Here is a 138,018-nt window from a genome sequence, read left to right as displayed (position 1 = left end):
TATAATAAGTTTTTGTTTGAACATTAATAAAAAGAAAATAATTAAAATATCAATTTAACCCTGAAAAATAAAAAAAATTATATTAATTTTTAATTATCAAAAATTGTATGCAAACTACCAAGTGTGCAAATGGTGCTTGTAAAAAAATTAATATAATTTTTTATTTTCTAGAGTTAAATTGGTAATTTAATTATTTTCTTTTTATTAATGTCTAAAAAATTATTATAAAAGGGTGATAATGTAAAAATAAGTCAAAAGAAATAAAAAGTAATAGCAGGGGTATCAATACTTTAACGGCAGGGATGTTTCGAAGTATTTTTAAAAATACATGGACTAAATGAACATTAATTTTAAAGTACATAGACTAAATGAGCTTTTACCCTTATTATCATCATTATCATCATCCTTCTCTCATGCGGGCGTTCTCATTTTTTTATGCGAATATGCTTTTAAACCATACGGTATGTATATAGTTCTTCTATAGCAAGGACATTCTTGCTTTGTTAAAATAAAGATACTAGCTCAAATACAAAATATATATATATTTTAATACATTAGAAATGCAGGCACCCTCATTTTTTTAAAAAACTATTAAACTGTGCAGTTTAATAGTGTAATGTCTTTCAATTTATTATGAGCTCAAACGATGGATTCAACAAGTTCTTGCCAATAACCACACCCGCTGAATAAAAACATTAAACTATGAAAGCTATTAAATTATACAATTTAACAGTATAATTGCTTAATACTATTAAATTGCATGGCTTGATACCCGCAGTGTCCATCTCAACCGGATTGAGCCTGTTGCTGAGACTAGGGTGGGCATGGGTTGGTTTGGATTGAATTTTAAGTCAACCCAAACCAAACCATAAAAGTTTGGGTTCGACCCAAACTAATCCAAATATTTTTAACCCAACCCAAACCAATCCATTTGGGTTTGGTTTGAATTTCATTATCAAAATATTTTTTATTTTGATAAATTTAATTATATAAAAATTACATTAAATATTAATTATTAAGTGATACTAAAATATGAAAAAAAAATATAGTGGATAAAAATTATAATAGATATTATAATAACTTAATCCTTAAATTAAAGAATACTAGAAAATTAAAATATAGTTTAATCACAAAAATCATTAATTCTCAATAAATATGAACATAAACTCTAATAATAAACTTCCACAAACATGACATCAACAAGTAAATTCAAAGAAAGAAAAAAAAAACAACTTATGTGAGTGCCATTTAGTTAAAATAATAAAATTTCTTTGACTAAAAAAATGTATCCTTTGACTTATAATTATTGAGATGATAATTTTCTATCAAATAGTGTGTTTTTTTTTTTCAATAGATTGATTGCTCATGAATTTCAGGATGGAAGATCAATGTCAATAAATCCCATCAAAATAAAAAACGGAGTATTATTTATGCTACAATATCAATTATAGCACACAAAATGTTAATTTTATTTATAATAAGGCTTTATAATTTTTGTCACAATAATTTATCAGTGGAAATATCATTTCTAATTATTAATTATTTCTTTCCAATGGGCTAGGTAACTATGCCCTCAAAAACCATCTCAGCATTATTACTATAATTTTCCTTGATTTAAGTACGAAAACAACTGTATAGATTTGGTATTTTTCTTATTACTATTAGAAACATAAAAGCGGTAATTACGTAAGTATAATATGAGTTCATAAATTAAAAAAAAAATCATTTTATCAAACACCAATTTCATCTCATTTAATTATTTACAATAGCATTTATTTAATTCATATTTGTTTTTACATGTTGCTTTCCCTTTCTAACTGTTAATAATTGATCACGCTGTGAATAATTTAATAATGACTTTTCACTTATTTTTTTTTTTTTGTTTTCATTTATTTCATTTGACAAGTTTGAGTGTTAGAGTTTTATTCATGACCCATGGGTAAATCATACCCAACTCATAATGAAATGATTTTTTACATAAAACTCATATTTAACCCATTTTCATAATTTACCTAACCCAAACCATTTAATTTGATTTGGGTTTAGGTAAACCCATGGGTTGTGGGTTTATGCTCACCCCTAGCTGAGACAAAGATGGGCCGTGGAGATTGTAGAAGAGGTGGGATGGGTGGTTGGTCAAATCTAGTATGCATCGTACATGGACGGCAGTTGGTGCAACGCTTTGCTAACTCCTATTTGAGTTATCAAAACTCAAATAACCCATACACAACTTATCATTTATACGACACCATTCCACTGATTACCCGTGGTGCAAGGCAAGATTATTTCATGTGTGTGAGCAACCGAAGTAACGCAATTATAAGATTAAGATGTGGTTATTCGGTGCGATGATCTGCTGATTTGAAACGATCAGAAGCGGTAGAATTGTGGTTAACCCATATATATAATTTAGTATGTAGACAATAGGTTATGCCATTATTGTATATAACTTACATTCATAGAAAATATCAGTGTACTTGAGATAGATTTTGGCATAGTTGGAGTAAAAAGAGGGCAATAACCCTATCATGAAAAAGAGAAAACTTAATTATTTGTCATATTATGCTTAAATAAGCAATACAAATAGTTATTAGGTGCTAATGGTCTCACCAATAATAATTTTTAAAAAAATAAAACCTTTTAATTTAAATCATTAAAAGGTTTTAGAGAAGAATATAGAATTGAGAAAAATGGCTTTGCCAATCTTCATTGAATGAGACGATTACAATTTATACAATTTACAAGATGGCATAGAAAAGGAAATAAATAAATAATTCACCTATCGCTAACTTTCTAGAGTACAAAAACTATGCAAGAATAAAATATTTACAACCAAAAATAGATAATATACAATTAAGCAATAGTTGACTACAATGATTCCTTAATATACAATGATACTCTTTAGAATCATAATATCTCTCATAATATAGAACAAAAGATGGGGTACCCCATTATACTATCAGTGATATTATGGCCCTAAATTTTTTAAAAAACCAATGTGTCATGGCATGATTGATTGAGTTCAAACATACTGTGATAAAAAAAAATGATGTAACCCATATAATATTTTTATTCAATTAATCATTTTATGTCACAAACAATTTAAATAAAATTAATTATACCAAAAATTTGTGGTCATATCATTACTATTAAATTAGTACGAGTAGATCAAATTTGTACGCAAATTTATATCTTTGTGGTTGCACTTATCAATATTCAAGATTAAAATAACTCATGGTAGCAAGTAGTTTATTATCTTTATTTAGAATCTTATTCTCTGTTCGAAAAAGATTAAAAAAGATAGTTTGCATATGTTAGTCTTCAGGTGCGGGGCTGCAGCTGATAATCATTGTATACAAAAATCAAAGCTTTCGAAAATTGTAAGAGAACCAGATGACCATGAGTCACGTAGAGATTTTAATTAAAGCTTAAGTTAATTAAGTAACCAAGTTTTCTGTTTGGAAATTCAAGAAATAAGTTGGAATCATCTACTGATAATAGGGTAAAAGTTCATTTAGTCTTTATATTTTAAGATTAGTGACTAAGGATGGCCAACGGGCCGTGCCGTGCCGGCCCAGGCCCATCAAAGGAAGCCCACGCGTGCTCGTGCTCGTGCCGTGCCGTGCTCACTATTCATTTCGTGCCGTGCCAACCCGGCACACGTGCCGTGCCCACACGTGCTCGTGCTCGTGCCCACTCGTGCCGTGCCCACACGTGCCGTGCCATGGGCCGTGCCGTGCCGTGCCTAGGAAAAATAGTCCACTAAGCGTTTTTATTTTTTTATTTTTTTAAGAGCGTATGCCAAGTTGTTGTCTTATTTTTTTCAAGCTTATGTATTTTTTTTTTTATCCATATGCCTTTATTTTAATTTAATAGAATAAAAAATTCAAAACTCAAGTCCATATTCAATAATAATAAGAGAATGTAATATTAGTTGCTAAGTTTGACTCTATGGTATTAGAATTTTTTTTTAGCACATAACAATAACAATAATAATAATTTTTTTAAGGGTTAACTTAATTGTTAACTTGGAGTTACGTAGAGTCATATATCATAGTTTATAATAATATTAATACATATTTATAAAATCATTATATTTATAATTTTATTTATTAAAATCATGATATCAGTTATTTATTTAATAAATTATAAACATGAATCAATTATAATTTTTTGAAACTAAGAATTAAATAAATTTAAAAAACTTGAGCCAATAAAAGATATTAAAAGATTTAATTTCAAGTTATTTATAAAATCATAAAATTTTAAGTTTACTTTCATTAAAAAATGAAACGTGCTTATTGCGTGCTTTTTCGCGTACCGTGCTTTGACCCATCTTTAATCGTGCCGTGCTTTTAAGGCCCGCGTGCCTAAAATCTAAGCCCGGCACGGTCCACGTACGTGCCGTGCCGTGCCACGTGCTCTACCGAGACGTGCTCGTGCCGTGCCGTTCTGTACGGACACGTGCCGTGCCCGTGCCGTGCCTCGTGCCGTCCGGCCCGTTGGCCACCTTTATTAGTGACCATTCAGTCCCTGTATTTTTAAAAATGCTTCGAAACATTCTTGCTGTTAAATTATTAATACCCATACCGTTATTTTTTATTTCTTTTGGCTTACTTTTACAATATTACCCTTTTATAATAATTTTTTTATTTGGACATTAACAAAAAGAAAATAATTAAATTACAAACTTAACCTGAAAAAATGAAAATAAAAAAATTTATATTATTTTTTAGTTGTCAAAAATTGTATGCAAACTACCAAGTGTGCAAATGGTGCTTGCAAAAAAAAAATAATAATATAATTTTTTTTTTATTTTTTAGGGTTAAATTGATAATTTAAATATTTTCTTTTTATGAATGCCCAAACAAAACAATTATTATAAAAGAGTAATATTGTAAAAGTAAGTGAAAATAAATAAAAAATAACGGTAGGGGTATCAATACTTTAACGACAGGAATGTTTCGAGATATTTTTAAAAATATAGGGACTAAATGGACATTAATCTTAAAATACAATGACTAAATAAGCTTTTATCCCTGATAATATGGTAGAAGAAACTAATTTATTTACATGGATGAAGGTAGTTAAAGTTTTTCTGTTTCAAAGTCTTAAGTTATGAATTGAAATTTTAACTGACAAGATATTAGAAAAAAACTAATTTGTTTACTCGTATATGAAGTTAGTTAAAGTCAGTTAAAATAGATAGGTTTCAGTTTTCAAATAACTCTGTAAAACTTTAATTTATAATAAAATAAGAATCCCGTCCTCTCTTCGATGTAGATCCTCCGTTCTTAAATGCTAGGAGATCATAGAGATTTTATGTTTAAGTAACTTTGTAAAATATTACAGTGAAATTTTATACACGAGTATTGTTCCAAGAAAAATGTTATTCTGGCATAGTTTATACACTCATGACTACCGAACATCCAGCTAAAAATGAAACTATAAAAACTACTTGGTAAAATATTATATCATATTTTACTATAAAGAGGACATGCTAAAAAAAAGTACGCGTGTGTATTAATGAAAACAAAAGAAAACAAAAAGATGTTGAATTTTGTATGGTGATTTCCAAAGTAAACTGCACCAATTTTTTTTTTCAAATTCTTTTTTTAATTATAGCACCGTTCCCAGTGTAATTCAACTTTAATTTGTGGATTTCATCTAATTAGGCAGTACAATATCTTGTTGAAAATAAAATTCTCAGTATTCCAGCCCCGCTCACATCGGTGGGGAGAAAATTAGAATCATTAAATTAAACAAAAAAAAATTCCTTTAGAAAAAAAAAAGAAAGAAAAGGTTTAATGGAACTCAAAATATGTAATGTTGTTTTACAAAATGAGATATGCCTACTTTCCTATTTCTTCAGAATCTCCCACAATAATACACGCTATCAACCTCTCTATCCAGTAATGATGACAAATCTGAACTACAAGATGAGCCATGACACTACAGGAATGCCAACTGCATTGATAACACAGTGAGTGTTGAGTTTTTTACAGCGTTCTCAGCTGGACTTTGATTTGGTTCGTAAAAATGACCGTCTTGTTGATGGAGGAGATATGACCTCCCAAACATTGTGAAGGATGCCTTTATCATAGATGTTGTTCTTAACAACAGCCCCAGAGTCTTCCAAGGGGGATCTACGAAAAAAGGTTTTCCATTTGCTATCTGGAGGCTTTCTTTCGCTGCTCATCCCATTGATGCTTGCTTTAAGTGCTGCAGCACTTGCCCTTGCTTCATTCACCTTCCTCAGCCAGTTCATATGATCTTGCCACTTGACAGTCTGTATTTGAAGTAGATAACCACACATAAAACCAGGGTTTCAGTAACAAACTTTAAATGTTATGTCAAGTTGTTGACGTAAAATTTTCTCTTGAGATGTTAAGCATATCTCAACAGAGACCTAATTTTACGTGTAGCAGGGATGGCTATCTTGTAGCCACAGAGCCATGAAGTTTATTCCCACATCCTGCCCTCTTATATTTGCAAGAAATGTTAAATAATTGCCAAAGATTTACCTCATTTGTTGTTGTATTTGTTCGACAAAGGTTGGCATGGTACCCAAAGAAGCTCGCCAGCAGGAGAGAAACAACAGCAAGAAACACCATAAGAAGTATCTGAGTGTTATATGAACCCAACAACCACTGTTACACACCAAAAACATGTTAATCAAGTAGCCAAAAAAGGCTGCGAGTGCAAAATGTCAAACACATGGACTTTTGATTAGATACGTGAATGCAAAGAAACATCCCAATGCACACACACAAACATGTTAATAGCTACCATAAGAGCTGTCATATATTTTCTTGACATCAGAAAAGATAGTTTAATGATTTTTTTTGAAGTTAAAAAATATTTCTCAGTAGATAATAACAGACAAGCGATGAAGCACCCGTTTCTAGAGATGTAAAGATCAAATATCTCCAGATTCGGATTCTGCTGAGGGACAATCAACTTATTATAGGAAATAATTCAGCAAATCCCATATGCCATTGGAAAAGGCACTCTTAAGTTAATTCAAAACACAATTTTTGCCCATTGTCCATGTATTGAACAAGTTCACATGTTAAAGAAGCATGATAAATTGTTTGAAATACTCACCTGTACAACATGTGGAGCTAACTTGCGAAATGAATTTTCTATACCATAATAAACTGCAAAAAGGATGAAGAAAGACATGTCATATTGACTCTCAAAAGCAGACAATATAACAACTAGATCTTCAATTGATATCATCGTTACCTGTTAGAATATATACAACTCTTAATTCTTTTAATCTTCCAGCCAGAACAAACCCAAGGGCTACAATTCCATATAAACAAAGAAACAAATGCCTGCAAAACACTAATGTAGCATTTAACATAAATAAATCAATGGAACAAAATACATGCAGCTTATTGTATATCTAAAGGGCCAACTAGCAAAGGTGATGACCCAACTAAGGCCAAAAGAGATTCTAATAATCATAGAATACTCACCATAAGAGAAAAGCCATGAAATATCGGGTATTTCTCTCCCCTATACAATTGTTCTGCAATAGTTAAAAAAAAATTCAGTGCAAATCAAAAGAATTGATGATTTTCATCATTCAGCATATACAACAAGGAATATAGTTTAAAATAAAACTGTACCATCCATCCACAATGATGGTCAAACCGAGCAACACAGCGATTACATATGCTGCAGTGCTTCGACCTAGCAGGTCTGAAACAAAGATCCAAAGAAAAATCTTTTCATTACAGATGAAACAAGAAGTTTTAAAGAGAGTGTTTATTAAGAAAGAAAGGAACTCACTTTGGAATTTTACAAGTTGAACATTCTTTCTCTGTGTATATGATATTGTCATAAGGATAAGCAGATTGATATTGAGAAACATTCTCAGCTTTCACAGTTCCTGGATCCGCAAAGCTGGTTAACAGAAAGAAAAAAACACCAATGCCAACCCCCAACAAGCTTGTATACCTGGAAGACCTTAAAAATTATTACTTAAGTTCAGCATAAAACAAGAGCCATAAAAATAACATATCCATGCATGGTTTCTTACCTATGAAATCCACTTAAATAATATCCAGGAATATAGCTAAAGGATGACTTTGCAATAAAATAATAAGTGATTCCAATTATTGCCAAATATATTATCTGCAATAAAAGAGAAATTTTTAACAAAAGATTTACCATGTGATAACAAGAAAGGGAAACCTTTTATATGTCTGTGTGGTAAAATTATAGAAAAAGTTATATGAATAAATTCATAAATGAAAAAGAAAAAAATATACATAAGCAACTTTCACAACAGCAGAAAAATTTAGAACATTTACTCAGTTTGTAATTCTTTGCAGTCGAAGATAAACCCAAAATTCTACCTCACCCTATCTTACATCTTCTGTAACCCAATCATAACCAATCTTCTTAAAAGGTTGAGCATCTAACCTTTTCCAGTCAAAATCTTTATATCAATCGAGTCAAAGCTCACAAAAGAGCAAAAGAATTATCAATATGTTGCGGCATTTGTTAGATTATTGAATAGAAAACAACAAAACAAAATTACAAGGAAGGTATAGAAGAAACCATCTAAGAACTTGCACATAAAACTGTTATTCTCTAACTTCAAGAAAGTACCTTCATCATTATATAATCCCTAAATAAAATTATCTGAAAATTCATCCCTAAAGTGATCCATTCCCTAACCTCAAGAATAAGAACTGATGGATCACAATCAAAGATATGAGAATTAAATGTCTTCTTCCACAACAGCATAAGACAAAGATTTTCCTTTTGCCATGCAATTTAGCTGGTAATGATAATTTCCATAATAGAATGCAGAATTTAGAGTCCAAAAACTGAACTTACAGATCCCAAGTGCTTTCTAGACCCCGAAAAATGCTTTCAAACATCAAAATGCACATTTATGCCTATCTTGAAATACATAGATGAAATAGAAAAATGCATATTCAACATCAAAAAGGCAGCCAAAGTGTTATTTGGAGAAGCAGATAATAGACGGTTCAGTCAAATACACTTGAACAGTTCTCTAAAGAAGCACTTAATAGATGCTTTTTCTATAAGTGCTTTTAGGTATTTTGGCTTTACACTAGCAGACTTCCAACGAACAAAAGGAGCACCCTAAAACTAACTCACTTAGTACAAAAATACCAACCCCAGTTAAAGCAATTGTCAATTTTGAATAATCCCAAAAGTCCGACTTTCAAATTCCCTTTTTGTTGTCAAATTTATCAAGAACTCACATCGTCATACAACTTGCACGCACAATTCAAACAAATTATAAAGGAAAAAAACAAATTAGAAACCTGCAAGACTGGATTGGGGCGATCGCAGCAGAAATACTCAACGGAGAGGATGGCATTGATGGCCTTTTCACCAAACACGAACCCAACGAACCGGCTGCAAGAAACCCACAGATAAAATCATCACAGGGAATCGATTCTCGAAAAAGAGAGAAAACTGGGTTGGTGCGAAAGAGAGTACAGGAAGTAATCGTAGGCGCCAAAAGTGAGGAAATAATGGATGCGTTGAATTGGAGTGCCTTCGAAGATCGGCCATTGCCCGCAGAGAAACGATACCACTACTAATAGCGTCAGCAAGCCGTGAATTATCAGAAGCCATTGTACATCCATCGTCTCCTACGTCGGTGTTTCAGAGCAGTTTTCTGAGGTTTTATTGGTCTTGAAGTTTGACTTTGACTAATAATTTCATTTGTCAATTTTAACGTTTAGGTCCCTGAATTTTAACTGAATCATATAAAAAATTAAAGTATTTCTATGTTTAAAAAAAAAATACTATCGTCTGAGGCTCGAATTTTGCTCCTATCAAGAATGGTAGATTTTCAATTTTCACATACATCTGTATCATAATTTAACATAGACGTTTGGAAATTTTATGTACATATAACAAATTACAGTATTTGCATAACTTTGTTTGCAATCAAGAAATTGGAGATGAAATTAAATGTCAGTATCATCTATGTTATCTTCTATAATGTCGATGCAAGATCCTACAGATTTCCCCATTGTCATGGCCACTGCAAGTTTAGCTCGAGCTCCTTTATGGCGACGCAAAAGTAGGACTGTGTTTAATAAAGACCATCTGACTTGAGAATCTGCTTTCTTCTGCGTGAAGCCTAAGCCTTTGAGTAATGCATCCAACTGTTTCATGATCGAACAAAGGTCAACTAGCAGTTAAGATAGTAGAAGCCAAGACCTGGATTTCACTAGCAGTCAATTGAGCAGAGTTGTGTGGAACCTTATTTATATCAGCAAGGCCACCCTCAGCGTATCCATATAATAGATATTCAGTTGCCACACCTGCTAGCGCTATGCATGAGAATCTGTTCAATGTCTGAGAAGATATATTCAACCTTTAAAATTATATAAGCAAGAGAAGATAACCAGTTATTTTAAGAGTAATATACGATCTAACATGGCTATGAGCAGTGATTAAAGAATGTGAGAAGTTAAAAACATACCGTAGCTGATACTTTACCAGAATTAACCTGCCAATGACATGAGAAAATCAGAAGAAAATAGTAAGGCTAGAAAATGGACATGACCAAACACAAAACAATTGCCAAATAGCTAATGCCTAAAAGTGTTCTCAGACATCAGACTGCACCTCAGGGCGTAAAATTTAACAACAGACCATCAAACTCCATGTAAATTTTTCAGATGTTACATAGTTTACTCACTTGATAGGTGACAGCTCTAGATATAGTGATTCTTCACTATGAAACCAAAGTTGAGCTGAAGTGATCAATCTATTTCATTAGAATTTCTTAAAGTGCATACATACTATGCTACTATTTCTTTTTTCTTTTTCATTTTTACCCCCTTTTTTCCCATTCCATTACACATGTCCTCAATTAACCACTGACAAAGACATGGCAGAACCTGTGGCTTTCATGATATATCATCCCAATTTCTTTGCTAAGAGGACCTAAGTGAAGCAAAAAAAAGGAGGATACCATTGAGGTCTATAAGTTACCAAGATATAATACTAGACAGCGCAAACCCTTGAGGAAGCAGAACAATATAGGATTTACAGAAGACAAGCTACCGAAAGAAAAATAAATTGAGGAAAACTACCCACTTCTTCTAGAAATTCAAAATCCACAAATGCAGTCCCTGCTTGAACATTGAGTGATCCTTCTTTCTTTAAAGCTTCGAAACTAGTCAGTGTATATCCCTTAGGAAGAATACCCACCAAGTAGGCAATCAAGAAATGCCCAGCTTCATGCTGCATAGAATGATGATATTTGCAGAATTAAATGGAAGCATTCTTAGTTATATTAAATAAAAAGATCCGGAATAGATTGTAAAGGTAGTATCCTACCAAAATGCCAAAAAAGCATAACTGTTTAACATGTTACAGCCACAGAGAAGAAGAAACTAGCATAGAGTTTGTTATGACATATATGTAAAGGATTTTCCCATAGAATTTCACTGAAAATTCTTCTCACTTAGCTAGATAAAAATGTTATTACGAAATTCCAGAAACAGAAAAAAAAAAAAAAACATGTTTCTCACTTGAATAACCCTATTGTGGTACTTCTGACTGAAGGTGTGACCAATTGTGTCAAGAACCAAGCTGCCAACTCCTCCATTGTAAGAGACCTGCAAAAGCCACTATGATTAAACACAGTAGCAAATTAATTGACGAGAAATTTTTTACCACAAAAATTGATTGAGCTACACGCAAATCGATAACAATTCCAGATGTGAAGGTTACAAATTACCGAGTCCACTGTCCAGAGGAACAACAATGCCAAAGACAGATACAAAATCTGCTGTGGGTTAAAACCAAACACATTCCAAGCAGAAACGCCTCCCACAATGGCAGCAAGCTGCAGATTTCGTTCTATCGAACCAAGAGTTTCATCCACCGGTGACAGAAGTGATCTCGTCTCTATTCCATTCAGCTTCAATTCATCTAAGGTGTAAAGCCTTTGAGGTATCTGCAAGTTGGAACACCTTTATAATGACTCTCTACTTTTTGGCCATAATGAAGTTCTTTTTGCACACACCCGTAATTAAATATGCATTGATTCTAATTTTGAAGCAAATCAATTTTAGAAATCTACTAATAAGTTATTTCCCTTACATTTGAGTGCAAGAAAAATAATAACAACAACAATATTTTTTATCAAACAATCTAGCGAACCTGACGGGCAGCGCCAAAACATCGAAGGCCACCAGGCTTTCCCTGCAAATCTTTGACCAGAGCAAGCGCAGCCCTTTCATCTCCCTTGCTTAGCTCCTCGTCCACTTGCTTCAAAACTCGTCGTTTTGAGACTTCAACCTCAGATGAACTTACAATTCTACTTAAAGAGAGGACCTTCACTCGGGGACGCGAAGATAATAAGCACAAGTTATTGTAAATTAACGTGGCCATAAAATTAATGATTATATAATTTGAGAGGAAATAAAAATTAATTCTAGGTTTTTAACGGTAACCAGAAACACATTGAACAGTGTCAGTGACATTAAATCGCGCCAGATTATTGTCCGGATAACGAACTTACACGTGTGAGTATTTTCATTTAAAATGACATAAAAGCCACTGTTTATATAACAAAATTACAATGCTTCTACGATGTCGTTTGAATGTGGGGAATCTTCGACTGCGTTATCTTCAACTGTAATTTCATTTTCTCGCGAGCCAAAACGGAAACCTTCACTCAGCATGTACTCGGCTTTGACCTGCCGGCTCGGAGGGGAGCTAGCGGCGGCGATTGGAAAAGAAGCCGAGTACTCTAAACGGCGTCGTCAAGCTCTGAAAAGGGTAGATAGGGAGCTTTCTAGAGGCAATTTCAAGGTGGCTCTATCTCTGGTCAAGCAGCTTCAGCGCAAGCCCGCCGGCGGCCTACGTGGCTTTGGCGCCGCCAAACTGGTCTTTTTTTTCTTTTCCCTCTCTCAGAGATTCCAGAATACGTATTAATCTGTGTATATTTATACGGGGACGTGCGTATTTCTGTGTAGGTGCCTAAAAGGCTGTCATCGTTAGATGAATTAGAGCTCGACTCGAAGGAATTGTTAACTCTACAAGCATTGTTTGATTCAGTTATGGAATCAATAGAAAGATGCAATCCTTTTGATTCATTAGATGAGGTATTTAGTTTATTCATTTTTCTCTTATACATTATTTATGTTGATTGTGATCAGATTTGATTGATTGAGGTGTTTCAGATTTGATAGGAAACCGCTAAGTTGTCAAATGTAAGTGAGTGTTTACTATTTACCAAACACTTTACCAGTCAGTAGTTTCAAAATTTAGTGCAAGCATGGCAGTTATAAATATGCCAAATTTTGTTAAAGATGCAAAATTGGGTCATGGAAGCATTTGATCTTACATAGCAATTCTCTTGATTTGTGTTCGATTGAGAGGGATTAGAGATTATGAATTGGTGATGAGTCAGAGTTAGAGATCTCAATTGCTAGTTTTATGATGAAGATGACCTTCAATTCCACAAAATTCCTGTACTTTGACTGAATTCAATGCAACCAAACATAGGAAAACCTTAAATCACAATGCTGCAATTTTGCCATTTCTTTGCTTATGTAAGTTTAATATGTATAGATATGTAACTGATTTTTCTTCAATTTTTCTTTCATGTACAACTTTATTGTTAGTTTTAAAGGTTAATCTAATAAATATTTGCTTCATTGTGTGCCCTAAAGAGATGGATCATTGAATCACCAAATTAATGATTTACATGTGTGAATAATTGAAATGATTCTACAGTCAAGACTTAATATAGGTAGTCCTACGTTTATCTAATAGGCTCCAAGTGATACAGTTGAGAGTATTGTGGAAGATGGCAGTTATGTGTCTCTCAAAGAAGAAGATCATTTCATGTGCGTGCAAGTAAGCAAACTTTTCTTTTAAACTATCATCTTCTTGAGCTTGTTTATTATATATATCTTCCTGAGGAAGTACCTAACGACGACAAACATATTTGCACAGCATGAAGCTGGTCATTTTCTCACTGGCTACTTGCTTGGGGTTCTTCCAAAAGGCTATGAAATACCAAGTGTGGAAGCCCTAAAACAAGATGACTTCACTGTAGGAAGAGTTCAATTTGTTGGTTTTGATTTTCTTAAAGAAGTAAGTGTAATGTTGCCTTTTGCTAAATTTTATTCAATGGTAGTGCTCAGTATGGTTAATTATTTTTTAAAAAATCCCATTTATTTGATGCCCGTAGTCAGATCTATATTAAATGCCAATGTATTGATGGCTTGTCAGTGAAGACTACAACGAATAATTACTCCTAAATTCATTTCTTATTTATGTTTACCACGTTGCTTTTAGGGGGAAAAAAATGACTACTACTTTTCTGTTCATTAATAGTAGCGGCATTCTCCTGTAACTCTAAATATTTCATACCTCACAGTTTGTCTCTGCATGCAGGTCGCTGATGCAAGGAAGCAAAAGAAAGATACTGGTCAAGTAGGCAGCTGGGTAAGACATCTTTTTTGTGTTTCTTCACAATAACGGTGAATAAGGTGGCCCAATATATATTATACAAGCCTTACAATGGACTGTGTGAAATTATCAGCAACAGGGAATGATACATTCAGTACTGCACTGCTAGCTAATTTGTTAAAATAATTGTTTCTATTTCTTCTTATGATGATTTTGACACAGTTTTTATTCTACGTGTGATTACGCCATGCAGGGCAACAGAGGTGAAATTTCAGTTAAGGTGAAAAGTTTACTTTTTGTCAAATTTTCGACAAGTAAAGCATTCACTTTCAATGCATTTATGTGCTAGTTTTGGTTAAGGGGATATACAACTAGAACGGAATAAGAATAGAGGATTGAAACATTACATATTCATATCCATTGAGAACAAATTTAAACATTTATGCCTGTGTTAATTGGAATAAAATGGAGAATTATCCAGCATTACAAGCACCTGGATCGAAACTATTCAACTAACAGTTGATAATTGGTTGCAGACTCTGAACAACTTTTCATGTGTAATATTAGGAGGCCTAGTGGCAGAGCATTTAGTATTTGGACACTCAGAAGGCCATTATAGCGATATTAACAAGGTCAGGTTTTATATTTCATCAACTTCACCATAACTCATACTGTTTCTGGGCTACTTAACTGCTTTATTTGGATCATGGAACAGCTAGACAAAGTGTTTCAATGGCTGGGTTACAATAAGAGTGAGGCTGACTCTCAAGTGAAATGGGCAGCACTGAATACAGTTCTTATATCACACCACCACATACAAGTTAGATCAAGACTAGCAGAGGCAATGGCATTGGGAAGATCTATTGGCTCTTGTATTCATTCAATAGAGAATGCCCTATCAGGAGAATTAATCTAGGTTCTATATTGTTCAATAACAAATAACATGTGGAAAGCAATGGAATAATCTCATCAAGTTACACATAGTTAAAGATTAGCAAATGCAATCTCTGTTACCATAAGAAAAAAACTCATAACCATTTTTCTTTTTGTCCTTTTTTACAGATACTAGTAAAATTCTGACAGAGCAGAGTCTAGAACTCTTGAGAAGCAGAACCAATGTCACCCTTTCCTTTCCCCATCTTCTTGGGAAGCAGCGTCTGGTGAATGTTGGGTAAAACACCTCCATTGGCAATGGTAACCGAGCCCAGCAGCTTGCTCAATTCCTCATCATTTCGAACTGCAAGCTGAATATGCCTTGGCACTATACGGTTCTTCTTGTTGTCCCTTGCTGCATTGCCAGCAAGCTCCAGAACCTGTAGATTGAAACACATAAAATCATTTCCCATATTACAAGGCTGGAAAAATCACAATCTTGAACCATTTAATCAGTTTCAAGAAACAATTTTTGAAGTATCAATAAGCAAACAGCTTTAATTCTTCTTCACCATCAGTGCTTAAGAATCAATTAATCTAATTATATAATCCCAGTTCTATTTGTTTTGATGAAGAAATGTTTAAGACCCACTTAAAAAATAAAAAAATATTAATCAATTTCCAAGAAACAATTTTGAAAAAAAAACTGACATTTGAAGTATCAACAAGTAAACAGCCGTACTTAAGAATAAAATAATCCAAAAAAACATAATTTCTGTTGTATTTGTTTTCATGAAGAAATGATTAAGACACCTTTAAAAAATAAAAAATTTACCACTGAGAAGCAAATTTCACAAATTCAAAGTTCAATTCAATCAAACCCTAATTTCATTATCAGGCAATAATAAAACAAACAAACAAACCTCAGCAGCGAGGTACTCAAGCACGGCAGAGAGGTAAACAGGAGCTCCGGCGCCGACTCGCTCAGCGTACTTTCCGGCCTTCAAAAACCTAGCGATCCTGCCCACCGGGAACTGAAGGCCCGCCTTATGCGACCGCGAGACCGATTTCGAAGCCTTCGGCTTACCCCTGCCGCCCTTCGTTGACCCTCCAGTTGAACTCATTCTTATTACAGAAAAACCCTAACCCTAGATTTCGGTTTGGTTTGAAGCGATTGAAAGTGAAGCCACAAAAAAGATCGGTGAAATTGCTTTTGAGTATTTTTGTGGAATGGGAAATCAGGTGGAGTGTAAATTTATATAGGGGCCTTCACTAGTTCTGATTGGTCAATGACGAATCACGCGGATTGCCAACGTGGCACTCGAGTTTTGGTTTAGCGGGAAATTTGTGCTTGTTTGGAGTTGCTTCGCGGTCAAGGGATTTTAAGTTTCGTTTCGCGCATCTCAAAACGGCGCCGTTGGGAGCTTTTTTTTTTTTTTCAAAAAAAAAAAGAAAAAGAAAATTCCCCCACTTTAATATTGTACATTTATACAATGTGAGAGAACTTTTCAGAATATTGTTACATATATAATTTCTTAATTTATTAAAAAATAAATAAAATTCAAGCTTTTGTAAGTACATAATTTTTTTATAAAGTGTATTTGATTCAAGCCAATTATTTAGGGGTAATTTTTAAAAACCTTCCTTAAGGTTCGAGGCTGTTGCAAGTAGATGGTCAAAATCGTTTTATTTGTAAAAGATCCCTTACATTTTAGTTCCGTTTGGTTACCGTTTGACTAATTGGGGGCATTATTGATATTTTGTATTATTATCAAAGAGTTGCCGTTTTATTGCCTTTAGCACATAATCATTTTGAATGGGTGAAGTTCCAGCCTCTGAATTCAGCTAATAAGGAGGTTTCTCTAACCTTAGAGGCCACTGCAAAGGCCAACGAGACCCACGCTTTGATTTATCTACCGGTACTTTATGCATGCATGCCTGAAGTGGTACATTCCTGAAATCATGCATCCACAGAAACATAATGGCAATCAGAAATATCACTTTTTGAAAGAACATTGGAAGGTCATCTTATTTCATTAGTTTTTACCCCCTTCTCTGTTCCTCCCGCGTGTACTCTCAAGGTCAAACATTCAAGAGATGATAAACCGAGGCTAGAAGGAAATTCAATGTCTGAAATCAATGTACACTTGGCCGATATCTTTACACACTAAAAAACATGTGTTGATTCAACAGATGTATTTGATATGTAATATCAAGAAAAATGCATAAAATATAATGAAGTGATATCAAAACAGTGAAATAATATTATTTCACAGACATGTACTGAAATGAAACTAACCAAAATAATAGAAAAAAGAATAGCATTAGATGAATATTAGGACTCAGATCTTTGTTTAAAATTGATTGTCATTATTGCTTTAAATTTTGAAGAAATCTCTAACAGATTTCACTATCATGTTCAAGTTTTGTGCGAAGGGCAAAGACAGAAACTAATACTTATTAGGATAAGTACCAGGCAGCATTAGCATCATCTGAGTCTGCACATAATGGAGGCTCATTTTGAGGTCTTTTATTGTAACACTCATTAGAAGTTGGCTTTCTAAAGATTGCCGCACCAACAGCATTCAACTTGTCCCTCTTAATTGCCTTCAGATCCCAGCACATTAGCTTTGTTAGCTCAGTCATTGCTGACATCAATCATCACATGGAGTAGAAGAACAAGGATGTTAAAATCAATACCATCACATCTCTTGGGAGGAAACTTCACTAAGTATCCAATACCTTTCCAAATGCCAACATCTTCTGGAAGCTTTTGGTAAACTGGAGTTGCAGACCAGACAAAGTAACCACCAGGTCGCAAGACGCGATTGAGCTCCAAGAGAAGCTTCACCCATTCAAAATGACTCTATGCTAAAGGCAATAAAACGGCAACTCTTTGATAACAATACAAAATATCAATAATGCCCCCAATTAGTCAAACGACAACCAAACGGAACTAAAATGTAAGGGGTCTTTTACAAATAAAATGATTTTGGCCATTTACTTGCAACAGCCTCGAACCTCAGGGGAGGTTTTTAAAAATTACCAAATTATTTAGTGGGGGTTCCTTTTCATTCAAAATAAACTAAAACTACATTGTCACTTAAAAGAATATAAAGAATGGAAGACAACCTTGACCCTATATTTTAAGAATAAAAAATAGTATACTAAATTAGGTTTTGGAATTGATTAAAAAAATTAAGTTTTGGGAAATTGAAGATGATTTGGCATAATCATCAATTGAAAACATGAAAGTGGAAAAGAAAACTGGCCTGTTAGCAATAGGAATGTAGAGTTGGCCCAAGCAAAAGGCTTCGGCCCTTTGCAAATGGTCTGAACGATTGATTATTTTGTGGGTCATGAGAACAATGAGCTGGATTTGGGCCATATTTTTTCATGTGGTTGAGGTTGATTGGACCTACTGAATTGATAGTTTAATCCTTAAAATCATCAACAAGAAATTACCCACAAAAAAAAAAAAAAACTCAAAGTCAAACTTGTTCCTACAAAAAGTTGTTTATTCTAATCATTAAATATTTTTGTCATAATTATTATGTGCATGGCTTGTCAAAGTTTGAAGTTTTGTGAATAAGTATCATCAACAATTGATGATGGGTTGTGTAATGGCTATTATCAGTCTCAAGATCGTTAAATTGTCATTCATGTAACCTTCTCATGACAAATGTCAAAGTAACAACTCCTTTTGAGTCAATCCTATGTTCTCCTATACTTGCATTGGTATTCAAAATACTCTTAGTAACCCTCTAAAGAGACTCACCCGTATATATTATTCCACTATTACTAAGGTAATACTGTTATTCTCTTTTTTTTTTCGCTATCCCAAATGATATGTCAATCAATGTGACATTATCACGTGAATGATGAAATCACATAAAATGAAATGTTAATCTCACTTTAGTTGGAACATTTCTTGTTTTTTTTGCTTCAATAATTTAGACACTCAGATTAAAAAATATCAATTATCTAAGATAAACGAAAATTAACCCTCACTCAAAAATCTTTTCAAGGGACTCATACCTTTCAAACATAATTACACCCTTGAAAACGGACAACATTGGCTTCTATAGTCTATCTTATATTGATTCCCATACATTACCATGTCGTGTGTTTGATTATCTTGAAAGTTTCAACCCTCCCCAATTTACCATCCGGAACACAAAAAAATTGATAAAAAAATTTCACCAGCGTGACCCCCCATTGACCCCAGTGTTTGAAGTGCTAAATAGGGGTGCTCTTGTGTAGATATAGTGGTTAAACAGAAATTAAACCTTAAAAAGTTACACATTGAACAAAGTTCTTTCTAATAAAGACATGAATTTTAACATAATTACTCCCCTGGAATAGAGCAACATAACTTCTGTGGTCTCTATCCTATGTTGATTCCTGAACAAATTACCCCATTTGGTCACATTACATTTCACTGCTGGCAAAGGGAAGCAAGTACTAATGGACGTATTTGGATATGTGAATCAAAGTTTCCTGTTTCATATTGCTTTCCAGCATCCACTTGCATTATTTTCAGGCTGCAGCTTAGATTCTCAACCTAGTAAACAATTTAAAAACCTACATTTCATAGGTTCCGCCTCTAGGATCTATTAGGTTTTCTATCAAATGTGTCAGTGCATGTCCGTTGAGGCTTTACGGAATCGGCAAATAGAGGCTTGGCCCCCCACCCCCAAATCAATCAATCAATCAAAAATTTTCCTTTACACATTTTGTTTATCCGCGTACTTTTAAATTACAGCCGTGCCCATATTTTTCAAATTTCCTGGCCAGTTTTAAAATAAGGTTAATTTTAGACTATCCATCTCGTCAAATGATAATTTTTAAATTTTTTTAAAATTATTGTAAATCACAATCTACTTCTTATAAAAATAAGAACTTTTATCAATTCTCCTTTTTTTTTCTTTTTGAACAAAAATAAAGATAAATTGAAGTCCATAATAATTTTAGAGTTATTTTGAAAATTATCATTTTGTGAGTAGAGAAAATCTAAAATTTAGCCTTTAAAATATACACGGAATCATCACTTAGGCCATTGATCAGATGGTAAACTATATTTTTTTTTCTATGTTAATTATAAAGAATTTATTCCTTCTACACTTGATTTTGGATGGTAAATTATATTTTCTTCTATGTTAATAATAAAAATTTATTCCTTCTAAATATTTACGTATGTGGGATAGATCTCATTTTTTATTTGGTTTTATTTTCAATGTTACAGTCGACAAATTCTCAGACTATACTATTACTTTATTAACCCATAGTGTAATATATGAATAGATTGTAATATAACTTCAAAAAATAAGTTATGAAATTTCACATGGCACGTATGAACCTATTTTAAAATTTATTGAGGCTTGCCTTTAATGTTGTTGATTATATTATTGTGTACACGCTCATAGGTTAGACAGTTTAATTAATATCATTTTAGATAATGTCTTACTTTGATTCGAACCAATTATCTTAACTCAATGTTTGGAATTGTCTCAGCCATGTGGGGGGATCTATCGTTTAGACTTATCTTTGAGACTATATATTCAATTTTTTTTATTTTAACTTATTTTTCATCACTTGTTTTAATCTATATTTTAGACCCTGAAATGCATATTGATTAAGCTTTTGGGTTAAACAATTCAAGTAATGAAATCTATTTGGGTTATTTTTAACGAGTACCTAAATGTTTCAACATATTTTACCGTGCACTCAATTGTTTTGATAATTATTAGTGCACACCCATTCTGTTACTTTTTGCCGTTAAGTAAAACGGCATAAGCTATTATATATTGAAAAGACTAAAATACATCTAAATTGAATTGATTTGGTTGTGCATATACAAAATTACCCATTCTAATTTACAAAATTTACAATAAAAATATAAATCTAAGAGTATAATATAATAAAACTAAACAATAAACAAATAAACAATTTTTGCTTATAATTTTATTTAATTCAATATCTCCATATAAATTTTATTTTCAAGTGAGGACAAAGCAAATTTATAGTAGAGATTATACTTCAATATACTTATTATACCAAATAAATAACCACAAAACAAATAAAGATGCCCTAAAATTTTAGGTTTTATTATTTTTGCATTGCAGCCACCAACCACCATCTCTACAATCGGGACACCATCAAGGGCTATGATTTTTGCAACCGCCATCCCCACCATCGTGACACCACCAGCAGCATCGCCGCCGTCTTGCCGCTACCAGCATCTCACGACTCTTGTGCGCCACTTATTTTCGCCGCCAAATTGCTTGCACTTGCCCCGACCACGCTGCAGCTTGTGAAACTTAAGATGGCAGAGGAGAACAAAGGCGAACAACCCTTGTTGCCGGTCATCGGATTTCGGCAACATCAAATTACCCTTGCATTGTTTTTGTTTTATGTTTGAAATGGAGAAGAAAATTAAAAAAAGGAAAGGAAAACGGAGAAGGAAATGAATATAATTTTTATTATTTTAGTTCTTACATACTTGCATTTCCTGTTTTACCCTTTTGATCGTTAAACTTGTGGAGTTTATTTTTTAACTTAATGATTTAAAGTGACTTAACTTAATTATTTAAGTTAATTAGAGGTGTTTGTTTTTATAACTTAATGAGACTTTTTAGATAATTTTGACTTAATAAAATAAGTCAATTTTTTTAACTTTTTACTTAATGGAGAAATCTGAATTAAGTCAATTACTTGCTAATCTCAAAAATATCCCTGCTTTATAATTTATTTTTCATGTCTATTCCAAAACTCACCCATAGATATTTGCACCACATAAAAATTTTCCTATTTTTTCTTTCTTATATTATATACGATAAAATTTAAAATTTATGGTATTGAATATAGTTTTACTTATAAATGTTAAAATATTATGGTATTTAATTTATTATTTATTTAACATTTAAATTTAATAAGGATACAAATGTAAATGTACATATTTTCAGCTTTTTAAGTTTAAAAAAACAAACAACTTAATACTTATTTTTCGATATTCGGATAAAAAAATAAACATATTATTCAGATTCAGACATTCAGATCTATTCAAAATTCAGATTAATTCAAGTTTATTCAGATTTCAGATAAAAAAACAAACGCTACCTAACATAAAATTTTAACATTTTGGGTGTGTGGTGATAGTTGTCAAAACAAGTGGGTGTACGATAAAAAAAATGTTGAAATATTTGGGTACTGGTTAAAAATAACCCAATCTATTTTTTCAAGGCATAAGACAGTGAGACGGGTAAAACATATATAATTGGCATTGAGAACAAGTACCCCACACGTTTTCTGGTATCAATGCATGAAGTCCTTCGCCCTTGTTGATGACTAATGATTGCAGACAAATTCAATTATGCGGGTTCATTTTCTCTGCAAAAATTTTTTACCAGCAGAAAAACTTCTTTCAATTGTCAACTTCACAATGATTAACCATCACTGTTTTTTTCTGCAAATGATCATTCTACAGTTAATCTAATAATGTATCGAAACAGCAAACTCCCAAATTAAAATAAATTCAGTGCGACAAATGGCGAAGGGTTGGTGACAACACTTACCAATTAATAAATGTTAATCGATGTTCACTCGTTTCATTTGCCATTACTGCTGTGTGGATGGTATAATATTGTCACAATTTCATTTGATAGTTGTTCAAGAGTTGGATCTTCTTATTTGAGTTTCCACAAATCTTGTGTTATATTCATGCATTCGTAATAATATTATGATAAAATTAAATGATATTTCATTTTGCTGGAAAAAAAAAATTTAATGATAAAATATCTGGGTCTGTTTCATGCCACTATAGACTAACAAATTAACTTGGAGAATGAAATGATAATATTTTAATTTTACTTCATTCAAATTTTGTAATTAAATAATTTGAACTTAAGAGATAAAAACCACTTGATCAAGCGTTTACCCAAATAAAAAATGATAATTAATTAATTTTACCAAGAATGAAAAGTATTACAAAAAATCAAGCTTTTTTTTTTGCCCAATAAAATTAACGATATTAGTAATAACGACATTGACTAAAAGCATATACAAACCAAAATGTTAATTATTAATCTTGGATGAGTTGATGTAGACGAAGAACTTTCAATAGTGGGACTTTAGATTATATGACGATAAATTCCAACAACAACATTATATCCCCATATCTTCAGTTTGGCACAAAAATACAAATTATCACCAATTTACGTGAATAATAAGGTTATAAGAACGACAAGTTGATCACTCTTTCAGTAAATCAACCTTCTTAGTCATCAGTCAGACATTCATACAAATTAAAAAAAAAAATCAACACATCAAAGAACTCAAAACACACATTTGACAGTTGAGGACAGAATTGATACATGTACTGTAGGTAAGGAATGCTACGAACACTACCCGTTGCGGGTTTGTTATTACCAAACTTGCACTTGTAAAAAATTTTAATTACTAAATTTACTCGCAACCTGTGATGAGTTTTTATTTTTTTTAAATCCGTTGTAAATTTTAAAAATTACCAAACATACCCATAACCCGCAACAGATTGTTTGCGGGTTTTGTCATTCAAAATTACAAATATTAAAAAAATACTTTTAATAATACATAAAAAATTAAATTATATAATTCAAACTATAAATTTATGACAATAGCCTAAAAAATCTGTATATGATAATCAATTCTAAATTTTATCAATGTAAATAAAAAAAAAGATTTTAACATTAAAACAAATACACAAAATATAATATATTAATATAACATAAATATATTTTTGTCGTAGGCAAATCATCATCACTAATATTAATGCATTACTCTATCTTTTAATCATTATACAAGTATTATCAACAACATTAATAAGTTAGTTTTGTACAACTATTCTTAACAATTATTTAAAAAAATAAAAACCTAACTTTAGCTAAATAAAAAAACAAATACACACACACGCGCGTGTGTGGGGGGGGGGGTTAAGTTAAAAACTTAATCATATATTTTTATGATTAAATTTTTTAATATAATTTTTATGATTAAAATTAAAAATATAAATAATTAAAAATAAAGAATGTGGGTTGGCATATACCGTGCATATATTTGACAGATTTTTCTTAATACTAAACTAGTTGCAATCCACAGTAAATTTTAGTTTAAAATACCAACCATGCTTAAAGGTTAAAATTTATAAAATTACCTACAGCGAGTGGATTTTTGCAGACTCAAATGGATTGGCCGGTTTTTTTGCCATCTCTATCCATAGACAGATTAAAGGAATAAAGAATATAGAAAAAAGGCCAAAAGAAGAGGGATATGTAATTATCAAATTAATAAATAAAGCATATGTGAGGACGTGGTGAGATTTGGTCCATAGGCGTTTTTGTTTCTAATTTTCCTATCTACTTCTATCTGTTAATAGGAGAAAATATGAACTTCTGATTACTATCATCAATTAATAAGAGGAGAATAATTAATTCTTAACAATAGCTTTTTAATAGTAAGATTAAAATCTACTTCTCTGAACTTTTAAGGTGCAGATTCTCGTATTGAACTACCAAATCGGTGATGGTCCGTACAAGCACATTAGATTTGACAAAGTCAAAGTGTGGAGTCGTGAAGGGAGGATGATATCCTGGCAATTTTGCTTTTTTTTTTTTTTTTTTTTAAAAAAAAATTTTGTAAGTTTTGATGGTGTTGGTGCCATATCTCAAAGGCACCACGTTACAAAACGTATCCACTCTTTTAGATAAAAAGAAATTATTTCAAGAAAAATAACACTTAAGATAAAGTTTCTCAAAAACTTATCAAAAATGATAAGAGAATGAATTACACTCATGCTGATTTTAAAATCTATGATCTAAAAAAACTACATCCAAAGTTATAAAGATAGGAAAACAAGCATATACAAAACGAATATGTATGTTTCCGCACAATGAAATTTACATTCACGTATATAATAATGATGGATGGTATATGTCATTAGGACAATAATTCAACATAAAATCTTAAATTTACGTCATCCATCATCTATAAATAAGAGGCTCATCTCTAAAGAAAAAAAGAACTTTAACCTTTGAAAAATACTATTTATTATTAGAGAGAAACCTTTTTTTCTTTCTTCCCTCGTTAATCAAAATTAAAGGCTAACTTGGATATTAAAGAACTTTTTTTAACCACCATATTTAAGACTAATTGATCATTACAAGTTATTCATGAGTTACAAATACGCGTGGAGATAAAAATCTGACCCCTTGGAATGCACAGTAAAAAGGTTAACCCAAAAAAAGCCAAAAGCAGTTGCTAGTTGTCGACACCACACAAGTGCTTCCAAAAAATACTGTGCATTGTGGGCTTCTCAATAATAGTAAAGTCCCCCCAGAGGTACCGTATTGATAGTGAAGTTCACGAAAACGACCTTTATTTATAAGTTTCCAAGTGCTTCTTTGGTTCATTTTGTGTATGGCGCCTAGTGAACCCATTATTGATCCAAATTATTGGTTATTTACTACTCTAGGCATCGGAATGATGATCTCGGATGTAAATTTTCCTATTATAACCTCTAATTTAGAGTGGCTTTAATACTCGCAACAACCTCCTAGCACGATAGCAAAGTGTTCTCTAATTATGGAAATATTTTTGTTTCTTTATATGTGATAAACACTCTCTTTAAGAACGAGTTACAAATTATAGTCTATAAATGACTTTGATTTAGATGGGTTTATAAAATTATTATGATACTCTTAGCGTCTTATTAGACCAAATGATATTCGAATTAAATTTATGATTATCTTAATTTCATCTACATTGTTTGCATTGCGTTTTAATTTTGTTTTGAGTGAGAGAAGATTTTATTTGAAATATCTTGAAGAAAATCTTATCTCTATCAAAATTATTATAAATTTAATTAAAGTTATCATAAAGTAGAGATAGATAACGAAACTAGTATTAATTTATGTAAAATTTTAATAGATTTTTTAAACAATTATCAGTAGGTTGTCTTACATTCAAAAATATATTTCATAAATAAAAGGGGCATGTAGGCTTCCAAAATAAAAATGTTTAAATTAAATTCCTGTACAAATGAGTGGTAGAACCCAAAAAAAATTGAATTTGTATTATTCATTATAAATTTAAATTTTGCCTTTCAAAATTTTTAATAATCTCTCATAAATTTGTAGAAAATTGATTAAAAAGAAAAGGTTATCTTCAAATATCTCCACTCTATTAATCACATGTAACATATTTTTTGGGGCGTGTTCGTTCTCTCACGGTCCACCAATCAAAAGGTTGTGATTTTTTGAGCCTACGTTCAGGAATACGTAGAAAATTGCTACCCTTATCAACGTACTCGTGTGTACTTGGCTTATAGCAAGGACAGGGTGCTTTCTGATAACGATGGGCCCTTGGATTTCCCTATCAACATAAATGAACGGTGGATAACGCCAACAATTTTGTATCTTCACTCTTAACGTCTAACCTTACGCTCCCAAGCGGCTTACCAATGTAATCAGCGCCTAGGCACCGATGATCCAACGGTGTAGGATTCATAGGTCATAGTTTAGTACTTGATCATAATATATACGTACTTTTCATTAATAAAATATAATTAAATTCTATTTAACTAATTTTAAGAACTCTTTCCTAATTTTTAATATAATTGTACATGGGTTGGCTAGACCTGTTTTGTGACGAGTCAGTTCATGCAGAAATTTTACAATTAATTTCTATTTAACTAAATCATTACTGTATATATATTGGAAAATGAGATTCTTCCCACGTTAAGCACCACAATAAGCACCAAACGGTGCGTTTTGGACATACTATAAAATGAGCCAACTCACGTGTAATACACATAGCAATCCCAACACACGTGCAATCCATCTCACGCGACGCACAACTTTTCTCCATTTGCTCTCACAGAAATCTCACTGTTCTCAAACCTTCTGAGGGTGCTCGGCGTTGGTCTCTGGCCGTGGGTCTGCTGTCTCTCTTCCCTGTCGTCTCTATTCTCAAACTTTCTCGGCGGTGGTGCTTGGCATTTGTCTCTGGCCGTGGATCTCTCGTCGTTGGTCTCTCACCGTGGGTCTGCTTTCTCTCTTCTCTATCGTCTCTGCTGCTCTCAAATTGTGTAGGTAATGGCAAATTTCGTGAGTATTGCTTGTCATTGACTATTGTGAATTATTTATTTGTGTGTTACCGGACAAGGATGATTTTCTTTTGGAAGGGGTGAAATTGCAACTGTTCATAGTGATAGAGAGAGATTTAAGTTTGAAATTTGTTCTTTTATGTTTGAAGATGAGTAGAGAGTGATAGCATTATCCAAAAGCTAGTTTATTTCGATTATTCATCACATCAGTTAGTAAAGATTGTAAATGTGATTGCCTAGTTCCTCTCATGTTTGCTGGGTCATAATTGCAGGAAAAATAGCTTTAGTTTAGTTGGAAGGCCCTTTTGTTTTACATGACGGATGTGTGAAATTTTGCAGTGCCCTTGATTTAGATTTCCGTATTGACATGATTTCTAACAAATACAACAAGTTATAGGACTAAAAGATGAAAATATTGTATTGATATACTGGTAAGTAATAATTGCTAGATTATTAAGTATGCATACTCAAAGCTTTGAACTAAAGAAAAATTTCTTTCAGCCCTTTAAAACCCCTAGGTAATTCACTTACAGTAAGCACAGACAAAAACACTTCCAATCTCTAATTTTACCATATTAGAAATTTTTTCTCCACGTGTTGAAGTTAGTCATGCAAGTTGAAACCAATCTGTTTAAGCTTGGGGTTTTATGTCCTGAATCAAGGTTAAAAGTATTATAGCTTTAGCTATTCCTGAAGTGAATTTCTGTTAAAAAGCTATGCACGCATTAAGTTAGTGCGAGAGTCTGCTGAAGCATATGTCAGCTGTGTGTTTGGAGCTGAGTATTCTTCATTCCACATTTTGGGTTTTGGTTGACCTCCAGCATGACTCAACCCACTTGAGTTAAAAGCCGTAGAGTAACATTCTACCCATGATATTTGAGTTTATCAAGTCACCATATTTTAATACTTCTCTGGAAAACAAATATATATGTTAAATCAGGTAGGAAAAATAAAAAGTTAATTATGGAGTTGTAATAGTGCAACTAAGGTTTTGAAACATTAAGATCTTTAGCCATTATGTTACTATCCCGTAGTTATTTTTAAGTTACAAGAGATAATAAAAAATAACATCATATTTTAATTACTTACACTAATCCTGCAAGTGCTGATGGTCTAAAGTTACTTACACTAACCCCCAACTAGTCAACTCCATCAATTCACTTTCATTTCTAAGAACAGAGCCATGCCCCTTCTTCTCATTTGACCATATTTTTCTTCTTTTTGTTTTCTTTGTAGTTGAAATTAAATAATTTTATTTGAGCTGAATGAATGCAGTAAGATGTATTTCTTTTTTTGGGGGGGAGAAAAAAAATCAATAAGCTGGTTTTTAATATATTGGCTACCATTTTTTCTTTCTGGAAGGAATCTGGGTTGAAGTGTATATTGAACAGAATTTGTTCAATCATTATGTCTTCAAGCACAAACGAAATTCAAACACAACTGAAAGCTTGTGATAAATGCTGCAACAACAATAAGGTCTTGCGAACTTCACGAACAAAAGAAAATCCGAATCGTAGGTTTTGGAAGTGCAAAGGATGTGGGGCTTTTGAATGGGATGATGATTGGAAGAGCAGTGAATGTAATGATTTTAGAGGGATGGAAGATCGTATTATAAATCAGAATAAAATTGACATGTTGTTAGCAGAAGTCCGCAAGTTGGGCCATCAAATCGAATGCATATCTCTTAAATTTCAGTTGCTTGAGCAAGAATTTCAGCGAAGACAACAACCAAGTGTTCTTGTAACATACGTCCCGCAAATAATGATAACTCTTTTAATATGTATTATATTTAAGTTGTGTAATTAATTAATGTATTGTTAGTGCAATGACTTGTTGAACCAGTTTTTAAGATAACTTTGGTATTGATGGGGAAATGATATTCCTTTTTTTGCAAAAAATTTGTTGGTAGTCCATAACTCCTGTGTCATTTGCTTCTTTGAATCAATTAATTTTTCCTCTGTTGCAAAGCCAAATATAATCATTTATAATTATAATATTTTGACCAAATAAAAAGCAATAACATAATTCCTGCACTTCTGCACTTTAAAGAATTCCAAAATTCCAGTAGCATAACAATTTCTGCACTTTCCAGAATTCCAGTACAATAACAGAATTTCTGCACTTCTGCACTTTAAACAATTTCTGCACTTTCCAGTAGCATAATAATTTCTGCACTTCTGCACTTTAAATAATTCCAGAAGTCCAGTAACATAACAATTTCTGCACTTTCCAGAATTCCAGTACAATAACAGAATTTCTGCACTTCTGCACTTTAAACAATTTTTGCACTTTTCAGTAGCATAACAATTTATGCACTTCTGCACTTTAAATAATTCCAGAAGTCCAGTAACATAACAATTTCTGTACTTTCCAGAATTCCAGTACAATAACAGAATTTCTGCACTTCTGCACTTTAAACAATTTTTGCACTTTCCAGTAGCATAACAATTTATGCACTTCTGCACTTTAAATAATTCCAGAATTCCAGTAGCATAACAATTTTTGCACTTTAAAGAATAACAGAATTCCAGTAGCATAGAATACATCCAGAATTCCAGAATAACATAAAACAATTTCTGCACTTTAAAGAATATCAGAATTCCAGTAGCATAGAATTAAAAAATAACAGAATATCATTTATCCATCCACCATTCCAGTAGCACACAATTAAGGAATAACAGATTTGCAGCATCTCCCTCAATTCCAATCCAATAGCACATGACCAAATAACCCCCTAGCTTCTCTGGAACTTTCTTCATTATATGCCATAAACACCACCGATGTCGAGTATTGGGAAAGACATTCTGAATTGCAACTTTCATTGCCCTGTCTTGATCTGTAATGATTCCATTAGGAGCTGAATTAGACATGCAAGATAGCCATGTTCGAAATAACCACGTGAATGTCTCAATATCTTCGTGTGAAATCAATCCACACCCAAACAGAATAGAATGCCCATGATGATTAACTCCTACAAATGGAGCGAACGACATATCATACTTATTTGTAAGATACGTGGTGTCAAATGTAACAACGTCTCCAAACTCCTTGTACGCTTCCCTATTCCTTGGCTCGGCCCAAAAAACATTTTTTAATCGTCCCTCATCATACACTTGCATACTAAAGTAAAACCTATTATCTTCTACTTGCATTTTCATAAAATAGTTTTGAAGAGCAGCAGCATCCCCATCTCCAAGCCGCAATCTTCTTTCTTTTTGAACATGATTTCTACAATCTCTTTCTATGAATGTCACATTTTCATGACCACCAGCCTCAATAACAAGTGATTGATAATTCTTACATAATCTGATTCCTGCTCGATCATTTACATCAAGCCTTTTTTTTGCATATGTATTGAGGCTACGATTGCACCGAAAATACTTGGATTTGGTTGGAGTTAACAGCACATGGTTGTGTTCAAGATTTAAGCTTCGAATTGTCCACTTTCCATCATCCCCTAAACCAGCTCCCAATCTAGCATTGCAGCCTGTTTTTGCATTAGGTTGGGGTTTTAAAATATTCACAGATTTGCTTCTTGTTTCACCACTTCTCCCACAAGCAAAAGTCACATTTCTAAGAATCCCACCACTATCCTTTCTACTAGTTCTCCTCAAAATCGGAAACCCTTTTCTTTTACCGTACTCTTTGAAGTAAATAAACAAATCAACATCACTATCAAATGACATCCCAATTATTGGCTCATCGTTCTCCTCAAATTTCTCCAACTCTTCAACTTCGATGTCTTTTTCCATATTATTTATTTCTACAAAATTGAAATAATTCACATTGACAAAATGAAAGTAACAAAATACAAATAATTCAGCACAACCTCACACAACTAAACTAACTAGTGATGCAAATTGTGAACACAAATTTAATATATACCAGCAGAATTTGCAGCATACGAGATGCCTTTGATTGGAATTTAGTGATTTTTTATTTAATATATAACCCAATGTGCTTATTAATTTTCCAATGGATGCTGATTTAATATATAAAGATTATTGCGCAATTGATACCCTTAAGATTATTGCGCAATTGATTTAATATATAAAAATTTGACTTCACAATTGAATCTTCACACATTTGGAATTATTACAACCAAAATTGGGCATTAATTAAACCAATTACCTCCACTAATTGATTACGACGGCTACAACTATCTACAGGGCAGACAGAGAAAGAGAAACCCAACGAGATGCGCGAGAGAGATCCACGACGAGAGAAAGTCGAAGGAGAGAGCAGCGAGATGAGTGAGAGGCCGGATGAGAGAGACCCGCGGTGAGAGAGAGAGCCACAGCCGAAGACAGACCCAAGGCGAGAGAGAGAGACCCACGGTGAGAGAGAGAGCCACTGCCGAAGACAGACCCAAGGCGAGAGAGAGAGCCACAACCGAAGAGAGACCCACGCTCGAGAGAGAAAGAGAGAAAGAGAGAAAACTGAAAGACAGAGCAATCCCACGATGAAGAGCAGAGCTTGAAGATGGCAAAGAACTGGCTGCAATTGAACTCGTTGCTTGGTGTGAAATGCATGAGTGAGAGTGATGCGTGCGTGAGATGAGATGCGCGTGCAGTGTGTTTGCTTGTTCAAACAGTGCCCTTTTATATTACAAATAAAACGCACCGTTCGGGACTTACTGTGGTGCTTATTGTGGGCTGAATATCGGTGCTGATATATATTTGACCTGTGGCTCCTTATTTTATTAGTTTTTTTTTTCAAAATTTTACAGTATACAGGTTAATGTCTGTTTATTTTCTTATTTTATTAATTATTTTTTTTCCTAAATTTTGCAGACCTTGGAAAGAGTTTCCGAACGGACCCCGTTTGTCGTCACGTGGCGTGGCGTTGGCCGCACGCACGGAAGCTTTTGTCCTGTCCCGTTCTATTTCTTTGTTTCTTTCTCGAAATTAAAAAAAAATGAAAAAGAAAAAATAAATTCCACTTATTTATTACGACCAAAATAATAATGAAAATAGAAACTCTTAAAAGACATAAATGATAACAAAACATATTAACGAATTAGTAATTAATTTGCCAATTTTTATCACATGGGTCCCACTTACCAGCTATCTTTCGGCCGATCACTTTGTCGTCTATCTTGTCCCCATTCACTGTTGTGCGCACTTTAGTATTTGTCTTTAACCTCTAGCTAATTTACGCCTCCCTTCTTATCACATCACTTCTCTCTCTCTCTGTTTTATTGCAGTTAGATTTTATAAAGTTGTAGCAATTTTATAATATTTTCAGTAAGTGATTACTGCCACCTTATTACTTTTTTTCTGAAAAGATAGTGAATGAGAGCCCGAAAAATTGGAAGTTTGTGGCTTTATTTAGCGCGATCCTAGTAGAGTGAATGAATATTTGATGATTTTGTGAAGTGGGGATTAAAGTATGTGAAAAACTGATGAAGTGGGCTGCTCTTTAAACAGGATCTGTGTTCAAAAGTTTTTGGCTTTATCGTTATTTTGGGATTTTGTTTTTTGGAGAACTAGTTCTGATGGCTGCCAGTGAAGAAGTGAACCTCAATGATTCCAAGGTGTGTTTTTCTTTTCCCTTGGAAAATTTACTTATTTTGTTCATTTTGTGATCTTTTTAGTTCAAAGTTTTGTTGAAAGATTTGAAACTCCTGATGGGTTTGCTGTCGGTATATGGATTTGATCAGTGTTTTGGTTTCTGAGAGTTGAAATTTTCTCTGATTTTAAGTCGGCCTCTTGGGGGAAATGATGCATATGTCGATTTTTTGTACTGGTTTGTTGTTGTTATTGTTCGTTTGTATATGGTTATTTGGGTTCTGGGATTGTGTTCTTGATAGGGGAATATTTTGCCCTTTTTCTTGAAAATTTGGGATTGTTTTGTTTTTGGTTTTGATTTCCTGTCATAGGATGCTATGGCTGGTTTTAAGACTCTGGGTTGCCTAAAGTTTAGATTTTGCCCCATTGCTTCTACTTTTCTTCTCTTTTTATGCTGAAGTTGAAAAGTCACCAGTTCCGCTTCCAGTTTAAAGCTGTTTTCAGTAGGTTTTTGATAGATTTTGAAGATTATTTGAGGGTCTTATTAAAAACCAAAGAAAAAAAAAAGGATTATTGGAGGGTTTGCTTATGAGTTTCTTTTACTATTGTTATCATCGTTATCACTTTTTATTTATTTATTTTTTTTGGGGGGATTTGATCAATTTAATTTGGAGGGCACCTTTGATTTGCATTTTTGGTTAGAGCCTTGACTTTTGCTTCTGTCCCTTCCATATTGGCATCTGCTCCTTGATTTTCTGCTATGTAATTAAAGTGTGTGATTGTTCATATCTGGGGTTTCTATAGCTCTTCTCTTTTATATTGTTTTCAGTTTCTTAACTTCTGTTTGGATAGCTACAAATCTTGGTAATATGTTGGCATGAAGTTGAAGTCTGATCCTGTGATTTTCTGTCTAGATGGTGGTTCCATTGCATACATGGGTTCTTATCTCTAATTTTAAGTTGGCTTACAATCTTCTTCGTCGTCCTGATGGCACTTTCAATCGCCACTTGGCAGAGTTCCTTGACCGGAAAGTCCCAGCAAATGCAAATCCTGTTGATGGTGTCTTTTCCTTTGATGTCATTGTTGACCGTGGCACCAACCTACTTTGCAGGATTTATCGACCTACAAATGGGGAAGAGCATCGGCCAAATATTGCCGAGCTGGAGAAGCCTGTGAGCTCTGAGGTTGTTGTGCCAGTAATAATTTTCTTCCATGGAGGAAGCTTTGCACACTCCTCTGCAAATAGTGCCATATATGATATCTTATGTCGCAGACTCGTCGGGACTTGTAAGGCTGTTGTGGTCTCTGTGAATTATAGGCGTGCACCTGAAAATCGATATCCTTGTGCTTATGATGATGGATGGACAGTTCTAAAGTGGGCTAAATCGAGATCATGGCTTCAAAGTAAGGACTCTAAAGCTCATATCTACTTGGCTGGGGATAGCTCTGGTGGCAACATAGTTCACCATGTTGCTTTAAGAGCAGTAGAATCAGAAGTCGAAATATTGGGGAATATACTGCTCAACCCAATGTTTGGTGGGCAGGAGCGTACTGAATCTGAGAAGAGATTAGATGGAAAATATTTTGTCACTGTCCAAGATCGGGACTGGTATTGGAGAGCTTATCTTCCTGAAGGAGCAGATAGGGATCATCCGGCATGTAATCCATTTGGTCCAAAAGGTATAGATCTTGTAGGAGTGAAATTCCCTAAGAGTCTTGTTGTGGTAGCTGGTTTGGATCTCATTCAGGACTGGCAACTAGCTTACATGGAAGGCCTGAAGAAGGCTGGCCAAGATGTAAAACTTCTATATCTGGAGCAGGCAACTATCGGGTTCTATTTCTTGCCTAATAACGGTCACTTCTACACAGTCATGGACGAGATAAGTAATTTTGTGAGTTGTAACTATTGATATGCTTAACTTTTACCAATGGGCAGTCGACCACACAGAAGCTTTAGATTGCACTTGGGCTAATCAAAGGTTGTTTGCAGTTTATATAGTTGTCTAGTATTATGCTATTCTGTTTTACTAATTGTGGTGGTGTTCTACTATAAGGTGCCTGAGTCAAATTCTAGATATGATTAGACTGAGGCACTCGGTTATCAGGGCCAGAAAATTTAGTTCGGCAACTAGCTGGATGTGGATGTGTTCTGTTATACATGCAGTCATCTGAACGTGGGTGATATAGTTCAATGAAGCTTTAATGCAGCATGAACTGTTTGACTAAGTTTAGTAAACCCATAAAATTTGAGAGTGCTCGCTCTAGCTTCCAGCCACAATGGAGAGGAAGACTGAGTATTGGTATAACATTTGGTGGCCGATCAATTGGGTTCGGTCCCTGGCTCATATTATATAAGCTAATTTCAAGAACATGGATGGGAAATCTTCCGTGGTGTTGTGATCCTGTTATGTGTATACATGTATTAGTATATATAAAGACGATCGTTTATCTGTTGTAACTGTTTTCATTTTCTTCTTTATTCGACTTCAATTCTGGTATTCTGTGCCTAATTTGTGCCTTACTGCTTGGTAACTGTAAATATAATAACATTGAGAAAATGTGGTAGTTTTGCTGTAGTCTTATGTCCATTGTTCACAGTTATATTGATATGCAACAGATTTTAAGGTAAACAACCTTGAAAAACATACTCTATATTATCATCAGCCCATTGGTTTCCTGCATCTCTACTGTTCTATTTTTGACGGAAGATTTGTGATCAGCTAAGATATATGTTTATTAGAGATAATAGGCTAATGGCATGGAGTACATTTATATAATAGTCATTTAGAAGTTGGGAAGAAGTTTTAATTCCTTGTCAACTTTAAAGGTATTGCCTTTCCCTCCACGGAATCCTGTGTTCAGATTAGCCTAAATTCAACCCCACAAAATGATTGGAACTTGGGAAGCAATTTTCGCTGGTCCATTTTGGCTGTGGATAGAGATTGATTTGGTTCAATCCTGTCAGTTCTTGAATGCGAGTAATCTGGAGCTGGGGATAGCACAAGATACAAAAATTGGCTTGTTTTGTTAGTGGAGGAACCAAAAGAATATAAATGATGGTTAGACTTTGGATGCATTTTAAGGGACCACTTAAGTAAACCACACATCTCTCTTGAGAACATGAATTTGCTATCAGAATGACAAAAGAACATTAGCATGGGGATAAAAGAAACAGCTAAGCTTTGATTGAGACATTAACCATTTCTAATTTGAACCTTTGTGGACCAACTTAAGCATGATGTTAGCAACTTTTATGCTTCTAAGTAATCAGCAGAAATTGCTTGCACCATTGAACGCTAATGTGTACTAATGCAATGATGATTTCTTTCTCACAACAAACCTTATTTTTAGCTAGCTATACACGGACAATCTGTAGTCTGTTAAAGGACAAATTGAATTGTTGCCATGGAATGTGAATTAGCCAGCAAGTTATCAGGTGACATTTTTGGCACTTATATTTGCCATTATAATGTACAATAGAAATCAAACAAAGGGCACAGCAATAAAATCTTGCCTCTGCCTATGCCACAACAGAAATTAAATGTACATAATGTGTGCATCTACAATGCCACAACAAAATATAACAGCACTTTCGATGATTTAAATTTTGACAATTTTGTAAATCATTGAACCATAAACAGGTAAAAGAAGGGAAGTGAACATGGTGATGCAGGTGAAGTGCAATAAAATTGATGCTTCATTTATTGCATTCACCTAACATGAAATAATTAGGTCACAATTCATTAGCCTTAATCATATGCTTGACCCAAAAAAGAGACATGGAAATTGTAGAAAAAGTTCAAATGGAAATGATTACTTCAGAATCAAATTCTCATCAGCAGAATTAATAGGGACCATTATGTATGTACTAGTAGAACAGATACCTTATCCATGCATCATATTCCATTCTTACTTAACAAAAACAATAACCATTTTGATCTAATCAACAATGCAAATGGAAATGCAAATAAATCCACATAGAACCAGTCAGAGCACGGAGTAAAATCAATAATTTATAACTGCAAATGAGCATATAAGAGAAAACGGGAACTGAGATTATGAATTGATGATATTCATACTCATAAAGCAGTTCAAAGTTATCATCTTGAAATAGGATCCTCTCCTGATCTGAATTCTGATCCTATCATCTTATGCTGTAATTTCAGCATCATTCAAAAGACATTATTAGTGTTTAGAAGTTAAAAAACTATCAAAACAGCAATTGGTCAAGAAGTTCATGATCATCTAATTCTCGAATAGAGATTTCTTTGAATGAAAAAAACAGACAAATGAATCAAACTACTCAGCGGATTCTAGCAATATATGCAACAGAAGCTGCAGCAAAGATAGTTGTTGCAGAAGACACCACAGTCCAGAAGCTCTTCTTCTTCTGTGCCTCCACGGAGTTCTGCATTAACTCAACTCGATGCTTCATGTCGTCAACCAATTTCTCCCTGTTCCTAAAAGCATTCACAATTGCTTGGAACTCAGCCGCATATTGATCAGTTTCACCTTGCAGCTTCTTCTCATCAACAAACAGTTCTTGCTGTCCATCAATATCATTTTCGGATTGACATACCATAGCTGCAGTGTTCTTCAACATGCTCAAAGCTCGATCAGAATTAAAACCAATTGATTCCATTTTAGCCCTCAAATCATCAGCATTTCGTTTTGCCTCCAAAAGATTCTTCTGCATCAATTCTTTCTCCTCTGCCAACAGTCCAATGTGACTCTCCATTTTCTTCCTTAGATCAACTAGAGTCTCACGCTCATTCCTAGTTTTTGCCAATTCTTCAACCTTCTCTTCAAACCTCTTTTCCATTTCTGATAATTTCAACCTCAAGTCCATGCCACTCTTTCTCTGCTCATCCAAATCCTTCCAAGCATTATCTCTCTCTAGAGTAGCTTGATCAAGAGCACTTTTATAATCTGCAAGTTCATTGACCAATTGTTTGCTTTTATCTTGTTGATCTCTACAAGACGCTTTTAGCTTAAAAACAACATCCCTCAATTCACCAATCTCCTTATGCAGCCCAGAAATCTCATTATCCTGGCAAACTTTCCTCTCCTCAATATCATTCTTCTCTCGAAGCAATTTTGCAATCTCTCCCTCCTTATCATCTAACACCACCACAGCCTTCTCCAACCTATGGGAGATCTCATCCTTCTCTTCTATCAGCCTCTCAATCCTTTTCTGCTTCTCCCTTTCCTGATCCAACAAAGCTTTGATCTCCAAAACCATCTCTAGTTTCTCATCCATAGCCTCGCTGCAACTATTTTCCAATTCAAGAATCTTTCCACACAAAACTTTCTCCTCCTTTTGCAAAGCCAAAACAATCTCATTCAATTTGTTTACTTCTTTCTCCAGCTCATCATTAATCACCTTTTGCTCACTGTTCTGCATCTCAATTGCATTCTTTTCCTTCACAATCACTTTAATCTTTAGCTTCAAATCATCAGTTTCCTTTTCCAATCCAACCAATCTCTTCCCAAGCAAACCTTTTTCTTTCGTGAAAGCTTCAATATCTCCATCCCTCTCATTTTTCTCCTTCTTTAACCTTCCATAATCACTCTGTAGCACTAAAATCTCACTTCTCAAATTCCTCTCTTTTCCTTCCATTTCAATCAGTCTATCTTTCAACCTACTTGCCTCCTTAACTTGACAATCAAGCTCACCCTTCATCAAATCCTTCTCCCTACATGCCTGGCTCAATCTCTCCCTCTCATTTTCAATATTACCCATCAATCCACTAACTTCACTCTTCAAAGCGATAATCTCATTTTCCCTCTCATTCTTCTCTTCATCGAGCCCCTCACCCATTTCCTTCATCTGGGTCATCAGAAAAACACAAAACAAACCCTTCTCAATCTCCAAGCTGACTTTTTTGTCACTCTCACCACTCAACTCAGCCAAAAGCTCACTCTTTTCAACTCCAAACAGACTCAACTCAGCCTCTAAAGCGGCCTTGGCTTGACTCAAAGACTCAACCTGTTGCCTCTGTTCATGGCTCCTGTGAACAAGCAAATCGTTCAGGGATTTCAGACGCTTTATCTGCTCTGAAGGGTCCTCCATAGAGTTTCGGTGGGTTAGGGCTACGGTTTTGCCTTGAGTTAGGTTTTGGTTATTCTTTTGCTCTTGTGGGTTTGCTTCATTGGCGTCATTGGTCTTTTGGGTCGCTTTCTTTTTGGCCATTCTTGAGGTGGAGATGATGGGATTTCAGATTTCGAAGATTAGGGTTTTTGCTGGGGCGGGTTTGTTTTTATGGTGGAGAAATGCAGTTGTGACTTGTGAAGATAGAGAGACAGAGAGAAAGAATTTAGAGAGAGAAAGTGGAGGGCTGTTCCAAGAATTCAAATATTGGGGCCCACAGTTTTAGGGATTTTTGGGACTTTGTAAGCCTTTAGGTACCTTAAAATATGGGATTTATTAATTGATCTTGTAATGGGATATGGTTTTTCATATAAATGTGGGTGGTCTGTCGGCGTTCTCGATAAAGAACATTTGGCCATTTATTGATATCGTAGTGATAATAATTCATCCATCATTTATCTGTTTTTTGGGGCTAGAAGCCTAGAAATTGTTTAATTTTGTCTGTAATTTAAAATTATTTTTCAAGGTTTTGATATTATTTACATATTCAATAAAGAAGTTGTATTGTTTTATAGCACATTCGTTAGCTGAGCCTTGCCCTAATCTTCATGATTTATCTTATTGGGGTAAAAATTATACTTTACTCATTGCAATTTTATTTTATTTTATTTTTAAATACAGAAGCTTTATTAAAGAGAAATGAAAATACAAAGGATAGAGGTAGTAATACAAATTAAGAAAATAGCTTATCATTATTTAAAAAAATAGTTTTTTTTTTCTACTACAAACGAGAGGATAGTTGGTAATATTTAAACATGAAAACAACAATACATTTATTTTTTTAGAAGAAAGGAAAAGATGGGACTTCGACCTTTAGTCTTTTTATTTTTTTTTTATTTTTTTTAAGATGACCTTCTATTTATTTAGAAAAAGATATTAACTTCTAATTAGATATGTATATGAGTCTTTGATTATCATAATCAGATCCATTTCCAGAGGCAACTCAAAGGGCAGTTACTTCAAGCGTCAGTAGAAGTGAAATCATCTCTATAGTTAATTTTTAATTATTTCACTGGCATACATATTTTGCTCCTGCGTTAACAGAGTTAGCTTTGAAAGTTTTTTCTTTTAAAAGAAAACGAGTGATTAAAGTTTAAATTACATTTTTAATTCTCTATCTCTTTTAGAGTTAAAAACTCAAATGACCAACTAAATGAATATACTTAAAAAATCACTCGGTTATATCATAAGATACTTTTGAAGTGTTTTGAATTTGTAATTTGATTCGCAAATTTTCTAATTGACGTATATTTCTGGGGCGGGGGCAAGAGCATGAATTTTACGTTCTATATATATATTTTTTTAAAAAATCATAACGTTTTATAAATTTATGATTTATATTTTTTTTCTTAAGATTAGATTTTAAAAATTGGACTAGGATTTTAAATTATAAACATATGTTATGAGTGGGTTATATAAATGTAAAAATATGTATTATATATATATATATATATATATATATATATAATATTTTAAAGCATTTCTCATGTTTTTTAGATTCGGACTTTTAAAGTGAAATATGAGCCTAGCTCGAGTATTTATAGAAGGTGCTCGGACAGAGCTTGAAACACCTGAGCTCAGGTGGGGCAAACTTTCTTATCATCCCTAATTCTAGACAGTAATTTTATGGTGAATGAAATAGGCAGGCAGACTAATGCAATGGAACTCTTGATGCAGGTGACAAAACAAGTGACCTAAACAAAGCTTACAGGGTGTCCCAATTGAAAATGGCCTATACATTAATGACCGAGTACTTTTTCAAATTTAAAGGGAAATTTACAAAAATGGCCATAAAAATTTTGTGTTTTTCAACTTTAACCCCCCAAAGTTTTTTCTATCATAACTAGCCAAATACCTTATATTTGGACTACATTACCCTCATCACTTTCATTAAATTTACAAAGACATGCCACTTTTTCAATTCCAGCAAAAGTAAATACAGATTTTCCTCAACAACTTAACAAACCTTCATCACTCTCAACAAACTTCATCATTCTCGATAAATCAATTGCATAATCGAATATATAATTATCAATGTGAGAGCTTCTTAAAATTAGTTTATGCTCTTATACAATGTAAACATTTAATCTATTAATTTTATCAACTAAATTCGAAATTAAAGTGGGTTTTGTTGTAAATATTGTTATTTTTCATTTATAAAACAATGTGATTTGTTAAAGTACTTAATTTGAGTTGAAAAATGAAGAAAAACCATTGAAAACACAGAAAAATCGGGCAAAAAATGAAGTTCAGAACAAGTGAGACATGCAAGTGGGACAGGTGCATGTCTCACATAAACGCACTGCATTTATGTGCGACAGGCACCTGTCCCACTGCCTGCCGCACATAAACTCACGGAGTTTATGGAGTACATGATTTTGAATTTGATTTGTCTCGTCGCAAGCTTCGAAACGGTATATTATACGCCTAAAACGGACATATATAGCTCAAGTTATGGCTTTCGAAACATAAATGAAATTTGGTGAGACAGGCAAGTGGGATAGGTGCTGCGTTTATGTGCGACAGGCACCTGTCCCACTGCCTGCCGCACATAAACCCACGGATTTTATAGAGTACATGATTTTGGATTTGATTTGTCTCGTCGTAAGCTTCGAAACGGTATATTATACGCCTAAAACGGACATATATAGCTCAAGTTATGGCTTTCGAAACATAAATGAAATTTGGTGAGACAGGCAAGTGGGATAAGTGTTGCGTTTATGTGCGACAGGCACCTGTCCCACTGCCTGCCGCACATAAACCCATGGATTTTATAGAGTACATGATTTTGGATTTGATTTGTCTTGTCGTAAGCTTCGAAACGGTATATTATACGCCTAAAAAGGACATATATAGCTCAAGTTATGGCTTTCGAAATATATATGAAATTTAGTGAGACATGTACCTGTCCCATTTGCCTGTCTCACTAAATTTCATATATGTTTCGAAAGCCATAACTTGAGCTATATATGTCCGTTTTAGGTGTATAATATACCGTTTCGAAGCTTACGACGAGACAAATCAAATCCAAAATCATGTACTCTATAAAATCCGTGAGTTTATGTGCGGCAGGCAGTGGGACAGGTGCCTGTCGCACATAAACGCAGCACCTATCCCACTTGCCTGTCTCACCAAATTCATTTATGTTTCGAAAGCCATAACTTGAGCTATATATGTCCGTTTTAGGCGTATAATATACCGTTTCGAAGCTTACGACGAGATAAATCAAATTCAAAATCATGTACTCCATAAAATCCGTGAGTTTATGTGGGGCAGGCAGTGGGACAGGTGCCTGTCGCACATAAATGCAGTGCGTTTATGTGAGACATGCACCTATCCCACTTGCATGTCTCACTTGTTCTGAACTTCGTTTTTTGCCCGATTCTTCTGTGTTTTCAATGGTTTTTCTTCATTTTTCAACTCAAACTAAGTACTTTAACAAATCACATTGTTTTATAAATGAAAAATAACAATATTTACAACAAAACCCACTTTAATTTCGAATTTAGTTGATAAAATTAATAGATTAAAGGTTTACATTGTATAAGAGCATAAACTAATTTTAAGAAACTCTCACATTGATAATTATATATTTGATTATGCAATTGATTTATCGAGAATGATGAAGTTTGTTGAGAGTGATGAAGGTTTGTTAAGTTGTTGAGGAAAATCCGTATTTACTTTTGCTGGAATTGAAAAAGTGACATGCCTTTGTAAATTTGATGAAAGTGACGAGGGTAATGTAGTCCAAATATAGGGTATTTGGCTAATTATGATAGAAAAAACTTTGGGGGGTTAAAGTTGAAAAACGCAAAATTTTTATGGCCATTTTTGTAAATTTCCCAAATTTAAACTGTTTTAATATAAAATTCACCATGAGATTGTACCTAGCCATTACATTGCAAAGAAAACTTATTTCATCCATTCATCTAACAAGAAGACAGAAAGTAACATGCCTATTCCAACAACAACATCTTCCTTAGGGGAAGATAGGAAACTGTTTACATAGTCTGGGACTGACTTTTATAAGGAAAACCCGGTCTGCTACTCTTTGTGCAGGATGCCGGCCTCCTCATAGTTCTTGACAGAATCGCGGATGCTCTCTTCTAGTGGCCTGTACTTCCATCCCAAATTCTGCAATTTTCCTGAACTCAGCCTTAACTCCTCATCCACCTTAGTGAAACTGTCATGATATGCATCAAATAACAAGAATACATGTTAAATTAGAAGCTGATGAAAGGAGTACAAAAGAAGTGCTGCAGCCGTCATACAATCACTTATTTTTCTTGTTTTGTTAGTACACATATATATATAACTTTTTGAATCATGATGCATAGCTGATCTGTCGGGACTTACCTTTTAGAGTAATCATAGTTAGGATACATGCTCTTTATCTTCTCCGCCAATGCCTGCATTCTGATTGTGAATGAAGTACATATGTACCTTCCTTTTGCTTCAGGCTTCTCATATATTAGCAAAATAGCATCAACCACATCGCGCACATCTACCAAGGGTCGATCTTCATCTTCCAGTGGTTCAGTTCTATCTAACATTATCCATGTCAAATCTCAGAATTAATGGTAAACATCAACCAAGCAAACAAAATGCATCCTAAGCATGACACAGAATATCGTGGAGCCCCAAATTCCTTGGATGCTTAATTACAAATGCCTCAGAAACGTCGTAGGTGCAATGATATAACAAGCTAATGTTGATAGCATCTTTCGAATTCACAGTGTGGGAATTTGTATTTTGCATCTATATAGACGTACTCCCTGGTTTAAAACTAGTGTCCTTTCTAACATGTAGGAATGAGATGGTGTTGTAAAGAAGAAACCTTTGAGAAATCCTAGAAGCAGTAAGCTACTGGTATTTATTGTTGGCTGCAGCATTGGCCCAATAACAATTGATGGACAAACCGTCACAATGTCAAGTTCACCCCTCTTAGCATACTCCAAAGCCTGAATCTCTGCTATTGTTTTCGCCAGGCAATAATAGTTCTGGGATTTACAAGAGCTCAGGTATATTAATGAAAGCAATCTTTTGACAAAATTCTATAAGTCCATGATATGAAAGCTAATGAAATTTTTGTTAATTGGATACCTCAGTTGCCTTGCAGAATTCCTCATCAGACCAACATTCCTCATCCATGACCTGACCCTTTGGCCAATTTGGATTCAGCATAACAGCTCCAATAGATGACACTACCACAACCCTCTTTACTTTTGCCTTCACACATGAATTGAGAACATTCTTTGTCCCAACAACAGCTGGTTCAATCAGTTGTACCTGCACAAAAGATTTTTATTAGACTCAAGCCAGAGAGAATTAGCTTTGCATGTTTTTATCGAACAAAAATTCCTTCATCCTAATCGTAAGTTGACCAAACTTCAATAGGCAAAAACAGTAAATTAAGTGACTAAAAATCATGCCTCAGGATTAGGAACTTTGCCAACTGGAACAGGGCATGCAACGTGGAAAACCCCAGTACAGCCGGCCATAGCAGCACAAAGAGCTTCATAGTCAAGCAAGTCTGTTTTGAATAGCTGCAAATTCTCTGAAGCACCTTCTAATTTCTTCAAATGAGCATTCTTTTCATCACCTGAAGATAGAATATTTTATTTAAAAAAAAAAAAAAAAAATTCCAAGTAGGTCCATTGAAATAGCTAACAACACAAACAGAAACAGAATTATTTATGAATCTTTTGATACCAAGAAAGAAACTTACATGGGTCTCTTACAGTTCCGTGGACCATGTAGCCCTTCAAAAGCAGATACTTGACAAGCCATGAAGCTATGTAGCCTCCAGCACCAGTCACGCACACTCTCTCCTTATCTTCTCCGCTCATCTCTAATCTCACTTCCAGTTCTTGCCAAGCATTTCAATATGTTCTAAGAGTCAACAGAGTGCTTTCAGTGCCCAAATGGACATGCAGATTATGATATAAATATAAAATTAAATTGTCAGTTTGGCGATACCATCTAGCCGCTTGTTTTGATTTGGTCTCGACACAAACCTCGTTTTGTTAAAGAGAAAAGCTGACATCAAACATATGAGTTTTGTATTTCTTTCTTGGCTGCATTCCGATTAGTAATTTTTTTTTTTAAATTTATAGTTGGTAAATCTACGCTACCGCATATATTTTTAAAACTAATGGTAATGGAATGGTCACAAGGGCAAGATAAATGCTCTTTCCAAGGAAGAAAAAACCAATAACTTCAATATTTTTACTTCTAGTCATTGTTGCAGCTGGCTAATTGTGATACCAAAAACTTCACCAAAGGTATCATTTCTACTGCTATTGGTTTTGTCAAGATAAAGTAGCATAAATATCTGAAACTGAAAGAGAAAATTTTATTGATGAAAGATGAAAAAGTAATCAGATGGGCTTGCTTTCAAAGGACACATTATGTAAGCTCAATTCATCCTCTCTAGGAACTAGAAGTGTCCCCACAGCAGACCAGAGTCATATGTCCATGTCGTTTAACAATCCATGACATACATCTCTTAGTTTATAGGAGCCTGAGGCTGAGCCTGAGAGTGAATATCAAACACAACCCGACTCCGGTTTTAAAGATCGTCTCTTTCTCAGATATTCAAAATTGCGCCTATCACAAGAATTATTTTAAGAAATTTCTGTACACTTTCATGAATATTCTTTAGGAAATAATGGTCCGTCCCTTTTGGGTTCCGGAGGATTCCCTCGTCAGCATAGGTTAAAGCAAAAACCAAATTTCATTGTGCTGCCGGCTACGGGATAAACTTTAAAAAGTGTCAAGATGGATAAGAAGGAATCAAGATTAGAAAAAACAGCCCCCAGGCCCAGGCACCTCTTCTTTTGCTTTAAGCGTCAATCTCCTTTTAGATGTTAAATTTTCGGTTTATTATCATTTCACTACTTCAAAAATTAAAAAATATCAAATGACTATAAAAAATATTATATTCTATCATTTTGCTACTATATCTTTATAAAAATATCATTTTATTATTTTTCTCTTACAACAAATATCATTTTATTACTTTTCCGTTACAATCGTTAGTTGACCAGTTAGTTGACTAACAAAATATTAAATTTACCCTTCATGATTAAAAAAAAATATAATTAAATCTTATTTACAAAATCAGCTCTTCTACATTTATTCGATCATCTAAGTTTCATTTCCAACATTAGAATATAAAAATGAAATTATTAATAAGATAAATTTACAATATATTTATTAAAATGGATACAAAATAACAATATGATTTTTTTTGCTGCAATTATGATATATGAATTATAAATTTATTTTATTAATAAATTTATTTTTATATCTTAATGTTGGAAATGAAACTTGGATGATCGAATGAATGTGAAAGATTTTGTAAATACGCTTTAAGTATTTTTTTTTAATTATGAAGGGTAAAATTAATATTTTGTTAGTCAACTAATTGATCAACTAATAATTGTAACAAAAAAATAACAAAATAATATTTTTATAAAGATATAATAGAAAAATATAGGAAACAATATTTTTTGTAGTCATTTGATATTTTTCAATTTTTGAAGTAGTGAAATGATAATAACCCTAAATTTTCTTATGGCAACAAATGTGTATTATTAGCCAGTTAAACAAATATTAAAGCGTCCAAGCTTTGAAGGGACACATTTATAAGCCTAATTTTGACATTCATGTCCCAAATTTATCATCCTAGAGGCTAGAACTACATGCTAAGCGTCATACATAACTATCATATCCATTGCAGAAAGGCAAAAGGCAATAATAGATATTTTCTCAACAAATCAATGACCATGAGACTTGAATCAATACCAGTCATTAAATTTATCTTATCACTAAACAGATAAAATTTTGGAAAGATAAATGTAAACATCACTAAACAGATAAAATGTTGGAATGATAGATGTAAACATCTACTCTTAATCCAAAATTCCAGCTTTCTTGTAGCTCTCAATGGAATCGATGAGAGTTTCCTCCAAAGGGCGAAAACTCCAACCCAGCCTCTGCAATTTCTCCGAACTCATCGTGACGTCCTCCCTTCCCTCAGTGAAGCTGTAGCACGCAAGCAATTTCATTTACAAATCACCAGAAATAATGCAAAAAAAATGCAAAAGGTTGATACTGATACTTCAAAAGTCACAATGGTACAGTTACCCAAGGCTTACTTTTTAGGATAGTTGTAGTTAGGATACAAACTCTTCAGTTTATCAAACAGGTCGCGTTCTCTAATCAAGTGTGCAGTGCATATATATCTCCCTTCTGCCTCAGCCTTTTCATATGCCAAAAGCAATGCCTCAGCTACATCACGCACATCAACTATCATCCGAAGCCTGTTTTCCAATGATTCATAACCTTCTGTGTAGACAGACAATAGAGACTGCTTGTTAGAATTCAGATATGCATATAAGAATTGGAAGACTCCAGTACCAACGGCAACTAGACAAGCAGCCAAGAAATTCTCTTTATCATCACATGCACTAACACGAACAACAGAACTCAGTTTGTTGCCTATCCAAAACTACTAATGATCCACAAGCCACACTCAAATGTCCAAATACAACTTGCAAGTTGCAGCTCTACAAAACTAAAAAAAGAAAAACATTGCATTGGCCACATACCTTTCAATCGCTTAATGAGAACTAAGCTACTTGAATTCACGTTGGACTGCAGAAGAGGCCCCAAAATAAGGTTAGGACAAACGGTTACAACATCAAGCCCAGTTCTTTTTGCAAACTCCAGAGCTTCACTTTCTGCTTCGGTTTTTGAAAGACAGTACCAGTTCTAGTAAAAACATAAAAATCAGCATTCAGTGCATACTACAAAGAACATTTGCTGCACTGGTCACATTTAAAAATTAATTTGAGGTTAATAAGAACAACAGGCAAGGCTATAAATTTGATATAGAGCTGAATACGGGAATTAGTTACATTCGTTGTTCTGCAGTATTCCTTATCAGACCAACAAGTCTCATCCATAATTTGGCCCTTGGGCCATCTGGGGTTCAGGCCAACAGCAGCTCCAGAAGACACTACAATAACTCGCTTAACTTTTGCCTCAAGACATGCTTTGAGCACATTGAGTGTGCCCTTTACAGCCGGCTCAATCAGTTCCACCTACGATAGACCATCGAACACTGTCACATATACCATTGTATATCATTAAAATGTAAACAAAACAAAATTTTGGCATGCTTGCTTGCCTCAGGATTTGGAACACTGGATGATGGAACAGGGCTAGCAACATGGAATACACCGTTGCATCCAACAATGGCAGATTTAACAGAATCATAATCCAGTAAGTCTGCCTTGAAGAGTTTCAGATTCTCAGAGGCTTTCTCAAGTTTATACAAATGAGTATTTTTCTCATCACCTGCAATTTTGTTTTTCAAGAAATTTACTATGAAAAAACACCACTGAAAATTTTGCGCCAACAAAAGCATAATTCCGCTTGAAATTATCATATTAGATCTACAAGAAACATCACAAATGCACACCAACCATGAAAAATGGAAAAGAAATTGATATTGGTAGCTACGGGTTAAAAATAAGAGCAAGAGAAAAAGAGGACACTTACTGGGTTCTCTCACGGTTCCACGAACAAAATAGTCTTTGGAGAGCAGGAGCTTGACGACCCACGAGGCAAGATACCCACCAGCACCTGTTACACAAACTCTTCCTTTCTCTAACGCCATTTCCAAAACCTTAAAACACCCACTCAAGTCTATAAACTAACTTAAAAGATTGTTTCTCTCTTTCTGGGTCTGTGTAGATGATCCCTTCCGTTTTTACTTATATAAGTTTGTAAAAGGTTAAGTTCCCAGTTAAATTGAAAAATGTCTCTTTCCGTTAACCGACTTTCAAATCGAAGTAAAACAAAATTGTTTGATTAGCTACGCAATGACGTCAGAACTCGCTCAGAAGACAAAATTTTACTTTAAAAAAAAAATTAAAAATAATATTCATAATGGCCTCTCGTCTCTTCTCGGATGATCCTTATCTCTTCGCTTCTGGATTGGCGGTAGGTCTAGTTTTGAATAAAGTAATTCCATCCCGCAACTTGAGGTTGAGGACCCGTTTGGGGCTGATTTTCAGCTGTCAAAATTTGAGTGCTTTTGAGAGTCAAAATTTGTCAAAACTACTTGAGTAGTTTATCGAAAATGCAATTAAGTATTTAAGTGAATTGGATCCTTCACCTGCAGCATGGGTCACCTGAATTTACTCATATCAAAACGCAAAGCTCAACAATGGAAACTTCTAGACATCATCTCCGCCATAGTCTTCGGCTTACTCCTTGTCTTCTTTCTCCTAGTCTTCACTCCACTCGGCGATTCACTCGCCGCCTCTGGTCGCCAAGCCCTTCTCAACAGAGACGCAGCAACTGCAGTCGATCTACCATGGCGGAACCAGAGCAGAGACGAAGTAGTAGTGCCACCACCGGCCGAGACAGAGCCAAGAGGCGGCAGCAACAACAGTTGATTTTGGTTACTGCGACGGAGAGAGAGCCGTGAATTTTTTAGATTCGGATAATGAGATGAGGCTTGGTTTGTTTTGTAATTTATTTTAAAATTTGTATTGGGATTCTTTGAGAACGTGTTAAACACGTTCTCACTTTTATAACTACAAATGAAAATTCAAATTATCTGTTTTATAATTTGTTTTTTGAATTCATCTCACCAAACACATATTATGGGATTCACCTACGGTACCACAGTGGTACCGTATCACTGCTTTTGTCTTTGGTGCCAGCACTAGTGTAAACTTCCATAGAACTCCTTTTATTCCTTTTTATTATAATTTTGCTTCACAAATATTAAGTTAATTTCTCCCAAAGCTGTGAATGTTTCAACGGCCGTAAATCGGCTCCCCCGGTGGCTGTGGTTGGTCGGAAACGACAGAGGGAATTGTGGGGAACAAAATCCAAGTGGTTTCGTCACCGGAAACCGGTGAAATCGCGGTGAATTGAAGCGGCTATTCCGCGACTTTTCATGGCTTTGATCGACAGCGTTCCGAACGGTTTCCTGCGATAAGGATGGCATGGACATAACCGAAGTCGCACGAGCTTCCTATCGGTACCAACCTTCGCCGGTATAGTGGCCAGAAAAGAAAACAGAATCCGGGTCGAGTTCGAGGGTTCGGGTCGAACTGGTTCTTTTTGCGACAATGATTTTTAAGTAGGCGATCGTTGAAGGATATACAATTTGCGAAAATAATAATAACCAGAAACTAAGCCATTAAAGATATACAATTTTAAAGAGGAATTTGATACAGTGGATTAGTAGTAACAAGAAAAGCCAAATGACGGGGCTTGTGATGATGACAAAGGGAGGTGGCTGCGCTGGCGGGGACGGGGGAATGGGAAGGCGACAAAAGGAGCGAGAACGACTGAAGAGGAACAGAACCAACTCTCGCTGGTAGCGTTTGTTATGGCGGCATTGAGGAAATCGATGGTGTCTTGTCGTGTTGAAAGAGGCGAAGACGTGATCTCCGCCGTTCATAACATGGAGATCGGGTGTCCCACAAATGTTCGGCACATTACTCACATCACCTTCGATCGGTTCAACGACTTTCTGGGTCTTCCTGTTGAGTTTGAGGTGGAGGTCCCGTGTCGAGTTCCGAGTGCTAGGTAGGTATTGTAATTGAATTGGATTTTTGGTTCCGTTATGTGGGTGTTCATAGTTTTTTTCCACTATTCATCTGTGGTTTACTTGGAGTGCTCGTCTAAATTTTGTTTCTAGCATAGCCATAGCTTAGCTGGCTGTGTCATTCTTGTTTAAACATTTGAAATTCGAATGTCTATACATACTTTGAACTGAGATTTAACTTCCTCGTTTAAGCTGAAATTTTGCATTCAAAGATGGTATTTTTTTTTTCCTGTAGTGCAAACTGAACTTAAGAGGGTTTAAAAATTACGTTTTCGAATTGAAACCCCCAGGCCTCCTTCTTTTTGCTACGAAATTGAAGGGAAAAGTTAAATTAATATCAAGTTGGTATATCAGCCCCTTAAACTGTAAAAGTCGAAGATTAACAACTCTGATGTTGTTTCTTCCTAAATTTTTCAATTTTCTCTGAAGTGAAAAGTCGGAGGAGTGGCCGGAAACGGAAATAAAATTCGGGTCGGGTTCGTGGGTATTGTGATAAAGAGAGGGGTATTATAATATATGTGCAATAAAAAATAAAAATATGTAAATAGTAAATAGTTTAAGGTGCTACCTAAAATGTTCATATGGATGCAGTAGAAATTATCTTAATATTTGTATAGCAAAGATTAAATAAAATTGAGTAAAAGGGGTTCTATAAAAATTTACAGTTGTGCTGGCACAAAAGACAAAAACAGTGGTACGGTACCACTGTGGTACCGTAGCGTGATCCCATATTATGTTTGTATTATGAAAATAATGGGTAAAAAACGCTACCAAACGGGCCCTAAAGTGTTTGGTTATACTTTTACAGTTGGACTTTAACAGTTCAACAGTTTAAAAGTTAAAGTTTTTACTCTATAGGTACGGCTTTTATTCTACAATACTTACAGCTTAAAAGTTACGGTTTTTTACTCTCAAATGTACCCTACGACCGCTAAGCCGTAGGCAGTGTAAGAATGCTGATATTTCAGCTCTTAATTTACCTCAACAACAACTGCTTTTCAATTAACCCATAAAGAATTCAAAAATAATTTTTCTTTTTCAAAGAACCCCACATTATACTAAAGTTACCCCTACTTTTTCATCATTTTATGATTTTTTAACTGATATTACATCATATATTTATAATTACTATTACAGCAGATAATTATATTGATATTTATCATCACATATATACTTGGGATTACAATATTATATTAAATTTTATAAAATAGTAGTCCAAACAAATAACTCTCACAAACGAGGGATATTCCTGCTCTACTCGCATTTCGTAAAATAAAAAAATTAAAAATTAATCCTATCTAATCATACTTAATTAAGAAAAATTGAGTGCATACCCTTACACACTTTTGAAGATAGTAGTTTACCACTCGTCCAAAGGTTGAGTATCATTTTATGTTCTTAACAAATATCTTCTCAACTCCATGCTCAATATTAATCCATTCTTATCGGTATAAAAAATGAGGAAATCTTCTGTCAAAAAATCTTCCTTGCCATCACTATCTTTAGTCAACATCAGCTGCATCCATAAATTCATTTACACAATAACGATGAGCAGGACCAAACAGAAAGCTCACGGCTTTGGGAGAAAAAGCAAAGAGTTTCAACTTTGCCACACAGACCAGCACGTGGCAATGAGCAGAGCCAACTGCCAAGTCATCCATAGCAACAAAGCAACGACCATGCGAGCGAAGTAACAAAAGACCGCAAATCTGCACCGTGCTCTTCTCAGTTCTCACTAATTGATAATTGTAGCAAAATGAGGGCATTCGCACACTTCGGCAACAATGCCACTTCTCTATCAGGCACGCATAAATAAAATGAATCCTTTTTTATAATTTCATAAGAGGGTAAAAAAAAAATTCCATTAAAAATAATAATGACTCGTTTGGTAAAATTCACTATTTGCTTGTTGCTCTACAGTCTAATAGATTTTTTTTTTAAAATTTCATAATATTTGTAATAATTGTTAAATATAAAAATTAATACAAAATTTATTATTTACCATAATCTATAAGCTTTTCTTTAACAAATTTAGTTTTTATTTCACGTAGATTAAAAGCCATAACACCTCACTATTAAATAGGTCCTGAGTCTAATAATCATGGGATTTAGCAAAGAGTGAAGTTTTTAACACCACTTTGAAATCTTTATATCATTGTCTTTTGAATTTCATTTTATAAAATACTCTAATTTATTTTATAAAATACACATTTATGTATTAAAACTAATCATAAAACTTCACTATAATTTTTTTTAAAACATTGAGCAAAGAGTGGAGTTTTAACACCCTCTGAAATCCTTATAACATTCCCTTTTCAATTTTTTTTTATAAAATACCCTAGTTTAATCTATATAGTATATTAAAATTAACCATAAAAATTCACTATGAAAAATCTTTTTTAAAAATATTTATTCATAGAATACATACAATTGTAAAATCGTAAATCATTTTATTTTTATTATATAATTTCTATTTCGTTAGCTTTAATTTCTTACAATTTTCACAAAAGATAATTTCTTATTGAAATTAAAATATAGGTATAAATTATCAAATAGTGTGTGCATGTAGAATGTTTGTTTAATAAAAGAGAAATGAATGAAATTGTTCTTCTTTGTTTTTTGTTCTTGGTTTAATCAATTTCAATTAGAATAATATTTTTTAGGAATATTTTAGGAGTCTCAAAAGACCTACTCTTTAACGGATAGATTAAGTCCAAGGCCAAACCCAAGCCCACACCCACACCTTATTCCTCTTCTGCACCTTGTATCTACTTATGACTCGAAGTCTAATTATCATGGCTGTGTAGTCAACTAGTCATGTATATCAGTATATGCCGGGGGCTGGTCTGTTCGGCTCAATGCTTTTCTTTGAATAGTCACCATTCAGTGATCAACTAATATATTCTATATGTGAAAGATTATAATTTTATTAAAAAAAAAAAAGTAAGAAGTGTTATACATGGTAGATGAATCCAAATAAGATTTTTGTATCACTTTTTTCCTTTTTGAGTCATCAAATGCGAATCCGGTATTTCTTCCCATCATTTTGGCACTCTCTTCCATTTTTCAGAAGTCAAAACCTGGGGGACATCTCTAATTCTCCGTAACATGACATTGTTTACACCTGTTTTGACTTTGAAAGATGTTAAAAAATTGCCAAATTTCAGGTATATTATTTATGAATATTATTGTCCGGTTCACAGTGAATTAATATTCTGGTTGTTGGTATTGACATAAATCCATTTTGGGTTTGTGTTCTTTAAACAATTTTCATGAAAGTTTGTTTGCCACCTTTTTGTTCTTATTGTGCACAACATAAGAGTTTATAATAATGATAATAATTTTTTTTTTCTTGTGGAAATTGTAATAGAGTGGTTGTCCTACCTGGGATTATTTGGTTAATAATTTTGGTTGCGTCCATTGGAAAATTTTCGGAGTATGATCGACCTCGCCGGATTCTTGTAGATACAGATGTTGATGCAGATGATGTTTTTGCTCTCTTTTATCTGTTGAAGCAAAACAGAACCGAATTCGACTTGCAGGTTTTTCATTTTCATTTCTTATTATCCTGTAGGTACTATGTTACTATTTATGGTACACAAGTGCTTCTTATGGACTCATTCAATACAATATTGTTAATAATTTTATACTAAATTGTTTCGGGCCTACGTATAAGTCTGCATGCGAAAGTCTGCACTGAATAATAACAATAACATTGCAAACAAATCTTAGAGCAGGCAATAACTATAAATGCAAATGGATGGAGTGATGCTGGGCATGCAGTTAATCATATATACGACATCCTTTTTATGATGAACCGAGATGATATCCCCGTTGGAGTTGGAGGAGAAGGTGGCATTTTGCCTAATGGAACCATTCTTCCGGATGTTGGCGGATACCAGCCTATCATTGATCAGGTACATCTCTTCGATTTCGATCTGTGATTCACCCACTAATATTAGCACTAACATGAAATGTTAAACTTGTAACATTCGAAAATCAACTTACAAATATGATGTTTGGTAATTTATGTGACAGGGCATGTCAACAGCTGGAGAGTGTAGGTATAGACAAGCAATTCCAGTGGGGCAAAGGCTATATGTTAATACAAACTATGGCCTGAGAAAAGCCTTTCTTCCCCAGGTTTTCATGTTTTCTTAAGACACAAGGCACTTCTATAGAGAACTTAATTTTAGATCTTTTCTGTAAGAACGATATAATCTAGCTTTTATATGTCTCGACACGGTGCAGGGTGGCAGGAAGTATGCTCCTCTGAGGCAACCTACTGCACAACAAGTGTTGATAAATGCGATATCTGCAGGTCCTATCACCGTGTTTGTAATGGGATCCCACACAAACTTCGCTATATTTCTCATGAACAATCCTCATTTGAAGAAAAATATTGAGCATATTTATGTCATGGGAGGTGCAATTAGATCAGACTGCTTCAATAGCACAAACTCTTCCCAGTCAGAACAATGTGACAGTATTGGTAATTTATATCCAGACGATAGCAACCCATATGCAGAGTTCAATATTTTCTCAGATCCTTTTGCTGCATACACGGTAATTTTCTAGCCAATTAAGTGTAACAATATCTGGCATTCTGTCTACTTGCAGCATTGATGCATTTAAAATGTAAAATTATGTGTGTGTTTGTGGGGTCCGGCAATGCTTTTTTCTGAAGCAGGTGTTGCATTCTGGAATTCCAGTCACAATCATTCCTCTGGATGCAACAAAGACTATCCCTGTGAGTGAGAATTTCTTTGTAGAATTTGAAAGGAGACAGAATACGTACGAGGCACAATATTGCTTCCAATCCTTGAAAATGATCCGTGATACATGGTCCGGTAGCCCACCATTTCATGAGGTAATCTCCTAAAATTGCTTGATCATTTTCTATATATAAGAAAGCCGCAAGGTATTATGAAATCAATTTCCATCACATTTGATACGATTAACATTTTTCAAGGCATACTGCATGTGGGACTCCTTCATGGCTGGTGTCGCACTATCAATTATGCGCAATTCATCTAGTCATAATGGGGAAAATGCATGCAGCGAGATGGAATATATGAATCTGACAGTAGTTACTTCAAACGAACCATATGGAATATCAGATGGCTCAAATCCACTTATCGATGGACTTGAGGTCCCAAAATTCAATGTACAGAAAAATGGAGTACATTCTGGTCATGTTCAAACGGGAATGCAAGATCCATTTTGCCTTGAGAGTGGGAAAGCAAAATGCCAGGTACTTAATTTTTTTGTGTAATAAAATAATCTCATGTTGTTTCCAGGAAAAGAAGCATATACTATCTGAATAATCATACACAACTGTGACAGGACGGTTACATTAAGGAGGTCAAGGGTCCAGAAGCAGTCCGAGTTCTCGTCGCTACAAAAGCTAAACCAAGTCAAGACTTGGGAAGCTTACTTGAAAAAGAATTTTATTTAAGCTTTTTGAATGTAAGCTTTACGAATTTTCTGTATAACACTAATGGTCCATTAATAGAGTAAAATTTCCATTTTTAGCTCAACGATCAGCTGCTCTATATATCAAATAACAGTACTACTGAAAGATATGAAAGAACAGTACTGCTGAACGAATATCTAGTATGGGTTATAAGAAAAATAAGAACTGAGTGATTTTGACAATTACTCCTGTAACTGCCTTGGATTCAAACTCTTGTATAGTCTTTTTTGTGCTCATCAACTGAATGGTTACATGGTCAAATGCAGGCTTTAAACTTCCCTCAGCAAGCCGGAAGGTTCAATATCAGCACACAATTTCCTTACTACGAGGAAATCCTTCGCAAACCAGACTTTGGAAAGAAATTAATGGGAAAACCTGTTGTGTTTGATATCGATATGAGTGCCGGGGACTTCCTAGCACTTATATATCTCCTAAAATTGCCAGTGGAACTTATCAATCTCAAGGTACAAAGTCTCTTTTGCTCTTCTTGACTCTTTATTTGAAATAAAAGCAACAAGAGATCTTAGTATTCCAGTTTCATTAGTACTTTAGTATCTTCTTTCAGTTTGATTTTTCTATTTTTCAACCAGGGAATACTAGTTAGCTCGACTGGGTGGGCAACTTCTGCGACAGTAGATGTTGTATATGATTTACTTCATATGATGGGGCGCGATGACATTCCAGTTGGTCTAGGAGATGTATTTGCAGTTGGTGAAGTGAATCCAAAATTCCCTCCTATTGGAGGCTGCAAGTATGCCAAGGCTATCCCTCTTGGCAGTGGCGGTTTCTTGGACTCCGATACCCTCTATGGACTTGCTCGTGACTTACCTCGTAGTCCCAGAAGGTATGCTTGATTCTTCATTCTGAATTTTGTTATTGGTATTTTTAAGAGAGCTGGTTCATGAGTTCTATAATCAGTTGAAATATGCAGCCAGATGATGTTCAATTGTATTGCTGGTGTATAAAAGCTATGTAACAAATATATATATATTTTTGAATATTCAATTTCAATTTTGAAGATACACAGCAGAAAACTCTGTCAGAGTTGGAGCTTCTCAGGATACTGATCATCCTGAACTTAGGCAGCCGTTGGCAGTAGATGTTTGGAAGTCTATTGTAGAATCAATAGAGCCAGGGTCAAAGATTACTATATTGACCAACGGACCGTTAACAAATTTAGCACAAATCATTGGTTTGCAGAACTCAAGCTCCGTAATTCAGGTAATGTTGCTCACTATATTTCATTAGAATTGGTTTCACCAAGACACTGGTAATGGCTTGGTTCGGTTCTGCTTAATGCTTCACTTAATTGAGTGTTGAGTCGGTTATAGCCTCTGGCTAATGTGGGTAGGTTCCAAAAGCACTTTTAATTTTAACTATGCAAGTCAGCATGCAATAATCCAATAGCCATCCTGTGTGCTGATGTTGTTTCTAATGCAGGATGTATATATTGTTGGAGGAAACAAAGGCCAAGACAATGAAAAAGGCAATGTCTTCACCGTTCCTTCCAGTAAGTATGCAGAATTCAACATGTTTCTTGATCCTTTAGCAGCAAAGGCAGTTTTTGAATCAAAACTGGAGATTAAACTCATTCCACTGCACATGCAAAGGAGAGTTGCTTCTTTCTTCAAAATCCTTCATAAGTTGCAGGACAGAAATAAGACTCCTGAAAGCGTGTTTTCCCAGCGTCTACTTCAAAGACTAATGACATTGCAGCAGAGTCATCACAGCTACCATCATGTGGTACACATTAAAAAATTCTGACACTGACAATGCATGTTGCATCAGTCAGCTTTTTCTTAGACAGACCATAGAATGAATTCGAGCTCATTATGTCACTTTACAGGACACATTTCTGGGAGAGGTACTTGGTGCAGTGATTCTGGGTGGCAATCCGCATTTGAATCAAACGTATAAGATCAAGTCTCTCGAGATCATTCCGGACGGAGACATATCAAAAGTTGGACAGATTATTGTCAATCAAGAACAAGGAAAGTTGGTAAAAGTCTTGGAAAGTCTTAATGTGGCAGCATACTATGATCATTTTGCAGAAGTGTTAGGAGATCATAGGCAGTCTGCTGTAATTGGAAGCTTTTATGACCAGGAAAAGACATGGAATACACCACCAAACGGAATAGACCGCTTACATCAGGCAAAGAAATAAAATTGAAGATATTTGACTTCAGTTGGAAAATGTTTTGCATGCTGCTAGTTATTTCAAATACATGAATATACTCATAGTTGTGTATGTACTTGTATATATCTATATGATTAAAGTATAGGTGAGGCTATTTGCACTCAAAAAATTATTCAGAATACTCTAATTTTAATAAAAATATATACTACAAAAATACCCATAATATAAATTACTAAGGACAATTTATTATAAGTTAATATTATATAATTGTTTTGAACACAAATATAACACACTCATTATTCATTTTTAATTATCATACTATAAACCTTAAAACTTTTATTTTCAACATCTTAATTAATATTTTCATGAATAATAAGGAAATTAATTTTGAGAAAGATTTTAATTATACGGTATGTGTGATACATTTTATTTTTTAAAAAATAAAATAAAAAGGTACTACAAACGAACTCTTTTTTTTTTTTTGGGCTTTCGCCCTTCTTCTCATATTCTTCATCTCTACGTCTTCCTCTTCTATTTTTTTTGCTTCGTCCCTTCTTCTCATCTTCTTCATCTCTATGACTTCTTCTCTCTTTTCTTTTTTTGGTAGTATCTACGGAATATATATATTTTTATTATATTTTCATTGCAAGTTATTTTGGGTTTGAAATTCAATATTGAACATAAATAACTAAAAAATTAATAACTAAAATTATATTAAATAATTTATTTACAACTTGACTTAATTATATTGTTGTAAGTACATATTAAATCTTTTAAAATTAGTCGGTTGAATAGCTTTTTTAGTGTTTTAAGAAAATAAAGTTAAGTAATTTAAATAGTTTAAGTAAGGATATTTTTAAAATTTTAAAGAGTGTACAAAGTAAAATTTAATATTTTATAATTAATGTATGAGTGTGTAAAGTAATAGAATGTTCCAAAATATTTAGAGCACAAATAGTCCCACCTTCAAGTATTATCAAGGCACCAAAGCAGTACATGAACATGCAAAACAATTTTCAATCCACACACTTAGAGCTAATCTGTTCTGGTTGTATGAAAATAATAATGTACGGCTTATAGTGTTACAATGGATTCCATCTTTTGAGATCGCTTCATAACTTTAAGCCAAATTTCTCCAACTTTAGCTTTGGCCATGGATATTTTTTCCCCCTTGAAGATGAATGATGTCCAATAAGGATGAAAGTGAAGGCACTTGAGTATGTTTTGATTGATTTGAAAGGTTCAGCTCACAAGATAAAAGTGGAAGCAATCATCCATTGACACGCAAAAGCTTTCATCCAACAAATTGAAGATTTAGGGGGGAAAAAAGGGTAATTTTTAAGAACCTCCCTTGAGGTTTGGACTTGTTGCAAATAGATGGCGAGAATCTGTTTATTTATAAAAAATCTCCTACCATCAGTTAATTTTAACATTGACCGTTAGTTGACTGTACAAAGACAATATTACACTTAACAATAGTTTGTAGACTGACATAACTAAAAAAAAAAACTAAAATTGTTGGCGCAAAAAGCACAAATCCTATTTTTTGACAATTTTATCTTTGTCAATTTCAAAGATTTACAATATCATAGGTAAAGATTATGACTATTTCATTTTCAAGTTTTTAATTTTATCTTTCTTGTAGGAACTTTAAGCAAAATATCAATAATTTAAAGAGGATTTTTTAAGTTTTTAATTTTATCTTTTTTGTAGAAACTTTAAGAAAATATCAATAATTTAAAGAGGATAAAATAGCCAACAAATTTGATTTTTTTTAATTATTTCCGTCTACAAACTATTGTTAAGGGGAATATTATCTTTGCACTGTCAACTAACGGTCAATGTTAAAATTAACTGATGGTAGAAGATTTTTTTATAAATAAACAAATTCTCGCCATCTACTTGCAATAAGCCCAAACTTCAGGAGAGATTTTTAAAAATTACCCGGGAAAAAAAAAGGTAAAACATAACTAGATTATTGGTCATAGTGATCATTTCTTGAAAGCTGCGCAAAAACGAGAATAAAATATCAAACAGTGCTGCCACTGAAGCATAATATTTTAGCCTTTGATTGTACGTTACTCCAGACCCGGTGACACCCCACCCCATGTGATAACAGTTGACTATATATTTTAAACTTGTGTACAATGAATGTGATAAAGATCGTGGATTCATTACCCTGGAAATGTTCCTGCTAGCAATTGAATTTGTTCAAGAGTCAATGGGAGTGTTTACGGTGCCCATAGTCCCGCGACGCCAACCAGCCTCCTGTTCTGTCCGAGTCTTGAAACATGCATCGTTTTATTCAGGACAAAAGCTGGCTTCAAACATACGAGTTTTGTTCTTCTATCTTGGCTGCGTTCCAATTCGGAAGTGTATGTTGATGCTGAAATCTGCTCGCCCTTGGACCGATTAGATTCTTTCACCAACGTTTATGTTATCGACTGTTTGCTCGAACCACTAAGGCTGGAATCACCCTCCTTTCTCTCACTAGACCTGCGTTCACAAAAATGGGTCAGAGACGCCGGTGGTTTTGCCGGCGTAAACCCTCCGATGCCTAAGTTAGCACAAGGTATTTACGGGAAAACAATATAATTTGGATTCAAGAAGTTTGTTAGAAATTTGTAAGGAAATGGCCTGGTTGCAATTTGGCAGCGTTTTCCCTCTCTCCGTTTTTCTATCCCTTTCTTCATCGATTTCTTTCTCTTTTATAGCCGCCCTCTGTCTCCCGTTTTCCGTTTATCCTGTATCCCTCCTTTTTCGGGTGGTGGCAGCCCCTCATGGGGCTCTAACTGTTACATTGTGGGCAAACGTGGGTCTCGCGTGCCCTTCAACGGTTCTGGGAAAAGCGCAACTACCGCGATTCTGTGGGATCGTGTTCCCGCTTTCTTGGGGATGAGTATCGGCTCGGTATATACCTATGACCGGTATGTTTTCCTAGTTGTACTCATCTCTGGTCGGCTCATGTTTGCTCCCGTGTTCTGCTCGCATCGCTTGGCTGAAGCGATCCGTGCTGGGGCGGAAATAGTATCATGACCGACCTGGTGCTTTTATGTACTCAACACCAGTCCCCCAGTTTCTGGTCTGGTGAGTGAAATGAGTTAAGAGTAGAAACTGATGGTCAAATCTTACCAACCCGGGGAGCTTCTCATCTGATCTTCTGTTTATTGGAACTGACCTGAGGCATCATTCTTCTTCTGGGGGTTCCCGACCTGAACATGGGCCTGAATGAGTGTATCCATTGCCTATCTGGGCTTTCATCTAAGTTGGCCTCTTGTAATGGTTAGTGACGTGGCCTTTTCAGACTCTTCGCATTTGAAATTTGAAACGACGGGCTATCTGTCCTCGATATTTGGTGAGTGAGCTGGCATCTCCCTCACTTAAATGCTTTCATTTCCCTTTTCGCTTCAAATCCCTAGACTTAAATCCTCGTTGTTTCGTTCTATTCGTTCTTCTGTCGCGAGTCAATTCCTACGAACTTCGTTCACACTCTCTGCGTCTGGGACTTCCGTTTGCGGGATATTACCTTCATCACAGCAACATTATTAGTGCCAGTGTATTCCAGGTACAGCCTTTAACTCCTGCTTTTGTTGTTGTTGATTGGGTTTTGTGTTGCCCCCCTGTTGTATCCGTATATTCGAGTTTTCTTTGTTTTTCTTTTGGGATTTCGATATGTCAAACCGGAAAAGAAAGTTAATTGTTGATGAGGGTGATGAAGAATCAGGGGATTCAGGCCTCAACGTGCTAATACCTACCGATTTCTTAGGTCCCTCCAGTTGTATAGGTCCTTCCCATGGCAGGGATACCCTTGAATACCCACGCCCCCTGGTTGTCTCTCCCTCCCCCGAACTAGAGCTTGTAGGGAATAGAGGTGGACCTGCGTCGGGGTCTGGTGAGAACCACAGCTATGGTGGGGTTGGGGTCCCTGAAGGAGTTTGTGATGGTGAGGGGAGTAGTTCCGGATCGAGCAGACCCCCTCAGAGAAGGCACCTTGGTCATAGGGTGGAGGCGGATTCTTACCCTATTGACTTCACAGCTTGTGCGACCACCCAAACTGATCTGTTCAAGCTGAGGAACCTTTACAACATTCCTGCGGATGTTCTCCTGGTAGTTCCTGGGAAAGGTGACATTCCCAGTCGGCCTCCGCGGGGGTATGTGACGATGCATTTGGAGAGCTTCAAATTAGGAGCTCGGCTGCCCCTTCAACGCTATTTTGCTAAGATACTGGGTGGTATGCACCTGGCCCCAGGTCAGCTACATCCCAACGGGTGGAGGGTTCTCTCGGCTATGTATGTGTTGTGGGAGAGGTGTGGATCAGAGGAGCATTCTCTTGTTGAAGTGAAGCACCTATACCAGCTGAGGAGTAGCTCGAAGGAAGCAGGCTGGTATTATTTCATGTCGAGCTCTGCGAAGAGAAAACCAATCACCGGCTTCCCCTCCTCATGCAAAAATTAGAAGAACAAATTCTTCTTTGCTGGGGGAAATTGGTGTCTGGCAGCTCATTCGTTGGGTGGTGATATTTACCTTCCCACGAATTTTGTCACCCCAGGTCGTTCATTTTTTGCCTACATTCTTAATCAAACTGCCACTTATTGGGTTCTTTAACCTTCTTTGCTATTTCAGAGTCGTGGGGTTTGATCGGGGGGCTTGAGGATCGACCTTTGCTTCAGATGGAAACGGCTCTATTGAACGCGTCTACCTGCCAAGACCTCTTGTCGTCAACAAATCTGGTCGGCTCGGGCTTAGTCGACATAGCTGTAGGGATGGATAGCAAGATTCTCAGCGCTATGACCAGAAAGCGTGGTCGGACTTCGAGCAGCTCCAGCAATCCTCCTCCTCCTCCTCCAAAGAAGTCCAGCGTCGGCCCTTCCAAGGCTCCTGTTCCTGCTCTGCCCCCTCCCCCACCTCGTAAGAGTGGTGGGGAAAAAGTTGTTGAAAAAAGTTCTGAGGTCAGCACTCGCTCCGGGGATCGATCTTCCCCTCTTCCGGCTCGTGACCAGGGTGATTACTTGACCCCGTATCAGAGGGATTATTGGAAGTCAGTGGGACCGAAAATGGTCCTAGACATTGAGAGTATGAATCTCAATGAATTGGCTGGTTCTGTCCAGAGGGTCTCCTTCAAGCTGGCTACCATAGTTTCCTGCTACAAGAACAGGGTCACGCGCCATGAAAGGAAACTCCAAGCTGAAATTCAGGACTTGAAGAAGCAGGTCGAGTCTGCTGATCGGTCGAAGGAGAAGCTGGCCGAGCTGAACAAGCAGGTTACGGAGCTGGAGGAGAAAGTTGCAATTGCTGAGTCCACTACCTCCAAGCTTGAGGGCGAGTTGGGTGACTTGAAGTCTGATCTTCAGGCTGCCCAAAGTGAAAGGGATACTCTGAGGACCGCCCTTGAGGGGGAAATCAAATCCCTGGAGGAACAGCTGGCCGAAGCGAAGGGCAAATCTGCTGACGTGGATGATCGGCTGGATGCCGAGTATGACTCTGGAGTTGCTTTCAGCTATAAGTGCATTATGTCCGTGCTCAAGGAAGAATATCCCGAACTGGACATGAGCAAACTGGAGGCTGGAGTGGAGAGGTATATGGCTGAGGTCGGCTAGGGAGATAAGGAGCAGGGTGAGCAGGATCAGGCGGAGGCTCCTTTGGATGGGGTGTAGGAGGGGGGAGTTGGGGGACGTGCTTTTGAAGTGGGACAAGGGTTCGTGCCGCCTCCTCCTAGTATTGCTGATCTTCCACCTCCTGAGATAGCTGATCCTTCACCTGCTGAAGCTGTCGACCTTCCTAATCCTTAGGTCTATTTTTGTATAGACTTTAAAGTTCCATTAGTCTTGTAAACAATTAATCATTTATAAAATTTCTAGCTGCTTTCCATTGGCTCTCTTGTCTGGTGTTTGCTCATGGATTATTTTTTACAAATTAACTTGACAATTTATCTAATTTTGCCTGCTGGTTCTTTGGTGGACCGAGCAGGAATATGCATTTATTTGCCTGATCACCATTTTTGTAAAATTATCTACTAGTTTATTGATGACCGAGTAGGAGCAGGCATTTGCTTCCCTTGGAGAAACTTTCGTAGAGTTTGCTGTTGGCCTTTCCTTGACCGAGCCGAAGCAGGCACTTACTTGCCTTAGTAAAATTTTGAGAAATTAGCTGCTGGTCTTTCGTTGACCGAGCAGAAGCAGGCACTTACTTGCCTTAGTAAAATTTTTCAGAATTTAGCTACTGATCTTTCGTTGACTGAGCAGAAGCAGTCACTTACTTGCCTTAGTACAATTTTCGAAGCTTTAGCTGCTGGTCTTTCGTTGACCGAGCAGAAACAGGCACTTTGTTCCCTTAGTAGTATTTCGAAGCTTTATCTGCTGGTCTTTCGTTGACCGAGCAGAAACAGGTACTTTGTTGCCTTAGTAGATTTTTCGAAGCTTTAGCTGCTGGTCTTTCGTTGATCGAGCAGAAACAGACACTTTGTTGCCTTAGTAGTATTTCGAAGCTTTAGCTGCTGGTCTTTCGTTGACCGAGAAGGCACTTTGTTGCCTTAGTAGATTTTTCGAAGCTTTAACTACTGGTCTTTCGTTGATCGAGCAGAAGCAGGCACTTTGTTGCCATAGTAGTATTTCGAAGCTTTAGCTGCTGGTCTTTCGTTGACCGAGCAGAAACAGGCACTTTGTTGCCTTAGTAGTATTTCGAAGTTTTAGCTGCTGGTCTTTCGTTGACCGAGCAGAAACATGCACTTTGTTGCCTTAGTAGTATTTCGAAGCTTTAGCTGTTGGTCTTTCGTTGACCGAGCAGAAACAGGCACTTTGTTGCCTTAGTAAAAAATTTCTTATTGGGCTCGCTAGCAGGGGATTTCATGCTGAATTCATCTTTATTGAAATTTGAATGTATTACAAAAATACAGAATATATGCATGTGCAACAGGCCATCAGGCATTGTAACAGAAATAACTTTCCAGAGTGAGGATTTAATAAAGCATTTTGCTTACTGGAAATACTTCTTCAGGTGTTCGGCGTTCCATGACCTCTTCACGTCTCGTCCGTCTTGGTACGCTAATTTATATGCTCCTGGTCCAGTGGCTCGTATCACTCGGTATGGGCCTTCCCACTTTGGGCCAAGAGCGCCATGGTTAGGATCCCCGGTGTTCTGGTTCACCTTCCTAAGTACCAAATCTCCTGCTCGGAACTGTCTCATGCGTACGTTCTTGTTGTAATAACGCATGACCCTTTGTTGACACTGGGCCACTTTCTGCGATGCCCCTTCCCTTTTTTCCTCCAGCAGGTCCAGACTTAAGCAGATTTGCTCGTCATTTTGCTCCTCAGTAAAATATTCCGTCCGATGTGTCCTCACTCCCACTTCTGCTGGGACTACTGCCTCATGATCAAAAGCTAAAGCGAACAGGGTTTCCCCTGTGGCGGTTTTGTGAGTTGTCCTGTAGGCCCACAATACTCCTGGTAGCTCATCAACCCAAGCTCCCTTCTTTTCTCCCAATCTAGTCTTCAGGAGCTTCTTTATCACCTTGTTGGCTGCTTCCACTTGTCCGTTTGCCTGGGGGTGTGCGGGGGTGCAGAACTTCAGGTCCACCCCCAAGTTTCGGCAAAATTCTCTGAAGTTGCTGTTGTCAAATTGCCTCCCATTGTCTGTGATGATGGCGTAGAGGATCCCATATCTGCAGATGATATTTTTTCAAATAAAATCTGTTGTCTTTCTCTCTGTGATTTGGCTGAGAACTCCCACTTCCACCCACTTGGTGAAGTAGTCTATTGCCACAATTGCACGTGTCGCCGCTCCTTGTCCCTTAGGCAACGGACCAATCAAGTCGATTCCCCATTGAACGAAAGGCCATGGGGATGTCATAGCCGTCAGCTTTTCCGGGGGTTGTGCAGGAACCTCGGAGAAGCTTTGGCATGTTTTATAATTCTTTGCCATCCTTTTCGCATCCTGGTGCATGGTTGGCTAGAAGTATCCTTGCCGGAGTGCCTTGAAGGCTAAAGTTCTTGCTCCCGAGTGATTGCCGCAAATTCCCTCATGAATCTCCCTCAGCACATAATCCACCTCCTCATCATCCAAACATCTCAAAAGGGGCAAGGTGAACCCTCGGCGGTACAGCACTCCATCCAGTAGCGTATACCTCGCTGCTCGGCATTTTAATTTTCTTGCTTGCCTTTTGTCCTCTGGTAAAACTCCATTGCGGACATATGCGCGAATCGGGTCCATCCAGGATTCTCCAGTACTTATTCTCATCACCTCTGCTTCTTCCTCTATACTTGGCGAGGTCCTCACCTCTAGTGGAACCGACTTAGGTAATTTTGGATCTGCAATGGCAGCCATCCTAGCCAACATATCTGCTCGGTAATTCTCATTTCGGGATATCTGCTTTACCTCCATCGCTTGGAAAAGCCCAACCATCTGCTTCGCCTTCTTCAAATAAAGACCCATCTTCTCTCCCCTTGCTTGGAACTGATCATTGAGCCGATTACACACCAGTTGGGAATCTGCTCGAATTTCTATCCTCTCTGCTCTTAGAGAGTGTGCAAGTCCGAGCCCGGTGATAAAGGCCTCATATTCAGCTTGGTTGTTTGTGAGCTGAAATTCAAACTTCACTGCATATGTTATTTCGGTTCCATCTGGGCTCCGTATTACAACTTTTGCTCCGGATCCTTGCTCACTACATGATCCGTCAACCATTACCAACCACACCCCCTCTGGCTTCTCCTGCTCTGTTGGTTGCTCCTCCTGAATTTCTTCCCCTGTATTAGCTCGGTCAACCATAAATTCTGCCAGAGCTTGGGCTTTGATTGCTCCTTGGGGCATATAGGAGAGGTCAAATTCACTTAGCTCTACGGACCATTTTACTAATCGACCCGATGCATCTGGTTTTTGAAGTGTTTGCCGAAGGGGCTGGTCGGTCATCACAATAACCTGATGGGCCTGAAAATATGGTCGGAGTTTTCGTGCTGCCGTTATTAGAGCCAGCGCCCACTTCTCCATCAATGGGTATCTGGTTTCCGCATCTACCAGGGCCTTGCTCGTGTAGTATACTGGGTGTTGCTTTCCTTCTTCTTCCCTGACTAATACCGAGCTAGTAGCCCATTTAGAGATTGCTAAGTACAGTAGCAACTGGTCACCCTCTCTTGGAGTCGATAGTAATAGGGCCCGGATCAGGTATTCCTTCAGCTGCCCAAACGCTTCCTCGCATTCTGATGTACACTCCATCTTTTTCCCTTTCTTTATGATTTGAAAGAAAGGGTGGCATTTATCTGTGGCCCGCGAGATGAATCGGTTTAATGCTGCCAACTTCCCTGTAAGGCTCTGCACCTCTTTAACTGTTCGTGGGGATCTCATTTCTGTCACCGCCCGTATTTTTTCTGGGTTGGCCTCGATCCCTCGGTGGCTTACCAGGAATTCTAAAAATTTGCCCGAGCTAACCCCAAATGCACACTTCTCCGGGTTTAGCCTCATTTCATACTTCCTCAACAATTCAAAGGTTTCTTCCAAGTGTTTCACGTGATCCCTCGGTTCTTTGGACTTTGTGATCATATCGTCTACATATACCTCCATAGTATGCCTGATCAATGGTTTGAAGACCTTATTCACTAACCTTTGATAGGTAGCTCCTGCATTTTTCAGGCCAAAGGGCATCACCCTATAACAAAACAAACCCATATTAGTTATAAAGGTGGTGTTTTCCTCATCCTGCTCGTCCATGGGTATCTGGTTGTATCCCGAAAAGGCATCCATGAAGCTGAGCAGACTGTGACCCGCTGTCGAATCCACCAATTGGTCTATCTTTGGCAGAGGAAAACTGTCTTTTGGGCACGCCTTATTAAGATCTGTGAAGTCCACACATATTCTCCACTTCTCGTTGGCCTTCTTCACCAGTACTACATTGGAAATCCAATCCGGGTACTTGGCCTCCCTTATAAATCGTGCTTTCAACAGCTTCTCCACCTCGGTGTTTATGGCCTCGTACATTTCTTGGTTAAAGCATCTCCTCTTCTGTCTCACCGGCCTTGCCCCCTTCTTGATTGCCAACTTGTGGCAAGCTACCCTGCGATCAATTCCTGGCATGTCCCCGTGAGACCAGTCGAATATATCTACATGGGACTGTAGGCACTTTACCAGCTCGTCTTTTACTGTCCCGACCAGTCCTGATCCGATCTTAACTACTCTACTCGGGTCGCTTCTGCTTATAATAATCTCTTCTAGCTTTTCAACAGGTTCTTGGTGACCCTTTTTAGAATCTCCTCGATTATCCAAATAAGTAACCTGTAATGTCTCCTTGGCTGCTGTAGCATAACAGCTCCTTGCCATCCTCTGGTCGCCTTTTACAACGCCTACCACTCCATTTACTCTGTACTTTAGCGCCAAATAATGCGTTGATACAACACATTGGCTTATCCTCATGAACGGTCTCCCCAATATCAACTGATAAGAGCTTCTTTCCTCTACCACGACGAAGTCCAGCATCACCGTTCTTTCAAACGGCTTTGTCCCCACAGTAATCGGGAGTTCAATGATCCCCAAGGGAGTTAATCGTCCCCCTCCAAATCCTTTTAAGGATGTATTCGTCCGCTCCAGCTTTAAATCTGAAATCCTCATATCATCTAGGGCTGACTTAAATAGAATGTCAACTGAACTGCCCGTGTCCACCAGTATTCACCGCAATTCTGTGCTAGCCACCAATGCTTTAATCACCAGTGCATCCTCATGAGGATACAAAATACCCTCCTCGTCATCCTCCGTCCACATAATGGGAACTTGCCGTACCTTCGCCTTCTTGGCCGCTGGCAAATTTAGAAACACCTCTTTGCCAGTCATGGCTTATCTCCCATAGTTCTTCCGTGCTCTGTTCGAATCCTCAGCCAATGTTGGCCCCCCAGCTATCACATGGATGGTCGGCTGTTCACCTCCCAGACCCCTCTGAACTTCTTCATCCCGTGTATACTGTGATTCGATGATCGGGGACACCCCCTCTACATACTCATCCAAGTATCGGTTCCGTACTAAGTCCTCCACCTGAATCTTCAGGTCACGACATTGGTCGATTGTGTGACCATGAGTGTCGTGGAACTTACAAAATCTGTTCTTATCCCGTCGGTGAACCGGTTTTATTATAGGGGCTGGAGGGTACAGCAGGCTTCGTCCTTATTCCTCTCATACAATTCCTCCATGGAGATCTTCAATGGAGTGTACTGTCTATATGCCAAGCTCTGGTCTATCAGTTGAACTGCTCGGCTATCATGAATGTCATCTCGGGCTGGTATAGTCGCTAGCTGGTCTGGTCTTCCTGCCCTGGAACCACTTACATGTAACGCTCTGGGAGCGTTGTGATAAGGGCGGGCAGCCATCTGCTTAAATTCTCGTTGCCGCTCCGGGAATGAAGTGCGCGGAGGTTGGGCTCGGCTGTGTTGGAACTGTTGTGGTCTCAGAGCTACAGGGTAAGGGCGGGACCGAGCTGATATTCCGCCCATAGTTGAGGATTCCCCAGCTCGCTTTCCCGATCCGCTCCCACTCGGGGTTCTCCTTTCCTTTCTTCTCAGCTCCTCCAGCTGTTCACTTTTTATCCTCGCCGACTTTTCCTCTTCGATTTCAATGTCTCTCTTTGCCTGCTCATACCCCGTTGAGTAATTCTATACCAAGGGACTTCTCAGGTTATACCATAGCCGGCCTATCCTCACTCCCTCCTTTAATCCCCTCAACGCCTGCGGGTGATTGAAGGCCCCTAAATCAAGCACGGCTCAGTGGTATCGTTTTACAAAATCCCGAAGGGATTCTTGTTCCTCCTGCTTCATTCCCATTAGCTCCATCATATCATCCTCTGGGGCCACTGCTCCTCGAAACTGTTCGGCCAACTCTTGGCACATCTGCTCGTACCCTCTGATACTTCCTCGTGACAGCTTGCGGTACCATTCTCGGGCTCGTCCTTCCAGTGTCAATGGTAACACCCTACATCTCTGGGCTGGTGTTAACCCTTGAACACCCGTCACGTCGTTGAAACGTTCAATATGCACCAGTGGATCACTTCGCCCGGAATATTTGAGGTCGGGGAAGCGGAAATCTCTTGGGATTATGGTACCCATGATCACAGTTGATAGTGGAGATTCTTCATCTAGCATTATCCTCCAGCTCGGGGGCTTTCTCTTGCCCTGTATCTCCTCTATCACTTGCGCTAATCTGCGCACTTCTTCCTCCAATTCTACGGCACGGTCAGGATCACGCGCAGCTATCTTAGCTCGTTCCTGCTCGGCGTTTTGCAACCGCTGTCTGAGCTCTCCTTCATCAATACTGGCCCCTCGGCCATCAATCTCCGGTACCCGTCCGGGGCGAGGTTTGTCCATCCCTTCATCTACTCGTTCTCCTGAAGCCCGAATAGTGCTTCTGTGGGGATGCACCCCATTAAGTTGGTCTACCGGCGGAGGGATTTCCTCAACTCTATGCCTCCGGAAGTTGGGTTCTGCTCCAACATCATCTCTCCCCACGGGGGTTTCACAATCCTTTCTCCGCTCATCCCTCAGCTCATACAGTATGGTCGCGAGAGTCTCTATTTGTTTCTCCATCCGCTCCAATCGATCTTGCATCATCCTCTCCCGAGTTTCATTTGCAATTTTCCGGAGAGTGATTGTCTCCACAGTTTCGTTATCCTCCCTCAAAGCATCCTTTCTCGGCACATCCATATCTAATCGTTCGTTGTTTCTCCGGTAATTACTGATTCGGTGGTAGCTTTTTATCCAGCTCCCCACAGACGGCGCCAAAATGTTGATGCTGAAATCTGCTCGCCCTTGGATCGATCAGATTCTTTCACCAACGTTTATGTTATCGACTGTTTGCTCGAACCACTAAGGCTGGAATCACCCTCCTTTCTCTCACTAGACCTGCGTTCACAAAAATGGGTCAGAGACGCCGGTGGTTTTGCCGGCGTAAACCCTCCGATGCCTAAGTTAGCACAAGGTATTTACAGGAAAATAATGTAATTTGGATTCAAGAAGTTTGTTAGAAATTTGTAAGGAAATGGCCTGGTTGCAATTTGGCAGCGTTTTCCCTCTCTCCGTTTTTCTATCTCTTTCTTCATCGATTTCTTTCTCTTTTATAGCCGCCCTCTGTCTCTTGTTTTCCGTTTATCCTGTATCCCTCCTTTTTCGGGTGGTGGCAGCCCATCATGGGGCTCTAACTGTTACATTGTGGGCAAACATGGGTCTCGCGTGCCCTTCAACGGTTCTGGGAAAAGCGCAACTACCGCGATTCTATGGGATCGTGTTCCCGCTTTCTTGGGGATGAGTATCGGCTCGGTATATACCTATGGCCGGTATGTTTTCCTGGTTGTACTCATCTCTGGTCGGCTCATGTTTGCTCCCGTGTTCTGCTCGCATCACTTGGCTGAAGCGATCCATGCTGGGGCGGAAATAGTATCATGGCCGACCTGGTGCTTTTATGTACTCAACAGTGTATTCTGTTTAATAAATATTTACTAACCAACAGTTGCTTCCTTTGTGGTCTACGTTAACCATTAGCTTGCTCCATTTAAACGATTTTGAGTTTCCCTTACCTACCTTCACCTCTCGTTTATCGGCTCTCTAAAAAGCTCAACCGCTAACTACGTTTCGTTTACTTGACGGCTAGATACAAAGTCATTATTCCAGCTGATAAATAGTGATACAAAAAATTGAACAAAAGTATCTTTTCCATTACTACTGCTTTTGTCAAGATAAAGTGACATAAATATCTGAAACTGAAAGAGGAAATTTTATTATCCAGAATTCGCTGAAAACTTGTCAGATGGTTTGCTTTCAACAGACACATTAAGCCCAATTCTAGGACTCGAACTAGAAGTGTCCTACGCCAGACCAGAAGCATATATCCAGGTCCTTTTACAACCCATCATCAATGAGATATACATTTTTCAGTTTAAGATTCCAACCTTTTTGTAGCTCTCAACAGAATCCACAAGAGTTTCCTCCAATGACCGGTAACTCCAGCCCAGTTTCTGCAACTTCTCGGAAGTCAGCATTACTTCGTCCTCTTTCTCAGTGAAGCTGCCAATTAAAAAAAAAAGTACTTTTATGAACAGATCACCAGATACAATGACAATTATGAAAGGCTGACATTGTTAGTACTATGATTATTAATTATGATCATCCTATTGGTTCATTGGACATTTACTTTTAGTGACCTGAAGCTTACCTTTTAGGATAGTTATAGTTGGGATATAAACTCTTCAGTTTATCAACCAAATCGCGTGCTCTAATCATGTGTGCAGTGCATATGTATCTCCCTTCTGCTTCAGCCTTTTCATATGCCAAAAGCAATGCTTCAGCTACATCACGCACATCAACTATCATCCGGAGTTTGTTTTCCAATGATTCATAACCCTCTGTATAGATAGATGATAGAAACTGCTTGTTAGAACTCAGAAATGCATTTAAGAATTGGAGGACCCCAGTTCCAACAGTAACTAGACAAGGAGCGGAGGAATTTTCTGTCATCACATACACTAACACAAACAACTCAACTAAGTTTGTTATCTATCCAAAACTACTAATGATGCACAAGTCACATTCAAAAGATTAAGAACCTTCTGACTGTCCAAATACAGCTTGCAACTCCACAAATATGAAATAAGAAAAACATTGCATTGGTTACGTACCTTTCAATAGCTTAATGAGAACTAAGCTACTTGTGTTCACTTTGGACTGCAGAAGAGGCCCCAAAACAAGGTTAGGGCATATGGTTACAACATCAAGCCCAGTTTTTTAGCCAAACTCCAGAGCCTCACTTTCTGCTTCGGTTTTTGAAAGACAGTACCAGTTCTGGTGAAATTATAGAAATCTGCTTTCAGTGCATACTAAAAATAACATTTGCCACACTAGTTAGTTTTAAAAATTAGTTTGAGGTTTAGTAATAGAACAACAGGTGAGACTATAAATTTGATATAGAGCTGAATTCTGGAATTGGTTACATTCGTTGTTCTGCAGTATTCTTTGTCAGACCAACAAGTTTCATCCATTATTTGGCCCTTGGGCCACCTGGGGTTCAGGCCTACTGCAACTCCAGAAGAGACTACAATAACTCGCTTAACTTTTGCCTCAAGACATGCTTTAAGCACATTGAGCGTGCCCTTTACAGCCGGCTCAAGCAGTTCCATCTGCAGCATTGTGTCACAACATATGTGAAATTAAAATATAACATCTTCTATAAGCAAAACATATCACGAAGACTGCGGAGAGGCCATCAAATTCAGTGATATACACCCGTTATTGAAATGTAAACGAAACAAAATGTAGGGATGCTTTCTTGCCTGAGGATTTGGTACAGTGGTGGATGGAGCAGGACAAGCAATGTGGAAGACACCATTGCATCCTACAATGGCAGATTTAACAGAATCATAATCCAGCAGGTCAGCCTTGAAGAGTTTCAGATTCAGAGATGCTTTCTCAAGTTCATACAAACGAGCATTTTTCTCATCACCTGCAAAATTATTTTTTCAAGAAATTCACTATAAAGAACACCATTGAAAATTTTGTGCTAACAAAAGCATAATTCCTCGGGAAATCATCAGATGGGAACTAACTAAAAACACCATACACGCATACCAACCATTAAGAAAAAAAAAATCAGATACAGATAATGAAAACCAAAGCAGACGAAACCTCGAATTTAAGCCACATGCAAATTCAGATCATTGTAATAGCCCAAAAACAAAAAGAAGAGCACAATAGAAAGAGGACACTAACTGGGTTCTCTGGCGGTTCCATGAACAAAATAGTCTCTCGAGAGCAGAAGCTTGACGACCCACGAGGCAAGAAACCCGCCAGCACCTGTTACACAAACTCTTTCTTTCTCTAACGCCATTTCCAAAACCTAAAGACACCCAGCTCTAGAATCTAGATTAAAGATTGTTTCTTCCTGGCTCCGTCTAGCTGAAGCTCTTCTCTGTCTTATATAATTTTTTAACAGGTTAATTTTCTAGTTAAACTGAAAATGTCTCTTCTCGTTGACTACTTCAAACTAAAGTACAAAATCGTTCCATGAAGCAATGATATTGGAAGCCAGAAGAGAAGATATTAAATTTTATCGATTAAATATTCATAATGGTCCCTCCTCTCTTTTGGGCAGTTTATATTTAGCAACTGTATCTTATACAATCAAAGTTGGAAATATACTCTTTGATTTATGTCAGATTGCAGCTGCCAGTACAGAATCAATTATATAAACAAACAACCATACGTAATACCCAATTGATTTGAAGTCACGTATGTTTATAAATTCACTTCTTTTAATTTACTAGCTCCATCTCAGAGCCTAATTTCTTTTCTAACTTAATTGAAGTCACAGACGTAATTTTTTTTCCCCCAAATGGAATCGTTCTTCCAGAACTTGGGGGATAACAAACCAGCGTATTACTGATCAGGTACATCTCTTTGATGTCGATCTGAAATGCACTCACTGATACTTGCATTGACATGAAACGTCAAACTTGTAAACATTGAACGTCAACTTACGCATATGCTGTTCGCTAATTTTCATGAGCGGGTATGTCAACGGCTCGATATAGAAAAGCAATTCCAGTGGGCCAAAGAGGGCGTCTATATATATGTTAACACAAACTATGGCCTCAGAAAAGCCTTTCTTGCCCAGGCTTTCATGTTTTCTTATGACACAAGGCACTTCTCTGGTGAATCTATTTTTAGATCTTAAACGTATTAGTAATAAAATCGAGCGTACGTGTCTTGATGTGGTGCAGGGTGGCTGAAAGTATACTCCTCTTCGGCAACCTACTGCACAACAAGTGGTGCTAAATATGATATCTGCAGGTCCTATCACTGTGTTTATAATGTGATCCCACACAAAGTTTGCTGTTTTTCTTATGAACAATCCTCATTTGGAAAAAAATGTTGAGCATATCTATGTCATGGGAGGTGATATTAGATCTGACTGCTCCAGCAGCGACAACTCTTTACTGTCAAGAGTAATGTAGCAGCATTGGTGATTTATATCACCCATATGCAGCGTTCAATATAGTCTAATGTACAATCTGTTGAATTAAGCAGCTAGCTGATGTTCAATCGTATTGCTTGTATCATCACAGTTATCATCATGAGGGACACAAAAAAAATTCTGATATTGAAAATACATAACTACATCAATCAGCTTTTTCTTAGCCATATCTTAGAATGAACACGAGCTCATTATGTCACTTTACAGGACACATTTCCGGGACAGGTCCTTGGTGCAGTGATTTTCCATAGCAATCCGCATTTGAATCAAATGTATAAGAGCAAGTCTCTCAAGATCATTTCGGATGGAGACAAATCAAAAGTTGGACAGGTTATTGTCAATCAATAGCAAGTAAAATTAGTAAAAGCCTTGGAAAGTCTTAATGTGGCAGCGCATTGTGATCATTTTGTAGAAGTGTCAAGTAGATCAAAGGCAGTATGCTGTAACTGGAAGATATTATGACCAAGAAAAAGACATGGAATACGCCACCAAACAGAACAGATAACATACATCAGGCAAAGAAATGAATATTTGATTACAGTTGAAAAATGTTTTGCATGCTCCTAGTTATTTTAAGTACATGAATATACTCATAATTGTGTATGTACTTGTACAATGTCTATATGATTAAAATATTACCATGACACCAAGGCAGTACATGAACATGCAACAATTTTATATCCACGAATTTGGATGTAATCTGTTCTGATTGTATCAAAATATGAAGGTACAACTCATAGTGGATTCTGCCCAGCTGGAAACTCAGAGGTACAGAACAAGTCTTGGTCTTCCAAATCCAATTTTTATTTTTTTTCTCATTAAGTTATTATTCGGTTCTTCCTATACAATTCATTTTTAGTCCCATCACAAAGGATTCCATCTTTTGAGATTGCTTCATAACTTTAAGCTATCTTTCTCCAACTTTAGCTTTGGCCACGGACTTACTTTTTTCCCTTTTTTTCCCCCTTGGAGCTGAATGACATCCAATAAGGATGAAAAAGAAGACGCTTGAGTTTGATTTGATTTGATTTGAAAGGTTCAACTTACAAGATACAAGTGGAAGCAGTCATCCATTGACATACAAAAGCGTTCATCTAACAAATTAAAGGGGAAATAAACAAAGAAACATAAACAGAGCCAGATTAGTAGTTGGTCATAGTGATCATTTCTTGTAAGCTATAAACAAATGAGAACTAAAATATCAACAATGCTGCCATTGAAGCATATTATGTTAGCCTTCGCTTGAACAGTACCTGCAGACCAGGGGACATCCAACCCCATGTGATAACAGTTGACCATATTTTTTATACCTGTGTACAATGAATGTGATAAAGATTGCGGATTGGTTACTCTGGAAATTGCCAACTCTTATAAACAAATCAACACAACAACGTGGGGTTTCTTGTCACATTTTTAACACAAATATGCATTGCTAACCACTTGCTGTCGCCTTAAAATATGCAGAAAAGTTAGCAGATACATCAAGGCTAATGGTCGATGGCTTCAAATTTATTTTTCCAAAGCATTATGCATATGCTTATTTCTTGAAGGAGACTCTTGCACGGTATACAGATAGCATGTAAACACAATAGACCCAGATGGAGACATGGCTAATGGAATCGTTCATGAGAAAATTCTGATGCACATTATAGCAGTTAATGTTGATAAGAACATTTGTTGTGAAAACAATTTTTTAGAGATTGACAGTATAACAGCAAATTAACAAGCCAAAGTGAACAAGAAATTGATCAAGGACAATGTTAATGAAGAGAAGAGAGGGTTGTTGAGGGCTGTTTATTCACATTTGTCACTGCTAATACATTAGATACAATACAAGCTGAAGCTCGAAAGCCGGCTTAACCTTAACCCTCTAGTAGTTTAAATGATTAACTACTAAAACTGACGGAAGTACAACAAAGTAACAAAAACACCTCCACAGAGCCAAAAATCCACACAGCTTTGTTGCTTTAATTTGCCTGCAGATCATAAATCTACCTCATCTCATATGCAGGAATTGACCCGCCTGCTGACAATAGTTGTTGCTGAAGCTGCAATCAAACAAGAAAAGAATGAAAAATTGATTCAAAGCTTTGTTTTAACAACATGTGTTCTTCAAGAACTTGCTAGGCTTTTGAGGCATACCTGGAACAGAGTCTGAAGCTTATTTTTCACAAGGTAATACTCTTGCTTCAAATGTTGCAGATATTGCTGGCACCTAAACCAGATTATTTATATATTTGCCGTCAAAAAATGGAGCTTCTAACAATTATAGCACTAAATAAAGGTAGGATTTTATGTGGGTTTAAAGAAACCCACCCTTCAATGTTCCTTTCTTCGCAGAAGCTGCGAAAGGCCGTGCATACATTATTAACTCTCTGTGCACCAATGCTGTTATTAAAGCATATACTTTTCATCAAAAAGGGATGGAAGTAAATGTAGAAGAAAGTTTCAAAATAACGACAAATATGTGGTCAAAATGCTTCTTTGATGTGGGGTTCCTTAGACTAATCAACCTCAAAGCACAAAATTAAGAAATATAACGGGACATTAAATTAAAACATTAGTGATGTAACAGTTGTTCCTCAATGATTAAGCACTGTGGGAACAAAGGTTTAGAACAACTGTGCAATGTAAGCAGATACAAAATTCTTTTAATAAATCAAGCAGTGACAATATAGAGATACAGAATTGGATAAAAGAACACAATTATCTTTGATTCAATGAGGTCAATAAAGTGGAGAAAAATAAACCTGGAGCTGCTACCCTTCAACTGATGAACATGGCCACCCACCTTTGTGAAATCTACATTCTGCTGGTCTCTATGTGACATCCCCCCCACCAAAAAATGAAAAAAATGAGTCCCGATACATTCAGAATTTTCAAACTAAATGTGGACAAATCAACAGAAGAGAGAGCTAAAATTCTCACAAAGCTACGGTGATCTCATTGAGAAGCCTTTCAGAGTCTTTAAAGTAAAGATTCACCACTTCAGCAACAAAATCTGGGTTGCTCTCATCTTGCAGTTGCTGAAGGTGGCCAAATTGATTGTCAAGAATACCCTACACAAAACATAAAAACAAACACATCAGCAAAAACAAGACCAAGAAAAAAGATTAAAAAAAAAAACACACACACACACATAAGTAGTAAAATATACAAATACAAAACCTCCTGAAAGAGGGAGTTTGAGTAGTCAACCAACTGCCTATGCAACCGAGTCACAGCATCCATTGTAGGTTTTTTTTTTTTTTTTGCCCTTTTTTCAATTAAGTTATCAACTTAGGGGCAGATCTTATAGAACTAAGGGTAACTTATCTGCTCTGTTTGTAGAAGAGAGAGTAAAACAAAGAGGGCGAGATGTTTTATAGCGTGAGGTGCCGAAGATTCTCCGTGTCCTCGGAGAGACTCAATGTATTAATACTCCGTATGTGAATGTGAAGTCACACTACTTGTTGTTTTCCCTCCTCTCACCTCTGGATTGTGCTTCTGTTTTCTTCTTTCTAACACATTTTTTATAGTGCTAGTAGGTAGTATACAATACACCCTCTATTAGTTAAGTATAAAACTTACCATTCTTGATGGAAATCTCACATTCTCGATTAAGTTCCCATATATATATATGTGTGTGTGTGTGTATGTATATTTATTTATTTATTAATTGCTAAAGAGATCATCTCATATCAACTACTCAAGAGTAGTTGACTAGACCCATGAACTTTTATCATATTAATCTCAATTTTTGTGTATATCATAACTAATAAATGATAGGTTAGGGGTCGAATGGAAAACTTAAAGAGTTGTATCATAAATGATATATGATTAACTCAAGGATCAAATGAAAAATCTAAAAAGTGTAATCTAAGATTTGAGATATTTCAATGGATAATGTTTAATTTTACTATTGACCACGATTGTATTGCAGCCATTCTCTTTTTAACAATCATTGTACGAGTTGAAGCTATAAAAAATATATAAAAATGTACACACATATATATTATTTTTCCATCATAAGATCCAAAACTTGATGCCATGCCAGTTGCCAAATATTTTCAAAGTTTTGGTCTTATACCCCAACACTCTACCGAGTCAATTCTTTGCTAATATAAATCTTGCTACAGCTACTGAGCATTAAAATGCTTTAGCTGTAATAACCAGCGCATTGATGACATTAAAAAAAAAATGATTTTGACCCATCATTTGATACTGATCTATCAATTTGACAAAGCTATGCCAGTTAACAAACAAACTTTCAAGTCCTTTTAAGAGAACTGTAGCATTACCCTATCGTGCTTTTAAAATTCACTATTACATTATTAGGTGATAAAGAATGCATATATAATCTTGTCCAATGGAGATATATATATATATATATATATTTTGCATTAACAACACTTACTAAAGTCTCACTCCGAATTTTTTTTTTTATTGCCGTATACCGAAAATTCTAGTGTTTTTATTTTATTACATGAGACGATTGCTCATATTACAACTCATATTACACGAGAGTATAACTGATATTTACAAATCAGACTATTACTGGGACCAACTTACATCAATGCTAATAGAGCTCTGCCTAGATTTGAACCCTCACAAATATTCGAGGGATGTCCACTCCTCACTCATGGGTAAAGAAAAAGACTGTCTTCACTCAATTTTTAATTGAGGAAGGAAATACCCCCACAATACTTTTGTGGGGGTTCGAACTGCTGCCCTCCAAGTTGGAGGGCAGGGGCAGCAGCCCTGACCACTCGGCCAAAGGGCGAGTGGCTGAAAATTCTAATGTTTGATGCAATTAATTAATTAACAAGAGAAAATGTAGATAGACCCACATCTTCAATCCTAACTTAGAATACGAGAAGAAATGAAAATGACTTGAAATCATGTTACATCCATACGAAGATCTCAAGATCTTTCAACTATCGAACCTAATTGATGATGAACTTGATATATATATATCTATAAACAAAAAGATCAACAGCACTGGACTGGTTTGTAGTTGTTCAAATTTGATGATGCACGCGTATTATTTCTCATCTTACCTGCTCCCTTCTTCTTTCTAATTATTTTACTTTTGCCCCCCTGCATGTCACATTCACATATTTTGTTTCATTGTTTTTAACTACAAATCAATTTTCAACCTGTTCAAGAATCTTATCAGGATCACTAGTGCCCTCACTGTATATGCTCGTTGCTAGTGGACTTTTGTTTTGTTGTTTTGCATGCAGATGTATATGTCTCATTGGTTGATTCATTTTCTCCATCTTTTTTAAAAGATCCACATGGGACAATAAGCCATTAGGCATATCTTCCTGTTCTGGGTTTGGCTCTACTTACTTTTGGCAGCGGAATATAAATGAGGTTACTGCTTATTTTTCTTTCTCTTTCTTTTGTTGTTTTTTTTTCTTTTCAATTTAATTTTTTTGATCTTTATTTATTGTTTGACGTTGAAATGTTTCATCCTTTCACGTTGGTTTCAGAATTTTGGTCCCAGTATTGGGGTGATACGATTTTATTGTTCAGCGGCATGTGTCGCTATTTGGGGGCTTCTTGGTGGGGGGGCACACTGCTCGTTTTTAGTTGCATTTGCTTTCAAAGTTGAAAGAGGAAAAAGAGAAGTGAAAAAGATTATTACAAAACACGAACATACATTGTTTCTAGTTCCTACTTTCTAGATTTCTGATTTGGAGGTTTGTTTTTTTCTTTTTAATTTGTTTCTCTGAACATCTTTCTTGTTTTGTCATACTAACTTGATTTCAGGGGTTGGTTGATGATCACAGCTGTTCTTTTGTAATCTATACTAGGGATGGTAAAAATTTTTACGGAACGGGTATTCTCAGAGATTTTTCCCATCGGAGAGGGTATAAGGATAATTTTATATCTAATTTCTTATTCGGAGAAAGGATGGGGAAAATATTTTACTCAATTTCTTATTCGGGGAGGGGACGGGGATGAGGTGGAATCCCCATCCCCTACCCATTTCCCTATTTTAATTTTTAATTTAATTTTTATTTTTTAAAATTACTAGTAAATAAATAATAAAATTTGAATTATAAAATTATAAATATTGGTAAAAATAACAATATCAAAATATTTATATTATTAAACTTTTAGGCCTAATTAACTAATTAAAGTCCTAAATTTTTATTTAGGACATTAAAAAGACCGGGTAAATTCTATTAGCCCAAAAATTTTGTTTTAATTTTAATATTCAGTAAATATTTTAAACTTAAATCTATTTTTTATTTGTTTTTAGATATTATAATTGCCCACTATGAATCACAATTTTTATATCTAATCTAATCTAATATTTGCTCTTGATTTACTTCGACTTAACTATTGTGCTGTAAAGGAAACAATCCACATTTATAAAGTGCCCACGCTACCATTGAAAAAATTAATTTTGAATATAAATTCGATTTTATTTGTAACAATTTTGTATTAGACTATTAATTTGTTCATGATAGTTTGTAAAAGAAGTTTGTATCCATTGCATATTGCGTTACTTACTAATTTAATGTATGTGACTTTTGTCATGGATATTAATGTAAGATATATTTTGAACTTTACTTTTATTTGAATTTTTTATTTTAATATGATTAACTCAAAATTGAAAAAAAAAATGTATTAGTTATTCGGGGATCGGAGACCCTCGGGGATCCCTTGTTATTATTCGGGAAGAGGATGAAGATTCTCTCAAGTAATTCTGAAGGGGATGGGGACGGGACGGAGACATACGCAAAATATCAGGGATGGGTACGGGGAGATTGGTCCCCTCTCCTCCCCTCCCCATAGATTCTATACTGTATTTCATTTTTTTTTTCTCGTTCAAGCAAAATAAGGAACAATATTTAATATTTGATACAGTAATATGACATGAGATGACATGTTATTTGTGAAATTATGATGAAGAATGTGAAATATAATTCCGAGTTGTTACATTTGCAATTTTGTATTAACGCCAATACTCTGCAACATGAACATGCGTAGTCAATGAAAGTGGGAAAACTTGCACCAAAAGAGGTTAATTGAGAATTGATACGCTTTTGTGCCTCAACTGGGGTTTAGTTATAAAAACTGGAGCTGTCTCTTTCAGCAGAAAACTTCAGATAATCATATCTTTAATTGTGAATTGTCATATCTTTATTTAGTTCAATTTAGTTTATCTTCATCTTAAGGATCTTTTTCATTTTGTATTTTGTATTTTTTTAATTTCTAAATCTTGTCATTTTCAGAAACATACAAGAGTCCCAAGTTCTAAGGTAAAATAATTAGATAGGGCCCCCCCGGCACCCGCGTGATTTATAGGTCTTTTCAGTCTCAAATTGTCTTGTCGTCTTGTCTCAAACGCCAACACGATGGCTAAAGCTTCACAAACAAATGTTTATACAAGCACTCTTAATCTTTCTATAAATAAAAAAACATCCAACGATTGCAATTATCTATGTTTAATAATCCGTCACAAAATCTTCTATTGCAGTTAACGAAAAACTTAAAAAAGTGTAATATAAAATAGTAGTGAGGCGATAATACTCCACACACGTCGTAAACAAATCCAAATAAACTCATCCGACATTGAACTTGAGCAACGAGCACTTCGGTAAGACTTAGCTTGTTTTTTTTATTATGCCGATGTTAGTTGATTTAACTGATAAAATCACCTGGAAGTTTATAAGAATGAGGTTTGAATTTCGGCTGTCAAGTCTTGTGGGGAAGCTTATTTGGAAAATTTCAAAAGCGACAAAATCTATCACTGATTTACCCAAAACCTTGAGAAAAATCCTCTAGCAGAAGTGAAATCCTGAACAACACTATTCCCGACGAGGGATGGCTTCACTAATGACAGTATGACACCACCACCTTCACATAGCTAGTTTTTGGTGAAAACCAATACAGCCTAATAAGAATTAGGGGACCACTCAGAAATGTTTCTCCCTCTCAAAATTTGATATCAAGGGCATCAAAGTGGGGGCCATTTTCAACAGAAGAATTCAAGCCATTATTGTAGCTGCAATGCATGAAAGGCCACAAGAATACAAAGTTATAGGATGTCTGGGTATCCAAAGTTAATGAATGAACAGGGAACCATTAGCCAAACTACCATGAATGTACCTATCAGAGTACCCACAAGAATTGTTTAAGACGGACAATTATATAAAGTCTGAATAAATGCTCTGGACCCATCAATAATACAAGCCTCAACCCTTGCGAAAACAAACAATCTTAAAAGAAGGAAAGCGTGAGAAATCATAACATGCTGACTTGGTACAATAGTAGCCATAGTGGGGCTAATTCATCTCAAGTGGATTAACTTTTGATCACTTAACTCATTTCTTTTCCCTAACAATAATAATTTCTAGTCTCCACCCTCAATCGTTATAAGAAAAGGAAAAGAAAAGTTACAATCATGCCATTTGAATGTATAATCCATTTTCATGCATCTGATGGCCACAGAAACAATAGATTGATAGCAAAACTGCACACAATCTACAGAAAATTTTTCTTTGATTTAATATGCAACAAAGATCTCGGGCAAAATGCCATACCTTATGGTTGAATTTACCATTTTACTACAAGGAAGATGCTCTGTGGTCCACCAAGCATATCCATAAAAGCAGTACTTCTCCTAATTACCGCAATGTAAGAGATTAAGATTATCGGACTAAAGTCTCAGATCCTGCTCACCCGTCTCGCCAAGGAGTAAAAACAGCAGAATTATTTCAAAAGAAAAATGGAAAACCTGGTCTGTCAAAAGGACGCATTTTGAACAGTGATAAATAACCTTTTTTTATTCCTTTTTTAATTTTTGAAGAATGATTAGTGTTACACATAATATAACATCCTTTCCACACATTTCACTGTATTAAGAATATGAATTTTACATGCTGTACAAGAGAATTAGAAAAGCAGAAACCAAGCATCTGCTGGCAGCATGAAGATGAGTCAGTAGCAGACTAGAAATTATGTAACTTGTATAAATCAGTCAGTAGCAGATCTGATCTATTAGTATCTGACAATCCAGAGGGCTGACCTTCGACCAACCTTTCAATTTAACCGCTCATTGAGAATACATGATTTTCAAACACACCAAGGAGGAAATACTTCAACCTGCAGTCAAAGAATTGTGAGCTTCATCATGGTCAGATATAAAGAGCCTAACAAATGACAGTCAGCGCTAAAGCTACCCATCTTTAGTTTGAAAAATTACATCTTACGTAAAGCATATCACAAATGACATGTAAGTTAATGGTTTAAACATTACATTATAGAAGTTAGGAAGAAGTAAGCTACTGTAAGTTGTTCAACTCCTGCTAGGACGAATTGAAGAGAAGTTACAGGCAAAGAGAATATTTCTCACAAAACACACAATGATGTTTAGACAATTCTATCCTTAATGAAAGATACTATACTTTAATGTATATGGCATATGGTAGGAAATACTTGCATCAAAAGAATCATAACCCTTAACAGCAAGAATAGTGTAAAATGACTGACTAAATTCTACTTTCAGATTCCTACCTTCTTCGGAGAAGGCAAATACACCTCCTAGCATGCCATCACTGTCACTATCTTCCTCAGATTTATCATTTTCACCATCTTCCTCAGATTTCTGTTTATCACAAGGAGTGCTGCTGTTATCAACATCAGTAACAACTCCTGTTGACTTGTGACATTCATTCAAGGCTGATGCTTCACAGGATTCCTCTTGAAAAAAATGTTCAAAATCCAGTGAGCCATTCAACAGGCCCTTGTCTAATATATTCATATTTAAATCAGGACGGTTATTAGTAATGCTTAGGACTTCATCGGTCCCACCATTTTTTGATGACTGAACTTCTTCTCCAGCTCGTCCAGCAGCAAGTGAACCGTTTGTTAAAGATGATGCAGAATTTGAAAAATAACTATCATCTGTAGGAGAAAAGTCAACTGCAGACTGTTTGAACGATATGGAACCATTGTCTTTGTTAGGGGAGCTTTGTTTCAGGATAGCCGATGACAAAACCGAACTGCCTCTTTTCGTCTCAATGTTTTCATTCCCATATTGGAATATAGTTGGATAAGTAATCTTTGATGATCCTGATAGAAGTGTCACCGAATCAAATAAGTTGAATCATTTTAAAAGTCATAATCTTCTCTTAAAAAAATCAAAATGAAAATCATACCATCATCTGAGCGTTCAACAGAGTCCGGTGACAATGATTTAGACCGTGTGATTATAGCTTCTTCAGAAAACTTCTCTTTAGCATCATAAGAATTAGAAGATGAAAGTGAAGATTTTCCTACAACAATGCCCCTGCATAAAACAATCGATTGAGTTGGTTTCTGGTAAGAACATGAAATAAAGGTCCACGTTTGTGATCACGACATATTTAGTGGTGGTTATACACCTAATATACCAACCCTATACTTGGCAAATGATATGAGCCAACCGCATCCTCAACCAGAATATGCAAGATTATATTATTAGTTATGACATAATTGTACTTGAGAAAAAAAAAATCCAAAGTAGTATACTACTTCGACATACTAATATCAACAGGAAAGAAGTGTGAAAGGCAAAACAATCAATGGAGGGCAGAGAGGCGGAAAGACTTAACCATGAAAAGGAGACACTAGTAGGTGGTTAGGTGGATAAGAGAATCTCATTATGTCAAGAAAGGCACTTAGGATAGAATTATGGACAAGAATTCTTCCTATTGTCAAATATGTGATTGACATAACCTTATATAATAGTGACTGTAAAGTAATTATGACTAGAAAGCAAAAGAGCATGCAATACCTGTCACTCCAATCAGCTTGAATACTGTGGAAATGGTCAAAAAGGGGCAACAAATCCTTCCGCCTAATTTCGATGCAATGAGCAGGAATGTTTTCCAATTCAGTCTCTCCACCGTCATGTTCTTGGGCAGAACCATACTTATCAGTCTCCAAAGGACTCATTGTATAGAAATGTATCTGAAAAATATATAAGTACATAAGCAAAGTTGATAGCAGTACAAACAGAAGCATCCCCAATTCCATATCACAAATACCTTATAATTTTGCCAGACTGGTATCCTTCCAGAGCTCATATGCACCTCTGCGTTGGAGATATACATGTGAGATCGGTCATGGAGTTTTAGGACTTCCCCACCCCCAATATCATTATCCTCACTGTCAGAAGTATCCATCATCATCTCTGGAGCTTCTTGTTTGCCAAGAATGATTCCAGAAAGACACTCCTCTCTTTCAGGCCACTCTGTTCTTCGGCAGACATCCCATGCTTGAACTGCTTCCACTTTTATTCCTAACTCCTCATCTTGCATCTGCAGAGGAGACCCTTGCCCAATTTCACTTGACTCTCCTCCTATGGACGATAGTAACTTGTATTGAACAACATGACCAGAAGGAGTGTACACCAATACGTGCTCCAAGTCATTGACCTTGGAGTCAAGGGGTTGCAAATCCTGATGCAAGGAGCTATGAAAAACAGCAGCTAGGGCACCGGATGGAATTGAGGTCTTTCCTGCTGTTGAAGATGCAGTACTGCTAACAGTATTGAGCCAACCAGAATTATTATTTTTTATTCTGCTAACCACTGAGAGTGTTACAGGTAGTGGTGGTGGTAGAGAAAAAGATGGTTGGTTTATCATGAAAGATGGACTGGACCACCATGGTACAGATAGAACTGGTGAGAGAGTAGGCCTATCTACATGAGAATTTTGAATTTGTAGAACAGTCTCACCACCAAAAGGGGTAAGCACGAAAATATGGCAAGTTCCCCTGGATGAAACAATGGCAATCCACTGACTATAATGACTAAAACAAATGTCTTGTATCACCTGCATGATGAACACAAGGGAAAAGAACTCTATCAACATCCTAAAAAGGGTAAATTTCTTTTTACCCCCACTAGAATGATGATTCTCAATTTACACCATTTTCATTCCAAAGATGGGGCAAGTTGGGGGCGTGCATTGATGGATTTTTTTTTGTCTTCTCAACAGTAAATGGGGTAAATTGGTGTTTTCAAAACCCTGGGGGGTAAATTGAAGATTCTCACTCTAAGTGTGGGGTAATTTGAAGTTAAGATTAACAGTGTTGAAAGTAAGAGTGAGAAGGAACTTACAGCTGATGTCATGCCACGATGGAGCTTGTAAAGGTGTACATGAGAAGAAGTCCAATCATAAGTTTGAGAGGCTGAACCTGAACGACCTTTTGAGCTAGATGGCATAATTCGGAAAATGTTTATATTGTTTCCATGTATAGAAGCAGTAACCAATAATGTCCCGCTTCGATCAAAGCACAACGCAGAAATTGGACTAGTATGAGCCCTAAACTGTGATATGACAGATCTGGAAACAATATCTTTCACAACAACCTGCAAGAGGACAAATTAATCAGAAAAAAAAAAAACTGACTCTTCATTAGATGTTGATTGCTTAACAAGATTAAAAAAATTTAAAAAAAAAAAACAGGGGAAAAAAAGGAATCCCTCTACTATTTGATATTAAGAACTTCTGATCAATACAAAACCGTTAGGGAGATTCTGCTTCATGATAGAGGAACTCAAAAGCATGATCTTTCAAACCACAAAAGAACTTTAGTTGTCTTCTGAATTTAATGCAGATATCACGTGGGTTTTAGCGATAATAAAACTGCTACTCATCAGGCTTTCAAAGACTAACCATTCCAGCAATATCTGTATCCGAAGAATGCGATGCATTGCGTCCAGCCTTCCAGCTTGAATTTGAAGATACAGGAGAACTAGAACCATCAGGGATAAAATCTTGATAATATCTGGATAAAGTCTTGTAACCCATGTCACCCAGATTAATTAGTCCAGCAGCTAACTGCTTACTAGATTCCACAGCATATCGAGCCATCAGATTACCGTTGCTGGGTGAGGTTGATGGACTGACACTAGGAGGAGTAAGGCTTTGAGGACTTAGGCGACCTGTATTTGGCAGCAATGGATTGTTAGAGGCATAAGCTAACCATCTGGGGCCCACTGCCATTGGACCATATCCAATGTTAACCCCCGATGTTCCTTGGCCTCCAAAATGAGGGACAGGATATGTAAGGACACTGAATTTACTTTCAAGGGTGAGGGCATCAAAGCAGTATATCTGCACCACAAAAAAAATAAAAATAAATAAATAAAATAAGATAAGAACACATTAGCTGGATGAAATGATTTAGATACTCTTGCAACTTTGTTAACTGCAATTGCAAAATGTTCATGTTTAGACAGTGAAACATCCCCTAAAAGAAATTTCTTGATAAACTGACAACCATCAAATCTAAGCATTCTGGGTTATCTTAAAAAAGGTGACCATTGTACACTTAAATCTATTAAAGATAACAAAATATCAAATCTGCCTCTGTTTGTGATAATGTTAGAAATTTAGTCCCACACGCAAGTATAATTGGAACTAGTTTACAAAACAACTGACAAGAGCTAAAGCTTACTTGAGCTGCAAGACCCACGGCCACAATCCGGGGACTGCATCTAACCATATAGACAGTTGACCGGAATCTGAGAACATGTACATAGTTGTGAGACCTTAGCGAGTAAAACCGAACAGCTGTTGGAGACATGGCTACATTTCCTGGTTGAGGCTCATCATAACCATCTCTTACCGGCCCATCTCTCCCCACATGCACATGCACTAAACCTGAGCTCTTCGCTTCGTCACATGCAACAACCAGGAGTAAAGGATGAGAATTTCTAAATCCTTCCTGACCATCAGACTTGGCAGGGAGGGGCTGCATCTGTAAAAAGGTAACTGGATCATCACGCCTCGAAACAAGTTCACTGACATTGGTAGCGTCTTCAACGTCAAGGACTTGAAATCCATTGGAGTATCCAAGTAAGAGAACATGTTTGAAGGAAGATGGACAAAGCTCTAGTTTGTCAAAGGAAGACCATAATACCTGTTTGAACAAGACAATCAAATCATGCTAGTCACCCAAGACACAATAAAAATGCAAACAACAATAATGCCATCCATCAAGGGGCCTTGATTGACCACTTTCACTCATATATAGCAATTATATCTCCCTAATTTTCGTATTGTTTTAGAGTGAGGTGCAATGGTTTACCAGTTGCATGCAACCGGCGTATAAAACCACTCGCTGTCAAGTATAAGTCCATATGATAGATGGTTCCTACTTCCTAAACATTAGCTATCGAAATAGTGCATTTACCAAAATTTAAGCAGAAGCACAGCAATTACAAACATGTCATAAATTGTATAAATATATAAACCTATCATGATGAAAATATTTGTGATATCAAAATTAATGCAATGCAATGCACGCACAATAGCATACAACCAATTAGACTTACTAATTAATCATGACTTCATTCATTTCTAACTAAATTCACTAGCTTTCACCTCATTTTCGCAGCTACCAAACACAAGATACATAACTCAGATTATTTAATCATCAAAACGATTAAAAAAATAAACAACTAACATAGCTTTCTATTGGACAGAAATTTTTTTTAAAAAATAATTAAAGAGAATTAGGATTCATTGAACCTGGTCTTTTAGCTCATGAGAATCGCCGGATATAGACGCGGCAACGGAGGCACCAGCTGACCGTACACCGGAAGAGGCGGTCTTAATGCAAGAAGAAATGAATTTCAAAGAATTTGGAATCAAATTCAAACCATTGGCGTGCTTGATATTGTTGTTATTACTCTGTTTATTATTATTGTGATTGCTCTTCATAGTCTACAAATGATTGACCGACAATACGACCGGCCACCGGGGAGTCACCGGCGAGTCAAATAGGCGATCGCCAAATAGCATAAAAGGAGACGCGAGAAACTCAATCTCAAAGTCCCGGCGAGAAACTCAAAGTTCCGGCGATAATTTGGTCTCTTGACTGTTGCTTTTTTAAGAAAAACAAATTAAATAATTAAAAATTGAGAAGGAAAAAAAATGAAGTGTTGTTTTTTTTTTCAGTTTTGACCTTTCTAATGGAGACGGTTTTGGTTTCTTTTTGGCTTTTTGTTTAGTTGTGTTGTGTGGGTCGTTGTTTTGAGGGTTTAATTGAACCGTAAGCAAGTTTCGGAAAATGTCACAGGATTCCCTTGAGACTTATTAAATTTCATTTGAGTGCTCTGTGGTGGTTTGAATTTAGTGAAGTTACATTTTTGCCCTTGATCTAGTGGCAAATTAGCATGTAAACTTGTTTTCTCTGTAAATTGGATTATGTAATTTCATTTTTAATTTTTTTTTTATTCCCATGAAGTTAATAAGTTTATGATAATCTTGGATAAACTCTTGAACGGAAGACAGATAGTTAATAAGATAAAGGATGAGGATGAATTTATGGAATTATTCACAAATTTTTATAGTGATAATTGGATAATTGGGAATTTTTTTATCTCATTATGATGTCATCATTATAATGATGCATCCATAAATTTTACATGAAACTAGGATGAGTTACATTTATGATATAAGAAATACAATAATGATGGCACTTCGAATTCTTTTCATTAATTTATATAATAAATTAGTTCTATTTATTCGTGATATGTAACATAAAAAATTACACTCAAAGTAAAATTTTAATATTTTCACTGTAAGCAATAATGTAACAATAATACTCATTTATTAGATAATAAATTTCAAAACTTATAATATTTAATACTTTATTCCGCCATTTATGAGATGAATGTGCTTGAGATTATAAAAATTGATATAAGAAAGTGATAATTTTTTAAAAAATAAATATAAGTAAATGTTTAAAATCAAACAATCAATCAATATATCAATGCCACAATAATTTGGAATCAAATTAATGAAGGAAAAGATAAGGTCGACTTCTGTAACAAGTGTAAGTGGGAGCAATTGGTCTTTTCCTAAAATTTTACCTTACATGGGGCGTGGTCGTAATAAAGAAATAATGAGGGAGTAATGTGAAAAACCGCAAAACGTAAGAAGTGAAAAACACGAAAATGAAGGGAGACATTGGTTACGTTACGACAGAGAACGAGAATATCTTAAAACAAGATGGGGAAGCCAATCGCTTCGACTTCGATAACTTATTATTAATTTTCTTCCCCCCAAAAAAAAAAAAGAAATTTATTATTTTATTATTTTATTTTTACAAATTTGATTTTCATTTGGTGCACAGAACATACCTTTGACGTGTCATCTTCGGTTTCTCAAGCAACCCCATTCCACGTATTTATTTATTTTATTTTTACTTTTTACTTTATTCTACAAGTTAAAATTATTTTCTCTGATTATCACATAAAGTAAACCTACTTAAAGCATATATTTGATTTATAATATTTTGTTCGTTATCAATATCACTTTCATATTTTGTTCTTTTCTTTCGTTTAATTTGTCGTCAGGGACTCAAATGGTTTGATTGAAAATCTATAGGAATTTTTTAAAACACAATTAATTACTTTCTGATAAAAAAATTAGAACAAATTTGAATAAATGAATGATTGAAGATGGAGCCTCATAACAGCAAAGGTTTCTGGTTTCTCATTTTGGGCCCGAGCCAAGCCCATTTCTTCAATAGTTCTTTTGAGGCTTCTACAAACGCCTTGTTACTTTGGGCCTGTTTGGCAAGTAATTTTTTTTTTTAAAAAAATTAATATTGTATTAGGAAGCGTAGATTATTGTTATTTTAATAAAAACACACTTAAAAGAATTTTTTAAGATTACATTGAATGGAATAAAATTCTGCAGCCTCATCTGCAAATTGACTTAAAAGGAACTTGTAAGCATAATTTCTATTAATTTCAACAAAACATTGCAACTACTACACACACAGTGGTTGAAAGGCCCCCCCCCCCCCCCTTTTTTTTAAAAAAAAAACTTTTTGGGCACATCAAAGTGATAAAACAACAAATATGACTAACTACACTTGACTTTTATAATACTTATGCAGATATGTTGCGGCTGCACCTAATCATGTGCTAGGCAACTTCCATTATGATAGGGACTAGGAATTATAAAAGGTAATATTTGAAATTGAGGTGTTGTGGTTGTTGCAAAATGAAAGTATCATTTATTCATTATGTAAGTGAATGCTTATCAAATATTTTAGCGGTTGTACTTTCAAAATTAAGCAGAAATACAACTGTAATAAACATATCTGGGCAATAAGCTGAAGCAAAGCTAGTAATATAGATTAAGCATTCATGCTAAAGTTCTATGAAACTGAAACTTTATCTTGCATACAATGTCAGATTTCCTTGCTGATTAAGGCAAAACCTTTTTTTATATACAGTAATGGAAGATTTGGGAGGGTGGGGTGTTTGGGCATCCTATGGAAAGAAACCCATTTTATACTGCTTTGCCTGAAATTATGACAAAAAGCAGCAGGTATATCATGACTTCATTTCCATGTGATTATCAAACACTCCCCTGTATAAGTCTATATGGAACTATCCCAACTAACACTCTATGTACGGCAGATTGCTTTCAAGAACCTAACGCAATCTCCTTGAATCGACTGATATCACTTAGGTACCTTGTTGAGTTGTATTCTTGTGCATCAAAAAGTTCTTCCGAGTAAGTTCTCCGATGAGTTTGCTTTTGGCTTTCTTTCACACTCTGCGCATTGTCTTCGTCACCTCTAAGCAGAATCACAACCTGAACCAGTAGGAGAACATAAGTCAAACTACACCTGATACTTGTTTCCATTAACCTATTAAAACTTTTAGCCAATGCAGATGGGGTGAACCTCTACAAACTAGGACAACTGACATTTCACTTTCCGGTCATAAATCAAACTACCACCCGACATTTGACTCTTGTCATAATAGATCTTCTTAACATAAAAGAAAATGGAGTCGCCTAATTTATATCTATTGTAAGTGAAATAGATTTATCAATGGAATATCCTACGTATTTATCTAGTTCCAAAAATGGTATTTCAAACCTACTTAGCGTATGGAACCACTAATGTAAAAGGAATGCAGTTTCTTATACTTAATCCACACCTGACTCATTTTAGGACGGAGAATAGGAGACTGCTCAATGCACAAAGAAGCAGTCAAAACTGCTCGATCTATCTCTTCAGCGTCGTAATTATCGCCAAGAGAAGGATCTACGAGCTCCCTAATATCATTGCTATCAAGCAAAGGCTTTGCCTAAAAGGAAGAATAAATAAAATCAGACAGTTTAGTAGTTCTAGCATATGACAACTTGCATAATGATTAAATTGTTCAGAAGCAAAATTACCCATATCACAACACTTTGCTGTAAATGATCAACAGCTCGGCGTCCTGTTATGAGCTCTAAAAGCAGGACCCCAAATGAATAAACATCTGTTTTCTCATCAACTATGCCGTGCATGAAGTATTCAGGAGCAAAATAGCTGCAATTCAAGAAACATGGTTATTCATTGAACCATGATTACTCCAATAAAAGCCAAAACAAGAAGCTTTGGCTCACAAACCCGAATGTGCCCTCAAATTTTGATACGTTGTGGTGAGTCCACTGTCTTGGCAGCCACTTCGCAAGTCCAAAATCACAAATCTGTATCGGCTCAGATATTAATGAGAAAGCCAAAGAAGTAAGAATGCAGATTTGCATGAAATATCTATCTTAGATAATTAATAACGAGAAAGGCAAAAGAAGTAAGAATGCAGATTTGCATAAATATCTCTCTTAGATAATTAATAACGAGAAAGCCAAAAGAAGTTAGAACGCAGTTCTAGGTAAATATCATTCGAAAATATATGCAATAAGTTTTAATCAAGTTCAGCCAAAAACGTTCTGATTAATGTTTCAAACTTTGGCTGCAAGTGTTATACTGTTAATAAATATGAAACTATAGTGCGTGTAAGGAAAATTGACATAGAGTAAAATTCAAACAGGACAATGATGTAAAAAATGATGCAAAGGAAATATGAAGAAGCAGTTTACTGTCATGGAAATCGCTTTACTTTTTTTTTTTGTGCTCAACGCACAATTTTAGTTTTATAATGGAGTGTGATAATAACTTTCTTTTCCAGTCTAAAGGAAACATATTAGTGAATTAGTATTTATAAATTAATCGCCATCAAGATGCACACAGCTATGCGATGAGCTCCAAACAAACATAATAATTAAAATTAAGTATTTATCAAGGTGTCCCGATGTAATGCTTATGGGACAACCTACAGAAATGAGACTCAATCCTCATAATTGTGCAACCCTTCCATTTCAGGCTTAAACCGGTCAAATGCTTTAAACCACTCACCTTATAACATAGCAGTTTAGCATACAGTGATCTGTTGGACATTTACGAAATAGAAACTGTTTTCCATGGTGGCTTTGAACACAATTTAACCTTGAATGCAAGATTGTTCACCGCTGAAACTACTCATTGGTATAGCTATTTCGGCAATCACATATAGATTCTTGCTTTTCCACCCGGAAACTAATCCTAAAGGTAGCAGCCTGATAAATACTTCATTAGAATGATACCCTAAATAGGATCAGGGATTGGGAATAAGCAATTCACTAAATTATACTCTTGTTCAGTTAATATGCTATTATTCCTGATTTAGTTGTCCTGAATCCGCATTCCAACTGATGTTGTAAGGACCTTCTGACATTTAATGCAAAGTCACACTTGAAGATTAATTTGGGTGCTTGGTATCAACTTACCATGCCAAGAGCACCTAGCTCATTTTCTGACAAATAGAGAAACACTGGGTAGTAAAACTTATTATGTCTAAAGACCACACTAGCAAAGACATTTCTTTAACATTTCCAGTGCGTAAGAGATGGAAGTCCATGTGTCATTTGTGTTGGTTTCACTTGTTTTCAGCGAAACCAGTTTCACAAATATCATTTTCCTGACTACCTCATATGCAACTCCATGTCAACATTTTTATGGCTCGAAAGTAGTATTTAAACTCTAAAAGTAGTATGTGCAGATATAGGCATAAATAAAAATTTGAAGCTCTGGATTATATGGAAAGGCCTACACTAAAAAAACTTGACGATGTAATCCACTCTGCTTTGTAAAAGAAGAAAATTTCTTCACAAAACAAAACTACAAAAAGCGCAAACTTCAGAAATGACTGAAGGTTCACTGTTTGAACGTTCTTGGCTGTGAACTTGAAAGATACCTGAGGCTCATAATCCTCGGTGAGCAGAATATTATCAGCCTTAATATCTCTATGAATAATTCGCTTTTGACAACCCTCGTGAAGATATGTAAGACCATTTGCTGTCCCCAGAGCAATTCGATATCTTTTGCTCCAATCTGGTTTATCCTTTGAACCTGGAGGGAAAGTAATTATAAGAGCTTCAGAAATGCATGACATAATTAAAAAAAAACCCAAAAATAAAAGAAAAGAAGCAAAATCGTGGAGCCAACCATGAAGAATAGATGCTAGACTCCCCAGTGGAGACAATTGAAAGACAAGGTGAATTCCGTCACTATCACACCCAACCAATTTAGCAGTATTTGGATGGTCTACATAGGCTATGATACCAATCTCGCATAAAAAGCCACAAGTCTTCTCATCTACGGTTCCTTTGGTAAGTCTTTTTACTGCTACTAGTGTTCCATCCTGTAAACAACCCTTGTAAACTTCAGCATAGCCACCCTTTCCAATTAAATTTTCTGCAAGAATTGCAACAATCAATCTATATCATTGTACAACATTGTCCAAGTGGTGAATTTTGCTATAAGAATTGTACCACATTATGCTATGTAACGAATTAGGCTAACAGTTGGTAATTCCTGATCCCAGAGAAAGTACATACCGCTGCTAAAATTTTTTGTTGCAGTTTGGAGCTCAGAGAGGGTAAACTCCTTCAATGATGACCTATAATTGTATATATGTGTCAAATCTGGATCCTCTCTAGTGCTCCTACTTTTTTCTCTGGATAGCTTTGGCATGGCAAGAGGATGGAATGTGCGTAGGTGCTTGGTTGATTTTTTCTTCCATAACTTGAAGAATCTGCTCCAGTTAGTAAGTGCCCGTGATTTTGAAGGAGATTCTGATTGTGTAGTATTTTCCTTAAAAGAAGCTTCAGATTCTGAGCCTCTAAAGCAGGAATCTAAAACTCCTCTAGGAGATGATGCATCTAAGCTCCCATTATTCACATCTGAAAATCTCAGGTCTACAAAAATAGGAAATACAGGAAACAAAACACAATGAAAGTAGAAAATGACCTGTTTGCATACTTACATATAAAGACGTGACGCATAAACGATCATAAAATAACCAAAGATGTAAAAATGTTACCGCAGGCTGAAGCAGAGGATGTAAGCATTTTAGATTGTTTCTTATGTGCTACCAGAACAATCTCATTTTGCGATTTTTTCTGAGGTACATTGCTAGAATCATTAGCATTGTTCCTGCATTAAGTTATGGCAACCGTTCCAAAAGATTGTGAAACCAGCCAAACAAAAGAAACAATTAAGATGTGATTTTAATATGCGTTTGAGGCAGAGAATGTTTAGCATTGTCATATTGGTAGAATAAATAAAAATGAGGAAGAATTCATGAAAGACTGAATTTTACAAAAGAAATGTGGAACGTTTAAGTGAAAGGAATATATGACAAGAAAGGAAATCCAGACTAAGACTGCTTTATTAAATGCATACAGCTAAATTTAAAGGCCCCAAAGAGAAGAAAAACTATAACCATCCATCCTAGTCCAAAAGGGACAAAAATGATTAACATTCCTATAAGTTCTAACTATATAAAGGGGAAAAAGACTCACTTATAAGAAAACAATTAGGATCAAATAACTCATGCTCATAGATGGAAATAAACAAATACCCAATTTATCAGACATGTATACCAATTTTTGGGACCTCACCAGCCAGAACTCAGATAGAGCAAGATCGCATGGAAGGTAAGGCATTATATGATAAACAATAATAACAGTTCAAACATTTAAATCGTCTCTCTTGTTCAAAGTCATCCAAACAATTTCCATATCCATCAGCCAAATCTCAAAGCATATCAAAAGGGAAACAGGCACAAGCTGATAATCTCAAACACTAAAAAAAAATGAAAATCCATCCATCTCTTTTCTTGTCAAATCAGTCCACAAAATCTAATAGTCCTCTAAGCTAACACTCAATAAGCACCTGAAAACTGAGGACTTACCCAGATAAAGAACACTTAAAGTGAAAAAAAAGAAAAATCTTTCTTTGATTGTTTTAATTTACTCTAATTCCATTTCCATCTTAATCTTCAATATCCGAGAGCTTATGATTCCAAAAATACCATTTTTTTTGAAAAAGAAAATTACAGATATTAACAAAAAAGCCACAAATTCCAATTCAACTGTACTGGCACAAGCAGACAAAATCCAAAATACCCATCTGCTCAAACTCAATAAACAATGCGAAAAAAGAAAAATAAAAAGGATTAACATTAGATATAAGGCATACCCAAATGAGAAAACATGAAGAACACATGCATACCATTGTTTAGCCGCTTTACCACAATTACCATTTCCCATGATCATAAGCACTCAAAACAAACAAGAACCCAAAAACCAGAAGAGAAAAAAACAACAAGAGACACACTGAAGAGACTAAACAAAACAAAAAGGAACAAAATAAAATCTTTTAAAAGAGTGGGGCTACCATACCAACTTTAACTTACCATACATGCATGCATTAAAGAGGCTGCAATTTCTTGCATATTTGGAGCTATTAAAAAAAATCAGCTTTTGAATAACATCTGTATCTGAAGAGCCAGTCAGATAAGGGAATCATTCAACAAAAAGCTAGAGCTAAATATGGTTAAAAAGTTTTTTCATTTATTGTTCTTTCATTGCTTTCTTTTCTCTTTTCATAAAAAAATAAAAATATATATTTAAAAAAAAATGGAGTTCTTTTTGTCTTTGTGTTTGTTGTTGTAATGTACGGACCGCCGTGTTTGTTTTTTTCCTCCTCTTGTTAGAGGATCTCCAGTCCCGTAAGAATCGCTGGTTTGGTCTACGTTGTTGCTGACAAGTGTTGAATGCTATTCAGCGACTTCTGCTCTCAACCTTAATGAACACCTGTGCTTTCTGTGAGAGAGGGAATGACGTTCAAGTATACTAAATTCAAAACTACGCAAACTTTTGGGGCTTTCCGGTATTTTGGTAAAGTCTGAGGACTACATCATAATTTACTTATTTATTTTTCTCCCCAAAAAATTTGATATATAAATGAATATTATTATGAATTAAATACTAATTATGAATTCCATTGATTTGAGTGACTAAACAATAACTGAAACAATAATCGTTTTATTTTTTGCGATAATTATAACAAAAAAATTGAGAAAATATTTCCTTTAGATTGTAACTACAAAAACAGAAATTCAATGTCATTATATAGTTTTGTTTTTAAAAAATTTGGTTAACCATCACCTTCAATGTGCCTTGTTTAACTATTAAGGTGTCAAGAATTGGTTATGTTGGGTTTACTGGGACTCTGACTACATAGATTTATAGTACACCCTAAAATATATTGAGATTAATTCAAAAATATTTTGATATTAACAATATCAAAGAAAAATTTAAACATAATTTATAGAAGATCTCGGACTGATGCCCCAATAAAACCCACCATTGTAGAAAATGAATTGGGGTCTCAGAACTGAGTATGTGGGGTTCATAGCGTTCATTACTCCTAATTGTCGTCCCTAAGTAAATTCTTGAATGGGACTAAAATAAAAAAAAAAAAATTATTGGTTGTTATGGTCAAGAATAGGGGTGGTAAAAATATCTACCCGGTCCGAAACCAAACTTACCCTGGTGTCGTGGGGGGATATGAAGCTGGGTCGGTCTTGGACATCACTTAATAAATTCAGAATCCGAATTTTATTAAAAAATATTAAAAAATACATATTATTTTAAATATTTATATTTATTTAACTCTTTTATTATATATATATAAAATTTTAAACACTTAAAATTTATATTTTAAGTTTTAAATTTTATTAAAATAAATTTAAAACTTATAAAAATTACTAAAAAATAAAAAAATATACACATATAATATTAAAAAAATATAAAATTCAGATACTCGGATTAACTTGAAAAACTCGACCCGAACATCTAATTACATCCGGACCGGGTCCGGGTTTGCCAACCCTAGCGCCCATGGCTGACAGCTTATAAGGCAGCAGCTTGCCGATCTTTTGATGTCTTAATCTGACACCATTGGTTAATTTTTTTTCCTTTTCGTTGCACATAGATGAAATTTTTTGAAACTTGTGTTGTGTCTTGTGTGTGTCTTTTTTTAATTTAATTTTTTTTCCATTTTAGAACTTATTAAATTATTTTATTTATATTCTTTTCGGTTGTAATCCACCATTTGAAGGCATGTGCTTGAACAGAAACCAGTTCTAGACTTCTAGCCATGTTTAATTGGTTATTTATTGCAGAGAAGGTTGTGTATCTATCAGATTGCAGGCCCCAATTTGAAGATGAATTTTAATTGTAAATATTAATTGGAATGACATGGAAACTGCAACTTTGTTAGGTATGCTATAATCTTGGTGGTATCAAAATCAGATATGGCCCTAGTTGCTCAATTTGTTAGGTTGCTCATCAAACATGCTTATTAATGATAAGACACAAAGAATACTTCAGGATGAAATTCAAGATGCTCAAAATAAGAAAATCATTATCATCATCAACATGAAGAACATTGCATATAACACATCACAGACATGTCTACGATCGATTTGAAAACATTAATTGAGGGCATAGAAGATGAAGTCCACATAATAAATTTGAGCTTTAGTACAAAAGAACTCTTCGTCTTAATTTATACAATGATGGCTTATCTGTTAAAATCGATTCAATATGACCTAAAATTTTCGAGATCTAAACCTTATTAGAAGTTTTAAATTTATAAAAGAATTCATATTAGTACTCAGAAAACTACTCCATAGATCTATATCTAGATAGATAAAAAGTAACCATTATAATCCAAAATATATGATATCCTTTTTCATATATATATATATATATATATATGAAGGGAAAAAAGGGCAAAGTAAAAACAAAAGATCCACCAATGAATTGAAGAAACGAAAAGGTTGGTTTATGCAGAATAATAGATCATTTTTATTTCCTCTTAATTAACACCACCTACTACTGAGTTTGTTTTACTAGATGCTGATTCTAAATTTAACCCACTTTTATAGGCACAACCAAATTTTATTTTTCATTTACATATCCAGAATCGGAAAAAAAAAAAAAAAAGACACGTAGCAACGTTTATATCACTCCTCTATCAGGATTTAGGCCAAATTTGAGATAACTAGCTACATGAACGATATCTACTCCATCAACACATAAAATGCCCACCTTATTTGAGATTGTAGTTGGATAGTTGTACTTTAAAAATTATAGCACTAAAGTGTTTGGTAAACATTAGTTGTAGCTTGAAAGTTAATTTGATTTTATTTTACACTTATATGATGAAAAATCTATCATATCTTTGCTAATTTTGTCAAAATTATTACCTAAAATTATATTTACTACATATTAATTTTTATTTTATAATTATAGCCTTTTTTCCACAAGCAAATAGGTAAGCTTGAGCTTCACTGAAAAAAAAATTCTTTCTGTCTTTAATACTCTTTGCCACCATATATATTTGGTTCTTACAATTGGAATTGTGTGGTGGTTCATCTATTGAATTTGATTTTATTAGACCTAAATCTTCAATATCTATTGATGTCGAAATCTTGTCGAGTCAGTTAGCGGCTTGATACCAAACTCCCACATCATCATTAAATTTATTTGGTAGAGAAGCAGTTTGCTAGTCAATAAGGACGCCCGTGACCACAAGCAACAGTAAGAGATACAAGAAGTTTTTTGCACGTTAACTCTCCGATACTTATGTCAGTTTATGAGTTTACAAAAAAAAAAAGTTTATGGTTAAACAATAAAAGCAGAGTGTTTAGGAAATCAAAGGCTGAAAAAAGAAAAACAAGCACCATACCAACATTGAATCTAATCGGCTTGGCCCAATTCTTCAGAAGAAGCTAGCGGCTAGCGGTGTTATCACATGCAACAACCCCCACCACTGCTTATTATAATGATGATAACAATGTCCATATTAGGATGATGGGGATGAGGTTTTATTTATCTTAATTCTTTTTTCCCACCATTCATGCGCCCCCCCCCCCCTCCCCTCATGCCTTAGAGAGATCGAGAGCTAGGTTCCTTAATGGTTTGCCATATGGTGCGTTTGGGATTAAGATTGGACAGCTGTAATTTAAAAATTACAGCACTAATTTTTTTTTTTTTTTGATAATCCACCAAGAAGGTGGGGGGTTAGGCCGGATCCCTAACTGCTGTAGCTTGAAAGCTATATTGATATAATTTTTCACTTGTATGATGAAAAATTTATTATCTTTAATAATTTTGTCAAAATTATTATTTAAAATTTATATTTACTACATATTATTAACTTTTATTTTATAATTATAATATTTTTTTTCACTGCAGCTATAACTTTTTGAGCTATAGCTCCTCAATCCCAAACATAACCATAATCGTTCCCTCCAATTTATTGTGTTGGCTTCCACTAATTGACTAAACTTTGGTAAGGGCAGTTCGGTCATTGCCTCTTACAAGTAAAATGGGTGATTGAGAAAAATGAGTGCACGTCCTCTTCAGCAAATTCCACCAACAATTCCATTTTTTTTATATTAATTATTCTCTCTTTTTATCCCCAGACAATATCTAAACCTTAGAAACTCTAAATTTATAAACTTTAAAACCCAAATAAATATTTCAGCCCCATCTAATTATTTTAGATTTGAATTCCGGTGGTTAGCTAAAGAAAGTTGCTTGTCCTCGGCCGCCCATCTTCAACACTATTTTGTATGACAAGATTCTAATAAAATGAGTGCATTTGTGCATGCACTGTGTTTATCCAAAGTTCGTCACATCGACCTATAACCCTATCAGCACTAACGTACATCTGCAGCTAAAGAACTTTTGCACGTCCTCTTTTCATATAAGATCGACTAAGTGCTGAAAAACAATTAATGTCACAGCCACATGAAGACTCATTCTAAATACTGAACAGTTCTTTTGTTGTCAATGAATTATATATTTGTCTTGCATCTGACAAATAGTACATCACTTTCAGGTAATGCTTACTCAACTTTAGAATATATAAGAGTTTTAAGTTCCTCTCAGTAACGTTATACTACCTACTCCTGAGTTTGTTTTATTGCATGCTGATCCTTTAACCCAAACTTCACGGACACGACCGAGTTTTATGTTTTGTTTAATCCAGATTTCAATAACCGGGTCTTCACTCTTCAACCAGAGAATCTAAAAAAATATCGCGGTATTTTGACGTGTGGCTCATGGCCAATCATGTAACTCCAAGCAAAAGAGGACCCTCATCATGCATGATTCATGGATCTTAGCCATATTGTTGTTTTATAAGTTTTTGTTTCAAAAGCCAAATGGTTCAGGATTCGAAATCAACACAAGGATGCTCGTGGTCAAAAGAAATGTAAGTAAATTATCATAACCAAAGATTTATCTTTACCTAACAATTCTATTTAGGAGTAATGACAGTCAGGGACCCTTGAGCATGCAATAATGATGTTTATTTCATAACTTGTGGAAAATTATAAGTATAAAAGAAGATATATTTCATTTGGAATGAGGGGCAGGTGGAGTAGGATGCATGATAACTACAAAAAAGATGTAAGAAATTTAAGATCGAAAAGTTTTTTTTCCCCAATTTTTAGTTTCATTTTCTCTTTTATAGCAATAAAATTGACAATTCAAGTCTAATTTCTTACAATTTTTTACCTTCTTTTAGATAATAATAAACATCGTTTTCCACAAGAGTTACAAGGTAAATGTCTATAGAGAGAGAGAGAGATCGACAATAGTGACGTGTGCACTAAGGCTTATGCTTCCACAAAAGTTCTACATCAAACTCTCATTACTATATAATTGAGGGTAGCTATCTGTCATTATCCCTCTCTGCTTTTGACTGGTTCAAACATTCAGTTGCAGACTTGCAGTCCACTCACTACCTGCCAATACCGGCCATTAGAGAATAGATCATCTCATACTTTACAAACTAAGAGCTAATAATGCTTTTTCCAGAAAGCTAGCTATTATGATAACGGTTTTCAATACTGATCATCAAATCTCACCCTTTCAAATGTCACTCTTCCTATCAATTTTCTTTGCATTAGTTTCAGTCTTATCATCAGTTTCGAGCTCCAGTGGGAACCTTTCTGAATCCCCATGTCCGCTAAACTTTGACGCCATCCGAAGATTAGTCAATGAAGGTCCCAAAAGGCCTATGCTGACTGATATGAACACACAGTGCCAAATTGTTCTCCAAGGCATCCGTTTGCTTCGAGCGGAGTATCTTAGAACGAATGGCTACTTTCTTCCTCCTGTAAACAGTTCCTGCTATGAATCTTGCAGGAACTTTGTTACCGAATTTGTACAAGGTTTTGACATCAGAACGTCATGTGGGTACTATCCTGAATTGATTTCCGAAGCCTGTATGAATATAACATCTCGGGCACAATTTGAGAGCCTGATTCCGAAGTCCAAATTGCAGGAGATTAAGCGTCATTGCAGTCAATCCCTAGAGAACAGTTATGCTTGTGATTCATGCACAAGCAAGTTGTCAAGTCTCAGCGAAATCTTACGTCATGGTCCTGGAAATGGAAATGGAAATGTCTCGGACTGTTCAGGGTACCCATATCTGTATGCCGCTGCTGTTGTTAATCAATTCGGACCAATTGATAGAGCAACCGCTAGGTGTTTGTTTTCACTTTATTTTTCTGCGCGTCAATCCAGTTTGAACAAGAGGCATGAGATTGTTATCTATGGGCTTGTGTTAGGTTCTGTTATTGGGATCCTGGGGGCTTTTACCGCATTTTGGTTTCTGTTCACTCGATCGAAGAAATCTGAGGAGAGGGTGGTGAAAGTTACCGACAATGATGAGCCTAGTTTGGTCCTCGAAAGCAGAAGCAGCAATTTGGCCAGGTTCAAGATTGAGGAGATAAAGGCGGCGACAATGAATTTTTCTAGGGAAAATATTATTGGGAAAGGAGGATATGGGAATGTTTACAAGGGAATGTTGCCTAATGGGACTGAAGTTGCAGTCAAAAGGTTCAAGAATTGCTCTAAAGCTGGTGATGCGAACTTCAAACATGAAGTTGAGATTATTGCAAGTGTTAAGCACGTGAATCTTGTTGCTTTGAGAGGTTACTCTACAGCAACAGTTCCTCTGGAAGGTCACCAGAGAATAATCGTGTGTGATTTATTGCATAATGGGAGCCTCTATGATCATCTCTTCAGATCAGGAATGAAGAAACTGAGCTGGCCAATACGTCTAAGAATCGCCCTTGGAACTGCCCGAGGATTGGCCTATTTGCACTTCGGGGTGCAGCCTGCAATAATCCACAGAGACATCAAAGCCAGCAACATACTTTTGGATGAAGCATTTGAGGCAAAAGTGGGAGATTTCGGCCTGGCAAAGTTCAATCCTGAAGGAATCACACATCTGAGTACAAGGGTGGCCGGAACTTTGGGCTATGTAGCGCCGGAATATGCTCTATACGGGAAGCTAACCCCGGGAAGTGATGTTTATAGCTTTGGGGTGGTGTTGCTTGAGCTATTGAGCGGGAAAAAAGCATGTGAAATAATCCAAGGAAAATCCGTGCTCTTGAGTGATTGGGCATGGGAATTAGTGAAAGAAGGAAAAACGTTGGATGTTATTGAAGAAAATATGCCAGAAATGGAATTGCCTGAAATGATGGAGCAATACGTGCTCACTGCTGCCATTTGTGCTCATCCTATACTGCAAGCTAGGCCAACAATGGACCAAATTGTTAAAATTTTGGAAACAGATGTTCCGGTTCGTTCGATTCTTGCATCATATGTTGCTTCTTTTAACAGAGAGGAGATTAGTGTGAGCTCAAGTTATATGTCAAGTTCCGCAGAGAGTAGCTGAGGAGCGATGATCATCACATTATGCTGATTGTATGATCTGTTCATTCCATGAACTGTTTATACATCTATGTAGCTCCTTTGTGCAAAAGAACAAAAAAAAAAAACGAAAAAGAATTGTTGTTGAATCTTATCAATTCTTTTGAGATAGAGTGGAAAAATAAGAAATTATTATATACTACTACAAATTTATATATACGATAGTGGTCTTATTTAAGACGTCAATATTCAAACAATAATGTATTCAAGTTGTTATCAAACACCAACATTCAATTTTGTTTCGTTTATTTAATCTCTATTTTATTTCCGTTAGCTACCATTATTGTCTCTTCTGTCAACCGCACTCACAATCACAAATCTCTTTAGATTTTCCTGATATCTATCCCTACGTATGCTTCAATTTATTTATGTATTTATTTATTTCTCGTTTTCAATTTAGTTATCAAACATTAAAATTTTCTTAGCCGCGTTATTGACTGCCTATTTATGATCTTTGTTAGTTAATAGAATTGACAAAAATAGAAAATTGACACAAATCAATATTAAAAGAGCCAATCTCCTATTTTATCTACAGCAACAGGATTTACTTTTGCATGTGGTTCTTCTCTTATCCAGCCACAAATATCGTTAAATATTCGACAAAAATTCCCCAAAAACAAGAGGAAAATTATCTTCACGACATAAGATTGTTTGACAGTTAATTATGCAAACAAGACCAATTTCCCTATAACTCAGCTTGGATAAATCGAATTATCTTTCTAGTAGGATTTTCTCAGAATCCAAACAAAGAACTTATGGTTTTTCTCGTAGTACATCTTTACTGGAATAATTCATTATTAGTATTACACATTGTGCTTTGCTGGTCCATGCAAGAGACTAGGATTCTGTCATGAACTGAGCTTAAAAGTCTTTATTACATCGTGCCCGTTGATACTTTTCTAAAGTCTTCTTCAATGTGTTCTATTCTATAAAAATCAAAATCATGTTACTATTTTTTTCTTTCCTTGTCCCTCTTGAGTAATAATGTTTCAGGATCTTTTCCTTGTAGTGTTGAACTATAATAGACGGAAACAATGGCCAGAAAGAAAGACGTGGAAAGTGGAAACAGCAACTCATCGGAGCCAAATGTTGACAGAAAGAATGAATATGGAAATGTAAGGGAGCCATTGATTGACAGAAAGAATCAAGCAAAAGAACAACAAAACCCAAGTAACAATGACGGATTGTGCATGGTTTTCTTCAGTACATTTGTTGCAGTTTGTGGCTCTTTCGAGTTTGGATCGTGTGTAAGCACTCATTCAATGATATCTTCGCGCAATGAATTTATCTGACTGTTTTATGCTTGAAAAGAAGATTATAGTATCCTGAAATAAACGTTGAAATAAAAATGTTTTCCGGGTGGGTTATTCATCACCAGCCCAGTTTGGCATTATGGCTGACCTTAAAGAGTCTTATGCAGAGGTAATTAACTTTGAATTCAATCTTTCTAAATTCTATAAATGATCGAAGTACTTATAAGTACGGCTATGTAGTTTGATCGTGGGGAAACATTTTGTGTTTTCTAGTACTCACTCTTTGGATCTATATTGACTATTGGAGCCATCATTGGTGCAATCACAAGTGGACGCATTGCTGATTGGGTTGCCAGGAAAGGGGTGGGGAAAAAGCCATTATCGCGTTACATTTCTTTGAATCTTCGCCTATTACAGACCCTTTAGTATTGGTGGCCTTGTTGTGGTTGCAGGCTATGAGGATTGCATCGGTTATATGCATAGTGGGATGGCTAACAATCTCCGTATCTTCAGTATGTTGCGTAAATTAATATGTGTGTGTGCGTGCAAGTGTGCATAGCTAATGTATATATGACCATCTAATTCTATGTCTATCAATAGGCTGCTCCCCTGCTGGATTTTGGGAGATTTTTAACAGGATGTGGAATTGGAGTTATGTCTTATGTGGTATGCTAGTTTTCTTTTATTTGACCTTTGTTGTTAACTAACAATATGCAAATTAGGAATTCACAAACACCTTCTACTGCACTCTCTGAACGCATAGGTCCCGGTTTATATTGCTGAGATAACTCCGAAAAACCTCAGGGGAGCTCTGGCAACAGTAAATCAGGTACTGAATTGTATGCATAAGGTCATTAGAATTCAGTTTATTTTCGGAAGTTAGCGTCTAAAGTGTTTGATCGAACTATTTTACACTTGCAAACTTTCTGTCTGTCTTTTCGCACTTTACAAGTTAGTGGTTTCATTTTCTACCAGCTGTAGATTAATCTGAATCTCAAACTGATAGATCTTTGTTCCCTTTGTTGTTATTTAGACTCTGATTGCATGTTATCTCCTCTTCAGCTCTTCATTGTCACAGGGGCGCTTTTTGCCTATGTAATTGGTGTATTGATGTCTTGGAGGATACTGGCTCTAACCGGTATTGTTTATCAGAATCACATTAATATTTTCTATGGCAAATAATTGCCAACAAGGATTATTGAAGTCGGGTTCCTTGCAGGAATTGTCCCTTGTTTGGTTATGTTAGTAGGACTCTTTTTCATTCCTGAGTCTCCCAGATGGCTGGTAAGCTCAAGCTTATCAATACTTACTGCAATTTATTTTCCTGGAATTTGAAGATAATCAAAATTCTCAGAAAAAAATTGATTCTTATGCTGCAGGCAATGATTGGTAAAAATCAGGAATTTGAAGTTGCCCTAAGCATGGTTCGCGGACCTAATGTTGATGTGTCCAGAGAACTGAATGAAATTCTAGTACTTGCTTAATTCCAATTTACCAATTTTATTCGTCCACTGTATTCCGTTTCGACAGAGCAAACGAATTACTCTCATCTTGCAGGAATCCTTGGCACTTATTAATCAACTTCCCCGAGTTAATATACTAGACTTGTTCAACCGGAGGAACATCCGCTTTGTCAATGTAAGCATTGGTAATTAATTTATTTCCAGCTTTAACATTTTTCATGATCATGATCTTCAAGTGGTCTCATACTTGAGCATTTGCGATCAGGTTGGAGTTGGATTAATGGTGTTTCAACAAGCAGTTGGAATAAATGGTTAACATATACTATGCTGCTCAAATTTTTAAGTCCGCAGGTAAATCCCCAAAGTCTATTGTCCTCCCGTCTAATTTTGGAGGCACATCAGTTATCAGGGGCGGATCCAGAACTTAATATTACCCCGGGCTAAATTAAAATTTTTATTTTGAAGCGAACATAAAAAATTATATATAAAAATAAGTACATTAAATAAGGAAGAATACCAAAAATCTTATCTCTCTAAATATGGACTATAAACAAAAATAATTAAAAAAAGTAAAAAACAAAAGACAACTCGAATATGAAAACATTACTTTTCAATGATAGAATCTGACATTGCAGCCTAAAATAATATATAATTGTATAAGGATTAAAAAATCAATTAAGAATTTTAAATTAAAATCGATCAATACATGTAATTACAATTAATTAAAAATTGCAAGTAAAACTTTTATATTTGAAGTGAAGTACTAAATTACCAAACTTAATAAATTAAACATAAAATTTATTCATCCTTTCAAATTGTAAAGGTATTATTAGTCAAAAGTTTCAATAATAAACTAAACTCAATTCAGTAAAAATGTATTTAGGTGTAGTTGTTTTTTTGTCAGCACTTTATCTCTCTTTAAAGAACTAGATATTGATGATTATTCTATCAAAACTTCCTTAAAATACTCAAATTTTATTTTCTAACTTGTCCTCTTAGTTAATATAACTAATAAATAAAATCTGAAAATTCACATAAAAATTTTATAAAAATATTGATAATTGTTACTACATGCTATTTCTGTAAGTACTTTTACTACTAGTGACGATGTTATATTACATTGACATTTTTTTTTCAATTAGAAGTTTTTTAAAATAAATTAAAGCAGTAATAAAATTTTAGCTCCCTAATGTTTTCAATCTGTTCAATAAATATATGATTTAATCATTTTATAGAATAAGTCACTAATTTCAATTGAAAATAATATAAGTGAATAAGGGACATATTTGTAAACAAAATAAAAACTCTATTATTATATAAAATTGATGAAAACATAAGAGTAATTGGGTTAGGGACATATTTGAATATTAAATAAAAACTCTACTGTTATACTAAATTGATGAAAATATAAGGATACTTGAGTTAGGGACATATATGAAAATAAAATTAAAACTCTATTATTTTTCAAATTGATGAAACGGGGTATAAAGGTCCGCCACTGTCAGTCATCAACTTTTGTTAAAGACATTCTAGAACCCTTAAAGTTTCTGCTATGTTTCTGTTGATTAAATGTCACAAAACCTCAATCCAAAACAAGCATTTTCTTATTTATTTATTTATTCTTATACTAATTGGTAGAGTTACTCTTTTCTGAACCCAGGAGTTTCTCCCAACCTTGGAAGCATTCTATATGCTTCTCTGCGGGTTGTTCTCACAGCATTCGGCGCAACCTTGATGGATAAAGCTGGAAGAAGACCCCTTTTAATGGTAATTAATCACGTTTAATTTTCATCATTACTCGAAATATAATTCGTTCTTACACAGCCAATAATTCAATCCCATGTTCTGTTTTAAACATTTTCAGATTTCTATAGTTGGCCTATTGCTTGGCAATCTCTTAACTGGAATGTCCTTCCTTTTGAAGGTAATTAATCATCACTAATTAAACCTAAACACATTAATTATTCATATTTAAGTCCATCTATATAGCTCCTAATTTGATTTTTTTATTTTTTATTTTTCATCGGATCATCATTTGGCTCCCGATGCTGTTCCAATCCTTGCAGTCGTTAGAGTCATGGTAACCTGAATTTTTAATTTTTAATTTATTTTCTGATGATAAGTTATACCTGTCAGAATATGTGCATTTACATTACTCTCTTGCAACTTCTTCAGGTTTACATTGCCTTCTATTCAATCGGGATGGGACCAATTCCTTGGGTTATAATGTCCGAGGTAAGTAATATTATACCGAATTTGTAAAGCTAGTCGAAAAATTTAAATAAACTTTAATTACCGTGCTTCAGCTTAATTTTTAAAGCACAACATTAAACAGTTAACCGGCCAATAACTCCCAACATTTTTTTGACAAAAAAAATGTTTACTAATCACCCATTCATTTATACTTGACATATAGTAATTTGGGATTTAATTCAAATTATTTTTCTGGCAGATTTTCCCACTCAATATAAAGGGTCCAGGTGGGAGCCTAGTGACTCTAGTGAACTGGATTGGTTCATGGGCCATTTCCTACTCTTTAATCCTTCTTATGACTTGGAGCTCATGTGGTAAGTCTTCTTTGTACATGCAAAATTGAAATTGAAGCAATTTAGCGGTTATACGTACACCCATTTGGCCATTTCCATAAGTTTGGGTTTTTTTCAGGTGTTTTTTTTCTTGTATGCTGGGTTTTCTGCAATATCAATGCTATTCACCATCAAGTTTGTGTTGGGAAAATATGCTCTTTAAAAGCATAGGTATTTTATTCAAATATCTTAATTGCATTAATATTTGTATTAAAGTCCATTTAATCATATTATATGTATTTATGTGATCACCATGTGGATTCACAGAAGACATAAATATAAGTTATCTTATGATTAAATAAATTTAGTTCGCAGTTGATAAATAAAGTTGGACACTTTATTTAGGTATAGACTGTAATAAATTCATTGAATGATTTGTCTTAATCATGTATGAATTTATTGATGTAATGCGACTACATTGAACAGGATCACATATGAGATTTAATTAACTTTGTAATAACTGTCAGACTTATTAAATCTCATAGGCGTTGATTTTACTGTAATCTTAATCTTGAGTTAATTATGATTTCATGATTGTAATTGTTATTCCATTTGAGTTACCAATGGGCACGACACATCCTTGTGGTCAAGATTATCTGGTATCTTGGTGGGAGCAATTATGAGTATTGGAGTTATGGATTAACAATATAGAATTTGTACAACACATCTCTTGATGGGTTTTCGGCACTTGATCATAGAAAACACTTTGGCCAGAGTGTGTCAACATATTTAGTATGTTGAAAATGATCATTAGAGAAAACCAGTAAGGATCAAGGAATAAGATGTTATTAAATTGATTGGACAATTGAGATATCAATTTAATTAACGATGTGGTACAAAGGATTGTGTAGTAAAGAAATCAATGTGGCTTGGGACGAATTATTATTCGAGCGTACAATTATGGAAGTCGGTTCCAATCTTTTAGTGGAGTAGATTTGGAATTAAATAATTGGGCTAGTTTAATTACTTGCCTAATTATTGTAGCCACTATTGTATGTTCTTAAATGATCCCCGGGTTAGCTCATTTAATTGACTGCACCACTGCTGGACTAATAAGGAAGATAACTAGCTATTTGGGTCAAAAGCCTAAATATATCATTTAGTGGGAGGCTCCATTTAATTAGCTTTTGTATAAGGGGCCTTATGTTATTTTACAAGGTGGGTCCCCTATTGAAAAAGCAAATAAAAGTGGGTTTTGTTTTTTGATTATTTGGAGCCTAGGGTTTTCACTAAAGGGTGATATAAAAGACTTATTTTTCCCTTAAGAAAAAAAAGAAGCCACTTTATACAGATCAGAGAAAAAGTTTTTTCTCTCCATTGTTGAGAGAAAATTTTTCTCGTGCTAGTTGCTTTGGTAGTGATAAAGGCGCCCACACGTCAAGTGCAGATCGAACCTGAGTCATAACCTGGAAGATCATTGGAGACAGTTCGTGATCTAACAAGTGTGGTGGTGACGGATCGTGATCTAACAGGAGTGGTGGTGGCGGATCGTGATCTAACAGGAGTGGTGGTGGCGGATCGTGATCTAGGAGCCTAAATCACTTCAGCGGAAAAAACCAACTCAGATTTTCAAGGTACGATTTCTAGAATACAAATTCTTATATATTATATGAGAGCGATCTTCAAAAGGTTTTATAAAAATTTAAAAACCTAATTTTTTCCCAACAGTTTGTACCTGAAACAAAAGGCAGAACATTGGAAGAGGTTCAAGCATCCGTGAGCTAACAATAAATTGAATTTGTACCTACAGTTTTGTAAAAAGAGAGAGACTATTCTTACTGTCTTCATATCTCCATTAAATCGAAGTTTGTGCTATTTGTACTCCAATAGGGTCATATAATTAGTTTGGCTGTTCCCTTTTAACAAAGTTATGGTAAAATTTTAACTGGCCAGGTACATTTTTATTGTCATATAACAATACCGTGACATTTTATATAATTACTGCTGGTTGGGGGTCGATTTAATTAATTTGAAAAAACAACTAATCCTTTTCTTTTCAATTTCTTTCTTTTGGTAAAATGAAATGATCCTACCAAAATAATATTCAAAATAAAAATTTACTAAACACCATATGAAACTTGTAGTTGCTCATATGATTTTGCCAAAACAATATTCGTTGTTAACCATTCCAACTAGAAGCAAAAGCTGGCCCAAAGATGGCTTGAATTGAAAGGATGAACATTAGCAAGAATTTTAATAGTATGAAACTTGTAGTTACTGTTTGTGTATTAATATTGTTGAGCTCTGGCCTGGGGTCCGTCTGGTTGGTACCCAACTTCAATTATTTTGATGTACCAATGAATCCCAACCCAACAGGTCTTGTCAACAATTAACCAAGAAAAAACTAATGAAGTAACTCAGCTGGTCTTGTCAATAACTAAAAGAGTGTATAAAGTAAAAATTAATTATTTAATTTTCATGTATGAGTGTTTTTAGTAATTTTAAGTATTCAAAGTAATCTTTGTTGAAAATAGCAGCCATGGCAGCCATGATCTCAGCCAGTCAACTGATGACCTCAATGACACAGTGGCATGCCACCTGAGCTACTCACAATTACAGTCAGCTGATGAAAGAAATGAGAGGAATTCAATGAGGTGGCAAAACAGTTACACAGAGGAATATCAGCACATGGGATGATTGGATGAAGATTCTAGAAGCTCCATATCATTGGCCAATGATTCAGTGATAGTTTTTGTTTTATCTGAATTTGTTATTTTTTAGCTAGCTGTCATTTTGTTTTCTCATGTATATATACGTTGGCCTGTAAGCAATGAAATCAATTCAAGTTTTATTCAGCAACAAACAAAAGCTCTCTGGTTTTACTCTGCTCTGCTTGCTAAGAAAAAGCAATTCTTTAAGAATTTTAAGTTGGTATCAGAGCCATCTTTAAAGCTATGGCAAGCAGTAGCAACACACAAGCAAATGTGAATCAAAATGATCAGATAGGCAACTTGAATCAAAATGAAAACCAAAACACTGAACGAAGTTCAAGTCACAACACACCCTCACCCACTCAACACATCACTAGCAGCACATATGTATTCACAACCCCCATTAAGCTCAATCAAAACAATTTCATGCTCTGGAGATCACAAGTGATTTCTAGCATTAGAGCAAACGAGCTTGAGGGGTTCATAGATGGCAGTCATATCTGCCCTCCTAGAGTCTTCATAAACCTTGGACAAGACCAAACAATAGTTACCACACCCAACCCAGAATACCAAGTTTGGAAGAAACAAGACCACATTCTTCTGAGTTGGTTGTTATCTTCACTGACTGAGGAAGTTTTAGGCACTGTGGTGGATTGTTCCACTTCTCTTGAGGTGTGGACAACTCTTTCCAATCAGTTTGGTGCAAGAACTAGAGCTAGAATCTTACACCTCAGAACACAAATCCAGACCACCAAAAAGGGTTCATTAACTATTCATGAGTATTACTCTAGAATGAAGTCCATATTGAATGCTCTTAGGGCTGCAGGGAGTAACATGAGTGATGATGAATTTATCATGTGTGTATTTGCTGGTTTAGGATCAGAATATGACCCAGTTATAGCCAGCATAAACTCAATGCAAGAAAGTCCCTCACATTCTGAAGTCTATGGCATGCTTCTCAGCCAAGAAAACATAACTGAACATAACTTAAGCTCAGGGACCATAGAGGCAAACTATGCACAAGCAAGAAATGGAAGAAGGAATTGGAACAACCACAACAGGACTGGAAACCAACACCAGCCTGGAATAGTCTTCAGAACCCCTGGAAATGGATTTGGTCAGGGAAATCAGAACTCTCAGGACAAAGGGAAAGGTAAAGTTGCGAGTGATGAGGATGGTTCAAATCCAAAGGGGCCTTGTCAAATTTGCTGGAAAATGGGACACACAGCTGCTGATTGCTGGCACAGATTCAAAAAGAATTATGTGCCACAACCAAGCCAAAGGAGAGAACCAAGAGGTGCATATGTGGCTGCAACTGATGGCCAAAGCAGTGGAGCCTGGTACCTGGACAGTGGTGCCACAAACCATGTGACAAATGCTCTTGGTAACATAAACATCAACTCTGAGTATCAAGGTAATGAAAAATTAACTGTTGGAAATGGTGAAAAACTCCTGATCTCTCATGTTGGTAATTCTATGCTTTCCACTTCAAATCCACATAAACACATTGCTTTAAATGACATATTATTTGTGCCAAGCATCACTAAAAACCTCATTAGCATTTCCAGATTATTACATGACAATGATATTGACATTGAATTTCAAAAATCTGTGTGTTTTATCAAGGACAAGAGACAAGGGAAAATTCTGGTGAAAGGAGTAGCTAGAGAGGGGCTTTATGAGTTGCTGTGCTTGCCTACTCACCTGAGTGGGAACAAAACTCCTTATGCTGCTGTTTTATCTTCATCTTTTATGTCTGAGTCAATAAGTTGCATCAGCAATCCAGTGTCTATGTTGTCATTTAATCCTAGTGGTGTCAAGCTAGCTAATGTTTGTTTTGAGTCTTCTAAAACTGATAAGTCAAGCAATGATGTTTTGAAAGATATTGATCTCTGGCATCTCAGACTAGGGCATCCAAATGAGTCTGCCTTGAAAAGCACCTTGTTGTCTTGTAATCAGTTCAAATTAAACAAGAATTCTGTTCCTTCATTTTGTTGTGCATGTCAGTATGGAAAATTGTCTAAGCAAAATTTCAAAAGCACAGAAACTAAAACCAGCAAAGCCCTAGAGCTGATTCATGCTGACCTATGGGGACCAGCACCAATTCCTTCAAATCATGGACACAAATATTACATATCTTTTGTGGATGACATGACAAGATACACTTGGTTGTTTCCTTTGGCAACAAAATCTCAAGCTCTCAACACATTCATCACCTTCAAAAGCCAAATTGAAAATCAACTGAATCTGAAAATTAAAGCACTACAGACAGACATGGGAGGAGAGTTTAAACCATTCAAACCATTCCTTGACAAAGAGGGCATTATATTGAGACAATCATGTCCTTATTTACATGAACAAAATGGGAAGGTTGAGAGAAAGCACAGACATGTGGTAGAAACTGGACTCACATTGCTGGCACAAGCTAAAATGCCATTAAAATTCTGGCAAGAAGCCTTCAGTTATGCTACCTACACTATCAACAAATTAGCCTCACCTGTTATTGGAAACAAAACCCCCTTTGAAATGCTTTACCAGCACAAACCAAATTACTCACAAATCAAAGTGTTTGGATGTGAATGCTATCCATTTCTGAGACCATATAATAAGCACAAGTTTGATTTCCATACTGCCAAATGCACACTGCTAGGAATAAGCTTAACTCACAAAGGATATGTTTGCATGCATCACTCAGGTAGAATATATGTCTCTGCAAGTGTCAGGTTCAATGAAAGCTCATTCCCTTTTTCTAATGACCCCAAGTTCAGCAGGGAAGAGTCCACAAGTCAGGATGTCTTCCTTAATCTTTTAGAAAAATTTCAGGTCGTGTCATTCTTCCTTGATACTCCTCAAAACACTCAGTCAGCAGCTGATCAAAGTCACTCTCTTGAAGCTCCTGAAACCACAGAACAATCCCAGAACCTTGACCAAGGTAAGACACAACAGAATTTAAGCAATGATATGATATCAAATAATCAGTTATCCTCACCTAATTCAAATCACCAGCCTCAAGCAAATGACCAACCTTCATCCCTTATCACAGCACCCAACACAAAAGAAGCTATATCATCACATCCTATGGTAACAAGATCTAAAGCAGGGATCTTTAAACCAAAGTTGTACCAAATCACTACTCAACCACACATAGCATTACCCTCAAACACCTCAGAAGCTTTAAAAGAACCAAGCTGGAAAAGGGCAATGGAAGATGAGTACAATGCCTTGATGAAAAACGAAACATGGACCTTGGTACCAAATGACTCAAGCCACAAGCTGATTGGAAATAAATGGGTGTACAGAGTTAAAGAAAATCCAGATGGAACCATAAACAAATATAAGGCTAGATTAGTGGTGAAGGGGTTCTTGCAAATTCCAGGCATTGATTTCACAGAGACTTTCAGCCCAGTTGTCAAGGCTGCAACAATCAGAATCATCCTCACTTTGGCAGTGAACAATGACTGGTTGCTGAGGCAGGTAGATATAAACAATGCTTTCTTGAATGGTGAGCTGACAGAGATGGTTTACATGCCACAACCTGAAGGTTTTGTGAACAAAAGCAAGCCAAATCACATATGCAGATTAAAGAAAGCACTGTATGGCTTGAGACAAGCCCCCAGGGCATGGTTTGACAAACTGAAGGGTGCCTTGAACTCTTGGGGATTTGAAAATTCTAAGTGTGATACCTCATTGTTCTACAGAAAAACTAAATCTGAGATAGTTATATTGCTTATTTATGTTGATGACATTATTATTACTGGTGATAACAGTGGTAGTATTAAAGAGCTGGTTAGCAACTTAAATAGGACCTTTGCCTTAAAGGATTTGGGAGAGCTAAACTTCTTTCTGGGGATTCAGGTAAACAGAAAACAAAATGCCATTTTGCTGTCTCAAACCAAGTATATTCAAGATTTGCTTGCCAAAACAGAAATGAGTGACTGTAAAGGAATTGAATCACCTTTCAGTACCACAGAAAAGCTGAAGAAGAATGAAGGAGAAAAGTTTCATGATCCCACATTGTATCGAAGTATTATAGGCAGCCTGCAGTATGCAACACTCTCAAGGCCTGAGCTTGCTTACTCAGTGAACAAGCTCAGCCAATACATGTCAGATCCTAGGCAACCTCACTGGACAGCATGCAAAAGAGTATTGAGGTATCTTAAAAACACCATGAACATGTGTCTGAAATTCAAGAAGTCAGAGTATTTTGATTTGGTGGCTTACACAGATGCAGACTGGGCAAATGATTTGGATGACAGGAGGTCCATCAGTGGCTATTGCGTATTTCTGGGTGGAAATCTCATTGCTTGGAGTTCAAGAAAGCAAGGTTTGGTTGCTAGATCTACGGCTGAATCAGAATACAGAGCAATGGCCCTCTGTGCTGCAGAAATTACATGGATTAGCTCCTTACTAAGTGAGCTGAAACTAGAGATGCAAAGAACACCAACAATCTTAAGTGATAGCACAAGTGCAGCAGCAATAGCTACCAATCCTGTTTTTCATTCAAAGACTAAACACTTTAAGATAGACCTACACTTTATCAGGGATAAGGTAGCTAGAGGTGAAATGGAAATCAGTTTTGTTGCAGGCAGGGATCAAATAGCTGATGTTCTAACTAAGCCGTTACCTTATTACAAATTTAGCTGCTTCAGAAGCAAACTCAAGGTGTTTGACAAAACCTTGTGTTTGAGAGAGGGTGTTGAAAATAGCAGCCATGGCAGCCATGATCTCAGCCAGTCAACTGATGACCTCAATGACACAGTGGCATGCCACCTGAGCTACTCACAATTACAGTCAGCTGATGAAAGAAATGAGAGGAATTCAATGAGGTGGCAAAACAGTTACACAGAGGAATATCAGCACATAGGATGATTGGATGAAGATTCTAGAAGCTCCATATCATTGGCCAATGATTCAGTGATAGTTTTTGTTTTATCTGAATTTGTTATTTTTTAGCTAGCTGTCATTTTGTTTTCTCATGTATATATACGTTGGCCTGTAAGCAATGAAATCAATTCAAGTTTTATTCAGCAACAAACAAAAGCTCTCTGGTTTTACTCTGCTCTGCTTGCTAAGAAAAAGCAATTCTTTAAGAATTTTAAGTATCTTGAGAGTGCAAATGCAAATACAGTGAAACGATAATTTATGATAATAAAGTCTGTATTTGTAATTATTCAAGTAAAAAATTCAAGTGTTCTAAATTTTGCCATTCTCACTTGTTTTTTTTTTTACTTTTACGAAAAAGTAATTCAGTTTTCATATCATAAAATAAAAATCTATGCTTGCTTTAATTAGGATGATGGAGTAGTAACTTCTTGAACCACGCAATAGATTTTTTGGGATACGTCTACAATTCTTGAAGTCGACATGGAAAATTTCAAAACGAATTGTACAACTATTCGTCCATTTGAAATTATCGGACAATCAACATGCAGAATAACTCTTCACATTTAATTCGAAGAAACTTGAGTAAGGAGAATATATTGGCAAAATTCAAGAGGAGCTTTACCGGCCAAAAATGTTTAGCCTAGTCCAATTATTATGACTAAATTCTGAAACCCCAAGAGATGAGCTAAAAAAAAGCAATCAAAGAAAACGAGCGTACAACAAATAGTATTAGGGATTTATTAATTTGTCTACAATAATAATTTAGGTTATGAATGTTTTAGTACTAAAAAATAATTTTTAAAATGGGTTTCTTAACATATTCAAATAGCACTATCTATTTGTTAAATTAAGAGTGTTCACAATAACAATTCATTAAATAGCCTCACCCTTAATTTGGAACGAAGAGAAATTTTGAAACAAGGAAAGGTAGTAAAGCATTCCTAGCTAATTATTATATTAATAAAGATCATTATTAATATCATTTTTTTTTTGTGGTTCTCATGAGCTATATGCATAAAGTAGCTGATCTTAACTTTTTCTAACACCCAACAGCATTTCAATTTCTATCATTCAAACCTAATTCCGTTTGAACTTGACTTTTATTGTAGCTCTTTGAGGACCACGCTAATTTTCATCATTTTCCTAGTATCTCCCTATCTCTTAATAATAAAAATAAGGGAAAATAACACCTACACCCTCAAGATTTAGATTTGAGAAAATTATGTAAATATCCAAGTTTTCAATAAAGGATATTGAAATCTCTTTTTGACTATAATACCCTTTAGTTCTATTAGCTCAAAAAAATTGACTCTAATATTTTATAATAAATGACATAATATTAAAATAAATAGATAAAAATATAATTTTTTCAATATTATATAAAATAACTGAATATTATTAATACATGAGATAAATTTGATTAATTATAGAATCTATTTAACCCAAAGGTTTATTTAAAACTTATTATAATAAATGATAATATATTATTAAAATAAATATAATAACTTACATTTTTAAAATTCTTTTATATATTAAAAAATATTCTAACATTATTAGTGTACTAGATAAATTAACTATCTAAATTATATATGTATTTTCTAAGAAAATTTGAAGTCAATCTTTTAGGCAACTATCTACTAGGGCTATTAAAGTAAAAAAAGAGTCTTGTTGTTCCTTGTTGAGAATAAATAAATAAAGAGATAAATTTAAAATGCATGAGATAATTTAAACAGTCCTATTGTGATCGTTATTCCTAATTAACTCTGTACTTGATTGGACTCTTAAGGAATTAGTAAAATGATTTTCAGGCATTAATTGACTACCTAAGTTCAAATTGTAAAGAAGGTAGAGGCTAAAAAGTCTCTTTGTGTGTTTTAATTATACACCTGGAGAAAACAAAGGTCTTGGCTTGATTTCATTTGTGTGAACATTAACACTTCCAGCATTTCGCAAATGCTCCTTATGTTGTCACATCAACTAGTTGGTAAAGATGCTACTAGACAGCGGCAGAGTCCTAATAATGTATTAATGCGGTAATTGCTGAGCTTGTATTAGTACTTTTCAGTATTACTAATTTTTGAAAAACCCAGTTAAATATCCCACATTCTTTTTTATGTTGAGCTTTATATATATATATATATAATAAAATAAAGTAAAAAATTCATAGCCCCCACTCTTTCTTCTCCGATCGGTCTCTGTTTTGTAACTGCAGTTGCTCAGAAATAGAAGAAGGTTCACTAATAACAAGCTCATTGATTTCAAACAGTGGAGCCTCAATCAGAAGCTATAATAGCAATGACCAGCTGCAAAATAATGAGCGATATTCAGCTGATCCTGTAACCCTTAAGAGTCATCTTCAGCAGCTTAGTTGCCGCCTGCGCCTCCTACGTTTATGGCCATGCAGTAAGTGTATATAACTACATATATATAAGTATATAGACATCAATCGCCAATATTAGAGAATTTTGATTTTCAAGATTTTTATTAAATAGTTTATGGGTATATATGAAAATCCGATTTATATTATGGTTGCGATTGCTCAAATATGTTTTGAAGGATTTTGATGATATGATAAAACGGCATGTTGGTTGCTACTGACATGGGATTGTTCAATTATAGAGCATAAAATTATCCTAATGAAATGACGATATAATTTAAATTATGTATCAATTTATACATGAATTTAATAATGACTCTTGGTTTTGGTTTGCAGGTGGGATATTCATCACCTGCTCAGTCTGGAATTGTTGCTGACCTTGGCCATACCAGTACCCAGGCAAGTACTTATTCGTCTTCAGTACTTTTGGGAAAGTGCTTTTTAGCAGAAACATCTACTAGTTTTGTTTAATGTTGGAGTCATTGAATCTTTATCTACTTAAGTGGAACACAAATTCATCAATCATCAATCATCAGAAATCAGAATATCATTTTCTTCAGCTCCAAATTTTTCTTTTATAATTCCCATGAAAATGGAGGACACGTGATCATTTTAGTTGAGCCATTTTTTGTACACTACTTGATGGAGACGTGTGAGCTTTCTTCGCCAAGCCTAGATTATCCTTAAAGAAACTATCCCAGAAATACTGAATAAAGCGAAATTATTTTTACACCATCTCTATTTTGTTATATATATTTAATTATCACAAAATTTTGATACATTCTTTACACCATTTTTATTTTAAAGTTTATATCAATCAACTACTTTGACACTAAAAATAATCGTTTTACTCTTAAATGAATTAAAAAATTATTTTATTCTACAAAATTTTAAAAAATAAAAAATATAATTACAAAATATCCCTAAATTCAACAAAACAAATAAATCTCAAAATTTAAGGTGATAATTTTTAAATGAAATTATAATCATAAAAAATCAACATCTTGTAATTATAATTTAATTTAATTTTTGTAATTAAATTAAGCATAGAGAAGTTTATAAAAGCTCCCTATGATTATTGTAAACTTCTCTATAATTAATATTAAGAAACTTCCTATGCAAATTAAATAAAATTATAATTATAAAAAATACCATGATAATTTTTTAAATGAATTTATAATTATAAAAATTTAACATATTAGATTTGAGATTTATTTATTTTATTAAATTTACAGATATTTTTTATTTTTCAAAATTTTATAGAATAAAATAACCTTTTAATTTATTTAAAAAAAATTGATATTTTTTAATGTCAAAGTGGTTGAATGATTCAAATTTAAAAATAAAAAATAGTAAAAAGTATATGTTAAAATTTTATAATAATTATATGTAGATATAATAAAACAAAGTTACTGGAGAGGTCACTTCCCCAGTTCCCTTGAGTAAATTACGGGGCACAAAATTTTTGAACGTGTAATAATAAGGTGGCGAAAGTTGGGCCTACTTAAGGCTGGCCCTTGGGCTGAAAAATGAATATGAGTTGCTTTGGGTTACGGGAAGCATGGATTTTTCCCTTTCCCCACCTTACTTTAATATTATCTGAGTAATCAAAGCACTTAACCCCATAGTGTACTGAAAAAGCTCCGTAACCAAACAGAATGCCTCAATCTCAAATGTACATTATATTATTTGAACCAAGGAACGCCCATATAGTCAATTAAATTACAAAATTAGTACGTTTTATTTCTTTTATCGAGCCAGAAGCACAGACGAAACTCGGTTCCCTTTCCCGCTTTTCATAACGACTTTAACCGAACTTTGACTTGGTCAGAATAAGTGGATCACGTGACTTGTCACGCGTGGACTTATCTGACGAAATCACAGAGTTTGGCTGCAGGAAAACGCCGCGTTTTGGCTCAATTTTTGATTCACTAGTGTTAGATCCACTACTATTGCTTCTGCTTGCAGGCAAAAGTTGGTCAACTGAAAGAGTTTGAAGCTTCTTTACAGAGCCTCAGCGGACTGAATGTTGATATTTCTCAAGAAGCTGCTGAAATCAAAGTATTTTTTTTTAAATTCTTTTTACTCTTTATAATAACTGTTTTTTGAGCTTTCAATGTTTATGTAAGTTTAATATTTTCTTAAATTTCTATTTTTTCTGTTTCAATTTTCAGGATTATACAAACTTCCCTCAGCAGATATCAGGAGATGCAATTCTGAACTTGTTCCAGCAGAAATATATTCATTCACTCACAGTGAGACTTACAAATTATTCATCCATTATCTTGCGGCCGGTTAAAATTTTTTATGGATGCCTTGTCTCAATTGTCTTACTTTTATAGAAGTTTATAAATAAAAATTTTCAGGTTGGAGTTGGACTCATTGTATTCCAAAGATTTGGAGGAGTCTATATATGCATTTCTCTTCTACGCCGGCACTATTTTTGAGTCAGCCGGTAATCTATATTACAGACTATTTTAACATTTCATTGAATTGATGTAAACAAAATAAGCAAACATGTTATTCGGATAAAAAAATACATATGTGTGTATGTATATACACAAATTTTACATAATTGTTAACGAGGAGACACGTCTGAAAGAGTAACCTCATTAACAGAGCAAATTTTAGAATATGATGATGAGGATTGACCAGACCTGGCAATAATGCGGCCAACAGAAAACGCAGGCTGGGTTGGTTGAGGAAGTGATACTGTATCACTCGCCAACATTACAGCCACAGATGACATGTTAGGTCTGTCGGCTGGGTCTTCCTGAACACACAATAATCCAATATGTATACATTTCAGAAGTTCAGCGGCCATGCATGACTGCTTGAGTACTGGATCCATCAGCTCTAGAGCTTCTCCATTACACCATAATTTCCATGTCTGAAATGTTGTGAACAAAGATTAGCGTCCTACCATTAATCATGGAGAAATCAGTCTTCCAAATGAGTGATAAAGATAGCATACATGCATGGTCTGGAGTATCAATAGTTCAGCTAGTAAAATCTTTAGAGTTAAAATAAGAGATCCGAGGTTTGGAATCCACAAGTAGGCCTGTAACACCCCAACCCGAATTTTGAGGGCAAATCGATAACAATTCAAACCTCAAATATAATAGGCAGCGGAATAATCTAAAAATTTGGCCAAACCATCTATCGTCCTCAATTCAAGTCCTCCTCGCTTACAACAAATCAATCATGACTTTTGAAAATTGAATCACAATAAACTATAATGAGTATAAAACTCAATAAGCAAACTAGTTTTTCTTATATCAAAATACATACATACTTATACATAATGCAAACGGATGATATGCTGTGATCTTTTCAAAATAATTGAAACAAATTTCATCAAAATCTTTTTCAGTCGCTTCCAAACTTTCACATTTTCTTTCAATAAAATACGTATCTTGCAATGTGGCACTTTGCACCGTGCATGACACTTTGCGGCGCTTTGGCACTCAAGAGGTGGCACCTACATAATCTCAAGAGGTGGCCCCCACACAACTTCAAGAGGTGGTCCCCAATGCAAAATCTCATAAAGTAGAAATTCCATTTGTTAAAATCCACTTTCCCATTTATAGAAAACTTAATGCATTTTCGTGTTTATGCCAATGAATCATCACATATACCTATGCCCATGTATGTAATCATACTCAACACATAACAACACATCACATAAACACATGGACAGAGACATATAAATTCATATTAGTACATATAAAATATAGGCTTTTCACACAAGTCAAACATATATATTGTTTATTGTGATTTGTTTTGAAGTCTAGTTTACTTACCTCTTGGTATCATCATGTAACAAATGCATACTGATATCGTCAACCTAAAATCATCAATAAAATTCTCATAAGATATAATCAGTCTCAATCATAAACTATAATGCCCTCAATAACCGACACTCAAAACAAAATAGTCCATATTCTCTGATTTTTAATAAATTATTCCCTAATTGGAAAAATCTCAAATTTTACAGACAATATGCTGACATATCGACAGTTCATTGATAAAAATTTCATAACCTAATTCATTTAAAAAATATTGAAAATAATTGACGTTTCAGACATCATTAATACTGTCAAACAATTTTCTGTTTTGAACACACTTGCTTTAAAAATACAAAACAATTTATTGTTTTATCATAAAATCATGAACATTTACAGAATCATACTCGACATATATAAAAATCATTGATCCAAATTTCATAATTTGTGAAGAAGTTAGACTATGGTAAAAATAATTTCGTAATTCATGTTATTCACTGATATCAGAAATTTCCAGGTTTTCAGACTTGATTTTGAAAAATCGTAATTAATTGAAATGTTATCCGATTAACTTGAAACAAGTTTCAAAACATTCTAGACATTGTCTAGTTTAATATATCCAAAAATCAGAATCAAAATCAATTTGTACAAATTACTATGATTTTCGTAATAATTCACTGTCAGCATATTTCTGCAAAATCTTAGGTTTCTACTTCTATTGCAATCATGCTTCTCCACAACAAATCAATAAAAACCAAGAATTAAAACTTACCCCTAAATCCAAATCTTCTCTCAAAAATGCCTAATTCAAATTATGCAACTTGATCTCATGTGTTGCCCATGACAGAACAAAAAAGAAGACTTTCTTCTTCTCTTCTTCTATTCTTTTCTCTCCATCTTTCTCTCTTTATTTTTTTTTTTTGTCTTTTTTTTCCCTCAACCGATCTCTCTTTCCTCTCACTTATAATGAGAAAGATATATTATTCTATTTATACTAGGATAAAAAGGATCACTAAAAACTAAAAAGACTTAAATACCCTTAAGAGAATTGGGGTATTACAAGGCCGGAGAGTAGATTTAGTTACCAATCATGCTAAAATTAAATAAAACAAAATGATCACATACGTAAGCAAGTAGGCTTTGACCATGCTCGGAAAGATAAAATCCACTATTCTTTTTTCCACTTATGATCTCTAAAAGAAGAACTCCGAAACTGAAAACATCCGATTTTACTGAAATTACTCCTCCCAGTGCATATTCGGGCGCCATATATCCGCTGTTGGAAATAAATGTCAAATAAATTAAGTCAATCAACACACATTATTTTAGATAAATTCTCAATACATGTATATGGTAAAATAGGTTTGTACTTACTATGTTCCAACAACTTTACTGGTATTAGATTCATTTTGATTGCCACCAAAGATTCTTGCCATTCCGAAGTCTGATATTTTTGGGTTCATCTCATGATCTAGCAAGACATTACTTGCTTTAAGATCTCGATGAAAAACTTTGAGCCGAGAATCCTCGTGCAAGTACAAAAGGCCTCGTGCAATTCCATTAATGATGCTAATGCGTCTTTTCCAATCCAATTGTGCACGCCTAGTTGAATCTGAAAACCAAGAAAAAAAAAAATTAAAGTATGCACTTGAGTACTTAGTTTGTCATGCTTTATTTCTAAGGGAGAAAGAAATAGAAAAAGTTGTTGATTCTTGGAATTTTGATTTCATATTGATTGATCTCATCATATGTTGAACAAACTTTGAAAACTGTGATTGATGGTTATCTATGAGATATGATTGAATATATAATTATTTATATTATATATTATTACAAATGCAGACGTGACATAAAATCTTTAATACTCATCAACACATCTTAGATCACCATTGGATCCAAATTCATTACTGGTACTTAGTAACTATGTCCACAAAGAGTGCAAACCATAGGAACATGCATGGAATTATTGATTTAAGCCTTTAGCATAGTGGCAAAGCACCTGATCCTAACATCATGTATCTGTTTTAGTTGCAGAACTTTGCTACCGGCAGCAAGGGAAATTAAATGTATCCAAGACTGAGCTAGAGTTAGAAAGTTTTGAGAGGCGAACCGAAAATGAAGACATCAAGGCTTTTGTTGGGCATATATTCATAGATGAGCAGCAGTTCATTTCCATCTAAACAGCATCCCAATAGTCTCACAAGATTTTTGTGTTGTAATTTGGCGATTAAAGTAACTTCATTCTTGAACTCTTGTAGCCCTTGGCCGGATGATCCTGAGAGCCTTTTTACTGCAATTTCTTTCCCACCCGCTAATATACCCTGGACACAAATTTCTATTGTTACCATGTATAAAACAAAAATTCTAAATCCCCTGTGCGAGTTACATTTGATCAACCATTTCCATATCAAAATCTACGTTTGATCAATATACTATTTTTTTTGAAAGGGATCTATATATATTCATGATTGTTTGTGAAATACACATCTAATAAAAGGGTTGCATGCATGGAGAATGGAGAAGATTTTTTCCGAACTTGAAGCCCTTGCTCTGACAACTGATTGTTATGAACTCACAAGGTAGAACTCTGTCTTAAAAATCAGTTGTTGAGCGGAAGGTGCTTTGGGTTAATAAACCAGCAACAAACTTAAAATTAAGCCAATAGAAGGATAACAACACGGAAATTAAGCACAGGGCCTTGAGCTAGATGACACACTCTGACACTCATGGCATAAGTGGTTTAATTGCTTAAATAAATTAAAGCAAAGTACCTTGTACACAGGGCCGAAACCACCTTCTCCAAGCTTATTTTCATCAGAGAAATGTCTTGTAGCCTCGAGTGCTAGACCTAACGGGAAGATTGGGAGCTCTTGATGAGAATCCCCGTGCGTTTCTCCTCCTAAAATATCATATGAGTCGCTCCCGGTTCTACCTTCTCTCGTATAAAGTTCTTGTTGATTTATTGCTTTCTTCTCTGGAAGACGCATCAATTTATTATTTTTTCCTAGTATTCGTGAAAAAATGAAACAACCTTCGAAGTCGCGAAAGAAATTCATTATTACCTTTATTTCTTCTCCTCCTGTGCCTAACAACAGAAACCAACAATATGAATAGACATATGGTTGGTATAGTTGTGCCAATTGCAATCCATATTGCTTTCCTTCCTTTGCCTACGAGATACCAGAACCATATATATATTATTTTATTTTATTTTATTCGTTTGAACTAACTAGAATAAGTAATCTTATAGACACAAACTCATGTGAAAAATGTCTTATACAAATTAGTAAAGATACACAAAAAAATGAATAAATAAATAAATCAAGTGGATCATATGGTATTTTCTTTGTGCAAATTGCTGTTTTATCAAGGAGATACCGAGTTCTGTTGGTATTTTGCAGTGAAAACAAGAGGTGTAATGAGGGATTGTATTACGTTCTCACCAAAAAGTTAGAATAATTTTAACTAAATGAACTTAACTTAAAGGATAGCTATTAAATTTGATGTTAATTTATAAAGTTAAGAAGGAAATTCGAAATTAGTTTACCTTTAGAGCTTGTTACAGAACCAGGAGATGGGGGAGACAAAAACACAGGCGGCGGTGTCACGATCGACGGATCATCATAAAACGGGTACAGCTCATATCGGAAGTTACAACTGGGATACATCATTCTTCCTCCTATATTAATGCTAAAGCATTCATCAAAGGATGAAATAGCTAAACGAAGACATGTGCTACAGTCATGTCTTGACAAGTCCGGCGTGCACTGAACGAGGCCGTATAGCGTTTGAGAGGCTGTATAATTTTTCTTTACTGTCCCAAACATTTTGGTTGTATTTAGAGCCTGATTCACAGCTTCGTTCATCAAATTCCGCACTTGCTGGTTAAATAACCCACCTGTAGAATTTTGTCGATTCTGCCAGGCCTTAGCGGGCTTGGTGTCCATGGTAGAAAAGAAAGAAATGCCCGAATAACGTAAAAGGCAGTGGTCGTACCATATTACGGTTTCCTTTTGCAGGGGACAGCGTTGAGTTATATCTGATGTAGCAAAATTGACACAATCCTTGCAGGTTTCTGCACTGACATCACCACGGCAGAGAAAGAGACCGTAGACCTTGTCAGGGTCTTGGCTTGCGGTAGCATTGTAAAATCCTTCAGAGAATTTATCGCTGCTGCCGTGTGTAGCGTTAGAGCGAAGAGTAGAGAGGAGGAGATTAAGGTTTGATTGGTAAGTGCTGTTTCTGGTGAAATTCACTGTGTTGTTGCAAAAATGATATATGTAGAAAAGGTCACCAGCAAAATATGCTCTTGTGAGGCTGATTAGAAAGCTTAGTACAGAGAGAAACACGAGGATCATATTCATCTTGCGGAAGATTAATTTTGATTAATTTGATTATATCATCAGTTCTTTTCCTTTTTCTTTCCGCTCCGCTTGTTTTGTTTTGTTTCTCTCGTATTCGTAGCCGTAATTATCAGATAGCTAATAAATGTTAGACACGAAGATGAAGGTGCGCGCGAAGGAGACTCCGATTTTCAAAAGTCAATAATGATTGTGGAAAGTTTCCGCGGGCTCGTCGAGTGGGAAATGCAGAATATCTCTGTCCAATTTTGTGGAAATGCAGAATATTCACGTTTATCGTGAATCAAATCATGCTGCTGACTTTTTAGCGAATTATGCTTTCTAGGGGTGGGCACGGTTCGGATCGGATCGAAATTAAGTAAAACCGATTTAAATCGGTTATTTTATAAAAAAAACTTGAATAAGAACCGAACTTATACGGATCGGTTCGGTTTTTTCAGTTCTGAGCCTATTGTGCCTATTTTAAAATTTCAAATTTTTAGCCTATTGGGCCTCATGAATGTAATAATTTTTTTCAACAATTAGTTCATCCTAATTTCATTATAAATATTAACAATAAATACAAAATATTCAAAACACATTTTATCACTAATATCTTACTAACTACTAATAAGGTACTCACAAAATATGAAATATTAAAATTTTAAAATACATAACCAAACTCCAATACTCCATCTACATAAATATAATCATAATGTTGTAAAGACAAATAAAAATAACAATAATTACAACTTACACACAAAATAAAAAGAAAATTTAGAAACAAACACCAACAACATTCTCCCATCTTCACAAAAAAAAAAAAAAAATTGCAAACAAACGCCAACAACATTCTCCCATCTTCATCAAAATCAACATCAACTTTAGGCATTTTCCAACTCAATATTTGGATCTATAAAAAAAATTTTAACACATGTCGATTTAAATATACTCTAAAATTAATCCGGTTTTTCGGTTCAGCTGAGTGAACCGAATACCGAACCGACATTTCGATTTTTTTTACAAATGATATATTTCAGTTTTTTTAAAAATAAAAATCGATCCGAATTAGAAAAAACTGCCGGTTCGGTTCGGTGTTTTTAAGACCATGGTTTTTTTACCCACCTCTAATGCTCTCTATGTTCTTTGGGGCTTTCATATTTTCCATAACCCTCCTCCTGTCTTGACTTCTATTCTCACTCAGGACATGTGTCATATGCTCACTTATGATATGTATCGGGTGTTGGTGGTTGAATTTGTGGGGAATGGCAAATGTAAAGAAATACAACAATAATAGTGGAACTTTATTACGTAAAGTAATGTGTTTACAACTAACTCTGTATGTAGGAAGAAAAATAATAGTAATAAGTAAACTGCAGAAAATTTGTGTGCTTCAAGGCACATTACAAATGTCGCTTTCCTTAAGACGTTATTTGCCCCCACCAATTGAGTGATGCACATGGGTTAAGCAAATACGCCTCCAGGATACAATGAAGCACTTGTTTGTTTGCTTGCGTTGTGCATCGACGAAAGCAAACCAGAATACTCTTGAATGCAGCAAGCCTGCCAAAAAACAATATATTGTTCTTGTAGAAAACAATATATTGGATTTTTAATGCACAAAAGAAATGGGTGTTTTGTGTTGAAATTCATACTAGAAAGGAATGCTAAGAAAAGAGTGGTGTAGGATCATTAATTTCATATCTAAATGGCTTAAACATAACCCTTATTTATAGATATACTTGTGTCCCCTCATTTGAGTTGTCATCTTTCATGATACCCCTTCATTCATGGCCATTTGATCTATATTTAATGTTAATCAATGGTCCAAATTGAACCATCACCATTTTAAATGAAATGTCACCATGAAATTATGCATCTCTAAGTGAAATGTTGCCATGAAAAGTTATATCATTTAGTAAAAAGATACATTTTCTATAAGACGCAATTAAATGGACATGTCCTTACAACAATACATCATTTAATTAGATATGTCTTTAGTGAAAGATACCTTAGAAAAGGCACAATTAATAGGACATGTCTTTACCATAAGACACCATTTATTTTGAAAATTATCCAACAATCCCCCACCATTTTCAAAATAAATGAATTTTGAAAAATTGTCTTGCACAGGCTTCGAAAACTTATGCATAGATGAAGGTGTCTTTTGGACTTGAACCTTCACTTAGTGACAATACATTAAGATTAATCAAGGTGGCATGGTAGGCAAGCTTTGAACCAGCGACCTTAATTGACTAACCAGATATATCTCACACATAAGTTTTCAAATTCTCAAGTATTCTTTAGCCAACACGTGGATTGGCGTTGTGTCTATATCATGTTTTCATGACCACCTTAGTAACCAGCCAAGTTACATAGGAAACGGCACTACCTCCTACACTCACATAGGTAGACTTATCTAGAATGTCCCTATAACTAAAACATTTATAAGTCTATTAAAAGCTAAGTAGCTTAACCTTTCCCATATATTACAGGTATCAAGCACTGACCTTTAAGACGCATCTAAAAATATTATAGTGCTTGCTATCACAACATATGATGTACTTTTGCTCATTGAACCTAAGATCTTGATATTTCAAGTGTTGGGTTGAGTTTCCATCATTGGTGATAAGATGATGCTGGCTTCAGTCCCATCCCTTTAGAAGTTTTAAATACAATATCTCTTGCAAAGCCTTTAGTTAAGGGGTCCGCCAAATTTTGGCATGATTTCACAAAGTCAATTGTGATTACTCCATTTGTAAGTAATTGTCTCACATAACTATGTCTTATATCTATGTGCCCAGACTTTCCATTATAGATTTGACTATATGCCCTTGACAAAGTTGCCTCACTATCACAATAAATGGACACAGGAGGCATTGGTTTAGGCCAAATAGGAATTTCCATAAGCAAATTCCTTAATCATTCAGCTTCCTTGCAACATGAAGCCAAAGCTACAAATTCTGCAGCCATAGTGGAGTCTGCTATACAAGTTTGCTTCTTTGAGCCCCATGAAATAGCTCCTCCACCAAGATTAAAAATCCAACCACTTGTGGATGTATGATCATCTCGATCAGTAATCCAACCAGCATCCGAAAATCCTTCCAAAACTGATGGATATCCAGTGTAGTATATACCATTATCCATTGTAGTATATACAATTATCCATTGTATGTTTTAAATATTTTAGAATTTTGTACACTGCTTGCCAGTGTTCTTGGCTTGGATTACTAGTATATCTACTCAGCTTTCCAACAGCGAAAGCAATATCAGGCCTAATACAAGTTATCGCATACATAAGACACCCAATAACACGTGCATAATCTAATTGGGATATTGATCTGCCAGTGTTAGGATACAATCTTATGTTTGAATCAAAAGGTGTCGACACATGCTTACAATCATAATAATTAAATTTCTTTAAAATTTTCTCAATATAATGTGATTGGGTCAATACTAGGTCATTCTCATTTTTTATAATTTTAATCCCCAAAATCACATCAGCAAGTCCTATATCTTTCATATCAAAATTAGATGACAATAATGATTTAGTGAGTTCAATGCTCTTACTATCTGTACCAAAAATTAACATGTCATCCACATATAAACAAATAATCACACATTTATTTCCATTGAATATGCTATAGACACATTTATCAGATTCATGAATATTAAATCAATTTGAGACAATCACTTTGTCAGACTTTTCGTGCCACTGCTTTGAAGCTTGTTTAAGACCATCTAAAGACTTGACTAGTTTACAAACTTTATGTTCTTGTCTTGGCATAACAAACCCTTTTGGTTGTTTCATGTAAATTTCCTCATCTAATTCTCCATTTAAGAAAGCTGTTTTTACATCCATTTGATGGATTTCAAAATGATAAATTGAAGCCAAAGCAATCAAGACTCTAATAGTAGCAATTCTTGCAATAGGTGCATAAGTATCAAAATAATCAAGGCCTTCTTTTTGTGTAAAGTCTTTTGCTACTAGTCTTACTTTAAATCTTTCAATTGTTCCATCAACTTTCTTCTTCTTTTTGAAAATTCATTTACAACCTATAGGATTAGAGCCAAGTGGTAAATCAACTAATTTCCAAGTCTTATTACCCATAATAGAGTCCATTTCATCATTAATGGCCTCTTGAGACTTCATTGTCTCTTCATAGGTGATGGGATCAGACTCTATAGTAGGTGTGATCATGGTCTATTTTGATTGTGAGTCTCTTGTCCCTTCAACTAAATAGACTATAAAATCTGGTCCAAAGGATTTTATAGTCCTTATTCTTTTACTTCTTCTCAAATGATTTTGCTCATTATTAGCATCACACTTTTGACCAATTTCTATTTGTTTATCATTCTCTTGAGAATCAATACTTTTTGGTATAGTGGAAAATCTATTTTCATAGAATATTGCATCTCTAGATTCCACTATAGTATTGATCTCAACAAAGCTATTAGGTTCTGTTACAAGAAACCTATAAGCTTTAGTATGCTCAGTATATCCTAAGAATATGCATTCAATGCTCATTTCTCTTAATTTCTTTATCTTAGGTTCAGGTAGTCTTACAATGGCTCGTCAACCCCAAACTCTTATATAAGAAAAATTAGGCTTTCTCTTTTTCCATAATTCATATGGGGTCACCTTTGTTTTCTTATTAGGCACTCTATTTAAGATATGACATGCAGTTAAAATAGCTTCACCCCAAAAACCTTTACCAAGCCCAACATTAAAAAACATAGCATTAACCATTTCTATTAATGTCCTATTTTTCCTGTCAGTTACGCCATTTTGTTGTAGAGTATATGCAGTGCTAGTTTCATGTACAATGCCAACAAATTCACAAAATTCAGAAAAAGCATATTCACCTCCTTTATCACTTCTAAGGCATTTAATTTTAGTGTCACAAAAATTCTCAACTTCATTTTTATAAGTTTTAAATTTCTCTAACACTTGATCTTTAGAATGAAATAAATACACATAGCAATATTTTGAAAAATCATCAATAAATGTTACAAAATATTTTTTACCACTTTTAGTAGGATTACTTTGCATATCACACACATCACTATGAATTAAATGCAATAAAGAAGATGTTTTTTCAATTTTTGGAAAAGGAGATCTTGTGATTTTAGTCTGTGCACATACTTTACATTTTTCATGCATGTCATTTTCATGCTTAGGAATTAACTCCAAATTAGCCATATCATGCAATCTTCTAATATTCACATGTCCTAAACGATTATGCCACAAAGTTAATGAATCAACCATATAAGCAGAAGAAACATTCATATTATTGATATTGAGTTTAAACATTCTTTCATACATGTATCCTTTCCCAACAAAGGTACCACCCTTAGATAATATAAATTTGTTTGACTCAAAAACAAGTTTGAAGCCAAACTTATTAAGAAGGCTACTAGATACAAGGTTTTTCCTAACTTCAGGAACATGATAAACATCAATAAGAGTTAAAGTTTTTCCAGAAGTAAACTCTAGTTGCACAATGCCTTTTCCTTTGACTACTGCAGTGGAGGAATTTCCCATGTAAAGAACACTTCCATCATCCATTGCTCTATAAGATTTGAAAAGGCTACGATCCTTGTATACATGCTTGGTTGCACTAGAATCTATCCACCATGCATTATCATCTTCAAGAACATTAATCTCTGATATCATGGCCACAAAATTTGTGTTCGAAACTTTCTTTTGTTTCTTCAGAAGTCGACAATCTCTTTTGAAGTGGCCAGGTTTTCCGCAGTGGTGGCATGTACCCTTCCTTTTCTTCTTATTGTTTTGATTCTCGTTGGAATCAAACTTTCTCTTTTGGTTATTCTTAGGGTGATTAGAATGCTTAAACTCCTTCCTCTCCTCCACAACATTAATTTTAGAAGACATTGTAGCCTGGTCCTCAAGACTATTAAGCTTGAGTTCCTCTTCAATACGAAGACTTTGGCCTAAGCCATCCAAACTAATTTCCTCTTTGTTATGTTTAAGATTTTTCTTATAGTCTTTCCAAGAGAGAGGAAGTTTATCAATAATTGAAGAGACAATAATAGACTCATCCATTTTCATGTTATGTTGGTTGAATTGATCAAGAATATGCAAAATCTCATTATATTGTTCAACCACAAGTCTATTATCAACCATTCTATAATTAAAAAATTTAGAAGCCAAGAATTTCTTGCTTGTGCCATCTTCCATCATGTACTTAGCCTCTAATGAGTCCCATATTTCTTTTGCTGTAGGTTTGTTGTGATATTGATCAAACAAAGTATCAGACATTGCATTGCAAATGTGTCCCTTGCACACGTAGTCATCTTGCTCCCACTTCTGCCGCACTCTGGTTTCTGCTAATGTCTCATCCTCGCGTTCTTGAGGCTTTGGTGTTCTGAGAACATAGACCACATTGAGGCTTATCAACAAGAAATGCAACTTTTTTTGCCAACAAATAAAGTTGCCACCATCGAATCGCTCCAATTTAACAAAATCTACTGCGAATTATCAAAGAGATGAACTTGGTGCCATTGTTGCAAAAATAACGTCTTAAGATTGTTGGTGGTTGAATTTGTGGGGAATGGCAAATGTAGAGAAATACAACAATAATGGTGGAACTTTATTACGTAAAGTAATGTGTTTACAACTAACTCTGTATGTAGAAAGAAAAATAATAGTAATAAGTAAACTGCAGAAAATTTGTGTGCTTCAAGGCACGTTACTATATGTCGTTTTCCTTAAGACATTATTTGCCCCCACCAATTGAGTGATGCACGTGGGTTAAACAAATATGCCTCCAGGATACAATGAAGCACTTGTTTATTTGCTTGCGTTGTGCATCGAGGAAAACAAACCAGAATACTCTTGAATGTTGCAAGCCTGCCAAGAAACAATTTATTGTTCCTGCAGCAAGCAATATATTGAATTTTTAATGCACAAAAGAAATGTGTGTTTTGTGTTGAAATTCGTACTAAAAAGGAATGTTAAGAAAGGAGTGGTGTAGGAACATTAATTTCATGTCAAATGGCTTAAACATGACCCATATTTATAGATATACTTGTGTTCCCTCATTTGGGTTGTCATCTTTCATGATATCTCTTCATTCATGACCATTAGATCTATATTTAATTTTAATCAATGGTCCAAATTGAACCATCATCATTTCAAATGAAATGTCACCATGAAATTATGCATCTCTAAGTGAAATATTACCATGAAAAGTAATATCATTTAGTAAAAAGATACATTTTCTATAAGAAACAATTAAATGGAGATGTCCTTACAACAAGACATCATTTAATTAGATATATCTTTAGTGAAAGATACCTTAGAAAAGACACAATTTAATAGGACATGTCTTTACAATAAAATACCATTTATTTTAAAATTTTCCAACATCAGGTAGTTTATCCCTATCTAATTTTATCTTAACTCTTTTTAGAGTCCTTTTATATTAAAAAAATAAAAGTTGGAAGAGCCATTAACAATTGGGACATAAGTAGAAAGACTTACAAGAGTCTAATAATTTGTCAGACTTGAAGCTGGTGGATCCCACAAATAAGAACTTACCATTTGGCAAATTTGAAAGGATCTGACTTATTTTATTTTAAAACCAATAAAAAGCGTAGCATTAAAACGGATGGTTCCATCACAAAACCAAGCAAGCCTAGCAAAATATTAAATATATGACATGTTCTTATCTGTTTGGGTGCACCACCTTAACAGAGTAAGATGTTATGCCCGACCGACATGAATTTTTCTACGGTCTTAAAACTGCATTTGTTGGAGACGGAGATAATAAAATTTGTTGAGGAGGAACAACTATGAATAATATAAATTTTTAACATAATCGTTATTTTATTAATCATTCTAGTAACAATAGAATGTGCTAGAGAGACTACTTTTGAGGAACTTGGATCCAACACTAATCTTTAAATAATATTCTATGACATATGCATTTATATTAGTATATATAAATAAGATCTAATTAACTATATATCTGTATCGAATAACTATCCGTTACAATTTTCTAAAAAATCAGTACTAAATCCAAATTCAATTTTGAGCGGCTACAATATTTGAGTATTTGTAGAAGTGATAAAAACTAAATAGAAGGGATGTATTAATTAGATGAAAAAAAGGGGGAAATTTTAGTCATTCTATAAGAAATAGTGGTCTTTTTGTTAGTAATGTGGCAAGTTGAGATTGTTGGGAATTTTACCCCATCAGGCAACAGTGCCCGATAATTTTAGAAGAGCATTACACGCTACACAATACATCAACATACTTTTCTCGACTTCGATATGAAAATGCCCAGCAACTGCTAAGGAAATTATTACAATAGCTGAATCAGCATCCAAATCAAAAACCAAAAAGCAAAGTTTTACTTGACTGTTTGTTTGAAAGTAATGGAAATAACCTTAGGAATCCCAGCCATTCGATTTTCTCGCTGAGTGCTTTCAGTCACGAATATCTCTTTCCTTTGTTACATAACCTTAATTCTGTGAGCTTAGATCATAATCGATTCGGTAAAGTTTGTCTAGCTCTCGGCTAGATTTTATATTTCATGTTTAGCCTCCGACGGTCAGCTCATAACTTGTATCCATAATTCAGTAAAATTAAACAATTTTAGTTAAAAAAGGAAAAAAAATTAAAATTTTTATTTCAAATTTTATCTCAAATGATGTCTTATTCATTATGTGTTTGATAAGTCCTTACAAAATTTAAGTGAATTAATTGTATTATCTCACTAATCAATTGATGAAACGCTGTACCATTTTAAATAGTTTTTTGAAAAGAAAAATTTGAGATGCATAATACTATTTTATGTACTTTTCTTATGTTTTATCTTTGTTGTAGTTTAAATAATTGACTTTAAGTTGACAATAAAACAGTTCAAAGACTTTAACCAAGTGAGTCACGTGACTTCTCACGTGAGGACTTGTCCAATGAAATCACAGAGTTCGACAGCAGAAAACTCAGCGTTTTGGCTCTGTTCTTGGTGGCACAGTTGTTTATGATATGCTCCAAGCATCCAACCAGGACTGCACCTCACTGCAGGCAAAAGTTCGTCGAATGATTAAGTTTGAAGCTTCTTTACAGATCCTCAGAGGAGAGGGCAGCTGATATCTCTCAAGAAGCTGCTGAAATCAAAGTAAAATTTTTATTTTTTATTTTTCTGTCATTAATTTTCAGGATTATAGAGACTTCTTTCAGCAGATGTCAGGAATGAGTTTCTGAGCTTGTTCCGGCGGGAATATATTCATTCACTCATTGAAACACTTACAGATTATTTATCCATTATCTTCTGGCCAGTTAACTTTGTTTATATGCCTTTCCTGACTTATATAAACATATC

General features: G+C 35.3%; 20 protein-coding genes and 2 long non-coding RNA genes across 30 annotated transcripts; 8 read left to right on the top strand and 14 right to left on the bottom strand.

The window, feature by feature from the left end:
• Window positions 1-5,753: 5,753 nt before the first annotated feature.
• Window positions 5,754-9,695, bottom strand: LOC102620984 (probable protein S-acyltransferase 17). The gene is made up of 10 exons (XM_006471879.4): window positions 9,493-9,695; window positions 9,315-9,408; window positions 8,051-8,145; window positions 7,801-7,968; window positions 7,638-7,710; window positions 7,485-7,537; window positions 7,249-7,340; window positions 7,108-7,160; window positions 6,525-6,650; window positions 5,754-6,289 (listed from the first exon to the last, which is right to left on the bottom strand). Exons 1-10 carry the CDS (start codon window positions 9,639-9,641, stop codon window positions 6,011-6,013), a joined length of 1,182 nt encoding a protein of 393 aa, XP_006471942.2. The 5' UTR covers window positions 9,642-9,695; the 3' UTR covers window positions 5,754-6,010.
• Window positions 9,696-9,822: 127 nt separating this feature from the next.
• LOC102620697 (hypothetical protein) lies at window positions 9,823-12,482 on the bottom strand. Its single transcript, XM_006471878.4, has 7 exons — window positions 12,181-12,482; window positions 11,756-11,974; window positions 11,547-11,633; window positions 11,110-11,256; window positions 10,490-10,516; window positions 10,267-10,362; window positions 9,823-10,169 (listed from the first exon to the last, which is right to left on the bottom strand). The coding sequence occupies exons 1-7, from the start codon at window positions 12,409-12,411 to the stop codon at window positions 9,969-9,971; spliced, it is 1,008 nt and encodes a 335-aa protein (XP_006471941.2). The 5' UTR covers window positions 12,412-12,482; the 3' UTR covers window positions 9,823-9,968.
• Window positions 12,483-12,597: 115 nt separating this feature from the next.
• On the top strand, window positions 12,598-15,425 carry LOC102619675 (uncharacterized). The gene is made up of 8 exons (XM_006471875.3): window positions 12,598-12,909; window positions 12,999-13,127; window positions 13,801-13,884; window positions 13,984-14,124; window positions 14,428-14,478; window positions 14,696-14,722; window positions 14,979-15,074; window positions 15,158-15,425. The coding sequence occupies exons 1-8, from the start codon at window positions 12,613-12,615 to the stop codon at window positions 15,356-15,358; spliced, it is 1,026 nt and encodes a 341-aa protein (XP_006471938.3). The 5' UTR covers window positions 12,598-12,612; the 3' UTR covers window positions 15,359-15,425.
• LOC102620423 (histone H2AX) lies at window positions 15,387-16,555 on the bottom strand. The gene is made up of 2 exons (XM_006471877.4): window positions 16,239-16,555; window positions 15,387-15,755 (listed from the first exon to the last, which is right to left on the bottom strand). The coding sequence occupies exons 1-2, from the start codon at window positions 16,437-16,439 to the stop codon at window positions 15,534-15,536; spliced, it is 423 nt and encodes a 140-aa protein (XP_006471940.2). The 5' UTR covers window positions 16,440-16,555; the 3' UTR covers window positions 15,387-15,533.
• A 588-nt stretch (window positions 16,556-17,143) lies between these two features.
• LOC127902598 (probable methyltransferase PMT25) lies at window positions 17,144-18,172 on the bottom strand. Its single transcript, XM_052442147.1, has 3 exons — window positions 18,058-18,172; window positions 17,789-17,963; window positions 17,144-17,269 (listed from the first exon to the last, which is right to left on the bottom strand). The coding sequence occupies exons 2-3, from the start codon at window positions 17,959-17,961 to the stop codon at window positions 17,161-17,163; spliced, it is 282 nt and encodes a 93-aa protein (XP_052298107.1). The 5' UTR covers window positions 17,962-17,963; window positions 18,058-18,172; the 3' UTR covers window positions 17,144-17,160.
• Window positions 18,173-27,058: 8,886 nt separating this feature from the next.
• Window positions 27,059-29,242, top strand: LOC102623487 (uncharacterized). Its single transcript, XR_371789.4, has 2 exons — window positions 27,059-27,440; window positions 28,817-29,242. It is a non-coding gene; the product is annotated as an uncharacterized LOC102623487 (long non-coding RNA).
• Window positions 29,243-30,014: 772 nt separating this feature from the next.
• On the bottom strand, window positions 30,015-32,139 carry LOC127902051 (protein FAR1-RELATED SEQUENCE 5-like). Its single transcript, XM_052440437.1, has 2 exons — window positions 31,586-32,139; window positions 30,015-31,217 (listed from the first exon to the last, which is right to left on the bottom strand). The coding sequence occupies exon 2, from the start codon at window positions 31,204-31,206 to the stop codon at window positions 30,088-30,090; it is 1,119 nt and encodes a 372-aa protein (XP_052296397.1). The 5' UTR covers window positions 31,207-31,217; window positions 31,586-32,139; the 3' UTR covers window positions 30,015-30,087.
• A 522-nt stretch (window positions 32,140-32,661) lies between these two features.
• Window positions 32,662-35,540, top strand: LOC102619373 (gibberellin receptor GID1C). Its single transcript, XM_006471873.4, has 2 exons — window positions 32,662-32,990; window positions 33,879-35,540. Exons 1-2 carry the CDS (start codon window positions 32,952-32,954, stop codon window positions 34,872-34,874), a joined length of 1,035 nt encoding a protein of 344 aa, XP_006471936.2. The 5' UTR covers window positions 32,662-32,951; the 3' UTR covers window positions 34,875-35,540.
• A 1,480-nt stretch (window positions 35,541-37,020) lies between these two features.
• LOC102619078 (spindle pole body component 110-like) lies at window positions 37,021-39,366 on the bottom strand. Its single transcript, XM_006471872.4, has one exon. The coding sequence runs from the start codon at window positions 39,155-39,157 to the stop codon at window positions 37,268-37,270; it is 1,890 nt and encodes a 629-aa protein (XP_006471935.2). The 5' UTR covers window positions 39,158-39,366; the 3' UTR covers window positions 37,021-37,267.
• Window positions 39,367-42,991: 3,625 nt separating this feature from the next.
• Window positions 42,992-45,221, bottom strand: LOC102618595 (cinnamoyl-CoA reductase 1-like). 2 transcript variants are annotated; one of them, XM_052440511.1, is made up of 7 exons: window positions 45,095-45,113; window positions 44,844-45,007; window positions 44,548-44,717; window positions 44,219-44,404; window positions 43,953-44,115; window positions 43,472-43,661; window positions 42,992-43,298 (listed from the first exon to the last, which is right to left on the bottom strand). In XM_052440511.1, exons 2-7 carry the CDS (start codon window positions 44,962-44,964, stop codon window positions 43,160-43,162), a joined length of 969 nt encoding a protein of 322 aa, XP_052296471.1. In that variant the 5' UTR covers window positions 44,965-45,007; window positions 45,095-45,113; the 3' UTR covers window positions 42,992-43,159. The 2 variants fall into 2 exon arrangements, with proteins under 2 accessions (XP_052296471.1, XP_006471933.2); XM_006471870.4 differs by having other exon boundaries at window positions 44,844-45,221.
• Window positions 45,222-46,912: 1,691 nt separating this feature from the next.
• On the bottom strand, window positions 46,913-49,724 carry LOC102618402 (cinnamoyl-CoA reductase 1-like). 2 transcript variants are annotated; one of them, XM_052442469.1, is made up of 7 exons: window positions 49,305-49,724; window positions 48,686-49,203; window positions 48,312-48,481; window positions 48,040-48,225; window positions 47,731-47,893; window positions 47,278-47,464; window positions 46,913-47,164 (listed from the first exon to the last, which is right to left on the bottom strand). In XM_052442469.1, the coding sequence occupies exons 2-7, from the start codon at window positions 48,801-48,803 to the stop codon at window positions 47,032-47,034; spliced, it is 957 nt and encodes a 318-aa protein (XP_052298429.1). In that variant the 5' UTR covers window positions 48,804-49,203; window positions 49,305-49,724; the 3' UTR covers window positions 46,913-47,031. The 2 variants fall into 2 exon arrangements, with proteins under 2 accessions (XP_052298429.1, XP_052298428.1); XM_052442468.1 differs by having other exon boundaries at window positions 47,278-47,467; window positions 49,305-49,719.
• An 810-nt stretch (window positions 49,725-50,534) lies between these two features.
• Window positions 50,535-58,393, top strand: LOC102619994 (nucleoside hydrolase 3-like). The gene is made up of 13 exons (XM_052441292.1): window positions 50,535-50,734; window positions 54,124-54,295; window positions 54,491-54,670; window positions 54,792-54,896; window positions 55,005-55,319; window positions 55,444-55,623; window positions 55,726-56,007; window positions 56,100-56,222; window positions 56,496-56,693; window positions 56,820-57,073; window positions 57,249-57,450; window positions 57,670-57,972; window positions 58,076-58,393. Exons 1-13 carry the CDS (start codon window positions 50,535-50,537, stop codon window positions 58,391-58,393), a joined length of 2,832 nt encoding a protein of 943 aa, XP_052297252.1.
• A 3,645-nt stretch (window positions 58,394-62,038) lies between these two features.
• Window positions 62,039-64,155, top strand: LOC127902384 (uncharacterized). Its single transcript, XM_052441291.1, has 3 exons — window positions 62,039-62,747; window positions 62,990-63,954; window positions 64,021-64,155. Exons 1-3 carry the CDS (start codon window positions 62,039-62,041, stop codon window positions 64,153-64,155), a joined length of 1,809 nt encoding a protein of 602 aa, XP_052297251.1.
• A 7,923-nt stretch (window positions 64,156-72,078) lies between these two features.
• On the bottom strand, window positions 72,079-74,628 carry LOC102629953 (cinnamoyl-CoA reductase 1). 2 transcript variants are annotated; one of them, XM_052440686.1, is made up of 6 exons: window positions 74,086-74,628; window positions 73,650-73,819; window positions 73,311-73,496; window positions 72,999-73,196; window positions 72,536-72,725; window positions 72,079-72,387 (listed from the first exon to the last, which is right to left on the bottom strand). In XM_052440686.1, the coding sequence occupies exons 1-4, from the start codon at window positions 74,201-74,203 to the stop codon at window positions 73,083-73,085; spliced, it is 588 nt and encodes a 195-aa protein (XP_052296646.1). In that variant the 5' UTR covers window positions 74,204-74,628; the 3' UTR covers window positions 72,079-72,387; window positions 72,536-72,725; window positions 72,999-73,082. The 2 variants fall into 2 exon arrangements, with proteins under 2 accessions (XP_052296646.1, XP_006480211.2); XM_006480148.4 differs by having other exon boundaries at window positions 72,999-73,161.
• LOC127902383 (cinnamoyl-CoA reductase 1-like) lies at window positions 72,102-72,837 on the bottom strand. The gene is made up of 3 exons (XM_052441290.1): window positions 72,536-72,837; window positions 72,273-72,387; window positions 72,102-72,188 (listed from the first exon to the last, which is right to left on the bottom strand). Exons 1-3 carry the CDS (start codon window positions 72,835-72,837, stop codon window positions 72,102-72,104), a joined length of 504 nt encoding a protein of 167 aa, XP_052297250.1.
• A 2,485-nt stretch (window positions 74,629-77,113) lies between the features above and the next one.
• Window positions 77,114-78,934, bottom strand: LOC102630250 (histidine-containing phosphotransfer protein 1-like). Its single transcript, XM_006480149.4, has 6 exons — window positions 78,518-78,934; window positions 78,278-78,408; window positions 78,100-78,168; window positions 77,666-77,737; window positions 77,492-77,564; window positions 77,114-77,397 (listed from the first exon to the last, which is right to left on the bottom strand). The coding sequence occupies exons 1-6, from the start codon at window positions 78,578-78,580 to the stop codon at window positions 77,341-77,343; spliced, it is 465 nt and encodes a 154-aa protein (XP_006480212.2). The 5' UTR covers window positions 78,581-78,934; the 3' UTR covers window positions 77,114-77,340.
• Window positions 78,935-84,107: 5,173 nt separating this feature from the next.
• Window positions 84,108-90,366, bottom strand: LOC102630552 (autophagy-related protein 18h). Its single transcript, XM_025098760.2, has 9 exons — window positions 89,875-90,366; window positions 88,799-89,263; window positions 88,015-88,455; window positions 87,456-87,707; window positions 86,380-87,168; window positions 86,127-86,302; window positions 85,510-85,640; window positions 84,866-85,423; window positions 84,108-84,454 (listed from the first exon to the last, which is right to left on the bottom strand). Exons 1-9 carry the CDS (start codon window positions 90,064-90,066, stop codon window positions 84,450-84,452), a joined length of 3,009 nt encoding a protein of 1,002 aa, XP_024954528.2. The 5' UTR covers window positions 90,067-90,366; the 3' UTR covers window positions 84,108-84,449.
• Window positions 90,367-92,179: 1,813 nt separating this feature from the next.
• On the bottom strand, window positions 92,180-98,303 carry LOC112498235 (receptor-like cytosolic serine/threonine-protein kinase RBK2). 5 transcript variants are annotated; one of them, XM_052440514.1, is made up of 9 exons: window positions 97,721-98,295; window positions 96,561-96,673; window positions 96,076-96,435; window positions 95,684-95,932; window positions 95,433-95,587; window positions 93,770-93,849; window positions 93,553-93,688; window positions 93,312-93,461; window positions 92,180-92,961 (listed from the first exon to the last, which is right to left on the bottom strand). In XM_052440514.1, exons 1-9 carry the CDS (start codon window positions 97,795-97,797, stop codon window positions 92,791-92,793), a joined length of 1,491 nt encoding a protein of 496 aa, XP_052296474.1. In that variant the 5' UTR covers window positions 97,798-98,295; the 3' UTR covers window positions 92,180-92,790. The 5 variants fall into 5 exon arrangements, with proteins under 5 accessions (XP_052296474.1, XP_024954189.2, XP_024954190.2 ...); XM_025098421.2 differs by having other exon boundaries at window positions 97,754-98,294; XM_025098422.2 differs by having other exon boundaries at window positions 97,938-98,293.
• Window positions 98,304-103,440: 5,137 nt separating this feature from the next.
• LOC107177268 (probable LRR receptor-like serine/threonine-protein kinase RKF3) lies at window positions 103,441-105,438 on the top strand. The gene has a single exon (XM_015530894.3). It carries the CDS (start codon window positions 103,481-103,483, stop codon window positions 105,290-105,292), a length of 1,812 nt encoding a protein of 603 aa, XP_015386380.2. The 5' UTR covers window positions 103,441-103,480; the 3' UTR covers window positions 105,293-105,438.
• A 1,007-nt stretch (window positions 105,439-106,445) lies between these two features.
• On the top strand, window positions 106,446-110,639 carry LOC102620829 (sugar transporter ERD6-like 8). The gene is given in 17 exon segments (XM_052441289.1): window positions 106,446-106,574; window positions 106,687-106,749; window positions 106,854-106,943; window positions 107,033-107,092; window positions 107,181-107,246; window positions 107,344-107,409; window positions 107,643-107,718; window positions 107,800-107,864; window positions 107,960-108,052; window positions 108,138-108,218; window positions 108,309-108,356; window positions 108,358-108,394; window positions 109,704-109,810; window positions 109,908-109,969; window positions 110,072-110,123; window positions 110,219-110,278; window positions 110,496-110,639. Coding segments are annotated over 17 exon segments (1,227 nt in total). The 5' UTR covers window positions 106,446-106,517.
• Window positions 110,640-121,789: 11,150 nt separating this feature from the next.
• On the top strand, window positions 121,790-122,922 carry LOC127898671 (uncharacterized). Its single transcript, XR_008055157.1, has 2 exons — window positions 121,790-122,601; window positions 122,715-122,922. It is a non-coding gene; the product is annotated as an uncharacterized LOC127898671 (long non-coding RNA).
• Window positions 122,923-122,967: 45 nt separating this feature from the next.
• Window positions 122,968-128,704, bottom strand: LOC112495462 (cysteine-rich receptor-like protein kinase 10). 2 transcript variants are annotated; one of them, XM_052442484.1, is made up of 7 exons: window positions 127,873-128,704; window positions 127,388-127,495; window positions 127,097-127,299; window positions 126,436-126,646; window positions 125,700-125,937; window positions 125,451-125,601; window positions 122,968-123,430 (listed from the first exon to the last, which is right to left on the bottom strand). In XM_052442484.1, the coding sequence occupies exons 1-7, from the start codon at window positions 128,687-128,689 to the stop codon at window positions 123,119-123,121; spliced, it is 2,040 nt and encodes a 679-aa protein (XP_052298444.1). In that variant the 5' UTR covers window positions 128,690-128,704; the 3' UTR covers window positions 122,968-123,118. The 2 variants fall into 2 exon arrangements, with proteins under 2 accessions (XP_052298444.1, XP_052298445.1); XM_052442485.1 differs by lacking the exon at window positions 127,388-127,495.
• Between the last annotated feature and the right edge of the window lie 9,314 nt (window positions 128,705-138,018).

The sequence above is a fragment of the Citrus sinensis genome, chromosome 5, assembly GCF_022201045.2.
Source record: "Citrus sinensis cultivar Valencia sweet orange chromosome 5, DVS_A1.0, whole genome shotgun sequence".
NCBI lineage: Eukaryota > Viridiplantae > Streptophyta > Magnoliopsida > Sapindales > Rutaceae > Citrus > Citrus sinensis.
Note: the sequence above shows the minus strand (reverse complement) of the source record. Positions and strands in the feature narration are given on the sequence as shown.

Bases quoted from the DNA above. Each gene is read 5' to 3' on its own strand.
- LOC102620984 (XM_006471879.4), bottom strand. From the start codon at position 9,641: ATGGATGTACAATGGCTTCTGATAATTCACGGCTTGCTGACGCTATTA. The intron at 9,409-9,492 runs GTACTCTCTTTC...GGTTTCTTGCAG, and splicing joins GGCGCCTACGATTACTTCCT to CCGGTTCGTTGGGTTCGTGT. The intron at 7,538-7,637 runs GTACAGTTTTAT...TAACTATTGCAG, and splicing joins ACCATCATTGTGGATGGATG to AACAATTGTATAGGGGAGAG.
- LOC102620697 (XM_006471878.4), bottom strand. From the start codon at position 12,411: ATGGCCACGTTAATTTACAATAACTTGTGCTTATTATCTTCGCGTCCC. The intron at 10,517-11,109 runs GTGGGTAGTTTT...TGTCATTGGCAG, and splicing joins ATTTTGAATTTCTAGAAGAA to GTTAATTCTGGTAAAGTATC. The intron at 10,363-10,489 runs GTATGTTTTTAA...ATATCTTCTCAG, and splicing joins CTGGTAAAGTATCAGCTACG to ACATTGAACAGATTCTCATG.
- LOC102619675 (XM_006471875.3), top strand. From the start codon at position 12,613: ATGTCGTTTGAATGTGGGGAATCTTCGACTGCGTTATCTTCAACTGTA. The intron at 14,125-14,427 runs GTAAGTGTAATG...CTCTGCATGCAG, and splicing joins GTTTTGATTTTCTTAAAGAA to GTCGCTGATGCAAGGAAGCA. The intron at 15,075-15,157 runs GTCAGGTTTTAT...ATCATGGAACAG, and splicing joins ATTATAGCGATATTAACAAG to CTAGACAAAGTGTTTCAATG.
- LOC102620423 (XM_006471877.4), bottom strand. From the start codon at position 16,439: ATGAGTTCAACTGGAGGGTCAACGAAGGGCGGCAGGGGTAAGCCGAAG. The intron at 15,756-16,238 runs GTTTGTTTGTTT...TTCAATCTACAG, and splicing joins TTGAGTACCTCGCTGCTGAG to GTTCTGGAGCTTGCTGGCAA.
- LOC127902598 (XM_052442147.1), bottom strand. From the start codon at position 17,961: ATGACTGAGCTAACAAAGCTAATGTGCTGGGATCTGAAGGCAATTAAG. The intron at 17,270-17,788 runs GTACTTATCCTA...GCATGATTTCAG, and splicing joins GATGATGCTAATGCTGCCTG to GAATGTACCACTTCAGGCAT.
- LOC127902051 (XM_052440437.1), bottom strand. From the start codon at position 31,206: ATGGAAAAAGACATCGAAGTTGAAGAGTTGGAGAAATTTGAGGAGAAC.
- LOC102619373 (XM_006471873.4), top strand. From the start codon at position 32,952: ATGGCTGCCAGTGAAGAAGTGAACCTCAATGATTCCAAG. The intron at 32,991-33,878 runs GTGTGTTTTTCT...TTTTCTGTCTAG, and splicing joins TGAACCTCAATGATTCCAAG to ATGGTGGTTCCATTGCATAC.
- LOC102619078 (XM_006471872.4), bottom strand. From the start codon at position 39,157: ATGGCCAAAAAGAAAGCGACCCAAAAGACCAATGACGCCAATGAAGCA.
- LOC102618595 (XM_006471870.4), bottom strand. From the start codon at position 44,964: ATGAGCGGAGAAGATAAGGAGAGAGTGTGCGTGACTGGTGCTGGAGGC. The intron at 44,405-44,547 runs GCATGATTTTTA...TCTTTTGTGCAG, and splicing joins GCAAAGTTCCTAATCCTGAG to GTACAACTGATTGAACCAGC. The intron at 43,662-43,952 runs GTTTCTTCTTTA...GGATAATGTTAG, and splicing joins GCTTCTAGGATTTCTCAAAG to ATAGAACTGAACCACTGGAA.
- LOC102618402 (XM_052442468.1), bottom strand. From the start codon at position 48,803: ATGGCGTTAGAGAAAGGAAGAGTTTGTGTAACAGGTGCTGGTGGGTAT. The intron at 48,482-48,685 runs GTAAGTGTCCTC...ACAAAATTGCAG, and splicing joins TGGAACCGTGAGAGAACCCA to GTGATGAGAAAAATACTCAT. The intron at 48,226-48,311 runs GCAAGCAAGCAT...GGTCTATCGTAG, and splicing joins CCAGTGTTCCAAATCCTGAG to GTGGAACTGATTGAGCCGGC.
- LOC102619994 (XM_052441292.1), top strand. From the start codon at position 50,535: ATGGCGGCATTGAGGAAATCGATGGTGTCTTGTCGTGTTGAAAGAGGC. The intron at 54,671-54,791 runs GTACATCTCTTC...TTTATGTGACAG, and splicing joins ACCAGCCTATCATTGATCAG to GGCATGTCAACAGCTGGAGA. The intron at 57,973-58,075 runs GTACACATTAAA...GTCACTTTACAG, and splicing joins ATCACAGCTACCATCATGTG to GACACATTTCTGGGAGAGGT.
- LOC127902384 (XM_052441291.1), top strand. From the start codon at position 62,039: ATGTCAAACCGGAAAAGAAAGTTAATTGTTGATGAGGGTGATGAAGAA. The intron at 62,748-62,989 runs GCTGGTATTATT...TTGCTATTTCAG, and splicing joins GAGTAGCTCGAAGGAAGCAG to AGTCGTGGGGTTTGATCGGG. The intron at 63,955-64,020 runs GTCGGCTAGGGA...GATGGGGTGTAG, and splicing joins TGGAGAGGTATATGGCTGAG to GAGGGGGGAGTTGGGGGACG.
- LOC127902383 (XM_052441290.1), bottom strand. From the start codon at position 72,837: ATGACAGAAAATTCCTCCGCTCCTTGTCTAGTTACTGTTGGAACTGGG. The intron at 72,388-72,535 runs GTAAGCTTCAGG...TTTAATTGGCAG, and splicing joins AACTATAACTATCCTAAAAG to CTTCACTGAGAAAGAGGACG. The intron at 72,189-72,272 runs GTTGGAATCTTA...GGTCTGGCGTAG, and splicing joins CTGTTGAGAGCTACAAAAAG to GACACTTCTAGTTCGAGTCC.
- LOC102629953 (XM_052440686.1), bottom strand. From the start codon at position 74,203: ATGGCGTTAGAGAAAGAAAGAGTTTGTGTAACAGGTGCTGGCGGGTTT. The intron at 73,497-73,649 runs GCAAGAAAGCAT...ACAATGCTGCAG, and splicing joins CCACTGTACCAAATCCTCAG to ATGGAACTGCTTGAGCCGGC. The intron at 73,197-73,310 runs GTAACCAATTCC...TGTTATTTTTAG, and splicing joins AATACTGCAGAACAACGAAT to TATGCACTGAAAGCAGATTT.
- LOC102630250 (XM_006480149.4), bottom strand. From the start codon at position 78,580: ATGGATGCTGTGACTCGGTTGCATAGGCAGTTGGTTGACTACTCAAAC. The intron at 78,169-78,277 runs GTGAGAATTTTA...GATGTCACATAG, and splicing joins AATGAGATCACCGTAGCTTT to AGACCAGCAGAATGTAGATT. The intron at 77,738-78,099 runs GTTTATTTTTCT...CTTTAATAACAG, and splicing joins TTGAAGGGTAGCAGCTCCAG to CATTGGTGCACAGAGAGTTA.
- LOC102630552 (XM_025098760.2), bottom strand. From the start codon at position 90,066: ATGAAGAGCAATCACAATAATAATAAACAGAGTAATAACAACAATATC. The intron at 89,264-89,874 runs GTTCAATGAATC...TTGTTCAAACAG, and splicing joins CTCATGAGCTAAAAGACCAG to GTATTATGGTCTTCCTTTGA. The intron at 87,169-87,455 runs GTAAGTTCCTTC...TTCATCATGCAG, and splicing joins ATCGTGGCATGACATCAGCT to GTGATACAAGACATTTGTTT.
- LOC112498235 (XM_052440514.1), bottom strand. From the start codon at position 97,797: ATGATCATGGGAAATGGTAATTGTGGTAAAGCGGCTAAACAATGGTAT. The intron at 95,933-96,075 runs GTATGTACTTTC...CAATTCTTGCAG, and splicing joins AACAAAAAATTTTAGCAGCG to AAAATTTAATTGGAAAGGGT. The intron at 93,850-95,432 runs GTATCTTTCAAG...GAGCCGATACAG, and splicing joins CCGAGGATTATGAGCCTCAG to ATTTGTGATTTTGGACTTGC.
- LOC107177268 (XM_015530894.3), top strand. From the start codon at position 103,481: ATGTCACTCTTCCTATCAATTTTCTTTGCATTAGTTTCAGTCTTATCA.
- LOC112495462 (XM_052442484.1), bottom strand. From the start codon at position 128,689: ATGAATATGATCCTCGTGTTTCTCTCTGTACTAAGCTTTCTAATCAGC. The intron at 125,602-125,699 runs GTAAGTACAAAC...TATTTCCAACAG, and splicing joins AGTAAAGTTGTTGGAACATA to CGGATATATGGCGCCCGAAT. The intron at 123,431-125,450 runs GTATGTGATCAT...ACAACATTTCAG, and splicing joins GTCAAAGCCTACTTGCTTAC to ACATGGAAATTATGGTGTAA.